Source organism: Hemibagrus wyckioides, linkage group LG12 (genome assembly GCF_019097595.1).
Source record: "Hemibagrus wyckioides isolate EC202008001 linkage group LG12, SWU_Hwy_1.0, whole genome shotgun sequence".
Lineage (NCBI taxonomy): Eukaryota > Metazoa > Chordata > Actinopteri > Siluriformes > Bagridae > Hemibagrus > Hemibagrus wyckioides.
This window is the reverse complement of record NC_080721.1, coordinates 4,410,289-4,545,113: the sequence shown is the minus strand read 5'-3', so window position 1 is coordinate 4,545,113 and position 134,825 is coordinate 4,410,289. Positions and strand designations below refer to the sequence as shown.

At 40.3% G+C, this 134,825-nt stretch overlaps 3 protein-coding genes across 13 annotated transcripts; all 3 read left to right on the top strand.

The window, feature by feature from the left end:
• The first annotated feature begins 20,010 nt into the window (after positions 1-20,010).
• On the top strand, positions 20,011-23,244 carry edn2 (endothelin 2). The gene is made up of 5 exons (XM_058404917.1): positions 20,011-20,188; positions 20,626-20,779; positions 20,891-21,004; positions 21,499-21,591; positions 21,764-23,244. Exons 1-5 carry the CDS (start codon positions 20,125-20,127, stop codon positions 21,843-21,845), a joined length of 507 nt encoding a protein of 168 aa, XP_058260900.1. The 5' UTR covers positions 20,011-20,124; the 3' UTR covers positions 21,846-23,244.
• Positions 23,245-65,490: 42,246 nt separating this feature from the next.
• On the top strand, positions 65,491-117,305 carry phactr4a (phosphatase and actin regulator 4a). 7 transcript variants are annotated; one of them, XM_058404424.1, is made up of 15 exons: positions 65,491-65,761; positions 84,073-84,112; positions 102,383-102,559; positions 104,427-104,507; positions 105,047-105,910; positions 106,500-106,961; positions 109,384-109,458; positions 110,476-110,950; positions 111,102-111,328; positions 112,118-112,274; positions 112,422-112,477; positions 112,877-112,938; positions 113,701-113,838; positions 115,046-115,122; positions 115,833-117,305. In XM_058404424.1, the coding sequence occupies exons 2-15, from the start codon at positions 84,100-84,102 to the stop codon at positions 115,846-115,848; spliced, it is 2,880 nt and encodes a 959-aa protein (XP_058260407.1). In that variant the 5' UTR covers positions 65,491-65,761; positions 84,073-84,099; the 3' UTR covers positions 115,849-117,305. The 7 variants fall into 7 exon arrangements, with proteins under 7 accessions (XP_058260407.1, XP_058260408.1, XP_058260405.1 ...); XM_058404425.1 differs by lacking the exon at positions 65,491-65,761 and adding an exon at positions 68,498-68,648; XM_058404422.1 differs by lacking the exons at positions 65,491-65,761; positions 84,073-84,112 and adding an exon at positions 84,330-84,486.
• LOC131362431 (multiple epidermal growth factor-like domains protein 10) lies at positions 116,721-118,824 on the top strand. 5 transcript variants are annotated; one of them, XM_058404434.1, is made up of 4 exons: positions 116,721-116,857; positions 116,938-116,962; positions 117,071-117,689; positions 117,874-118,824. In XM_058404434.1, the coding sequence occupies exons 1-4, from the start codon at positions 116,808-116,810 to the stop codon at positions 118,125-118,127; spliced, it is 948 nt and encodes a 315-aa protein (XP_058260417.1). In that variant the 5' UTR covers positions 116,721-116,807; the 3' UTR covers positions 118,128-118,824. The 5 variants fall into 5 exon arrangements, with proteins under 5 accessions (XP_058260417.1, XP_058260414.1, XP_058260415.1 ...); XM_058404431.1 differs by having other exon boundaries at positions 116,938-117,689; XM_058404432.1 differs by having other exon boundaries at positions 116,804-116,962.
• Positions 118,825-134,825: the final 16,001 nt, after the last annotated feature.

The window sequence follows — 134,825 nt, the reverse complement described above, 5'->3', positions numbered from 1 at the left end:
TAGAGTCCAGTGGCGGCGTGCTTTACACCACTGCATCCGACGCTTTGCATTGCACTTGGTGATGTATGGCTTGGATGCAGCTGCTCGGCCATGGAAACCCATTCCATGAAGCTCTCTGCGCACTGTTCTTGAGCTAATCTGAAGGCCACATGAAGTTTGGAGGTCTGTAGCGATTGACTCTGCAGAAAGTTGGCGACCTCTTCGCACTATGCGCCTCAGCATCCGCTGACCCCGCCCCGTCAGTTTACGTGGCCTACCACTTCGTGGCTGAGTTGCTGTCGTTCCCAAACACTTCCACGTTCTTATAATACAGCTGACAGTTGACTGTGGAATATTTAGGAGTGAGGAAATTTCACGACTGGATTTGTTGCACAGGTGGCATCCTATCACAGTTCCACGCTGGAATTCACTGAGCTCCTGAGAGCGAGCCATTCTTTCACAAATGTTTGTAAAAACAGTCTGCATGCCTAGGTGCTTGATTTTATACACCTGTGGCCATGGAAGTGATTGGAACACCTGATTCTGATTATTTGGATGGGTGAGCGAATACTTTTGGCAATATAGTGTATTTCTTCCTGATATTTCAGGCAACAAAATATGTTAAGAGAATACAGTGACATAATAATTACTGACTGATTTTATATTATACATATTATATGATAATATATTTTGTATATTGTCAATTATACTATGAGTATGTCACTTGTTATTAAAAATAATTTTAGTGTATTAGAATAACATTGTTCATTATATTTTAAGGATAATATAAATATTATAAAGGAATATATTTTAAAGGAAAATATAATATAAATAAAATCCCTTTATTTTTCTTTATTTAAATGGCAGCATAAATTACTAAAAAATATTGTATATTTATAAAAAAATAGTAATTATAATAGCGTACCTATACTGAAACTTTGTCTGCTGTAGAAACAAATTAAAAATAAATAAAAATAAAAACATTTATGCCTTTTTATTGGTTACCCAATTTTTGTTGTTAAAATGAAGACTAATTAACTGGCAAACTATCCCAACAGATAATGGGGGAAAAGGCAGTTGTTCCAGTTGTTCATTTTTCTCCCTTTTACTTTTCAAAGTGTCCTTTACATTATGTTAAAAATATATACAGAAGTCAACCTGTCTGTGTACAACAACACAGTGTAGGAAGTAGGTGGTGATTTCTCTCAGAGCAGGATGGAGCCCCACACTAGGTGAGAGAGCAATACAAAATAGCCGAAACTCTAAGAAGTTGCTTGTAAGGAACTTCGAAGAATTCCTCTTTGACTTTGTTTTAATACACATGTTGACTCAGAGTTTAAGAGAAACAAGCCTTGTTGTGTTTATGTTTGAGTGACCTGTGGTTGCATTACAGTGTTTAAAATCTTTATCACCATTTTCTAAAAAAAAAACAGAGAATGGCAAAACTGAACAAAGGAAAATTTGATCCAAATCACAATGAACATTCCTCAAGTACACTATCTGAAAGCTTGAACAGGACATTATTCTGTCTTTTGTTCATGTTCATGTTCAGGTGTTGGCTGAAAAGCTGCACAGTGTAATCAAGTTAAAATGATATTTGTGTAAAATAGAAATAAAATCTCTTTCCCCAGTGCAATCTCAAATGACTGATAAAAGATATTCTTAACATAGTTATATAACATTACTGGATTAAACATGCTCAGATAACAACAAAAATAATGCAATGTGGACATTAACAACACAGACCTGATTACTGAGCATACTGAAATACATAGTAATAATATTAGAATTACAATAGACACTACTTTTTTATCAATTAGATTTAAACATACTAGTGTATAAAAATCTAGCACTTATACTTAAGCTTTATAACTTTGTGTTAATTATCTCTTTTTTCAGTGGACTGAACCCTAATCAGAAGCCATGGATGAATAGGGAAGTTCGTCTCATGCTCAAGGCCCGGAATGCTGCCTTTAGATCAGGAGATCCGGAGCAGACCTGAAAAGGGGTATTGACAAGGCCAAGTGGAGCTACAAGCTGAGGATCGAAGAACATTTCAACAACTCTGACCCTCGGCATATGTGGCAGGGCATCCAAACCATCAGTGACTACAAGCCCGCCCACTCTGCCCCCACATCCACTGAAGTCCCCTTCCTCAACGAGCTAAATAACTTCTATGCTCACTTTGATCAGAGCCACCAGGAGACAACCATGATGATGCGACCACTTGTGAACTACCAGCCCCTCACACTTTCCACCACAGAAGTCTGTGCTGCCTTAAGCAGGATCAATAATCGTAAAGCTGCTGGCCCCGATGGAATACCTGGATGTGTGCTCAGGACCTGTGTGGAACAGCTGTCTGAGGTCATGACGGACATCTTCAATCTGTCCTTATCCCAAGCAAGAGTGCCAACTTGCTTTAAATCCACCTCCATTGTGCCAGTGCTTAAACATTCCAAACCCATGTGCCTTAATGACTATCGCCCGGTAGCACTTACACCCATAATCATGAAGTGCTTTGAGCGGTTAGTCCTAGCACATCTTAAGACAAGCCTACCACCCACACTGGACCCTCATCAGTTCGCCTACCGTGAGAATAGGAGCATTGAGGATGCTGTTTCTCTAACATTACACACTGTATTGTCTCACCTGGACAACAAGAACACCTATACAAGAATGCCGTTTGTCGATTTCAACTCGGCGTTCAACACAGTCATCCCCTCCAGGCTGATAAGGAAACTTGCTGATCTTGGTATCAACACCTTTCTATGCAGCTGGATACTAGATTTTCTGACCAACAGGTCACAGAATGTTAAATCCAATAACATTCTCTCCTCAACCATCATACTGAACACTGGCGTTCCACAAGGCTGTGTACTGAGCCCCTTCCTTTTTTCACTGTACACACATGACTGCAGCCCTGTGCATGGTTCTAATACCATAATAAAGTTTGCAGACGACACAACAGTGATTGGCCTCATCAATGACAACGATGAGACAAACTACAGGGAAGAGGTAAAGCACTTGGCCGAGTGGTGTGCTGACAATAACCTGCTCCTGAACACCAGTAAAACCAAGGAGCTCATTGTGGACTTTAGGAGGAGAAGGGGTAACACACACTCCCCTGTGTACATCAATGGGACGATGGTTTAACGTGTTACCAGCTTCAAGTTCCTGGGGTCCACATCTCTGAGGACTTAACTTGGATCTCCAACACCTCCAGTCTGCTCAAGAAGGCATCCCAGCGCCTCTTCTTCCTGAGATTACTGAGGAAGACTCACCTCTCTACGGACATAATGAACAATTTCTACCGTTGTGCAGGAGAGAGCATCCTAACCAGCTGTATTACAGTCTGGTACGGGAACTGCTCTGTCTAGGACCGTAAATCGATTCAAAGGGTGGTGAAAACCGCCCAACGCATCATTGGGACCCCACTCCCTGCCGTTGAGGACGTCTATAAGAAGCAGTGTCTGCGTAAGGCTCGCAGCATCGTAAAGGACTCCTCTCACCCTGCACATAAACTGTTTTCTCTCCTTCCCTCTGGAAAAAGGTTCAGATGCCTAAAAGCCAAAAGCAGCAGGCTAAGGAACAGTTTTTATCCCACAGTGGTTACCTTAGTGAACTCAACTTCACTAACCTCCTTACATGGACAGTAACTTCCCCCCACACACTGATAAACCCGTCAGTGATGTAATATATCTCTGTAAATACTCTCTGTACATTCATCTGTATAGTCTGCACATAGACCATAGACTATATACTAATATATGTATATTCATATAGGTATATATGTGTGTGTGTATATGTATACTCCCTGCATATCCATCCAGCTGTAAAGTTATTCATAGTTATTCATATGTATATTTCAAACTATTGCATATACTGTAAATTCATCTATATATAGTTTCTGTATATTTCTTATTCCAAACATTCATATATATCTGTAAAGTTACAAATATTCTGTACATTAATTTATATATTCTATGCACAATATCCATCTTTGCTCACTTTATACTGTATATATATATATATATATATATATTTGTAAATTCAGTTTATATATAGCTTTTATTTATATATATCTATATATATGTTCATATTGCACTGCTAACTTGCACTTCTGGTTAGATGCTAACTGCATTTCGTTGCCTTGTAACTATGTGCAATGACAATAAAGTTGAATCTAATCTAATCTAATCTAAAACTGTAACTGATTCACCTGCATTCAGAGATGTTTTGGTTTCATTGCGTATGTATCCTTCAAGCTCATTAGAACCCGAGCTTCCCCAAGGGGTGGACTATAAAATCAGTTTCTGGTGCCAGCAAATTTCCAATGGCAGTCCCCTTCTTTCACTGATGCCCATAAAAATAGAAACTAGAATTATGCTGAAATACAAACCTGTGTCTGTTTAGTCTCAATATATACACAAACTCTCACTGTAAATTAAACATAACAGCCCAGACCAGAGAGTATATGGCCAAATGTTTTGGGACACCCCTCCAAATCATTGAATTCCGGTATTGTTTTTCAGGGAGGAACTTGACTGGCCTGAGTCCTGATCTCAACCTGATAGAACACATTTGGGATGAATTAGAGTGGAGACTGTGAGCCAGGCGAAAACTGGGACGTCTGCCTTTACATGCACATGCATGTAATATGGAGTTGCCCTTCCTTTTGCAGCTATAAAAGCTTCAACTCTTCTGGGAAGGCTTTCCACAAGGTTTAGGAGTGTGTTTATGGGAATTTTTGACCATTCCTCTAGAAGCGCATTTTTGAGGTCAGGCACTGATGTTGGATGAGAAGGTCTGGGTCACAGTCTCCGCTCTAATTCATCAAAGGTGTTCTATCGAGTTGAGGTCAGGACTCTGTGCGGTCAAGTGTGCAGTCAAGTTCCCCTACACCAAACTCACTCATCCATGTGCACTGGTGTGCAGTCATGTTAGAACAGGAAGGGGCCATCACCAAACTGTTCCCACAAAGTTAAGAGCATAAAATTGTACAAAATGTCTTGGTATGCTGAAGCATTAAGAGTTCCTTTCACTGGAACTAAGGGGCCGAGCCCAACCCCTGAGAAACAACACCTGAATTCAATGATTTGGAGGGGTGTCCCAATACTTTTGGCAATATAGTGTATGTGGTTCTTCTTCAAACTGTTGCCACAGTGTTAGAAGTGCACAACTGCATAGAATGTCTTTGTGTGCTGTAACATTGCAATTACATTACAACTAGATGTAGAGTGGATCTGATCACTGATGATTTTGATGATCACTGATGAAAATCACTCATGATTTTGTTTGTTCTGCAAGCATCATATTTGACGGCTAACAAAGGTTCACATGAAGTTAAACCCAGAGGAAAATGTATTTGCTTAAAGGTTTCACTTTCTTTTCTCAGGAGATTTAACTTGCTTGCACTTCTTAGAAGACTTTAGTCACAATTATTCCCCCTAACAATTCCGAACAGATGTGAAAAGGAACAAAAGAGTTTTCGGGGATGCAAAACAGAAAAAAGGCCACCTTTAACCACAATTTCTTAATCACAAGACAAACACTCCTCCGCTTCAACAGCTAGGACGTAAGTAAACAACATTTTCAGTCTATTGTTCACTGTTCAGTTTATCGAGTCATGTTATTTTTCAGGCGTTGACTCAAAAGCTGCAGAGCAAAATAAAATTAAAATGATATTTGCGTAAAACAGAAATAAAATCCTCAAATTTTATACAATTTTATATGATCTATTCAAATAATTCTTAACATAGTAATATATCATTTACTCACGTAACAACATAAATGACTTAATGTGGAAATTAACAAAGCAGACCTGATTACTGAGCATACGGAAATACTCTTTATACCTGTATGAATACATCTACTACTAATATCATCAATGAAATATAGAATACTCAGTACCTAGTGCCTTTTAGAAATTACACCCAGGACATCAGCTGGAATTTTTTAAGAGCATGCTTCACACATATTTCCATTCACTCATAAACTTATTTATTGTATTCATATGCTGTATTATTTTTTAATATTTTTAATTTATTTTTCCTTTTGCTCTATACATCTACTTCAATTTTATTTTACTTTTAAATTCCATTTTATTATTTTTTTTAATTCAATTTTTTCCTATTTCTTTCCCCTATTTTTTATTCCACTTTTTATGACTTTATATCTGGAAGTTGAGTCATGTCAACTGGACTTCTTTCTAGTCAGATCGAAACGTGTCACTACACATCCGAGCAGCTTCTTCAGTCTGAGAGAAGTTTGAGTGAAGATTCCACACATCGGTGTCCTCCAGGGTCACGGATCCTCCCCTCCCTGGGTAGCCTTGTTAAGGGAACAAGGGGGAGGTGAGATTGGGAGGAGGTGTTAGGAGTAACAGAGCCATTTAGGTTGTAACGACCCCAGAGAAGGAGAGTAAGGGGAGAGTGTATTGAAGTATTAGGGGTAACGGTCAGAGAACGTGAGAGTGGATGAGGGAGTACTAGTTGTGGTTTTCCTGGTGGACGTGTAAAGAGGTCTTGATCTTCTTCGGGATGGATGAAAGAGCAGCATGAAAAATAGGAGACAGGTTGTGCTGAAGACCTCCACTTCTGTTGAGAGAAGGATTTTCCCACCTGAACATAGATGGCATCCTTCACTCCTCTCTCAAACCATCTGTCTTCTCTGTCCAAATTGTGTATCTTTCGTGCTCTAACTTTATAGCACAGTCGTAAAAAAACATTTCACTGCATGTTTTATTCAGTATGATTGTGTATGTAACTAATAAAATTTGAACCTTTCTAAGTTGTCTTTATTTGTCACATATACATTACTACACAGTGAAATTCTTTCTTCACATATCCCATCCTTGGGGACAAAGCACAGGGTCAACCATGATGCAGTGCTCCTGGAGCAGGGTGGGTTGGAGTCCTTGATCAAGGGCCCAGTGGTGGCAGCTTGGAGGTCCTGGGGCTTGAACCCTTATCTTCCAGTCAATGACCCAGAGCCTTAACCACTTGAGCTACCACCACAGTATTCTACGTATACAGTGTTTCTTGATAATTCATTAACAACAAATTCTCAAAACTCTCTTTAAATATACATTAATCTGCTTGTAGTAAATATTATATTTAAATTAAATGTGAAGACTCTGCAGATCTAAGAACAGTGACTTTATTCAGATCTCTGCTGAAAGTAAAAAGGAAGGAGGAGCCTTATTTTTATTTCCATCTGCTCTCATTGCTGTCTATGATAAACTATAGACATAATCCTTCTTTTTAGATTATTTTTTACTATGCGAACAGGCCACTTGCAGAGATTTCTTAATATTATTATGTGTCCTGTGGGACTAATCTCAACCAGATGCTCTGTGAACTTTTATGGAAAGAAAAAAGGCGAAAAAGCTAAAGGACAGATGAAACAAAAACAAATCTTACACTGCCTATATTCATCTGTTTTTGTTTCAAACATATTGTTCATTCGGAACAATAACTTCATATTCACTTACATCCCTGCTATGGAATATAACAACAACAACAACTTCAGTGGGTCTTCTGCACATGATAGCCGTGCCTGGCAATCTAACTTCTGGACAGTTTTTTTTTAGTGCTCTGTCTGGAGTTTATCACTGTGTCATTTTTGTGTGTGGCTTTTCCAGATCTTGTATCCAATATCTTGTATGCTATTCCACAGAACTCTTTGCACATTTGGAGATGATTGTTCACTCAAAATGGAGGGTTTTTTTTTCTTTTTTCTTTTTGAATGGACAAAAATCCCCTCAGCTATTCTACAAAATTTAGTAGAAATTGGGACTGAAGAATATTCAGAAGAATAGGGACTGCTATACAATTTAATGTTAATGTCCATGTTTTTTTTTGGAATGGAGTGTTAAATACTCAGGTATCCAGATACACTATGTGGCCAAGAGTAAGTGGGCACTTGACTCTGGCATTTTTTCAAACTGGTCCTGGGATGTGACTTGATAGTTGTGGAAAAGAAGACGTTAATTATTTTCATCAGAGGCCAAAACATGGGATTTTATCTTTGAAATATAAATTTGAAGCATAACTTAAATCTATCTATCTATCTATCTATCTATCTATCTATCTATCTATCTATCTATCTATCTATCTATCTATCTATCTATCTATCTATCTATCTATCTATCTATCTATCTATCTATCTATCTATCTATCTATCTGTCCATCCATCTACAGTGAAGGAATTTTTTTTTTGATCCTCTGCTGGTTTTGTATGTTTGCCCACTGACAAAGAAATGATCAGACTATAATTTTAACGGTAGATTTATTTGAACTGTGATAGGCAGAATAACAACTCCAGAAAAATCCATTTGTAAAACAGTTCTACATTGATTTGCATTTTAATGAGTGAAATAAGTATTTGACCCCTTTGCAAAACATGACTTAGTACTTGGTGGCAAAACCCATGTTGGCAATCACAGAGGTCAAAGTCAAAGTCAAAGAAGCTTTATTGTCACTTCAACCATATATAGTTGATGCAGTACACAGTGAAATGAAACAACGTTCCTCCAAGACCAAAGGTGCCACATATAACAAAGACAAAGTACAGGTGACGCAGACAAACATGGAGCTAAACATAGAGATGAAGCTAAACTATACTACTATCTTTAGTAAAACTAGACACACAACAGAAATATAACGGGAGGAACATATACACATACAAACAGGACATATAACGCTGACTCTGTGCGAAAGAATAGTGTTGACAGTGAGTGCAAATATAAAGTGACATGTAAACAGGATCAGTAGGTGTGTTTACATGGACACTGGTAATCCGATCGTAAAAGGACTAGAAGCACAATCAGATTAAAAAAGTGTCATGTAAATACGTCAATCGGATGGAATTTGCCACATCCGATTAAAATTTCAATCGGATGGTAAGGGGTGGTTTAAACCATTTTTAGTCCGATCGAGAGGACGTGTAAACACTTAATCGGATCCTGGAAATCCTGAAAAGTTCTGCGCATGTGCAATGACGCAAGAATGTTTACCTAATGTAAAGTGTAAAGTGTAATGTAAAGTGACATATGCGTGCAAACAGGACAATTTTGTGTGTGTATGTGTGTGTCCGTTTCCAGCACAGTACAGTTGAGATCAGATCTCGGTTGTGTGTGTGTGTGTGTGTCCATGTCCAGCACAGTACAGATCTCTGTTGAGAACACAGTTCTCAGTTGTGTGTGTGTGAGTGTGTGTGTCCGTGTCCAGCACAGTTCAGTTCTCTGTTGAGATACCTGATTGCCTGAGGGAAGAAGCTGTTGTGTGGGTCCGAATGCTTCGGTACCTCTTTCCGGATGGCAGAAGGGTGAAGAGTGTGTGTGAGGGGTGTGTGTGATCATCCACAATGCGGTTAGCTTTGCGGATGCAGCGTGCGGAGTAAATGTCCATAATAGAGGACTCCGATGATCTTCTCAGCTGTCCTCACTATCCGCTGCAGAGTCTTGCGATCCGAGACGGTGAGATTCCCAAACCAGGCAGACGTTTCTTGTAGCTTGCCACCAGGTTTGCACACATCTCAGGGGGGATTTTGTCTCACTTCTCTTTGTAGATCCTGTCCAAGTCATTAAGGTTTCGAGGCTGATGTTTGGCAACTCCAACCTTTAGCTCCCTCCAAAAATTTTCTATAGGATTACGGTCTGGAGACTGGCTAGGCCACTCCAGGACCTTTATGTGCTTGTTCTTGAGCCACCCCTTTGTTGCCTTGGCCGCGTGTTTTGGGTCATTGTCATGGTGGAATATCCATCCACGACCCATTTTCAATGCCCTGGCTGAGGGAAGGAGGTTCTCACACAAAATTTGACGGCACATGGCCCTGTCCATCCTCCCTTTGATGCGGTGCAGTTATACCATCCCCTTAGCAGAAAAACACTCCCAAAGTATAATGTTTCCACTTCCATGTTTGATGGTGTGGATGGTGTTCTTGGGGTCATAGGCAGCATTCCTCCTCCTCCAAACACAGCGAGTTGAGTTGGTGTTGTAGTGATACGGTGTCTGAAATTTTCCCATGAACACATACACTGCTATTGCTCCTGCTGGAGAGTTCTTATTAACTAAAGTTCACTTTCATTACAAGCTCTTTAGCGATTTTATATGATGACGTTAAACAGGCTGATTTGCATTTACTTGCCTTCCAAATAAATGCCTTACAGCAAGACAAAAGATAACACTCCACCACACCTGAATTCTTCTTTTGCCTCGAATCAGTAATTATGTTTTTGTTTCATTTTCATACAAATAAATTGTCTAACCTAATACAGGGTTTTCATTGCTGTAGACTCAGGATATCTAAAAGAGACAGACACAATACAAAATCTCAGGCGGTTTTCAGGAATGCTTTACGGATATGAGGAGTTCAAACTGAAATTACTACAGTGGTATTCAGACATCAGACGTAATTATGGACTTAAACAGAACGTGGGGCATTGTGCAGGAGATTCATGCACAAGGTGGGGTTTACTGAAAACAGAGGTGTGCCAAAGTTATGTCTGATTCTGACGTTAAACTTCAGTCAGTCCAAGACACTGAACTTACTTATAGTGAGCTGTAAGAGTAGCAGATAAGTGGACATGCTTTTTCTTTTCTTTTCTTTTCTTTTCTTTTCTTTTCTTTTCTTTTCTTTTCTTTTCTTTTCTTTTCTTTTCTTTTCTCTTTTCTTTTCTTTTCTTTTCTTGTCTTTTTTAGATAAAATGTAATGAATTAAATCGAACATTATTTCATTAATTTGACTCAAAATAGTGAATTAAAAGCATGATAACAGCCTGCAATCTGTACATCATGATTTTAAGAAAATGACTGATTATATTAGGGGAAGATAAGATCAAACAAAATAAAATTAAATAAATAAATAAATAAATAAATAAATAAATAAATAAATAGAAATTAAATTAAATTAAATTAAATTAAATTAAATTAAATTAAATTAAATTAAATTAAATTAAATTAAATTAAATTAAATTAAATTAAATTAAATTAAATTGGCCTGTTCACTACTGATACTTAGCTACTACATTTTTCAAACATTGATCCAGAATTCACATTTTTATGCTTGGCACTATTTGACCATGCAAAAAAACAAAAAAAAAACAATTGGTGTTAAATTCCAACTAGAACAATCCACACATCGGAAAAATACTGGATTTCTAGGTGGAACCGAGGTTCATTATATAGCATTCCAGACTCACAGATCAAGGTTCCCCAGTTCAAACCTGAGCTCGAATATTGGTCTGGGTGGAATTTCTTTGCAAGGTTTCAACCTTTACTTGAGTTTCCTTTGGGTTCTCTGGTTTCCTCCTACCTCCTTAAACACAGGCCTAGATGGATTGGTCATGGTAAAGTGATCCTAGGTGTGAAAGGGTGTGTATAGTGTTCTTCAATGGCTTGGCATAACATCCAGGGTGTATTCTCACCTCACTCTCACTGTTACCAGAAAAGTCAACCAAGATAAAGCAGTTATTCGAGAAAAACTTTATACATTCAATGTTAATAATACGAAGAAGCCACCCAGAAAATCCATCCAAGCCAAATGTCAATACGGAGATCTTGCCCTGCATTTTGTTTCGTTAAGTCACCAGCTTTGAATCTGTGTCGGTTGTTGTGTATCACACTCACCTCCAGGGTTGGTCTGGATCATTTCCTGACTCTGCGGTGTGTGTGTGGAGTTTGCTATAGGGTTTTAAATAAAAAAAAATAAAAAAATAAAAAAAAAATGAAAAAAAAATGAAAAAAATTTAAATAAAATAAAAAAAAATAAAATCAGAGACTTAAAGTGGAGTATAAAAGCCTGGGAGCATTAGTGAAATATAATACAACAATTTCCATTACAAATGATCAAACTGACCACAGCTTGTCCTGACCAGCTTTAAAATATTTACGTGACTTTCTTAGTATTTAGTTCGTCCTCTTTTTTGTTTTTGGAAAACCTTATGATTCATTTAAATCAAATTGTCATAATAGCGCCCAAAGGATGCTGTACTGCATTTCCCATCAGCCCCAGCATGTCACATGTCCTAATCACTTGCATCTGTGGCTCATTTTCACCCTGTTTAGTGCCATTACATAGGTTCCTGTGTTTCAGCAGCTTATTGCCAAGTGTTTGTTGTTGCTGTTGTGTGTTGCCATGTGAACAATAGTCTTGCTCCCAGTCTACATGTTTATTCTTCTCTACTAACTGGATCCTGACACAAATCCATTGGAGTTTCACCTGAACACATTAGAGATTAGACATGAGGAAAATCTGACCCTCTGGACAAAGCAGTTAACATGCTAAATGTCACACATTTGCTTACATTTAAACAGGAAACTAGAACTAGAGCCGAATCTGGAATATAAGCTATTTAAGATATTGATTGTTTTTTTTTAATATATAAATTTCTAAAACCTTCTATTTGAACCTTTGAATCTGTGTCGGTTGTTGTGTATCACACTCACCTCCAGGGTTGGTCTGGATCATTTCCTGACTCTGCGGTGTGTGTGTGGAGTTTGCTATAGGGTTTTTCTCTGGGTACTTCAATTTCGTCCCCTAGCAAAAGTGTTGTAGGCTGATTGGAATTTCTAAATTCTTTGTAGTGTGAGAATGAGTGTGTTAGCAGTTTTGCGCTATGATTGGTTTGCTGCCTGTCCAGGGCATCCCATGCCTTGTGCCAGTCCACTGGGAGGGACTCCAGGCTCCCTGAGACCTTGTGTAGGATAAGTCCTTCAGAAAATAGATAGATGAATCGATGGATGGATTAACAGTACCAGTTTATATATTTTTTAATAGCAAATGAATCACAATCGTTCAATCCAATAAAACAGTGAAACCTGTAATGCTCTGAAAACCTCTAGGACTCTACATGAATGCTTTGTTAAAAGATGGCTCACAAAGACAGTTAACCACTTAAAGCTGTAGCATGATGCTATAAAAGACTCATGGACAGTGCTAATTATCTATAATTACTGTATACTAACTATAAAATGTGGTTTAAATACAGTGACAGTGGTGTGAAATGGTATTAGAGCTACAGTATCTTCCTATAAAATAAAACTATGTCTAACATTTCTCAAGAAATTAAATGAAATAATGAAAACAACCCCAGATATATCATTAAATACAGTATGTGAGATCCAAAAATGACATAACTCATACAGTATTTTATTCAAAATACAGCTAGTGCTTTTGCTGATGCATTGGTACTTAATGTTCGCATATGGAAATCATCATAGATGAGTTTGTTTATAAGGAGGAAGGGTTTAGAACATTTACTATACCATCAATAAACTTGAAACCAGGCATAAAAAGAAATTACAGAAAACAAATACTAAGATACAATGTGCTTTCAATAAAGTGGAAGTTGGAAAGTGAAATAGTCCCCATTAGTGTTTTAGATGAGTACTGTATTATTTCATTATATCTGCCTTAAACAAAATGCATTTCAAGACATGCTTTCCCCCCCTATTTGCTTTTGTTTCCACCACCATTTATTTCCACTCAGACTCAGAAATTTTATGTAAACATAATGCTAAAAAGCAGGTTATTAAAAAATGGCACTCTGGATTTCTTGGATGTGCAAAGAATTAATAGCACCACGATTCATCCACATTATTCATCCATAATGCTGATTAGTGCTAGAATTTATTATTACACTTGGATCCAACCTCTGAATTGTGGTATCTGCCACAGCTTGTCATTTCTGTCTAGACAGTCAGAGAACCGTTTGCTTTCTGTTTTATTGTTCGTTATGCTCTTTAATGGCTTATTGTGCCATTTAATAACGAACGATAATGTCTGAGTGGATCCATATAAACATCCTGGTTATCCAAAAGCAAAAACCAATCCACGACACAATAAGAATATAAGTAAGTTTCTCTCTCTCTCCATATATGACTTAAGTGTTAATTATCAATCAACATTCCATCAGTTTATCAGCAGTTCGAGTCTTTTCCCAAATTTCTCGACTTAATTTAAAGAAGGCAGGACTTCACCAGATGACCCAGCGGCTGCCATGTCAACACAGTAAAGTTTACCACAACAGACATCCCAAAATTGGTGTTGCAATTTGATTGAACTGATAAAAAACAGGAAGTCAGATGCATTATCATGTATAGAGGCTTAATCATTTAGGACGTCCCACTTTCCTCAGTAGATTAAAGCATGCTGTGTTCTGTTGACCTACGTGGTCTCGTCATTGTTTCACTTCACAAGTCTGTGGAGGGAACAGGAAAAGTGTTGTGTGTGTGCACCTTTATCTTCGTTCCCTTCACGTAATCACACCAGCAGCAACCTGTGGCTGTATGTGCTTTTTTATTTAGTTTTTATTACCATAATTTATTAAATAGTAGTACTAATAAAATCATTTGTAGTAGTAAGATGACCAACATTCTGCTTCCTTATTATCTAACAATGGTCCAGTTGTTCCACTATAGTGCTATAAGAAATAAATCTTACTAAATAAACATTGACTACAAAAAAAGTAGCTTGGTTTTTCTTAAAGTAATAAAACTTGAAATAAAATTTCTGAAAATCTGGCAGTTATGGGATCACAAGAAGCCCAGGAATTGTAGTGATTAATGTACAATGCAGTAAAATGAAAAATAAAATAAAATAAAATAAAATAAAATAAAATAAAATAAAATAAAATAAAATAAAATAAAATAAAATCAGAGACTTAAAGTGGAGTATAAAAGCCTGGGAGCATTAGTGAAATATAATACGACAATTTCCATTACAAATGATCAAACTGACCACAGCTTGTCCTGACCAGCTTTAAAATATTTACGTGACTTTCTTAGTATTTAGTTCGTCCTCTTTTTTGTTTTTGGAAAACCTTATGATTCATTTAAATCAAATTGTCATAATAGCACCCAAAGGATGCTGTACTGCATTTCCCATCAGCCCCAGCATGTCACATGTCCTAATCACTTGCATCTGTGGCTCATTTTCACCCTGTTTAGTGCCATTACATAGGTTCCTGTGTTTCAGCAGCTTATTGCCAAGTGTTTGTTGTTGCTGTTGTGTGTTGCCATGTGAACAATAGTCTTGCTCCCAGTCTACATGTTTATTCTTCTCTACTAACTGGATCCTGACACAAATCCATTGGAGTTTCACCTGAACACATTAGAGATTAGACATGAGGAAAATCTGACCCTCTGGACAAAGCAGTTAACATGCTAAATGTCACACATTTGCTTACATTTAAACAGGAAACTAGAACTAGAGCCGAATCTGGAATATAAGCTATTTAAGATATTGATTGTTTTTTTTTAATATATAAATTTCTAAAACCTTCTATTTATTTTCAATTATAATTATTTAAATAATTCTTCCCTTATAACTGCAAACAATTACATTTTTTTTTATTTAGAACAGCCAGTGCTTTAGCTGTGTCTGGGTCTAGCTAGCGTTATCTTTAGCTGTATCACTAAGATGTGTAAGGAATATTTGGAAAGATGAAATGAAGGAGTAAAAAGATCTGTTTATTACCTTTTTATCCTGGTCAGGGTCAAAGTGGATCTCGGGAGTGTGAGGTGGAATTTACATAAGTGCTTTCCACCTCTGCCTGAAACAAAATGTCTTAACGCCACACGTTTACGCATTTGAATATTTATGCAGTGGCATTTGTTATCAGATACACCTTCATAAGATTATCTTTGACCCTTCTTACCCGCACTTTTACAACCACTTCCTTTAGAGTTGGAGATACGGGACCATGAAAACAAAAACACCAGGCACAGACACTTTCCCTGAGCTATAGACTTGCTCTGGGCAAACCTCCTGAATAATTCATTCATTCATTCATTCATTCATTCATTCATTCATTCATTCATCAATACAACAGACCAACCATCTATCTATCCATCCATCCATCCATCCATCCATCCTTCCAAGTATTCATTCATTCATTCATTCATTCATCAATACGACAGACCAACCATCTATCCATCCATCCATCCATCCTTCCAAGTATTCATTCATTCATTCATTCATATGCCAGACTGACCATCCATCCATCCAAGTATTAGTTCATTCATTCATTCATTCAGTTAGTCATGCATCCATCCACAAGACAGACTGACTGACCATCCATCCTTCCATAGTATTCATTCCATCCATCCATCCATCCATCCATATGACAGACTGACCATTCATTCATTCATTCATTCATTCATTCATTCAGTCAGTCAGTCAGTCATGCACCCATCCATATGACAGAATGACCATTCATTCATTCATTCATTCATTCATTCATTCATTCATTCATTCATTCAGTCATGGATCCCTCCATATGACCAACCCTCCATCCATCCATCCATCCATCCATCCATCCATCCATCCATCTAACTATTCATTCATTCATTCATTCATTCATTCATTCATTCATTCATTTATTCATTCATTCATTCATTCATTCATTCATTCAGTCAGTCAGTCATGCATCCCTCCATATGACAGACCATCTATCCATCCATCCATCCATCCATAGAGATCTTCAGATTTACTTCAGAACTTGAATTTAGTCAGTGAGGCTCTGTTTACTGCTGCTTGTAAAAGCCTGTAAACATCCTAATGGCATCACATTCTTTTCTGAGCAGTTGCATGACTTAAAATATGTTCAGTATTGGCATGGATGCATTGCAGGCATTCCGTGACAGCACCTACAAAAACCACGAAAAATGCCCTAATTGTATAACACTGACACATTGTTATATTATATTGTGCATATGTGTTTCTATAATAAAATACTACTACTACTACTACTACTAATAATAATAAAGCTAAACACAGACACAATAACTTATAAAAGTAACTTGTACCAAGAACCCTGGAGCTGTATTGTGGCACTCACCATGTGCTACCAGGCTGACTTCTTTCTGAAAAATAGAAACAGATCAAATTGATTTCAAAGTACTGCAGGCAGGTACAAACAAAAAATGTATAAGCGTGTGATGCAGGATTTAAAAACACTTTCTACAATTATTATGAACTGGAGTGATAGAGCCGAGGTTGAAGAACTTTCAGAACCAGAAGACATGGACAGTGCTGGCATTTCCATCTCAGAGGTCATTTCCACAGAGTTTTCATGAAAAAAAAAAAGCTGAGCCACACCTGTTTCCAGTGTAAAGCTGAATACAGATATAGATACAAATAAAGATAAAGATAAAGATATGGTTATTTGGAGTACTAATATGTCCACATACAGATTGTGCCATTGTGTGCCAAGGCTGTACCCTTAGTATAGACTTATATCATATTATATTACATTATATCTGCTTTCTTTTCAAATTATCTGCATTAATATCTTTGAATAATAAAATAGTATAATCTGATTCTGATAGATTTATTAAAGCATGGCTGCAAGCCACAGTGTTTGTACATAAAGGAGCCCGAGGTGAATTGTGTTATAAAAATGAAGTGACTTTTTATGACACCATTGCTCTCTAATTAATCATCGTGTATTAAATGTTGCATGCCAACTCCCTCTGTTTTCTGTTGACCTGTTTTGGTCAGAGGCTATCAGCAGGAAAGGGAAAAGTATCAAAGTCCTGAGCAGCGCTGCATGCCGGAGAGCCACCTAAGGAATTCCTCAGAGTCATTTAACTGTGCGAGCCTGTTGACACACTCATTGTGGCATGCTGCCGAGCAATCCAGAACAGGAAATGGATAAAGGCGCATTTTTGCAGTGTGACCGCAGGAAGAGACAGACGGAGAGAGAGAACGGGAGAGAGACAAAACAGAGACAGACACTAGATACGAAAGCGATGTTATGCGGGTCTCCTGTGCAATGATTAACCGTTTATGCATTCTGACGGATAGTTTCGATGAAGACTGCCATCATGTAATGAGGTTGTACCTCCTACATATAATATGCATATATTGTTTAAAGATATATATATATATATATATATATATATATATATATATATATATAGATAGATAGATAGATGTGTATATATATATATATATATATATATATATATATATATATATATATATATATATATATAAATGTAATGCCATATCTGGAACTGTGGATGTGTTCAGACAGATTAGAGTGCCAGTGTTTGCATTCTTCCTGTTCTGTGGAACCAGAAAAATATTTGCTTAAGCTTTGACTGTTTTTGTTTATCCATTTTTAATGTGACAAATAGTTTCAGAGATGCCATTGTTTAATGCATGATGATGTCACTCTGGCATTTCCTGCCCCTTGCACAGACTGTATGTTCCTTCAGAGACACTTTCTGCCCCCTTTTGTTACGAAAAGCACATTGTTTTTCATTTCTCAGCAACTCTTATTCCTATACACAATCGCATCAGTAACCCTGACATCCATCATATGATTACAATAGAATAGAAAAAAAAAAATTGTTTCATTTGATTCATTTTGCAAATTCTTTCACTGTGCTTTATTTTGTTTTCCCAAACCTCCATTCTGGACTTATTAAGTCATAAAAAGAAAGGCAGAAGAATGTACGCATGCAGGAAAGATAACTTGAGGAAGTGTCATTCCAAGAGCGTCATTCCGTTATAGGTTTTCCCAAAATCCGTCATGCAAAATATGCTTGAGATCATTTCCAGGCTGAAAGCAAATATCGAATTGTTCTTCACATTTAGATATTTGCATACTTTACCCAGTGCCATTTATTATCAGATATCCATTGCTGAATTCCATTCATTATGGCTTAGCTACCAGACCTGATAGTGTGAAGACCGACAGTAACGGAGGACCCAGATGATTTGCATTAACTGTAGCGGAAGAAAAAAAATGAAATGAGATGGCATGGCATGCACCTCTGGAAAAGCTTCATGCTTTAAATTAGTACTATGTATGAAGCAAAACATATAAAGAGTTAATTAAGGTGTTGTCAATTCTTGTTAAATAAATAAAGCTCACATTAGACACTGTTCCCTTTGTATTACTGTGTTTATTCAGCTAATATGACTAATAATCACAGTATTTGTTGTCATGAGGCAAACGTTTTATTAAATCCTTGCATGAATTAATAACCTCAGTCATATTAGACACCCGATCTTGCGTCCATTGTGTGCAGTTTGTGACTTTTGTGAAGTTTGCGAATAAAGAAGTCGTTAATACTTTAACATGTGCTCTTTAGAGCTGAATTTTTGTTCACACTAGTTAGGATTTTTAAGCTTAATACGTGAAGCGAATAATTTCTGCTTCGGAAGATTGTATAATGTGTTTTCTTTTACACAACTAATAATATTATTATTAATCACTAACAGCTCTCCAGTTATGTAGCATATGCAATGCATTAGATTCCTAAAATAAAACAGAGTTATGCTGTGTGCATCATAAAAATATTAATAGTAAAACTAGTATATTGAACTGTGCAGTATGGTATAGAAGAATTCTGGTAATAGCAGTGAGTATGTGTATGTGTCTAGGTAAATGGAGATTGAATAAATTTGGAAATATGTTTCTATTTTCTGTGCCACAGGAAAAAATTCAAGTTGCAATGTACTTGTTTATCATAGAGGAAAATATCAAATATTTGTTTAAATAGATGACATTTAACATACTACGTCTTGAATAGAAGGAAAGATTTCTTTTTTGCACTGGATGTTTTGTATATTTTCCATGCACAGTATAATCACATGATACACATATTTCAAGCAAAGAAACAGAGCTCAGCTATTTTTTTTTTTTTTTTGGATAAGTTTTTGACAGTAATAATAGTGATACAGTAAAACTAGAGTGGGTGGAAGTCATTGACAGTTTTTGTTTAATAATGGAGAATCCTTGCGGGGAAAAAGGGCAGGAAAGGCTTTATTTCACACCCTGTCACTGATATCTTGCACATCATGATAATATTCAAAGAGGGATCATCTCAACTTCTCCACTCCTTAATTCTCCTTTTTGTCTCTCTCTTTTTTTTCTATCCACTTTTCCGTGCCCAGTGGATGATCCTCTTGAGAATGTCATTGTGTAACAACAGCGTGTGTTCAAAAGATGATGTCACAAATGGAGGCGTGGCATCAGCTGGCTGATGTATAAAAGGAAGGCCGGGAGTCTGAGTTGCATATGAGCACCTGTCATTGACTCTAGCAAGAGCACTAAGAGCTCAACACACAGTGAACCTGTGCACGTTGCTTTTGGTGGATTTAAAAAAGCCCGGTTTAGCATTTGCAATGGATCTCTCTCTGCACACCATTCTGCTGATCTCTGCCACATTCTGTGTGTTTGTGGAAGAAGGTGAGTCCCTACCTCTCTGTTTCTGGTGTTTTGTGGTGAAGGATGCAAATTTGTGTGCACTACACTGACAAGGCATGCACTGTGCAGTATAAATATATTAATATACATATCTGTCAAGAACTACTTTTGGAAAATGCTCAATGCAAATGCTGAAGTTTCCTACTTTTAGGTGTAGTATTAATTTAGCAATGGGAAATAATCCACAGATGGAATTGCACTTTGTTTCTCATAACCCACATCGGAGACAATAAGACTATGTAACAGCCTTTTTATCTTAAATGATAACATATCTTAATAGATGGCCTTTTACAGGGCCTCGCATATTTACACTGTATGATTAAGAGTTTATAGATATTTACTTTTCATATACTGAGCTGTCCATGTGTGTGCGGTTAACAGATCCTGGTAAATATCTTACATTTTAATGCTCTTTCTAGGATTTGGAGTACCCCTCTTCCAAGCATCAGAAAGCCAGAGCTCTCCTTTACCAGCAAGGAGAGTTCGCACAAAGCGCTGCTCCTGCAGTAACTGGATGGATAAGGAATGCATCTACTTTTGCCACTTGGACATCATCTGGGTCAACACACCAAGGTAGGTGACTCCTATGGCACGAATTCACACAGAAATCCAACTGGATGTAATTTCAGCCTGCAAATCAGTGGACAAAACGAGATCTAAAAGTTCATATCTTTATCTTTACAGTAAGATCGCCCCGTATGGCCTGGGAAGTCCTCTGTCTCGGCGGAGACGCTCCACCGGCCGGTGTGAATGCGCCAACCCCAATGACCCGACCTGCTCCACTTTCTGCCACACCAGGTGAGCATTCTTTAATCCTTGTCTCTTGATCAAAGCAGATAGGCAGCTCTCATCTTTTTCAAGCAGACGCAGGAGAGAGCAGGCAGGATAAACTGTAGTTAAAGGGTTAAGGAGATGTGCACCGATAAGGTGTAGCTGTTTACTTGACTAGGACTAACCTACACCGGCTGGATTTCATATGAGTCATGAAGGTCCCTGAGTCATTAGATTATTTTTAGAAACACTGTTTTTTTACCGTGTTGGGTTATGAGGAATTCTTGAAAATTCTTAATTGCTCAGTTCCATCACGCCGAAGCTGCGCCTCCACCCTTCGACACTGACGTCTGCGCATACCTTAAATGACATGCTTCGCATTGTTTGCTGTAGGGTAAAGAGCAGGAGATGGAGAATGTTTTTTTGCTCAGTAATCCTACGCTAATTATATTTTAATGCTTCACCATGTGTGTCTGCGATATGTGTGTTATTTAACCTGCTGATAATTCTTTTGGTTGCAGCTCCATGGACTCAAGCCTAGTGGTTGTGAATCCGTATGATCCTGAAGAGGGCAATGTGGATAAAGCTAACAAAGATCTCCTTTTATATCTCAGGTAAGGAATTAGAATCATTTATGAAAAAACAACACACACAAATATGTATGTATGTATATATATATATATATATATATATATATGTATATATACATACATATATACGTGCGTATGTATATTCGTTGCTGAAATGGGTGTTAACCATTTTTTGTCCTATTTTTTTCATCTGTAGGCAAGTTGCCAAAGCTAATCTCATTGCAGCCAAGCGTTCTGCGGTTTCGAGAAAAACGCTGATCAAGACCAACAAATCTTGATCTCATCACAGAGAGATGCAGAGCGATAAGCAACAAAGGATCAAAATCTTCCCAGGAGGAAATGTCATTCCTGGGTAAGAAGGTGATGCCCTTGAGAGGATCTCTTCTGCTCAAAACTCGGGGGTATAACAGGAAGGACAGTCGAGAGAACATTCTCTCAGAAGACACTGACAGACCTAAGAATGCTCATGGGAAAAAGAAAAAAAAAAAAAACATCTATGAAAGACATTGACAGTGTTAAGGGAAAAGAACGCTTTAAAGCATTCAGGGTCACAGAAACGTCCTGGATCAGAGAAGCAGTGGCATCTTGGAAAATGCCATTTTGAATAGAAGTGTGCCTTGTGCTGTTTCAGGAAAGGAGGAGAGGAGGAGCACCTTGAACACCTGGGAAACACTGGCCTTTACAAAGGAAGGAATGCCAAAACATGTGGGAGTCACATTTAATAGTTTAGCACTATCCAATGCAAACTGTAAATCCTAGCTTCAAGAATGAGACACTGATGCTTGCAAAGAAAGAAAGAAAGACTCTGTGCAATACTGCTATGTTATGAAAGGTTAAATATTACAGTGATGTCTCTGTATACTAAGGTCTTTTTTTTTATATCCTCTCCTTTTAGTACATCCTGTTCTCTTATTTCAGTTGTACTTCTCTGTATCAGAGTTTCGTATCATTTCATTTCTCTTGAAAATGTTAAATACCTCTATGCAGGCTCTTGCTGCAGTTATGTAGGAAGCAGTCATAAACACTGAGTTTATGCTTTTGTTTCTAATCTATGATAACAATGACCAAAGGTTGCTATGCTGTCTTATCTAAGTTTGCCAGTGGATTCTTTGGGCCATATATTAACTGTTTTATGAAATAGATCAATCACCCAGGGCTTGTTGGGGAGCTTTTTTTTTTTCTTTCTTTCTTTTCTTGGCCTCATTGTGAACGCGGAAATATTATTAACATAGTTACTGTTGCGTGTTTTCAGTTACATGTGCAAACGAGTTTCAATGGCTCAGAGCTTGCCAACAGACTGCAGTAATTGTTTTTTCCTGCAATAGAACAGGCCAACTAATGTCCTTGTATTTTCCCATTATAAAAAACAAGCACTGTGTTTCAGTGGAATGTGTTTAATGAGAGGCCTTTTAACTCCTCATAGCTTGATGTTTGTCTTCTGCGTGTGGACGGCATGCAGAACAACTCAGCACCATGTCAACAACTACTGTTTCTTCTCCCACATCAAGGGAAAGGCCTTTTTCAGCTTGACCACGGATACTTGAATGTTTAGTTTCACAGCCTGCGGGGCCTATATCATGTTGTATAGTAACATGCTTAGAAAAGATTATTTATTTAATTTATTGAGATCACTTATTTATATTTTGTACCTCATTTATAGGATTTTATCTCAAATAAATTATTGGAATTGAAATTTTTGTTTCTGTTGCATCTTAAAGAATTTTTATTACAATAAAATTGACGCACAATGTGCTTTAAAATATCATTCAATTGAATCATATACAGATAAAATAAAAAATAAATAAATATGTTTATTATTATTAATAATAATAATAATAATAATAATAATAAAGATAATAATGTATTACATTTATCTGGCAACATTTTCACCCAAAGTTGCTTAACAATGAAACAAAAGTTATAGAAATGAAATAATAACAATAACAATAACAATATTATTATTATTATTATTATTATTATTATTATTATTATTATTAATAATAATAATAATAATAATAATAATAATAATAATAATAATAATAATAATAATAAAATAAGTGGTGTAGGTGCTTATAGTCCCACAGAAGGACTGTGCTAGAACGCGTACAGTCCATATGGCCACAGCAGCACTGGACATCACTTCTCTGAATGCTGTATCATCAAGTTCAACACAAAGCAGTGGCACAGAAACATCACAGAGAAAAGAAAGAAGCAGTCTCAAGACCTCTCAGAATGATAATACCAAACTTTCTGGGAAGGCTAAAAAATATCAGACACACTGAAAGTGATCAGATGCTGCACTGAGTTATGGTGGAAAGCGGCTACAACCAGCAACCAGTGGACAAATTGGAGTGACGACCAAAAACAATAAAACAGAAAACAAATACCAATGAAGGACAAAAAAGAAAGCCAATAAAATGCTGTACTGAGAACCAGCTTAAACGCTCACAGCATAACCTGTAATGGAAGGAAATGTACTTGGAATAATATTTAGAATTCTAAACTGATCATCATACATTATGGATTTATTATATTTTTATATACATTAATAATTATTCATATTAATAGATTCTAATAACAGATGAGACGTTTCCGAAGCTTCAATGCGGTGTGAAGTTTTCCAGCAAATCCTTTCAAAACGATTAGCTCCATTAATGACACACAGCTATACTTCTTAACAGCAGATCAATATTTGCCCTTTAAGCCGGTAATTAAAGCTTTCTAGCTCATGTGTCAGTTGCAGACAAACTTTATTATGACAGAACCAGCCAGACTAGGTTTCTCCTAGCAGTCAAAAAAATAAATAAATACCAGAGTCAATAACAAACAGATTCTCACGCTTGTGAATAAGACCCTCTGACGGCTGTAGTGTGTTTTACCAGAACTAAACATTTGTCTGGCTGTCGGTTTTCTCATCACTAATAAAAAAGATGACATGCAAAAATTATTCTATTTACCGTATGGCAGTGCAAACAATGACTACATGCTTCCCTGCGTCTGTTTGTTGACAGAATGAACGGTCCATGCTGACAGACTGACATGAATTATTTAGGCCACTAAACATGCCAAAACTAGTTGTCTGTCTTTTATAAACCTGCGACCAAATAAAAGGTCAATAGCATTATTATAATATTTTCTGGGTGATACAGTATTATCCCTTCACAGCTCCAGTGTCTCAGGCTTAAGGCACATGTTCCTCCAGGTCCTCCAGTGTCTTCCCACCTCCCAGAAACATACCTGTGAGCTGCTCCACCACCTCCCTGAGCTCTGACTCATCATTCTTGGTGTTGTGACACACAACTTTAATATCATACACAATGGTGTGATTGGAGCCGTACTTTGCAGCACAGATGTGAGTCAGCAAAGTGGGAATGAGTTTGCGAATCTGTATCTGGTCAGTGCCTTACAGTGCCTCGGACCAGCATCGTTTCAACCGGGTCTTCCTGTCTTGCTCTTCGGATCCACTAGTGAAGCGTACTACTGAATCTGAATGGATAATTGAATGGAGATTAAAACACAGACATGCAGGCTTTATGGGTACAAGTGCAGTAGAATAATTCTTCTCATTAGGAAGCAGCTCTGGAGGCCAGTAGAGGCAGCCTGGCAGTGCTGAGATTCTAACTCACACTGCTTTCACACATACAGCGACTGGAAGTGACAAAGCGACCAGAGATCGTTCATTTTCAATGACTAGATGTGGGCGTGTCCAACGATGGAACAAAAATGCAGTCATGTATTTTGCAAATACGGAGAGATTCGGAGCAGTGACTTCCAATGGGAGTGAAGACAGTAGAGTGCATGAGATCCTTGGCCTAGAGCACACTCTGCTTCTCCTTCATCTGGTATGATATGATGCAGATAACCAAGGCTGAACTGTACACACAAACACTCTCCAAACTTTGTTTTGGAAATCTGGTAGTTGCTCCACTCTCTGACAAAACATTATTATGATTATGACACATTCATAGTATTAATAGATAAAAATCAGGGGAACTCGGAAGCTGGCATTATGGAAATATACAGTATGTAAAAGGATACCATGGTGTAATCATGGAAATAACAATGAGTTTCACAGTTCTATACAGATACATGTTGTCCTTTATATATATATATTTTAGGTATTTCTTACAGAGATGTTCTTCCATCAGTTTGATCATCCAAGCAATAGCTTAAAGGGTTGTATTTTTTTAACTGGTTCAACCCCTTAAACTGAATATAGCACCACAACCTGATGGCGTCATGCACGGCGTTCGCAAAGCCAAAAATAAAAAAAAGTACAGATTTAGTACACCTCTTTTTAGGTCTGCTTACGATTATGAGCTTATGCTGGAATGCATTGTAGGTGCACCTGCATCACTGTCTTCCCTTCCATCTGCTCCTTGATATCACCCGGGCCTGGAATGCTCCTTCTGCCTTCTGTTCTCCTTCAGCCGTCTTACTAGCTGACAAGTGCAAAAAAATAAAAACAGGATGCTCTTTGCACATTCCCTTCGCATTCCTGCAGAGTCTCGCTTAACAGTAGGAAAAAGGAAAACATTGGAAAAATACAGCCGTGTCTCCGCTGGTTTAAAGGAAGTGATATGGAGAGCATGGAAACTGATTAAGAGCTTGCTTAATCACTGAGGCTGTCAAAACACCACTTGCTTTGTTATACGCGTTGTTTTTCTTTGTTCCCTGAATACATTCCTGCATTCGCTGATCTAACTGTGCCAAATGCGACAATAGGTGTGTTCATGGCGGCAGGTGAATGTGCACTTCTTTGTACTTTTCTTTGTGCGAGTGTGAGCATGAGGTGGTGGGAGTACTTTGCCTTGGTCTCTATGTCCAAACTGATAAATATTAATAGAGAATATCCCTTTACTAAAAGATCCGGAAATAAGTGAACGCTTTCATACCGTGGAATTCTTAGCACAATAAGAAATATTAACAGCCACCTGAGTCATATATCTCAACGAATTATGATCATCTTTAGGTATTAATGTCTTGTTAACCCACTCTGATAATTATCCTGACTTACAATACAGCTTACAATGATGTAGTGCCCCGTCAATCCACTACTCTATTTTATTAGTAACTAGTATTGATGTTAGATCAAGCTTAACATTTATATAAACCATCATTACATCATGTAGGCTATAACATTATATGGCCAAAAGAATGTGGGCACCAAACTATCAAAGTCATTCATATGTGCTTGTTCAACATCCCAGTCGAGAGTTTGTTACCCTTTCCTGCTTTTAAAGTCTCTGCTCTTTACACAGGTTTTACACTGGATTTTAGGAATATGCTTGTGGGCAATGTGGGCTAATTTAGCCACAAGAGGATTAGTGAAGTCAAGCATTGATGTTGGGAGAGGAGGTCTGGTGCACAGTTAGTGTTACAATTTATCCCAAAGGCGTTTAACTCCAGCTCCAAGCTGATTGCTTGACAAAATGAAGTTGGGATAGTGTTACATTATGGTTTCAGAAGTGGTGGCTCAAACAGTTACAGCACTGGATTAATGTTCAGAAGGTCAGGGGTTCAAGCTGACACTGTTGGGCCCTTGAGCAAAGCTCTTTACCCCTCTTTGCTCCATGAGTGCAATATCATGGCTGACCCCAACTTCCTAAGCTGAGATTTGGAGATGTAGTAACTGACTGGAAGGTTGTGAGGTCAAGTCCCAGATGCACCAAGCTGCCACTGCTGAGCCCTTGAGCAAGGCTCTTAACCCTCAACTGCCCAGTTGTGTCAAATGAGATAACATGTAAGACACCCCGGATATGGCTTCTTCTTCTACAGTTGTCACTCATAATTGTTTGGTTATTAGATTGTTACCACCTGTTTTATTCTATCTCATATTTTCTCTTTCTCTGGTTTCCAATGAGGTAATTTTTCTTTATTTGGCAAATTAGAACAATTCAGAAGTGTTATAGGTAACACTAAATGGGTGTTTCAGTATTTTTTCCAGCACTTTGCATGCTTATGGGATTGGTGTCAGCCTTCTCAGATCCATTTACATTTAGGACATTCAGCAGATGTTCTTACCCAGAGCGACCCCTAAGGGCCTTAGCCCAGCAGTAGCAGCTTGGGGGGCCTGGGATTCAAACTCACAACTATCCAGTCAGCAGGCCAACACCATAACCACTGAACTACTGTGTGATTCAATGGATGAACCTCATGTGAGAGTGTTGTAGCCTCATGTAGACTTAAAACATTTTGTGAGTGGTGCAGGCTTCAAATAATGATTTTCAGAATGTCCCATGGCTCGTAAACAAAATCATGGCCTTGATTAACAGAATAAGGTAACATGTTATTCATGACTGTTCATCTATGACTCTGGAGGCACGGTGGTTTAATGGGTAGCATGTTTACGTCACAATTCCAGTGTTGGGAGTTCGATTACTGCCGCCTAACTGGGTGTGTGTGTGTGTGTGTGTGTGTATATGTGTAGAGTCTATAAGTTTCTCCCTATACTCATTGGTTTCCCTCAGGCACTCTGGTTTCCTCCCCCAGTGTTATAGGCTGATTGGCAGATAGCCGTGAGTGTGTGAGTCCTCTGGGATAGACTCCTGTGTAGGATAAATTGCAGAACAAATGAAATCTATCTATCTATCTATCTATCTATCTATCTATCTATCTATCTATCTATCTATCTATCTATCTATCTATCTATCTATCTATCTATCTATCTATCTATCTATCTATCTATCTATGGTTAATGGGTGAAAGCACGAACTTGATATCTTGGTTCAAATGTAAATGTTGTAGGCAAGTATTTTTCCAAATTATACACAGCACAATTATAGGAAAGCACTCGCAGAGGTATTAATACAAAGGTGTGTCTGTTGCAAAGGGTGGTGAGAGAGAGAGAGAGAGAGAAAGAGAGAGAGAGAGAGGTCATATTTGATGTTGTTTTGCTCCTGTCTGATTCATTTCAGTCTGCAAGCTCAGTAGCTCAGTAGGCAGATTACAGTATGAACCCATATCTGAACATTCCTTCCCTTCCTGGTTTTGTTTGTTAGGAATGCTGGCTGTATGGCTGTGTGTGTGTGTGTGTGTGTGTGTCTGTGTGTGTGTGTGTGTGTAAAAGCCAGACAGTATATGTCTTCAAACGGCTGTCTCCCTTAAGGACAAATAAGTTAAAAGACCTCTCATCACAGCTTAAATGTCTTTATGTAAAACATTCTTCCATTCCTCGCTGTTTAGTGAATGTGATGCCTGTGTGTGAGAAGGGCGAGTCAGAGAGATTCTGCACATTTTGTGTGCCCTCAAATAATTCATCCCAAATACCATACCTTGTAAATAAGGGGAAATAAATATAACATATTATTTTAAAATAATTACTTTGTTACAGAAAACAACGGCAAAATTCAATGAATTACTGTGAATTCAGTGGAGCGTACCTCCAAAGGTGGGACATGTGAAGGAAAGAATTCCACTGTACTGTAATGTATGTGTGGCAATAATAATAATAATAATAATAATAATAATAATAATAATGATAATAAAGGTTTCTTAAAGGTTACTAGCTCATCTAATGTTTCAATACCATGGAGGTAGTTGAACTGTTTTTAAAATAATGTAGCTTGTCCAGTAGCTATGTTGTCTTTTTCTTGAAGGAGAAGAGTAGCACAACAAACTAGCTAATCTATTTTGGGTGGCTATATCAGCCCTCTCTGTAGACAATAAGCCAATGTGAGTAAAGGAGCATTTTTAATAACAACCTTACCAACACTTAGCCAATACTGGTCCATCATCAGCAAAGAATACTTCTCATAACAGCTTTACCAGTGGTAGACTAATGTTGAGGTGGTAGACCAATGTTGAGGTGGTAGACCAATGTTGAGCCTGCATTGGCAAAGAAGGACAATTCATAACAACCATGCCAACATTGGGCAAATGGCAAGGTGGATTTAAATGTGGCTGAGAGTCTGTTGGTCCTGGTGGCCAAACAATGGGCCAAAGGACAAAGTGATGTTGGGTGAAAGTTTGGTGTCCAGTGTTGGGCTAGTGGAATGATGTTGACCAGTTGTACCTGAGTGGAGACAAAACTTGCTAACTACAAAAGGTAGTGAAGTGAGCCCTATTAGTATCTGCTGCATCTTTTAATGTTTGTTCTTTCACAAGTAAGTATCCATAACTGCAACATAATAAAAGCAAGTTTATAAATAGAAATAACACTCTCTCCGTTATGGCATACCACACAAATAAAATGAAAAATTTTATTCACTAACATTTTTTCTTTGCAAAGGGAAGTTTGTCTGTAATTTTAAATCATTAGTAATTTCAGATGAGTTCCGAATGCAGCGCAGCATTACAAGCAGGGCTGAAGCAAAAGCAGCCAGGACACATGAGGACATTTTTTAGAATGCTTTGAGATACAGATCTCAGTTGCTTGTGTGTTACTGAACACGTACGTGTGATAAAAACCCACAGCCTGATTTTTTTTTCTCTAGATGACCAGAGGCACTGAATAAACCATCCACAGATTGTTCTGTAAACAGTCAGTTCTTTATTGTGATGTGCATCTCAATCTTAATTTTGTATTCAAACCTGGGGAAGATACCGATCTCTTGCTATGGGATGTACTATATACAATGTATGCGAATGTAGGCTGGCACGTCTGCCCCGAAACAGTGGAAGGTCTGAGAATTTTGTCCAAACAAGCTGTAACCAGCCACGGGCCTGAACTGTGAACCAAGAATTCCAAAGCCAAAGCATTCAAGCTACTGAAAGTAGTCAACATTAGACACAATGCTGCACCAGGGAGTGGATTCAGTTCTCTGTGATGACTTTGGCTTATGAGCTTTTTCAAAGTGAATGACTTGGGAGTTTGTGGAATTAATTACAGGCAGAGAAGTGCTCAAACATGAATAATGGGCGTGTGAGATAATGTTTGGAACAAACCTGGAATTCTTTGTGCATTCAAAGTCACGGAAAGCCATGGAAATGGCATGTAAATAGAAACGTAAATAGATTCTCCTGTTTTGAAGGTGCACAAAACGACACCGCAGTCACATGACAAAATGCCAGGCTATAAATAGTATACTAGTAGTAGTATGTAAAGAGTATAAGAAGTATATTTTTCATTTCATGTACTTTCCCGGAATGCAGAAATATTTTTTATTGTAATACAATTTAAACTATACTTCTACAAAGTATATACTTATGTACATATTTTATAAAACTACACTCAAAATTAAATGTATTCAGTTATATTTAATGATATTGAAATTCAAATAAAAGTGTATTTTAGTTGCATTATAAGTAGGATTTATACACCCAGTAGTTTATTTATCACATCTACAATTAATTTTTTTTTTATTTATCAACTTAACATTTATACATTTTTACCAAGATTTATCCAAATATTACCGAATTTTAACAAGCATGTGTACATCTTTAAAGCTACTGGAGTATAAGTCAAAATTACAACTAAAGTAAATGCATTATACACTAAAAAATCACCATTTTCTCTTCTAATAGTAGATTCGGCGAGCCTGTGAACATCACAGTCTCAGATTTCTGCTCTTTTTTGTCAGGATCACAACCCAATGCAGTCTGCAGGTCTTCTTGCTGATGAGTCCATTTGTCTTACAGTTTGGTGTGTTGTACATTTTGACATGCTTTACTGCTTTATGCTTTTTCTTGGTTGTAAAGAGTGATTATTTGAGTTGGCGCAGCCTCCCTGTCGGCTCAGACCTGTTTAGCCGTTCTCTCATGAACAAACAAATCACTTCTGCCTGCAGTACTCAAGAGACCAGCTCAAATGATCAGCAGTTTCTGAAATACTCCAGAATCACTCAGATTTTGATCTGAACATTAATTGACCCGCATTTGCATGATTTAATGCACTTCACTGGTGACACATGGGCTGATGATTGGCTGATGCTATTAATAGTTCCTATTAAAGTGACTGCTGAGTGTATGCTTAAGATATCTAAACACATAGCTCAATTGCAATGACGTTACATGTTTGCAGTGCAACACTGCAAAGTAAATGTTGTCATATGTTTGTTCGAGATAATGCATTCAGTATAATAATAAGACATTTAAAGGTTAAACTTGGAAACAAAAGTTTCTTTATGAGCTCAATCTTCTGACAATTGGAGTTAAAGAGAAGAAATAAGTCCATATAACTTTAATGGAGCTATCATGTTTTAGAGTTTAGAGTATGCAACTTTAAAAAGTATGTCCTCATGTTAATTATACTTTCTCAAAGTTCATGCACTTCTATACACCTTTGTTTCATGCGAGTAAGCAGAGCAAGTGCAACATTATGAGTCACTGTATTTAGCCTACAGTGGCATGTGTCCTACACACCCACACGCATGCATCCACACTCGGGTCAGGAGTGTAGGAGTTGGCTTTGTTTGTGTTGTGTCTGTTAGATGTAGCGCCGCCGCAGAGCAGGAAGCAGAGGGGAGAGGGACGTTCCACTGGCCCAGATGTTTTCAGAAAGCTGGAGATAGAGGCAACCACAGCAAGCCAAGAATAGAAAATGTGCTTAATGGTTAAAAGGAGATTTGCACTTCTCTGGAACTCTTTGGTAATTCTCCAATCAGCCCTAAGACGTGTATGCCCATGCCCATGTTTACCCAATTTCGATGTCCTCATTTCAGTTAAATGTGTCATGTGTCATATCATTTGGTTTAGCTTTCATAGGTTGATGAATGACCAGATTTATGATTAGTGCAGGCACTGAATAACAAAACACTTGACTGTTAAAAGGTCATGTTTAGAAGGTGTGGGCCTGCTGTGTTTAGTACAGATAACCTCCACCTTGATAATTAAACAACGGGTAGATAAAATTACTAACCATTCGTGAAGTGCTGGTTTATAAGCCGATATGTTTAAACCACAATTCTTGCCAAATCAAATATCTTCACCAAATAATAAAGAATAAAGACATGATCTCATAACGATCACAAAACTTAGCCCCCATGTTCTGAAAAAAAAAAAAACAATATGTTTTTCTTTATTGGTCCAAGATGCATCCAACTTTCTATCATTCATTCTTCTTCAGTAACATCTTCACCCTGGTCAGGGTGGATCCGAAGCCTATCCCAGGAGCAGAGTATGCAGGTGTACAAGGAATACACTGAGAGCAGCTAAACCAAGACCAGGCATGCTTTTGGGAGATGGAATGAAATGTAAAACTCTGCACAAAAACAAGACAAAGCTCAGGATTGAACTGATGACCTTGACGCTGTGAGTAGCTGCTGCAGCACCATGCTAAAAGAAATTAAATTTACAAACAATGAAGAAATGTCAGCTAAATTATAAAAGATTTAGGAGCACATCATCCCACTTCCAGTCAAGTGAAGCACTGCTGCACAGTGCAGTAAAAATGCAGCCAGGTACATTCCAGAAATACTTTTTCAAACATATCTTTAATGACAGTCACGTACTTGCCTTACAGTGTGAAACGTGATAGCTTCATTAAGTTATGTGAACTTATTTCTTCTCTTTAGCGCATGACAAGTTTTGAATATTGAACTCCAGTTCTCGGAAAATTACAACTTAATGTAATCCATGCTCTTGACTACTCATGAGCTTATCTTCAAGTTGAGTTTCCTCATGTTATTAATGGCTTACAGTGTAGTCTGACTGGTCTCGTTACAGCATTACACAGTTATTTCTTTGCAGGTTCAATGCACGACATTCTTAGAAGCCACACCAAGGAGAATTATTTTGAAGGCTTGAGCAGAAAAAGAAATAAATAGATTTCAGTTTTTAAAGAGGTCTTGATATTGCAAAACCTAAAAGCTTTCCCAAAAGCCTGCGGCAGGGTGAGGGATAGGTTAAGGCTTTCCCCTGTTGTCTTCGAGCAACTGAAAGCTTTTCCTGTAAGTTCCTGAGCACTAGAACCTGATTTAACATGTTTCTAAAATGGTCACCAGTATACATGCTGATCTACAGATTACATTTTTTTCTGTATCTTAGCTGGAATGGGGTTTTCCCTGCTTGGCCAAAATAAACCTTAAATAACCCAGGAGGATACTGAATTGATGATAATGTTCATTTTCATTTTATATATTAAAACAGATGCTCGGACCAGGTTTTGTGAGTATAATTACACATAGATCTATTGTAGTGGTTGTTTAAGTGCTTACTGGAGATGTGGATCTTCACAACCATTGAATTAACTCGATCGGACAGCCAGCGGAAATTCATTCCACCTGCTGAGTGCTGGTACAAAGGCAAGCGTCGACGCTTTAGTTGTCTTTATGGAAGACAGGTCATGTGGAACCATGAGGAAATAGGCTGTGCTTTACTTTTATTCGACAAGATGCTCTGAAATCCCCTTGAAGCAGAATTCCTTCCTCAATTAGTAGCACCATAATGATTTTATGTTTGGATGATTTTAAAAAGGAAATATGGTTATTATTATGTCCTGTCCTTTGTTTGTGGTTCATGTAGGGCGGAAATTATGACTGAGAAAATCGATGGAAGAAAAAGGAAAACATTTACGTGGTTCTTTTTATTTTATAACAATGGATGAGTCTGCAAACTTTATCATGGCAAACTAATTATCATTTTAATGAAAGAAACACGCTGATGTGAAGCTGTATAGTTGTAGATGGGTGTTGGAGCAGAGGGAAAACATTTATGTTATTTATTGCACTAATGTTCCTATAATATCAGCAGAGTTAGGTCAGACTCCTGGACCAGTACAATGTGTTAAGTTACTCCAACCAATAAAATCTCGACTAACACAACCCATGATATCTTCCATATCCTGTACTTTATCATTTATCCCTCACATTTACACTGGACTCTGAATCTAGCCATGGGGGTCACAGTCCAGTGACTTCTGTGCCGGTCCCAAGCCTGGATAAATAGAGAGGGTTGCGTCAGGAAGGGCATCCGGCGTAAAACATCACCAAATTTAACCATGCGAATCGTCAGTACTCAAAATTTCATACCGGATCGGTCGAGGCCCAGGTTAACAACGACCGCCATCGGTGCCGTTGACCTACAGGGCGCTGGTGGAAATTGGGCTACTGTTGGTCAAAGAAGTAGAGGAGGAAGGATAGTGCGTAGACAGAGAGAGAAGAGGAAAGGTAAGAGTGTAGGACTGAGAATAGGAACTCTGAATGTTGGTACTATGACAGGGAAAGGTAGAGAGCTGGCTGATATGATGGAGAGAAGGAAGGTGGATATACTGTGTGTACAGGAGACCAGGTGGAAGGGTAGCAAGGCTCGTAGTATAGGAGCAGGATTCAAGCTGTTTTATTATGGTGTGGATAGTAAGAGAAATGGGGTAGGTGTGGTCCTGAAGGAGGAGTTTATGAGGAATGTTCTGGAGGTGATGAGAGTGTCAGACAGGGTGATGAGTCTGAAGTTAGAGATTCAAGGGGTGATGTTAAATGTTGATAGTGGTTATGCCCCACAGGTAATTTGTGAGTTAGAGGAGAAAGAGATTCTGGAGTGAATTAGATGAAGTGATAGAGAGTATTCCCACAGGTGAGAGAGTGGTGATAGGAGCAGATTTTAATGGATATGTTGGTGAGGGGAACACAGGTGATGAGGAGGTGATGGGGAAGTTTGGAGTTAAGGAAAGGAACCTTGAAGGACAGATGGTAGTAGACTTTGCTAAGAGGATGGACATGGCTGTGGTTAACACTTATTTTCTGAAGAGGGAGGAGCATAGAGTGACTTACAAGAGTGGAGGTAGGAGCACACAGGTAGACTACATCCTATGTAGAAGAGGCAATCTGAAAGAGATTAGTGACTGTAAAGTGGTAGTGGGAGAGAGTGTAGCCAGACAGCATAGGATGGTGGTGTGTAGGATGACTTTGATGGTCTGTAAGCAGAGGTCAAAGATAGAGATGGAGAAGAAAACCAAGTGGTGGAAGCTGAAAAAGGAGGAATGTTGTGAGGAATTTAGACAGATGTTGAGGCAGGCTCTGCGTGGTCAGGTAGTGCTGCCAGATGACTGGGAAACTACAGCAGAAGTGATCAGGGAGACAGGAAGAAAGGTGCTGGGTGTGTCATCTGGAAGGAGGAAAGAAGATAAGGAGACTTGGTGGTGGAATTAGGAAGTTCAGGATAGTATTCAGAGGGAGGTGTCTAAGGCCAAGCAGAAGGCATATGATGAGTTGTACACTAGTTTAGACACTAGAGAAGGAGAGAAGGACTTGTACAGGTTAGCTAGGCAGAGGGATCAAGATGGGAAGGATGTGCAGCAAGTTAGAGTTATTAAGGATAGAGATGGAAAGGTGGTCACAAGTGAGGAGAGTGTACAGAGGAGATGGAAGGAGTACTCTGAAGAGCTGATGAATGAGGCAAATGAGAGGGAAAAAAGAGTAGAAGGGGTGAACTCTGTGGAACAGAAAGTAGATGAGATTAGAAAGGATGAAGTCAGGAAGGCTTTGAAGAGGATGAAAAGTGGAAAGGCAGTTGGTCCTGACGACATTCCGGTGGAGGTCTGGAAGTGTCTAGGAGAGGCGGCAGTGGAATTTTTAACTAGTCTGTTTAACAGGGTTTTAGAGAGTGAGAAGATGCCTGAGGAATGGAGAAGAAGTGTATTAGTGCCAATCTTTAAGAATAAGGTTGACGTGCAGAGTTGCAGCAATTATAGGGGGATAAAGTTGATGAGCCATACAATGAAGCTATGGGAAAGAGTAGTGGAAGCTAGGTTAAGGAAGGGAGTGGAAATTTGTGAGCAGCAGTATGGCTTCATGTCCAGAAAGAGCACAACAGATGCAATTTTTGCTCTGAGAATGTTGATGGAGAAGTATAGGGATGGTCAGAGAGAGTTGCACTGTGTGTTTGTAGACTTGGAGAAAGCGTATGACAGGGTGCCAAGAGAAGAGCTGTGGTACTGTATGAGGAAGTCAGGAGTAGCAGAGAAGTATGTCAGAGTGGTGCAGGACATGTATGAGAGGAGCAGGACAGTGGTGAGGTGTGCTGTAGGTCAGACAGAGGAGTTCAAAGTGGAGGGGGGACTGCATCAGGGATCGGCTCTGAGCCCCTTCCTGTTTGCTATGGTGATGGACCAGTTGTCAGAGGAGGTCAGACAGGAGTCTCCTTGGACAATGATGTTTGCAGATGACATTGTGATCTGTAGTGAGAGCAGGGAGCAGGTGGAGGAAAACCTGGAGAGGTGGAGGTTTGCGCTGGAGAGAAGAGAAATGAAAGTCAGTCGTAGTAAGACTGAGTACACGTGTGTGAATGACAGGGAGGGAAGTGGAACAGTAAGATTACAGGGTGAAGAGGTGAAGAAGGTACAGGAGTTTAAGTACTTGGGGTCAACAGTCCAGAGTATTGGAGAGTATGGGAAAGAGGTAAAGAAGTGAGTGCAGGCAGGTTGGAATGGGTGGAGAAAGGTGTCGGGAGTTCTGTGTAATAGAAAAATTTCAGCGAGAATCAAGGGGAAGGTGTACAGGACAGTGGTGAGACCAGCCATGCTGTATGGTTTAGAGACAGTATCACTGACACAGAGACAGGAGTCAGAGCTAGAGGTAGCAGAGCTGAAGATGTTGAGGTTCTCTTTGGGAGTGACAAGGTTGGACAGGATTAGGAACGAGTACATCAGAGGGACAGCTCATGTTGGAAGTTTGGGGGACAAAGTTAGAGAGGCCAGGTTAAGATGGTTTGGACATGTCCAGAGGAGGGAGAGTGAGTATATTGGTAGGAGAATGTTGGACATGGAGCTGCCAGGCAGGAGGAAAAGAGGAAGGCCAAAGAGGAGGTATATGGATGTAATAAATGAGGATATGAAGCTAGTGGGTGTAAGTGTTGAGGATGCAGAAGATAGGGATAGGTGGAGAGAGATGATTCGCTGTGGAGACCCCTGAAGGGAAAAGCCGAAAGAAGAAGAAGAAGATTTACACTGGACTCTGACTGATGGACTGAGACCAGACAATGACTGTACTTGTACTGTATGTTCCCATTTCAACACTTTTGGTCTGCTGAAGCTTATCACTATTTTTTACTTACTATATTATATTCATAATACAGAGTATTGAATATGCAATATCTTCCACTATAAGGCTTTTCAAATGACACTTAACCTCGTCATTCTAAACCCTGCTTTAACCCCAGGAAGAGGAACAATACATACTAGTAATTTAAAAGTGCTGTGTTGTTAGCACTGCTTTTTACCCAGGGTTATGAAACCCTGCTCTGAAGTGTTAACCCCACATTGTGGTGCCAAACGTGTACAGCGTGAAATGATGTGGTGTTAGAATGTTACAACTAGATGCTTGTGACCAAACACCCAATTAGAAATCCAACAGCATGTGCCTCATATCATGTGAAAACCAGGAAATAGCAAAACTGCTTGTTCAAGTAGTGTCAGACAGCAAAATACTGGATATCATGGAAATGTGCGTGGTAGTGAGTGGGAAATATCTGACACTTAAAAAAATGAGTGGACAAACAACACTTAAAAAGGCAAAAGATGTGAAAGATAACAATACCTAGACAAGCCGTTATTTAAAGCGGTCACATGATGCATTTTTCCAATCCTGGTTATTGACACCACAAATATACAAATAAGAAGGGTTTAGGAGTGTACAGTGTGAAATGCCAGATTGTGAAGAGTCAGGATTCATTGTTAACCCTGAGTAAAGTACGAGCAGTGTGAAACGTCAAACAATATACAGGGGGTCCTCGACTTACGTCAGAATTCCATTCCTACGGCACGACGTAACGTGATTTTCGCCGTAAGTTGGAACTCACATACTGTACATAAGTACATGTACCGGCGAATGTAAACAAAGCCGTCTTCCTCGTTTAGCGCCACGTGACGGATGGAACAAGACTTTCTTAATAAATTTATGGGAGATGGCGATGTAACCACAAAACGCTGTAGGTGGAGGATGTCGTAAACCGATGACCTGCTGTAACCCAGGATTTTAGAGTTTACAATCCCACAGTGTTAACTAATTTCTAGTGTGAAAAGCCCTTCACTTGCTAACTTCAACTACGTTTGTACAAGTACGTTGTACTAAATAAGAGCTACTATCACTTTTGCACCGTGTCTGAGTAGGAGTGTTCAAATAATTGCACAAGAATTTCATTGTACGTAGATGCTCAAAGCACTTTTTATGCACATGACAAACTGGTGCAAAACAAAGCATATGGTCGATCGGTGTAGTTATAGCTTATACTTACGCAATATTAATGCAGGTATTTATTTGGACACTTTTATGTTGAAAGTTATGAAATATCCGATTATTCCTGCTATTTGTCACAAAAGGTGTGTGATTAATCACGGTTAGGAAACCTGGCAGACCTACATGAAGCACAAACATTGTACAAACGAGCTCAAGAATGGTGTGGAAACTTTTGAAAACAAGAATATGAGATCAGGTAAAATAGAGCCGGTACATCGGTGCATTTTGTCGTCAATCCTGTAGTTTTTTTAATAAATCTTATACACACTGCACAAGTGTGAAGTACAGAGGAATGCCAAAACAGTCCCAGAGGCAGTGTTAGTCAAGCACAAGGAATTTACTGTTACGACTAAGTGAGCACAAGGTATTGAAAACAAAAATAGCAAAGATTGCTGGATAGATTTAATATAAATTTTCTGTTAGTTTTTGGTTTCAAAATTCTTTCATTTTTATTAGTTAAAATAGAATTTAATAGATTGTCCATGTGTAGGAATACCGGTAGTACTTGGAGTAAACAAAAGAACAAAAAGAGAAATTATTTTTAAAAATGTTTATAAAAATTCATTAAAAAAAACACATTCAGATCTAAACTATTTAAAGTGGATGACCAAAATTATAAAACAAAGATTTTGGGAAAAAAATAAATAAATAAAAACATTTTTGACATATATATTTGCATGATGCAAGTCATTAAAAAATTATGTTTTTTGATAACCAAGCATTCAAATTAAAATATCATTTAGAATTAGATCGATTTTATGTCAATCTTATTTTCCTGAATAACATATACATCTACATACATTAACATTTATTATATTATGTAACAGCAGAGCTATGGTTAAAATTTGAGTTAGAATGCTTTGTTTAATGACTGAATGTTCTGGAAGTCTAGATATTTTTAGTAACCTCCATTTGATATCATCGTCATCGTCGTCATCGTCGTCATCATCGTTATCATTATCAAAGCCCTCATCTTGGTGCATTGTACACGTTCAGCTCAGAACATATTACATACCCATAAACACCTCATCCCCACCAATATAACATTTAGCTATTAAACACTTAGCTATGAAAAATGTGAACATGCAAATGCGTCAAGTCAAAAATGGTGTTTATTTTGTTAAAAAAAAAGAATCTTTGTTTTATGATTTTGCTATTTTTAGTAACCTCCATCATCATCATCATCATCATCATCATCATCATAGCCCTCATCTTGTTGCATTGTAGAGCTTCAGCTCAGAACATATTACATGCTCAAATACACTTCATCCACGTCAATGATGTCATCAGCAGTGGATTTGAACTCTCCAAATCTTCCATCTTTCTGGCATCATGTTGGCTGAGGCATAATTGATGCTGATAACATCGCAGGTTACAGCATGGCAGCATTACACCCAGTGTTATTCATTGTTTATCATCTATCTACATTTCCCAGTTGTCTTGGTTTTTATAACTCATTTCAACATGTGGTGTGTATCCCCCCTGTTGTGCATCCCCTGCTAGCCAGTATATGAGTGTGTTATGGTTTAGTGGTTAAGATGTTAGATTACTGAGCAGAAGGCTGTGAGTTCAAATCCCAAGGCTGAGCAAAGCCCTTAACCTTAAATTGCTCATTTGTATAAAATGAGGGGGAAAATGTCTGCCAAATGCCCTAAATGTAGAATTTATAATTAAAGCAGTTGTAATTCCTGTGATAGAGATGCACTGATCTACAACAGCAATAATACAGTAAACTGAATCATTTCACTGGACTTGAATCATTCTGAAACACATGATTTGATTCATTTGGGTTTTTCCACACCATATTCTTAAGTTTCAGGTGAAGTCATACTGTATCATCACTAGCATTTTGAGACTAGACTAAATGATTCAATTGATCAATGTTATTGAGTCTGTGCTTCAGTATAAAAATTTATTTTTAGCTGTACTGATAACCGAGTCCCCTAATACGCTATAAACATATGCGTGTATACAGTTATACAATATTTATACAACTGCATACACATATATTCAGTTTATACAAGTTTCTGACTCGTATGACCAAACCAATTTTGAAATACTACAGATTATGTAGATGCTTTTGTTTCTCATGAAATATGCAGTTTTACTGCATAGCTGGACTACAGCCAGAACACACTGAAGTCAGTAGCACCTGCACCATTATCTGACATTCTCCAGACTTCTAAATTTGGACCTGTTTTCCACTGTTGAAAAGAGAATTCCTCCATCACAGACCACAGACAGCACTTTATCATTTTCCATGACGGACTGAGGATGCAGCATCCTCTAAATGTGAAAGAAGAAACAATGTAAGGATAATAATGCATCTCAGTCACTATGGAGTAAAGTTGGGGGCTAAGATGCCGCTGATCTGTAGAAAAGGTATATATATATATACATATATATATATATATATATATATATATATATATACATATATATATATATATATATATATATATATAGATTTCAAATTTTTTTATAATTAATTTATAAATATATAATGTATAATAAATAATATATAATATATTTATAAATTATATTTTAATTATATTTATATAATTTATTATTTAATTAAGTCTAAATAAAAAGAAAAACTGTTTGTTCATTTATAAAAACTGTGACATTCAAACATAATTAATTTAATGTTCATGACCAAAATGATATCAGTTTTAGTTATAGAATTTCTTTTTCTTTTTATATATATATATATATATATATATATATATATATAGCAATATATATTGAGCTTTGCACAAAAAATAAATCAAATTCTATTTCATTTAATATTTTGGGTAAAAAGTAAAGATACAATGACAAAACAGGTTAAAGAGCAAAAGAAATGAAAGGCCTAGATTGATTGTATATTAGTGAAACACTCTGCATATAAGGGTTAAATTAAATAGAAGCAAAACAATGATAGAATTCAGAGTCATAACTGTTTTATCAAGACTCGTACAGACTAACAGTTAAAAATAATAGTGGATTATAATCCCGGTCTTTATCTTTGTGCTTTGTTGAGCACATTTTCCTTTCATTTAGTCTAGTGGGTAAGTTTAGTTATGAGTCATTTCAAAACATCTCATTAGGCAGGATTGTCTAAGAGCCTAATATGGTTTAATTACACTGGCATTTGTGCTATTGTGAGGCCATGAGCCAGCTGTTTGTCATCTCCCTAGCACTGAGAAGGACCCAGTCTGGCATGAGTGCATGCATGTGTCATGCTTTCAGCTGCTGTAAAGCTTTATTCACTTGTCTGTCAGTAAGAGTGCAGAGTGCCTTCGCATGCATGTCACGGCAGCTTCGGTCTGTCACACAAGCTCCACCAATCAAATCTGTCTGTGCTGTAAGGTTATGTGCGAGGTCACAGTGGCACTAATGGGGTTGTTGAATCACCATAAAACCAGAGAATGTCTGTCCCTGACCTGTGGTTACAGGAGTGCGTATGACATCATGCCGTCAAAATGTCTCAGAGATATGAAGCAATGGCAGCTGAAGAGAAAATATAGAATATTCATGACCTAAGAATGGATCAGAGATACCAGTTAAATGTGTGTTCGCAGCAGCCGAGACAAGTGTCTGGGATTGTTTCATTTGCAAGATCAAGAAGAAAATGATTGGTTGATCTTTGAAATGACCGTGTGATTTCAGAGAACTGGTTATTGATACACGACAGTGACTAAAGCGGCCGAGAATGAACTGATAAACAGAAATGACGAGACATGTTAAGACAAAATCATGTGGGTATTCAGGCGTATGCTGGACTACAGAACGTTTTATCTTTGAAAGAATTCCGATGACACCATTAGCTTATTTCATAATGCATCAAGTAGTGTTTGCAATCATGAGAATTTATAAAGAAGTTTTTTAGTGGTCAATCATTGAAAGTAGTGCGGAAACCTGCTTATAATCTATTCAAGATATTGAACATTTACTTCTTTTAAGAATTCTAAATCAAACATTCAGTTTCTTTTGAATTTTACTGGAGTCAAAAAATCAGTTTTTTGACCCCAGGGGATCTGTTTCAAATATTCTGCCACTTGTTCACGAAATCATCAAGGAACCACCAGCAAGACATCAGTGATGCACCACCATATTCCATACTGCTTTCAGCTGAAAGCAGCCTCACAGTGAACACCTCTAGAGACTGGTGAAGTTTAGATTATATCTGATTTTACTGGCATCTCTAAGGAGCAACTTCTCCTTATTGGTGCCATCCTTTCACACAGCTTGTTGTTCTTCTTTTCATCCCTCCTCATTGTGATAGAGTTTGTATGCTCATGGATCCTGGCAAAAAATTTGAAAAGTTGACTTTTGTATATATTTTTAAAAAAATATCTATTCACTGACTCATTACAGGACATCTGTCTTTTTGTGTTCAAAATAAATCACATTAGGATTTTCCATGTAAACGAGCAAAAATAAAAGGCAACTAAATAAAGACTCATATTCAGTCCACATTGATATAGGGAGAACACACACACACACACTAACCAGATTTCACGATCCAAGCCTGAGCTTGGTGAGACATCACTAGATGTTGTACCACTGTGTGGTACATAAATGTTATAATTGTGGTAATTGTTTTTAATTTGAGATAATGTTAATTGACACTAAAACAAGTGCAGCCTATAGCTTCTGAAGAGTCTCAACATTTTACTCAAAAGTCTTCTTTACGCTTCTATAGTCATACGCAGGCTATACAAGACCCTGTGCAATGTTTTATCTCGCAGTTCTATCACAGTCTGGGACAGTGGTGTAAGCCAGAGGACAGTCCTGCAGGCACGTCCTCACTATACCCCCACAGGTATGCACGTGCTACATTAATCATGTTCATCTACATTCTTTGAAATGCCACACAGGTAGAGTAGCCAAAGGACACATCTGTCTCAGAGATCAGTAAAATGTGTGAGATGATGGGCAGGGCACAAAAAAATCACATGATCTACACGTTTGCATGGTGTACTCCAAAATTCATCAAGTGCTAAATCAGGTAACGAGAAAAGAGAGAAAGACAGATGTTGTAAAAAAAAAAAAAGCCTCACAGTGTCCATAAGAGAGAAGATAAGACTTAAGGTAACACTTACCAGCTGTACTGATCATGATATTATTTCAAATGGTCTAATTCAGATCTCCAAACACTCTTCAGATCTTGGTTAGAATTGCCACATTAAATTGTCTTAACTATCTTCACACTCCCATTTTAGCTTGATACGTCATAGGGAAGATCGTTTAGATTGAGACTTGATTCTAATTATCAAGGCAATGGTTGACTAATAGTACAAAGAATGGTACAATGCTTGAAGACACCAATAAAAGTTGTGCGCAGTGGAGATAGACAGGTCATTTTTAGGTCTGTTTCACCCTTCCTAACAGCCAGAGGCAGTGAGAATCAAATGGATGCTTTCTTGTTGCATTTGCACGCATACTGAGGACCTACCGCTAAAGTGCCACATGCTAGAGTATTTTCAATCTGATGCCATTAAACAAAGAACTTTTTCCCTTCTTTTTCTATTATTCACAGTAGACCACAAGTACTCAATCTGTTTTTCAGTTTGGTCAAATTCTGGTCAATGCTCCAGCTAACCTGTCCTCTGAAACTGGTAATAGCCAGTTTTCTACTCTTGTGTTAGCATTAGTTAGCATAACTCACTGTGTTGTTTGCTAGTTATCTTGGGGATGTGTTTCTGATCAGAAGCTGCACTCACCTCTCATTCTTGCTGCCAACCAATAGGTCACTGACTACATGGCACTCACATGGTTAAGTGCACAAGCTTATACTACAAATCTGGGCATTGGTAAAGGCCTCGGCAGTCGAATGTTGGACCCTTATCAAGACCCTCTCTGCTCCAAGGATGTTGTACCATGCCTGACCCTGTATTCTGACCCCAACTTCCAAGGCTGTGCAGTGAGAAGAAAAGAATTTCACTGTGCTGTAATGTCTAGCAATATTAAAGGCTACTGATTCTTCTTCCAAATTAGCTGGATTGCACTTTGGGCACTTGCTTAGTGATATTTGCTTTCCACACCCACTGTTGTATTGTTACTGTTAGGATGGGTAACTGTTTCTACCCTTGTAATACCACAAATTGCTTTTGGTTTAGCCTGCTAGATTAGCTGGATCCCTACTAACACACAGCTCTGGGGCTACAGTAGGTTTTCCTTCCATCTAACTGACCCCTTAAGATACACAAGGTGGGTAACCTAAACCTGGTGGAAGATTACAACATGTGCACCAGTGTCTGATTCTTCAAGAACAGAGCTCCTCAATGTGATCAGCTGGCAGATGCAGACTCTGACTTAGATGATCACAAAAACTTGATGATCACAAATGCCCACATCCAGTGATGCCTAATAAGTATAACAAGAAGCCCAGAGTTACTTTTTAGTTGAATTAATGGCCTGGTGGCAAACATGGATGTGCAGAAACTGATAATTCAGGAGTTGACCCCAAGGCCTATATCCTTCAACAGAGGCCTCCAAAGACCTGTTACTCATTAAAGGAATTTGACAATTCTAGGTCTTCAGCTGCATCTGAAGATTATTCTAAGCTGATAATGACCTGGCAGCTGAATTGTTAAGTTCAGCTGTGGTCTCAGCAACATTCGAAAATGGGTCTGGGTTGTACTCTGCCTATTTGCAGACACCATAGTGGCAGCCACTCTTTAAATGGTGGTGGCCCAATTGGGACAGGATAGTGCCTTTCAATGCACAGAACCAAATGTGGCTTGACTCACAATGGAATTTGTTATGCCACAGTATGAACAAAACTATAAAAAAGCATTTGTACAGACAAAGCAGACATGATCAATCTCTATGGCATGTACTCTAGCTAATATAGCTAATATGACATATCACAAGTTCAGGCTGGGCAACATGTCTGCTGGAGGCTGTATTGCATCACTGCTGGAGTTGTTAAATTAAGCAAAACATCTAGATGCTGATGCAGATGTGCATGCACTGACAATACATTAGCTGTTTTACTGCTAGCATTAATCAGACTCATGAAAGGTGATCCTTCTGAGTGGGAGTTGATTGACACTTTGTTTGTAGTGGTGGGTCAATGAGGTAAGGACATGGGGCTACTCTCTACCAGCCTGGTTTATATTTAACACAAATCCACACTGCCAGACACGTGCAAGTCTTGCCACCCCTGATGGTCATCAGGGGTAGAATAGAATGGTAGTGCCAAGGAAGGATAGTTGGAATGTAACAGTTTATTGAAAATAGTGATTATGCATCACTACTGGGACCTGGCCTGCACACACAGGTGCATAATAATAAGTTCAATCCTATCAATAGACAGTACTACAGTAGTAGAGATGGTGAACTCCACCTAAACCTCCACTGAACATGAAACTAAATCACAATAATATATTTACTGAATCTAGGTCTAAAAAAGTCCTGCTTTTTTATTTATTGCTTATACTTTTTCCACGTATAATGGTTTCCACTGAAATTGTACGATTTGGTACTAACTGTATTTAGCGCCAATTTCTAGTCTTTCATGGTACTAGCTTTGTATCACTGACTATCTACCAAATAACTAAATGTAAATATACATCTGTACAATTCAGATAAATTTTTCATTCATCTTTTGGAACCACTGTACCGTGGTCAGGCTTGCAGTGGTTCTGATCTAGATGAACTGCCAGTTGATTACAGATGTTTATTTGTTTGCCTTTGGTGTGTAGTCAATGTAGTCCAAGCAAGCTTTGGTTTCTTATCGACTACTAATCTAGTGGCATGTACATCACTGAGAAACAGCCAATAAGAGTCTGAGAGGAAGTCAAACGTATCTCCTGATGTGCAGCAGTTTCCTGAATCCAGTTCTATTATTCTTCTCTTTGTGTAGAAGGATGCATTCGGAATGTTTGGATTAGTGCTATAAAAATAATTCGGTATGTTATAGCCATTTTATTAGGCACAGAAAAATTCAAAACAAATTTGATATGATTCCTGAAGAATCCCAGTATCAGTTTGTATAACTATGTTTCTAATCACTACACTCTAGTTCTCTTTGGAGAACAGACAACTCCTCATGGCCCGAGTCTCACCTCTGTAACTTTCTAATACTTCTGTTCCACTTGTGTCTGTAAAAAGAGCTCTGAAGTTATTTTCTTGAGAAAGTAGGATTTGGGGATCAAGCATACTTTGGCTGGGATCACACAAGGTGAAGGTCGAGTGGTGTATGAGGGTTGTTTGCAGTTGCTGGTGTTGTGTGTATTCTTGTCCATCTACAAAACAGCAAAGTGTAGTATGAGCAAGACAACATGTAGTGTCAGTGTATACAATGGCTTTACGCGAATTGTTTTATAAAATTTAATTTGACTCGGTTGTAAGCTCTGACTGTGCTGAAATAATTTTATAAGATAACAAAGACAAGGACATAGACAGCACTGGTAACACAACAAACATTGAGGCACTTATAGTGAGGCACTTAGGTGTTCATAAGTCTGATGACATATGGAAAGGAGTTTACACAATTTACAAGCCACACAATTTACAATTAGAGTATATAAGTACCTTTTTTTTTCCATTATATGCTCCCACCTGCATACTTCACTGTGCATATGCTGCTCTTTGGATCATATTTGCATCCCTTCTTTCTCCAAAAACGACAAGCTTAATTATTACCACAGAGCTCCAAAAGAGTATAATGACCAAATGCACTCTCGTTATGCCTGCTGCATTATTGCATGATTGCTGCTTTCATATTTACCGTCTCTATGATTAGTTTTAGAGCATGCTGCGATTCTTTTTCTTCAACTAACCAATTGTACTGATAGGGATATTTCAAGGCTTTGCAATTTTTTCCACTCAAGCATTCTTTAATAATGTTGTCCCAGTGAACCTGGAGAAGTTCCTTTACCTTTTTTTTTTGCCTTGATTGCAGCTTGTTGTATGAAATTCTTTCTTTCTTTTTTTTTATTATTATTAGTTATATAGTGTCTGCGTACCTTTTTTCTTTGTATATGCATATCTTTTTAATGCTTAAGAATGCATACTTTTTCATTTAGCTTTGCAAGTATGGAGACGGTGACATAATGTGTCAAATCTGATTAAGTGGATCTATGAACAGGAAGTGCGTAATTAACTAATGAATTCACCGTAATTATTATATATTCTTCATTCATTTTACAAAATTACAAATTGTTCAGCTATTACTAGCAACTACTGCAGTAGATTTTCATTAAATGCCATTTATGTAACACTAACATAATAAATGATGTAGCAAATCATTACCAAATCCTTTGTTTTAATTTTCTCAACAAAACAATGCAGCGTAAGGGTCTGTGGCTATAAAACGATAAGATGATAAGGTCTGTCATTACTGTGCGTCAGGTCACGCTTGCCATTTCAAGCACCTTTCTAAGAAAATGTGAAAGTGGGGGCTATTTTTTTCATAGAGCGTTTTTGTACTAAAGAGTCATCTGCGGTTATCTGCAGCAGTAGTGACATGACAGGGTGGTTTACTCTTTCGTCAGTCTCATTGTTTCAGCTGTATCTCCATCCCACGCTTTAAACGGCTAGAAGCGTCCCTCCTTCTCTAAAATGTAATCAACAGGGTTCATTCTTTCCTCCGTCTTGTAAACCACGACTTATCACTGCGAGTGGGTGAATAATCTCGCCATTGAAAGGTCACTGTGTTGTCATAAATAAACTTTTGGTGTAATCTTTCCTTACTTGAATGCGGCTTGACTTTTTCCATTATTATTTGTTTATGTTTCTCTAGTTAACCCAGACCCCTTGTGGCATTTTTTTTGTCTAATTTAAAAATAAAATGTGTTTTTGTTACCAGTGATACCAGAGTCACTGGGGTGGGTGTGGCATTATGGCACAAAGGGTAATGTTGCTGCCTTATATCTCCAGGGTGTTGAGTTTCTGTCTGTGTCTGTATGTTCTAGAGAACCTGTATGTCCATTGAGGCTTCCTCACGGTTCTTTCCTCCTGTCTCAAAAAACATACATAAATGGATCGACTATTCTAAAATAAAGCTTAATGTGAATTAGTGTGTGTGTGTGTGTGTGTGTGTGTGCACATAAACTGGCACCTAATCCAAAGTGTACTGGTGGCTCAACACTGAACTGAACAAATGCAGTTAATGCTGTGGTTTCTGCTGGTATTCTCACCCTTGTTATGGATCATAGCCATGAGCTTCGGAAAACCGCCCTACGAAAGATTCTCGTTCCCCTTATTTCACGTTATCTGAAGTGAGAGTGCTTGAATTCTTGTAATATTTCTATGGACTATTCACAGTAAACTGCAAGTGAACTGAATTAATTTTGGAATCAATCCAAACAGGTTCAAGGTTACAGCAAGGTCAAATGTCTGAGATGTTTAAGTTTTTCTTTAATAGCTTCCTTCCTGTTCGAGGATCATTTTAAGGGTATTTCAGGCAGAGAAATGAGTAATAAGGAGGACTAGACTTTTTGGCGGCAGAGGCATCCACGTTTGACGCCACTGGTGTCAAGTTTTACTTGTTTATAGCAATTAGGAAGTTATAAAATGGTTGGAATATAACAGTATCTGCTGTTTTGCCATCATAGTTAACTAGCCACATAAGTTTTCAAACCAATGCAACGTTGATGCTGGTTAAAAAACAGAACAGAACAAAACAAAACAAAAAACCTACTGGGTTATTCCCAGTACTAAACCTGCTCAAAAACATTGAAATGAGAAGATATTTGATGGACAACACCATACGTAGAGGAGGATCTCAGCTTCTTTCTTTCTCAGTTCAGACTCATGTGTATTTGAATGTTTAGTCGTATGCTTTCAGACATTTTCTACCCTTTCAAAACAAGCATTTGTTAAAACACATTCCTCTCTGGATAAGTGAAAGAGAAGGTGTTTTAGAAACCGTGTGATGTTCCAAATAACCCGTATTGTTCCACTTCAGAGGAATGCATTGTTTACACTAAACAGTTCCCTGATAAGCCCGGTATGAATCTGCAACAATACAACACTACAGCATTCAGGCCAAGAATGTTCATGTGCGGTTTAACGATGGAGGCGATATGATTCTTTTCAACGTTTATCATAAAATGAAACTCTAATTTACTACATCCTGGAAATGATTTATATACTGATAGAAGCAAACAGATTTACCAGCAATCCTAATCATAAAAAACCCAAAGGGGAAAAAAATCATATACCTCATATTAGCATATTAGAAAGTGTAGCTCTTATTAAACTTGTATGAATTGAAATTAACATTCATGTTGCTCTCGATAGCTCTGTACTGATGTGTGCTTTCTATAAATATTGACACCCCCACCCTTTAATCTACACATCTTTATGTGTTTATGTGTTTTGTGAATGTTCTCTAACCAAACCTGAGAACCTTAGGCCTTCCAGGAACAGGAACAGGTGAAAGGTAAAGGATGGAGAGAAAAAAAAAAACAATATTAAAAAGAATTCCGATTTGGAAATTTATAGTCAGGTTTAATGTTGTGGAACACAGACAACAGGACAAGTTAGTTCCTGTTATGTTTTGCATTATACTAACGATAAACAGTCCTTCTCTTGTCTTCGTCTCCTATTCTTACCCTTTCTCAAAAAAGCAGAAGGCGGAAAACACCAGAAAACTGCTCAGTCCTGAGAATTTTCCCTGTGCTGGGAAACTGTAAAGCACTGTAACTGGTAACATGTGCTGACAGTATTCTTTTTCCTGAGCAATTTCTTTTGTTTAAATCTTATTATAAAAATCTAAAAAGATTTGTTCATCTTAAATTATGTGAAGCATCCTCCATACAACTCCCTACTTATGAGCTGTTACTATAGAAACAATAACATATTTTTAGTCGTTTATGCTGCAGTTGGAACTTCTGACCAATCAGGTTTGCGAACTGACTGGACACAATTTCATTACAGTTTATTTGTGTAGCACTTTTTAACAATAAACATTCCTATAAAGCACATACATAAATTTGTCCCAAATGAGCAAGCCAGAGGAAATGGTGGTGAGGGAAATCTCCCTGAGATGATACGAGGAAGAAACCTTGATAGGAACCAGAATCAAAAGGTGGGTGACAGAGTGTGATATAATGATATAAATCATTTCGAGCATTTTCGTTTGGTCTATTGAGTCAAAAAAGAGTTCACTGTATTAACCAGGAACTTGAGTATGAGCATCAGAGTCATTTCTGAATTCATTCTAAATATAACTGTTCAGTCATGGAGACTAAACTGCAGTCCTAAAGTTCTCCAAGAAACAATATTCACAGCTATCTTCATGGTTTCTATTTGCTCACATCCACAGTAACCTCATGGTGACCTTGTGCTCAGCAGCTCCTCGTCATCAGCAAGTGATGAAACTCCAGAGCAGATGGAGTCAGGATCACTAACAATCTGTGCATGGAAAGGTTAAGATCAATATAAAAACACCTGCTTTTCAGTGTTTGGGTCTTATTAAAGTCTCTACCAAGCGTGATTAAACGTTATTGTCTTTCTACTTTTCTCCTGCTCATCTGTTTTTCTTTTCACTTTTCTAGGTCTCTATGTTGGTTGGTTATTTTTTCTACAGCTACTCAATTTTTTTTATTATTTTTATTTTTATGCACATACCTGGTTTTTGCACATTACCTCATTACATCTTGCACCTTTAAAATCCTAGTTTTTGCACATTACATTACTTATCATCTCTTACACCTTTAAATTTCTTGTTTTTTATTTTTGTTTTTTTTTTATGTTTTATTTTATTATATGTTATTTGTTATATTTGTTGTGATATTTTTTACCCTTAAATTCTAGTATTTAGTATTTTTTGTAATATCTCTATTTAATTTTATTTATTTATTTTTATCACCTTATTATCTCAAGCTTCTGGATACTGGATACTGAACTACCTTTATCCTGTGGTGAAATATTTCTATCCTGATGGGTGTGGTCTCTTCCAGGATGACTCCGCCCACATCTCCAGAGCACAAGAACTCATAAAGTGGTTTGCGTAGCGTGAAAATTATGTAATTCTCATACTTATGGTATTTGGGGTGGACATGTTAGACAGTGAGGGAACAGCTTTCGAAAGAATAACGTCTGCTTTATCTATGACAAAGCAGATTATTGTATCTAGTACGCAAGTAAAGTTGCAGTAATATGTAACATACAAGCAGCTGCATTTCTAAATAGATTAATAACTATAACAATGACTAAACTGCATTTCCAAATTGTATGTTATTATATAATTCCCATATATAAATGTATACCCAGGTTTTACCCAATATATATAGTTTAGCTTCTTGTTGTTCTTCATATTATTTTTATCACCTTATTATCTTAAGCTTCTGGATACTGCTGGAAGTTGTAAATTTCCCATTGGGATGAATAAAGTATCTATCTATCTATCTATCTATCTATCTATCTATCTATCTATCTATCTATCTATCTATCTATCTATCTATCTATCTATCTATCTATCTGTCTGCTTGAGGCCAAAAAAAATATTTTTTCCATATATTTAGTATTGTCTTTATATTTAGTAATGTCTTTGTCATGTCAATCCACAGTGGTGCTTAATGGCTCATATGAAAGTGGACAATCAGGGATTTTCTGTTTATACCTAGCTTACTAGGGGTAATATATTAAAAGAAAGTCCTGACTAATTTTATATCAGACTTGTGAATAAAAAAAATCATTTATTTGTTTATACTGATTGAAAATGTCCCTAAAGTTGATCGAATGCCAGTGTTAAAAGGGTTAAAGAACGTGCACCTGTATAAGAACGTATAACATATACACTACGTAATGGTACACCTGCTGTGGCTCATTTAACTTAAGGGTGGAAATTGGATTTCATGGCTAACTGAACTCTGTAACTCTGTATTAGTTAACAGGAATTTCTGTAGCTTTCACGTAGAGAAGGTGCCATTTTAAGGGAATATTTATAGACTCAAATATCACTGGGAGGAAATCTATTGTAGAAACCTTGGGTGCTCACAGATAAAGACATAATTATAGCAACATTTGTATGCCCTTCATTCTTTTATAGTTGTTCAGGTCTATGCTGATTTATACAGATAAAGGCATGAGAAGGGCAAAAGGTATTGTGTCCTCTAAGTAAGTGCGTATTTAAACAAAGTCTACATTATAAAAGAAAAGAAAAAGTGTTTTTCTGCTTGAATAGTTATGGGTTCTTAGTTTACGAAAAGGTTATATGTCAAACTCTCTCTGACAGGAAACCTCTCTGTTGTACAGTATGATATTAATGGCTTAAATGAAAGGAGACAGAAGAATTTATAGTGTTTTTATAAGTATTTCTGCCTATATATTTATAGAAAATAAAATCAAACCCATTTCTGCTGTCTGAGATGCCCCAAGTGCTTGTTCATAAGCATCTAAAATATGAAGGTGTTATCTTCAACCTATAAAATTCTGGGTAAGGTTATCCAGCAGAAGGACAAACATTCCCCACTGAAAGTCAACAGAGTCCCGACTCATTTTTATATCAGACTTGCGGCGATGAAATAATTCATTTGTTTATACTGATTGAAAATATCCCTTAAGTCAACTTCCATTCTGCCAGTGGACTGGAAGTACTGATAAAAAGGATTAAAAATTCTGGGAAACCTTTTCAATGCACAAAAGATCCTTTGTAGTTGAAAAACAAGGTTCGAGGAACCAAAAAAATGGTTCTTCTATGGCATCTCTGCAAAAACCTCTGTCAGGAACTACTGGGACAGTTCCCCGCCTCACCACCAGAGGGGGTGTTTTGTGCCACGCCCCTTCTATTGTTCTGCTTTCCCGCCATGTCACCTGTTCCCCATTTACCCTAATGTTCTGTCCTATATATATCAGCTGTTTTGTACCTGTCTTTGTCAGTCATTTTTTGTTTGTTGTTTGGTCAGACGCCCTAATGTTCTAGGTTCCCATGTTCTCACTGCATTTTGTTAATTATGTTTTATTTGTCCTGTGTCATGTTAGTAGTGCTTTAATTTATCCTGCATGTGGTTCTGCTATACTGCACACGGGTGCTTGCGACTCTCATGGAGATCCGGGTTTGATCCCCGCTTCGGGAGATATCTCCAACCCGTTTTTTCTTCTTCCTTACACCTTTATTTTGACATGTATGAGCAGACAAGCTGTAATATTAAGTACTAATTTATAATCATTTTTACTAACTCGACTAGTAAATATAGGCTACTGACAAACTGGTCACAGACTTCTCAACTAGATGTGTTTTAAGAAACAGTGACAAAACTGACAAATGTATTTTCATGTACAGGAAATCACAGATCATCCCACTCATAATGCTCATAATTAAGTGCAGTGTGAGATGGAAAAACAGAGACATTGGTGATGTGGTCATACAGTGCGGTCACTAAAGCTTCTATTTTGCACTCGTGTCTAATTAAATGCGACAATATTTTATTACAAATGATATTATTGAGAGAAACGTTTTAAATATTCACATGAATTTCAGGGCTTTTAGTAAGTTTTTTGTTTAATATATCAAACTGCTGTCTGAACACATGCTTCAGTAGAAGAGATTAGACATCAGCAAAATCTGACCTTTCGTACACAGAAGTTAACAAGTTCAGTATCTCTCTATAACTGCCTACATTTAAAGAGGAACCAGGAAACAGTGCAGAATCTTTAACATTCAATATTCAAGATGCTGAACTATTGTGTTGCAGAAGGTTTGCTATCAAGAATCACTGCAAATCAATACAAGCTTATTCTCTTAAGACCGATCACCTTTATCCTGTGGTGAAATATTTCTATCCTGATGGGTGTGGTCTCTTCCAGGATGACTCCACCCACATCTCCAGAGCACAAGAACTCATAAAGTGGTTTGCGTAGTGTGAACATTATGTAATTCTCATACTTATGGTATTTGGGGTGGACATGTTAGACAGTGAGGGAACAGCTTTCGAAAGAATAACGTCCGCTTTATCTATGACAAAGCAGATTATTGTATCTAGTACGCAAGTAAAGTTGCAGTAATATGTAACATACAAGCAGCTGCATTTCTAAATAGATTAATAACTATAACAATGACTAAACTGCATTTCCAAATTGTATGTTATTATATAATTCCCATATATAAATGTATACCCAGGTTTTACCCAATATATATAGTTTAGCTTCTTGTTGTTCTTCATATTAAGGACACTTAACAGTTAGCACACTTGCCTGGCACCTTGTGCCATGTGCCCCATGTCCCCTGAAGTAGATTGCAGGCTCCCAGCAACTCTGTGTAAGGTAAATGCTGCAGAAAATAGATGTAATAGAAGTAACAATTTAAAAAACAAAAATTGAGGAATTGAGGAAATTATCCGAAAAATGTAGCTTGCTTGCCTACTTCCAGACTAGCAGAAGCCATTATGTCTGAATTGCTGTAAAATTCTGAATATCATTTTCTAGCATGGATGTAGGAGAGCAAGCAATAATTTTAGGATCATTCATCACTCTAAATTTCCTCTGTTTATATATATATATATATATATTCCTCTCTCTCCCTCTCTCTCTCTCTCTCTCTCTCTCTCTCTCACACACACACACACATATATACATATATATACATACATATATACACACACATATATATATATATATATATATATAGAGAGAGAGAGAGAGAGAGAGAGAGAGAGGAGAGAGAGGAGAGAGAGTATGTATGCATTATAAAGTACATAAATGATCTTTACCCTATAACTAGAACCTTGTTCTCAAGGTGTTTATATATTCCTCTCTCTCTCACACACACACACACACACACATATATACATATATATATATAGAGAGAGAGAGAGAGAGTATGTATGCATTATATAGTACATAAATGATCTTTACCCTATAACTAGAACCTTGTTCTCAAGGTGTTTGGTAACAAAACAGTAGATTGTTTTGTCAAAAGCCTGAAGCTAATAATAACCCACACTAATGTGTCTTTACTCAGCTTCTCTTCCACATGATCTCTCCATGTGTGAGCTTCCAGCTGTGATATTTCTCACCTCCCTGAGGGGGCTGCTTATTTAACAGTGCAAAAAAATCTCTGTCTTAGGTCTGTAGACCTAAATATTATATATATTTTTATATATTGTTTATATATGCAAATTATTTATTTGTTTATATACTGATTATATATGCTAATTATTTGCACTGCGAAAATGCACTTCTGCTTAGATGCTAACTGTATTTCGTTGCCTTGTACCCACATGTGCAGTGACAATAAAGTTGAATCTAATCTAATCTAATCTAATCTAAATCTGATCTAAATCTGATCTAGAACTGCTCATAAATGCACTTATTTGCATGCATAAGTTCAGTCCCTGGCTCTGTGTATATTCTCTCAATGTGCATGTAGAGTTCTTCCAACTTCTCTGGTTTCTTAAAACCTCACAAAATATCTGTCAGTAGGTGGCTAGGCCCCTAGGTTTGACTGTGTGTGTGTGTGTGTGTGTGTGTGAAGGACTGGTGCTTTTTAATTTACTACAAATTCTCGTGTGCTACTGACATCTGGTGGCTGGAAACGTTGGAAAACACTAGCATTTAGACATAAATTTAACGGGGTTTTTTTTTTGGATAAGCTTTTGGCTGCATATAACCTGAATGATTTTAGATATCTGCCTTATTTTTCAAACATGTTATGAAAAAATGTATTTATATATAAAGTACACATTTTTGCAGGACTATACAGCATAAACAGATGATTTTTCATCTTGTCTTTACTGGTTTCAGAGTCAATATGCAGTAGTTTTTTCATTTAAGCTATATTAATTCTTAAGTAAAAAAAAAAAAAAGGCAGAAATAAAAAATAAAATCCATCAAAATCTGACTGGCTCACTGACAGGAAAATATCCTCCAGTCACACATGCTAGCTAACACTCTGGCTAATTGCCGCAGATGGCTAATCAGATAATTAGCAAGAAAAAACATAATTATATTAACAGCGGAGACAGAAGAGTTTCATGTAAAATCTGGAATTCAAAGTTTATTAGCTTAAAAACAAGCAAAATCTGCCTGATTCAGTGACAGGAAAATATTCTCCAGTCACTCATGCTAGCTAACACTCCGCTTTCTATCTTCACAGCAAATGGGAACCCATATTTATCCCATTTCTGCTCTTTGAGATGCACTGAGTGCAGTGTGATCACTGCCTTTACCCCTGATCGGAGTCTCGTCACTTGTTGGTGCTCATTGATGCTGTGGATGGATCTGTGTGGACAGGAGACAGCCGTGGACAGAGCCACTTGGGGACTTTCACACCATTTCACATGTCAGCTTGCAACAGCAAGGAATTAGTGTCTATAATGAACTCAGAAACTACACTGATAGTTCTTCATGGACCCTTGCTGTTGTAGAAAGGATATTATTTAGGTACAGTTACATTATTCACTGTCCAGTGTCACCCAAATGAGGATGAGGTTCCCTTCTGAGCCTGGCTCTCAAGGTTTCTTCCTCAAATCATCACAGGGAGTTTTTCCCTGTCACCGCCGCCGCAGGCTTCTCATTAGGGATAAAATATTACCTTTTATTTAAACTTGACTCATGTTATATCAGACTTTCATTTGTTTATACTGACTAGAAATGTTGATCAGTCTGCCGGAGGACTCGAACACTAGTGTGCTGGTAAAGAAAGGGTTAAGGTCTGGATGCTTCAACATCCCTGTACATCCACTGAGTATGACAAAAGCTCCTTGTTTATCATGTCAATAAATAGAGCTTATTGCGATGCTATAAAGATGCATAAAAATTAAACTCTAACTCTACTAACAAGGTCAAAGTAATCTATTATGTAAGAGACAAAACAAAATATACAGTCAACAGCCACTTTATTAGGAACACCAGGCAAGCATTGGGTAGTACACTAGGATCCCACGTTTCTCTCAGACCAAGGTCATAACTTCTTTGAGATTCAGGTCCATGTTGACATGAGTGCTTGATATAACTGATGACGATTTGTGTCTCTCCTTCCTCCACATGGTGCTGGGAATGCTGGGAGTAGTCTCTAGAAGATGAAGCCAACAACAACAACAACAACTGTCAATTCTCCAACTGTCCAGTTTTATTAATCATGTGCTCTCTGTAGTCTCATAATTCCCATTCTTGGTCTCCTTGCTGTCCTTGCTGTTCTTTTTTCCCCCAACCACCTCAAGGTTTGACATCTTGTGCATTCTGAGATGCTTTTCTGCTCAGCGTGAACGCACAGAGTGGCTATTTAAGTTAGCCTTCTTGTCTGCTCAGTAGAATCATTCTCTTCTGTACGCTTGAGTCAACAAAGTTTTTGATACAATTATTTTTTTTTGTGCATGAAAATCCCAGCACTCATGCCACCGTCAAAGTCACTGGGATAACATTTTCCTTTATTTTGCTATTTGCTCAGTGAACATTAACTGAAGATCTGTATCTGCAGGATTTTACGCTCTGCTCCACTATCATACGATCGGCGGATTGGACGACTGCAGAAATGTGAAGGTGTACAGACGTTCCTAATAAAGTGGCTGGTGATTATACGGAAGAAGATTTTTCTTCAGGCAAGTCTGGATTACACATTATTTAAACCCTAACCATGACAGACATATTACATAAACTGTAGACAGAGTAGGAGTGGACAAAATCATAAACCAATACTATTACAGAGTGGGCAATGAATGATAAGCTGCGGCTTAAACTGAATACATAAAGAGACAAATACACACTGAGTGACTATGAAAGATCTATTCCATCTTATAATACAGATGCAATTCACTTAACAGTCTGAGGATGTAGAATATATCCCAATAAACCACTTCTGCACAATTCATAAGACACAATTGACCTGATTTTTTACTGCTACTTCCTTTATTACTGTGTAAATATTGCTTTGTTCAGTTACTCCCACATTCAGAAGGGTTTATTGTCTTTAGTGATTTTTAGTGATAGTGCTTTTATAACTCAGATGAGACCATGTGGGTAAATAATGGAGTAATTGTGTCTTCAGATAAAAGGTTCACAAATACTACTTTGTGTATCTAACAGGGGAAAAACCCCTTTGTGTGTAGTGTATATGTACCATGTGGCCTAGAAGGACAACAGTGAAAGAAAGCATTCATTAGGGGGGGGGGGGGGTGTTAATGATTAACATTACAGAATCCCATTTTGGTTTTTGCATGAAAAAGGAAAATAATTACAATAATAATAATAATAATAACAATAATAATAGTAATAATAATAATAATAATAATAATAATAATAATAAACTGACAATAAAAAATAAAATAAAATAAAATACAAAAAAAAGAAAGAAATAAAGTGAAAAACAAACAAACAAACAAACAAACCACACCCACCCTGGGTCCTAGCCCTTTTCAATTGACAAATATAAAACATGCAAGTTTACAAAAGAAAAGAAAACCTACTCCGGCAAGCATTCGTTTTCTGACCTGAAACAGTAAGTAGAGGTCAGAACTTGTGTGAATAAGCCTTTGTGGTGGAAGTAAGTCATGTGACTTGATTCATGTGACGGAATGTGATCAGAAACAAACAGGAAGTTGACCTCAATAAGCCTGAGGTAGGATACTATAGACTTATACTTGTGTTTATAATTCGTATTCACATAGGCTGTAACTATCACTGTAACAATATGAGTACGAAGAGAGTTCAAATCATGTCTGTTGCACATGCAGGATGCTTAGAAGTTAATAATGTTCATGATAGTACAGACAGCGTGGTGGAGGGTAATTGGTACCAGAAGTGTTAGATGGATGGATGCATGAATGGATAAATATTACACTCCACAGCTATGTTTAAATTGTGTTATTATGAAACATCTCAAGAAGCAATAAGGATTAATATAGAGTGGGAAATGTAGACTGATTGAAATTTCAGACAGAATGCTTATTATGCAGTGGGAAAAGTCTCTTGATTCAATATTAGAAGTTAAGATGAAACGTAATGCTTGTGAAACTGATTATAAAATGTCACTTGTCTTTTAGAGCTGAGATCTTTGGTCTTTAGTTCCTTCATAATGAATTTTTGAAAAGGTTGGTAATGAATTTGGGAAAGATTTTGTAAACTCTGTTACAGAAATGGGATTTGTTGTCTCTATAAATGAATAAAAACATGAAGGTTAAAGGCAAAAACCAATAAAACTGCACTCGTCTGTGCCTTCTTAATGGTTACGACATTACAGTTAGTGTCATCATCAGCAGACATGGCACACAGGAATATATCTTTTAGTTTTTAATATATAAGATGAAGATGAAAAGGAAAGTGGAAACAGCTTTAAGAGGAATGTACTAATCAATTAAGCTGTCTTTATTTGTCACTGCCAGTGAAAATCTTCCTAGTAGTAGTAGTAGAAATAATAGTATCCGAGGGGAGTAGCAGCTAGTTAGTACAGTAGTACAGCATATAGCACCTGTTAGTAGCAAGTTGCTAGAAGCTTGTCATTGTCTGTATAAAATTGCTTATATATAGTAAATTCGTTAAGCGTTGTAGCAACAACCATATGCGTATATAGTTAAGCCGCTGTAGTGCTAGAAGAATTAGGTAGTTGCTATAACAGCAGTAACGTAGTAGCCCAGAATAGCTGCAGTAGTGCCAGCCGTTCGTTAGTAGAAAACCGCTTAGTTAGTAGTTACAGCCAAGTTGCTGTTACTGTTAGCACGTTGCTGCTGGTTATATATAAAGTTAAGTTGCCGCTGCTGTTGCTGCTTGCTAAACAAAACGTTGCCGCTGCTGCTGCTGCTGCCGCTGCCGCTTGCTTATAAAACGTCTTCGCTTGCGTTGTTAGTTGCTACAAACAAAATTGCTTAAATATGAATTGTTGCTAGCTGCTAAGCCAGCCGCTGTATGCTATGCGTTGCTGCCGGCCAGCTGCTGTTAATATTACAGCCGCTGCCACAGCTGCTGCCGGGCGTTGCTCGGCTGCTGGCTGCTACACTGAGCAGTTCGCTGTCAGCTGGTTGCTGCCGCTGCCGCTGCTGCTGTTCGCTGCTGTTGCGCACCGTTCGCCAGTTGCTGCCAGCTTGCTGCCGCTGCTCGCTGTTAGCCACCAGCTCGCTGCCGCTGCTGTTGCTGCCGCTGCCAGCTGCCGCTGTTCCGCAGGCAAGGTTAATGCTGCCGCTGCTGCTGCTGGGCTGCTGCCGTTAACTGTTGCTGCCGCTGCTGCTGCCGCTGCTGTTTGCTATCGCTGTTGCCGCTTGCTGCCGCAGCGTTATCGCTGTTGCGTTAATCGTTGCCAGCTGCTGCCATGCTGCCGCTGCGGTCAGCTGTTGCTGGGTTACCAGCGTTGCCGCTGTTGCTGCTGCTGCTGCTGCTGCCTGGGCTGGTCGCTGCATTGCCGTTGCTGCTGCTGCTTGTTCCGTTATTGCAGCAGTTAGCTAGACCATTGCTGCCGCTGCATAAGGCTGCTCTGCTGTTACTATTAGTTGGGCTTGTCAAGCTGCTGCTGTTGCTGCTAGCTTGTTATTGCTGTTACCGCTGCCGCTGTTGTTGCTGCTGCGTTGTTAACTGCAGCTAGCAGCCGCTGTGTTTGTTGCAGCAGCGTTGTTCGCGTTAAGTTGTTGTTTAAGCCAGCCGCTGGGTCAGCTAAGCTGCTCGCTGCCAGCAATCGTTAAAGCCGCCCGGTTGCCGTTGCTCGTCAGCTGTCGCCAACGCTCGCTGCCGGTTGCTGCCGTTGCCAGCTGCTCGTTGCTGGAGCCGCTGCTGCGCCAATCTGTTCGCTGCCGGGCTGTTACGTCCAGTGCCGCTGTTCGCTGTCGCAAGCTGGGTTGTTGCTGCCGTCCGCTGTTGGCTGCTGTTGCTGTGCTGCCGCCGCTGGTTTGCTGCTGCTGTTGCCGCCGCTGGTTGTCACGTTGCTGTGTTGCTCGACCGTCAGCTGTCGGCTGGTTGTTTGTTACTAGCCGCTGTTCAGCCGCCCGCGTTGCTGCTTGCTACGCCAGTTGCTGTCCGCTGCTGCTGCCGCTGCTTGCTTGCTGCTAGTTGCCGTTTGCACTGCTGTTGCTCGCCGCTGTTGCTGTTGACCGTTCGGCTGCTCGTTGCTGCTGCTGCCGCTGTTGCTGTTGTTAGTTGCTGCTGCTAACTGCTGCTGCCGCTGCCAGTTGCTGTTGCAGCAGTTAACGCAGCACCTGCTGCTCGCTGCTGTTGCTCAGCTGTTGCTAACCAGCGGCCGCTGTCATGCTACATGCTGCTGCTGCTGCCAAGGTATAGTTGCGATTGCTGCTGCTGCTGCTGCCAGCTGCTGTACAGTTACGCTGCAACAGAGCCCGTAAGCACCGCTGGTTCGCTGCTGCTGTTGCTGTTGTTACCAGCAGCCTGCTGCTGTCAGCTGTTGCTGAGCAGCAGCCGCTGTTGGCAGCTGCTGTTAATCAGTCTGCCAGCCAGTTAGCACCGCCGTTGCCGTTGCTGGTTACATTAGCTGTTGTTGTTGGTTGCTGTCAGTTTGTTATCAGATCAGCCAGGCGTTGCAGCACGCTGCTGTTGCTGTTAATCAGCCATTAAAGGCCGGTCTGTCACCGCTGTCAGTCATTGGCCGCTGTTGTTGCTGTTATTGCGCCGCTGTTGCTGCTGCCGCCTGTTGTTGCTGCTAATCGTAGCTGCCGCTGTTGTTGATTTGCTGTTAGCCACCATTGTCAGCTGGTTGTTGCCGCTTGTTGTTACAGCCGCTAGTTGACTGCAATATTGCTGCCGCCGCCGGTTACGCCGCCGTTGCTTGCTATTGCTGTTGCTGGGCTGCCGTCACCAGCCGCTGTTGCTGCTGCTGTTGCTGCTGTTGGTTAATCGTCGCCGTTGCTGCCAGCTGCTGCTGTTGTTGCTGCTGCTGTTAGTTGGCCAGCGCCAGCTGCTGGCTGTTGCTGCAGCAGCTGCGACCGCCGTTGCCGCTGCTGCCACGCTGCTGCGACTTGCCGCTGCTGTTGCCACCGCGCCAGTTAAGCCGGCTGGTTGCTCAGCTGCTGCTGTTGCTGCTGCTGTTGCAGTTGCGCGGGGCACCTGTCGCCAGTTGCCGCTGCTATTAGTTGTTGCTGCTGTTAGCTAGTTGTTGAGCCAGCTGGCTGTTAGCCTGGGCCGTCCGCTAAATATGTCTGGCTGCCGCTGCTGTTCCGCGTTGCTGGCTTGCTGGCTGCTATATTCAGTTACACCAGCTGTTCTACAGCCAGCACCGCTGGCAGCAGCTGCTGCTGCTGCTGCATATAGTTGCTGCTGCAGCTTATCGCTATATAGCTGCGTTGCTGCTGTCATTGCTTGCCCGCAGCAGCGTTGGTTGTTGCTGCCGCCTCGCCGCTGGGCCGTCGCGTTGCTGCTGTTGTCCGCAGCAGCTGTCGCTGCTGCGCTGCCGCGTTAGTTAGGCTGGTTGCAGCGAGCTACGCGTTGCTCATGCCGGCTGCTGGCTGCCGCTGTTGCTTGTCAGCTTGCTACTGCGCTGCGCCAGATTTGCGTTGCTGCAAGTTGCTGCCGCGCTGCCTGTTGCTGCCGCTGCTGGTTGCCGCCGCTCCGCTGCTGCCGCGTTGGCAGCAGCTGCGCTTGTTCGCGTTGCCGCTGTTGCCAGCAGCCGCTGCTGCTATCTGCTGCTGCTGCTGCCGCTGCTGTCTGCTGGTTCGCAGCTGCCGCCTGCCGCTGCTGCTGCCGCCAGCTGTCAGCCGCAGCTGCTGGGCTGTTGTCGCGCTGCTCGCTGTTGCTGCTGCTGTTACAGCGTCGCCGCTGTTGTCCAGCAGCTGCTTGCTGCCGCTCACCGCTGCTAGCTGCTGCCGCGTTGCTGTTGCTAGTCAGCGCCGCCGCTGCTAGGGTTATGCTGCTGCCGCTGTTACCGCAGCACCAGCTCGCGCCGCTGGGCTAGCTGCTGCTGCCCAGGTTCTGGTTGCAGCTGCTGTTCGTGCTGCTGCTCGCTGCCAAGGTTGCTGCAGCAGCTGCTGCCAGCGTTGCTGGGCCGCTATATGCTGCTGCTGCCGCTGCCTGCCAGCTGCTGCTGTCGCTGTCGCTTGCTGTTGTTCGCAGCTGTGCTGCTGCTGTTGCTGCTGCAGCAGTGTTGTGCTCAGCAGTTGTTGTTGCCACAGGTCTGCAGCAGCCGTTTGCTCCGCTAAGGCGGTTGCAGTTGCTCAGCAGCCAGCATATGCTGCTGCTTGGCAGCAGCATATATTCGCAGCAGAAACCGCTGTTGTTGTTACAGCCGCAGTTAAGGTCGCTGTCGCTGCCAGCATCGCGTTGCTGCGTTACTAGTCGCTGGCTAGCGTTACACAGATTGCCGGCTGGCTGGTTCGGCAGTTGCTGTCGTTGTTAAATGAAACCGCAGTACCGCTAGTTGTCAGTCGCGCCGCTGCTTGTTCGCGTTACCGTATGTCAGCTGCTGGTTATGCCGCTGGCTGCTGCCGCCGCCGCTGGTTATGCTGCCGCTGCCATTGCTGCTGTTGCCAGCTGTTGCTGCCGCACGTTGTTGCTGTTGCTGCCGCTCGTCTGCCGTCACATCGTTGCGCTGTTACTGGTTGCCGCATCGCTGTTCGCAGCTACTGGTCGCAGCGTTGCTGCCGCTGTCGCTGCTGCCGCTGCTGTTGCTGCCGCTGCTGTTCCGCTGCTTGCTGTTGCTGCTGTCAGCTGCTCGCTGCCGCGCTGTTGCTCGGCCAGCTGTCTGGCCTACTGCTGCCGCTGCTGTTATGTCAGCATGGTGCTGCTGCTGTTCGCTGTTGCCGCTAGTTGTTCGCTGTTGCTGTTCGCAGCACCGCTGCTGTTCGCAGCGTTGCTGCTGCTGCGTCTAACGCTAGCAGCGTTGGTTGCCGCAGTGCCCAGTTCGCAGCCAGCTAGCAGCTGTTAGCTGCTGAGCCAGTTATCGCTGCTCGGCTGCAGCTGCTACAGAAATGCAGCATGTTGTTCGCAGGTTGCTGCTGCCACAGCACAGAGTTGCAGCAGCAGCAGCTGTTAGTTGTTGCAGCTGGCTAGCTCGCCGCTGCTAGCCTATCGCTATTGCCAATGGCTATGTTAGCAGCAGCGCTATGCTATATATGTTAAGGCTAAACAGCAGCAGCAGGCAGCCGCTGCTGTTACCGCGCCGTTGTTGCGCAGCAGCAGTACCAGCAGCAGCAGTTGTTAGCTAGCGTTGCTGCTGCCAGCAAGGCAGCAGCATGCTGTCCGCAAGCGTTGCTGCTGCTGTTGTTGTTGCCGCAGCAGTTGTTGCTATGCCGCGCTGTAGCAAGCAGCTAGCCCGCCGCAAACAGCAGCGGCTGCCGCCGCCCGCTGCTGCGTTCGCCGTTCGCGTTTGCAAGCGCGTTAGTTAGTTGCTATATGCTGTTGCCGCTGTTGTCGCGCTGCTGCTGCCGCAGTTCGCGCGTTGGTTGCAGCAGCGCACGCAGCAGCTGCCGCTGTTATCGCAGCAGCGCAGCAGCTGTCAGCTGCCAGCTGTCGGGCAGCAGCCAGCAGCAGCTGCAGCAGCTGCTGCTGCTGCTGCTGTTAGCCGCTGCTCGCCAAGCAGCAGCTGTTGCTGCAGCAGACTGCAGCAGCAGCAGCTGCGCAGCAGCAGCAAAGGTTAAGCAGCAGCCTGCTTGCAGCTGCTGCTGCTGCTGCACTTGCATGCAGCAGCTGCAGCGCAGGAGCTGCTGCTGCTTGGCTGGCAGCAGCCAGAAGCAGTAGCTGTAGCAGCACAAACAATCCACTAGATGGAGGTCGCGACTCACGCACCTAATGCGGTTTGCTGCTAAACAAACAAGTAAACCAACCAGCAAACAAACAAATAAATAAATCAGTCACATTTCACTTATCCTTTTTTTTTTCATCGTAAATGTATAACACGGTCTAAACCCGGTTATTATCCCCTCTCTACACTTTCCCCAGTCTCCCATTCCTCCAGGTGATCTTTCTTCACGATACCAGAGGGGAGTTTAGACCGACTTGGCAACCCGTGTTCTTGTCGCACTGGCCGCAGTAGAGGTCTGAGTGATTATTCTGATCATCGTGATTCACGTCTGCTCTGATTCCTGTCAGTGTCCCGTGTCTTCATCAGCTTCTCCACTGTGTTTATGAGTTTTCGGGATCTTTTTACCCCAGAGTTCTCTAACAGATGATTGCTGCGTAGCTCCAGCTTTAACCTGTCGACGGCTAACCCCCCCCCAAAAACCCCTTAAAAGCCGTACTCGATTTATGGAAAGCGCCTCCCAAACTCTTTCCGTGAGCAGGTAAGACTTATAGAAAAAGTTTCTCCGACAACATCGCTGTTATTTATTTATTGATTTTATTTATTTTTTTACACGTTTTATGATCATCATGCACCGAAGCGCAAACCGAACCAAGAGCCTCGGAGTGCAACCTGTTGCTTTTAGACAAGGTTATATGCTAACTAAGCTAACTAGGCTAGCAGGCTCTTCAAAACTTTGGGCATAAAAGCAAGTTAAACAAAGCGATAAAACACGAGATCGTCTTAAAACTGTGCTTTATAAAAGAAGAGAAATGGCAGTGATTATAAATCGTAGTTAGCCCGGAGAAACGCTTTGGTTTGGTAGCACAGGTAAGTTGCTAGCTGTTTAGCCAAGTTAGCCAGCCAGCTTGTTTTCTACTGTACTGTCTGTCCTTTCTCTCATAAACTGTCCTTAATAAGATCTGTTTTTATTTGTGCATCAGCTGATACACTTAACTTGTGTTAATTAGTAGTCGTGTGTGTGTGTGTGTGTGTGTGTGTGTGTGTGTGTGAGAGGTTAAGTGTTTTTTGTACCTTGACCCTGACAACTTTATGCACCTGTCATACTGGACTTGAGTGGACACGAATTAACGACGGGGTTTTTCTATAAGTTTATTTCTTTAATAATACTTGAATAATCTCGGATATTCCCCCTTTTCCACTGTAGTATACACAGAGTGCTCTCTATTCAGGGGAAAGTAGCTGAGAAGTCGCCGGGTGACGTCATTTGCATAGTGTTTCATTCACCTTGATCTCTGTAGTATTTTAATTTACAAATTATGGGAAGAAAAAAAAAGAGCAAAATATGTCCAGTTTCTATATAATATAATATAATATAATATAATATAATATAATATAATAAAGTAGTATAAAGTTTTATCCGAATATTAAAATTATAGATTGCAATTTATTTCTTACGTTTATTTATTTATTTTTATATTAAGAAGTCATTTTTTGGTGGTGAGTAGGCAAAATAAAACATCTACACATTTGCTGTACTTTCTGTCCAGACCCCAGATAGAGAACTGTGATAGTGAGTAGAAGCCGTGCCAAGGAAATACTGTGGTGATCAGTGATTGGTTGATAAGGAAAGTAGTGATCGGTTATTGGTTGATGGGAGCTGTTGTGATTAGCGATTGGTCGATGGGAGCAGTGGTGTTTAGACGATGGGAACTGTGGTGATCAGTGTTTGTTTGATGGGCGCAGTGGTGATTGGTCAGTGGAGCTGTTGTGATTAGTGATTGGTCAATGGAGCTGTGGTGATCAGTGATTAGTTGATAGGAACAGTGGTGAACAGTTATTGGTCAATAGGAAAAATGGTGATTAGTCGATGGGAGCTACAGTGATCTGTTATTGGTTGATAGGGACAGTGGTGATAAGTGATTGGTCGATGGGAGCTGTGGTGATTGGTTGATACGAACTGTGGTGATTGAGGGATGGGATCTGTCATGATCAGTGATTGGTTGATGGAAGCAGTGGTGGTTGGACGATGGGAGCTGTGGTGATCAGTGATTGGTCAATGGAGCTGTTGTGATTAGTGATTGGTTGATGGGAGCTGTGGTGATGAGTAATTGGTCACTGGGAGCTGTTGTGATTAGTGATTGGTTGATGGGAGCTGGGGTGATGAGTAATTGGTCACTGGGAGCTGTTGTGATTAGTGATTGGTTGATGGGAGCTGTGGTGATCAGTAATTTATCAGTGGGAGCTGTGGTTCATGTTTTTGTTGTATTAATGTACAGTGAAAGGAAAACAGTGAGGCTGGTGATGTTTCTAGCTGCTGTAACTTAAATAATACCAGGAACCTGTCATGTGGATGTTCCACATCGTGACTATACATGGCTGCAAAATCGTGATTTGTCATTAAATGAAATTGGAATTGTGTCTTAGGAGAGTGAAATATTATATAAACAGCACTTTGGAATATAATCAACACTGAGCCACATCACACATTTATAACTGTGCCCCAAATGACGTTCTACACACTATTATGCACTATATTACTCGTGTTTAGTGTATGAGTTTTACACGTGTTTTATCGTCTCTAACGGAACACTGACGCTATTTTATTAACAGGAAGTACAAGTTGTTTCCCAGTCCATGGCAGATGGCGTCAAATGCATGTAATGTGACTACGCTAGCTTAAGCCGAATATTGAAAAATAAATCGCACAACATGGGCTAATCTAAAAGGGATCTGTAAGATGTCTCAGTAACCTGAGTGTCGTCGGCCATCTTGAATATTTTTCCATTCCGGCATCAGCGCCTGGTAGCCCCGCCCCTTTCCCACTATGTAAACAAAGCTGCGAGTGTTGAGTGTTTGAAGTGTTCAACATTCCACACTTAAATAACTTCCACACTTCTTCATCATCTTCTTCTTCTTCTGGTCATTTTTAGTGTGAACACGCTCCCACTGTTTATACTAGACAATGGTGTAGAGTAGTGTATAACTATGCAATTTGGGACACAACTTTCCACATGATAGCTGTGTGTTGTTTAATTCATTATGTGCGTGTCTCAGGATCTGTCTCCTGTGAACATGACATGAGTTTTTATTGCTTTGGTGGCTTTCACTGACCCCAGAAAAGTCCTAACTACGGTACAACCTGGGATCACGCTGAGAACCGTTCAGCGTCATGGTTTTTTCTTCTTGTAGTGAATCAGTGAGGTTGTCGTTTGGGTTGAAACCAACGCCTGCCTCCCGTTCTGCACATTCCTGTACATTCCTCATGTGTGTCGCCAGCGAGTCAGAACAAGTGCTGTGCCCGATGGTGCTGATACACAGGTTTGAAACCCGGACAGCGAGGTTCCCGAGGCTCTGCTTTCAAGACGCAAGCTAGAGAAATGGAGCAGACTCTCACTACATCCAGTTAAGGACAGATTTGTACGAAGGTAAGCGACGACTTTTGAGCGACGTAGCGATACATGGCTTTTGACCGAGTAGGAAAGGGACAGCTGACAGGACATGGCTGTTTGTGAGTTCAGTATCTGTGTGTCTAAACTGTCTTGCTTATCATGCTTATGCTCATCTAGGCAGGAAGTAGTTACATTCCCAGAGCCATGGAATCATCACAAACAAATCTAAACTCAGCAGAGGAAATGTTAATAATTACAGAAAAGCTCACACACACTACACTTACTGTTTTTTTCCTCTGTATATTGTTTATTGTAGATTTTCTCTGTTAAATCAAAATGCTTTCAGCTAGAGAATGTCTTATAATTAAGAAACGTCTGTTTATCATGAGTACTATTTTGTTTTTTTCTTTAAATTCTCTAGCTGCATTACTTTGTGCACCCCTTTCCTGCCCTCTGATTTTTATAAGTCGGCAGTTTAATTTAGCGCATCGAGGCGTGTGATTCAGGTGCAAGTCCAAAGCGAACGTGGGAATCAGGACACTGTGATTTGATTTCCAAGTTAAACGAAGGACTTTAATAAGTCGTGTCAAGCTGTGATCTGCTACACACAGCTTTTTATATTTGTGACCTTTTTTCCTCACTGCATCTTTTGAGAGATGTATGGATGGATGGATAGATAGATGGATAGATGGATGAGTGGATGGATATATGGATGGATGTATAGATGAAAAGATGGATGGATGGGTGGATGAAAAGATGGATGGATGGATGGGTGGATGAAAAGATGGATGGATGGATGGATGGATGGATGTATAGAAAGATGAATGAGTGGATGGATATATGGATGGATGGATGGATGAAAAGATGGATGGATAGATAGAGGGGTGAGTGGATGGATAGGTGGATGGATGGATGAATAGATGGATGGATGTATAGATGGATAGATGAATAGATGGATGGATGGATGAAAAGATGGATGGATAGATAGATGGGTGGATGGATGGATAGGTAGATAGATTGATGGATGGATAGATGAATAGATGGATGGATGTATAGATGGATAGATGGATAGATGAATAGATGGATGGATGGATGGATGGATGGATGGATGGATGTATAGGAAGATGAATGAGTGGATGGATATATGGATGGATGGATGGATGAAAAGATGGATGGATAGATAGAGGGGTGAGTGGATGGATAGGTGGATGGATGGATGAATAGATGGATGGATGTATAGATGGATAGATGAATAGATGGATGGATGGATGAAAAGATGGATGGATAGATAGATGGGTGGATGGATGGATAGGTAGATAGATTGATGGATGGATAGATGAATAGATGGATGGATGTATAGATGGATAGATGAATAGATGGATGGATGGATGAAAAGAGAGATGGATAGATAGATGGGGGGATGGATGGATAGGTAGATTGATGAGTGGATGGATGGATGGATGAAAAGAGAGATGAATGGATGGATAGATAGATATCTAGATAGATATCTAGATAGATAGATAGATAGATAGATAGATAGATAGATAGATAGATGGGTGAGTGGATGGATAGGTAGATAGATTGATGAGTGGATGGATGGATGAAAGGATGGATGGATGGATGGATGGATGGATGTATAGATAGATGGATAGATGAATGGATATATGGATGATGGATGTATAGATGAATAGATGGATGGATGGATGGATGAAAGAGATGGATGAGTGGATGGATATATGGATGGATGGATGGATGAAAAGATGGATGGATGGGTGGATGAAAAGATGGATGGATGGATGGGTGGATGAAAAGATGGATGGATGGATGGATGGATGTATAGAAAGATGAATGAGTGGATGGATATATGGATGGATGGATGAAAAGATGGATGGATAGATAGAGGGGTGAGTGGATGGATAGGTGGATGGATGGATGAATAGATGGATGGATGTATAGATGGATAGATGAATAGATGGATGGATGGATGAAAAGATGGATGGATAGATAGATGGGTGGATGGATGGATAGGTAGATAGATTGATGGATGGATAGATGAATAGATGGATGGATGTATAGATGGATAGATGAATAGATGGATGGATGGATGGATGGATGGATAGATGAATAGATGGATGGATAAATATAGAGATGGATGAGAGATGGATGGATGGATGGATGGATGAATAGATAGATGGATAGATGTATGAGTGAATGGATGGATGAAAAGATGGATGGATAGATAGATGGGTGAGTGGATGGATAGATGAATAGATGGACGGATAAATGTATAGATGAATGATAGATAGATAGATAGATAGATAGATAGATAGATAGACTTGATTGATGATGATTGAAATTGTGTTACAGCAGCTTAGTCAGTTATAAGATGCCACACTTTTTTCATGACGTTCCTCTGAGGCTTATAGTTTCAGGTAATAATAAAATGGCATGAGTCTTCTAATTGATACTGGGTAATTATATTTCAAGCCTGATGTTTAAACTATAGTAAAGTTTCTTTCTTGTTGCAGATCGTGAATGAGAAACGAGCGAAAGTGTTTGTGTATCGTCTTTAATACCCGCGGGTTGTATTTTAAGACTTCCGAATAAGTAGCATCACACACAGTAAACAGTCTTTACAGGACTTTGTGATCACAGAAATGAACGCAAAATCGTCAAGTAAACCTGCTAATATTTTGAGAAGCATGCATTTAAAAAAAATTTAAAAAAAATACGGCTGATTTTCCCAGATTTGGGCGAAGTCGCGTCATGTAAACATCACACATTTAGCCAAAGCCCATGGACATGAGTTCAGCTCTTATAGAAAGGGGATCATGTGCCTGTAATTTCACTAATTGAAGAAGTTTTCTTCAGAAGATAAAAAGCCTAAAACCTTGCAAATTTGGAAAAGTCCTGGAGGAACTGAGTAAAGAACGAGGTCTGCCTTATTTATGGAGCTTTTATATATATGTAGACGTCGTGTAGTGCTATTGAGGTTCTTCTCAGACCTCGGTCATGAACACGGGGGGTTTTTTACTCACAGGACAGACATTTCTGTGTAAACTTTACAAGTCTGATGTGTGTGAATTATCCTAGTCATCCTAAATCAGCAGTTTATATATATTCTCAAACCAGCTTATTTGGTAGTAAGTCATGGTATGGGTGAAAAGTCACATGTTTAATGTGAAGGTTGAATAAAACTCCCAACTCTTTCTGAATGATGCTGATGCACTGCACTGTCATACTGTGTCCTGCCTTCAAACTCAGCACTAAGATTGCACGTAGTCATTCTGCTGTAAAGAAGAGGGCTCTGTTATGACATCATAACGCTCTGTCTCTCGCCCTTGATCATGTTCAGCTGTTGGGAACTACAGTCACACGATACACACAGAGACGAAGTGCTTTTGTTTTCAAAGCCTATGACGCGTCTACACTTAAGCACCCAGAATACTGAAACTGTTTCAGGCCAAACAGGAACCCAAAAAAAAAAAACTCCATTTCATAATCTCGGTCAGTTATTGTGCAAGGCCTGAGAGAACCTCAGCTGAACTTGCTAAGCAGCTTCAGTCTCGCCTGCGAAGAGGGAAGCAAATACCCAGTCATGTGACGTAAGCACGAAGCACATGACTTATGATTGTCCATTTTTACTCTCAGAAACCGTTCGGCCGGCTGTCGTGTCCTGTGAATGGATGGGGGCAGAGTCAAGCTGGAACCCGGATACAAGCGTTCCAGTGAAGAGCTCGGTGCTGATTTGCCGGCTTGCTTCCATCCAGCATCTTTGGAATGAAGTGTTAATGCATCTGACATAAAAATAATAAATCTAACAGCGCTGTATAGCGACTGAAATGACCGCTCTTGCTGATCACCTGACCTTAAGGTTACCCGAAGAACAGATGCTGCTCACATACGAGGTGTTGAGGTTGTGTCTTCATGCTCTAATGGTGATTAGATGAATGAGGATTGCATCACCTGTGGAAGAAAAAGGGGGCGTGGCCAGATATGAGTACCAGCAAAAATAAAAATCTTTGCGACTGTAGTTTTAGTGTTGGTCAGGTCTTTTCTTTTGTTAGCTGTATAAAATTTCTTTAAGCATTATCGCATAAGATAAAAGTTCGGTACAGTGCACAGAGGAAGTGTGTTGCTGTTTATATTTAAAGCAAGTCGTGTCCATGGGGCCGAGATGTATCTAGTCGTAGAGGGAATTTAAGTGGATGAGCATGGAGATCATTCCAAGAATTGAAGAAGTATGATAGTAAAACACACACGCGCATATTCATACACACACGTGTTTTTTTTCCCCAGCTTTATCACATTGCAACAGTGTGCACACACACACGTCATAAAGCTGGGGAAAAAAAACACGTGTGTGTGTGTGTGTGTGTGTTTATTTGTGTATGCATTTTTTCCACCAGGTTTATCGCCTTGTTGTCCATAACAGTAAGTAACACGCACATAAAACTCATGAAGCTCTTTAAGCTCATAAAGCTTTTATTTTGCTATTAGAACGCTAACGCTTAAACACTTCTGTGAGGTTGCTAGCGTGTGTAGTCTTTTGTTGCTAGCCCTGTGTGTACTTTCACCTCTCTGTGCTATGTAAATACTCCACAGCAGGATCAGGTCACTTTACCAAACCAGTCAGTCCTGCTCCATCTTGCCACTTCCGTGTTTTTCTTTCTTTCTTTTATTTATTTATTTTTCTGGAAATCGTAGATCTCTAAACCCGCACGTTCACGTGCACTGACCTCGATTCACGCTAGGGCACACAGCCGAGGGCTCGTGCATCATTTAAACAGTGCCTTGGCTTCCTTGAAGTCTTTCTGGTGCTTGTGTTCACTCGCTTTGCCTGCAGGGTGGAATGAACACCAGTGCATTGTGGGAGTTACACAAGCTTGTAGAGGAGCGTGCCTGCTGTCTCAAGCCCAGGTGTGTTTTTCTGTCAATTTTCCGCTCAGATTTTTAGCAGTCGAAACTTTTATCTCAGGCTTTGTTACAGCAGGAACACGGCTGCCTCTCGGCAGCAAGGTTCACCCGCTAGTTACGGAAAGATGTTTTTATTTCTGCTGCATTTCTCCGGGATCTTTTCACTTATCTTAAGTGATATTTAAATTGTCAAACCACATCGGTGTCCTAAAACAGTGCTGATATATTTAATGTTATGAGGTATTGTTTAGAACGGTTTGGAACGTAGCCCGACTCTCACACACATGTAGAACAATCTGAAGGGAGAAAAGAAACATTTGTGCTCTGGTACTCATGGTATTTAGCTGTGTAGAGGTCAGATATGAGAATAATTTGATGCCATATATGAAATTTTTATATATATATATATATATATCATATGATTCTCTTCACTAGTTTAGTACTACTTCATTTTTGAAGGGAAAACTGGCAGACAAAAACAAAAAAATTAGTTCCTCGAGGGTATTTGACAATTTGCATGAAGAAATTTACACAAAATCACACAAACCCTGCGCTATTCAGCTACTGAGTGCAGAAACAGGATGAACATGACACAAGATCAGATTGTAAACCAACTGGATAGAGCAGGTGTTTTAAAGCCCCTCCAGGAGAGTTTTACGGCAAACAAAATGATGCTTGATGATGCTGATTTTTCTAAAGTTGAGCTTTTCATGCTTGTTTTAGTAGAGAACTACTCAAATTATTGAAACCACAAACACATGATTCTTCCGGTGAAGACGCATGTAATCAGGGCTTGCTATGAAAGCTGTACTCACGTGTGACACACGTGAACGGAAGAGGATTTGGGCCGAATGTGTGTTGTGATGAAGGCACACGACACGTCTCGGCCCAAATCTGTGAAAATCTGGCGTCACTTTTGATCCATTTATTCAGAGTGTAATACTTCCACAAGTCTCTGTATCACCTGTGCATGGGATGAAGTGGGCCCGCTCTGCTCTCCGGGGCGTTTCGGCGTGTTTAAACCTGTGTGATTGTGTGTAGGTTGCGCTCCGTGAGAACAGAACAGCACTGATGGCTCATCTGCTTCAGTGGTTCATCATATAAATAGCTTACAGCAGCGAAACAGGTTTAACAGTCTGTCTCCTGCAGAACAAGGCGCAATTAGTAAAGGTGCATATTTTACAGTTTTTAAAAGCCTAGGAAACAAGTTAAAGTCGACTGAAAGACGAGACTGGAGACGGATAGGAGTGTTGGTGAAGGCGGAAGATGAAGCGTTCGCCCATTTAAATACATGAAGCCTATATTGGGGAGGAATTTGTTTTAAAGAGCCAAAGAGGTTTTGTCACAGACATGCACGATACAGAGAGAAAAACAATCGTACAAACTGCATTGCTTTTTATTAGCGATGTTCAGAAAACTTTATATTGAAAAGCAAAAAATTAAGTTTGTGATGTATACATCACTGCACAGTGAAATTCTTTCTTCGCATATCCCATCCTTTGGTGTTGGGGTCAGAGTTAGCCATGATGCAGCGCCCCTGGAGCAGAGTGGGTTGGGGGCCTTGCTCAAGAGCCCAACGGTGGTGCTGGGGCTTGAACCCCGATCAACTGGTCAACAACCCAGAGCCTTAACCACTTGAGGTTCCACCTCCCCTATAACCTTATAGCTGCGTTTAATGTGCTGTGAGGAAAAAAAGTTATTATTATTATTGTGTATTTCTTATTATTAATATTATTATTTTAATATCTAACTTATTCAGAATTAAACGAGCTTCACGGTTGCGTTACATGCCTCTTTCACCCTTGCATCGCATTCGTGCCGAAATGAAAAGCTGTCACTGTACAGCCACAACCTCTGAAGCTGTACTCAGGGCCATGCCTGGAATTAGAAAAGAGCCTGAAAGTCTAAAGCTGCTTCCCAAATCACGTACTACACACTTACACTACGCACTATTAACTCGTGTATGACTTTTAAAAGGACTGTATCGTCTCGAACGGGAGCAAAGTTGAACAGTCGAGTGCATAAAGTGACCGACATTCCACACTTCCATGTTTATTTATATTTTGACCCCGAGTATTTGAAGTGCACTACTTTCTCTTGTTGGAGTTTTCAGTGTGAACGCACTGTGTGATATTTGTGCTATACAATGTGTAGAATAGTGCATAAGTATGCGATTTGGGACACACCTTAATCTTCCAGGAGGCGTTGTCATCCATATGAAAGCCTCTTCTGCTTCTTCATTCCTTAGAGTGATTGATGTCAGCTCAAGAGATGAATGAAACCCAACGAAGCTCGGCTTATGTTTTGTTGAAAGGCAACACTATCAGCGTACTGTGTTTTTTCATTTTCAATGCTTGCACGGTATACACAGTGTTACTGCAGGAGGAATAAACACTTCCTGTCAAAAACAAACGACAACACAAGAGTGGACGAATCAAAGAGAAGTGAAAGCTCCAGTTTGCTGCTCAAGACTGACTGTGGCTTTCTGGGATTTCCTTCTGGGAAGTTTTTACGTATTTAAGTCGTAAATGATGAGGTCAGGTGCGTCCACGTCACTTTGGTCGGCACAAGATGGAGGTTAACTTTTCTTTGAATTAACTACAAAAAATATAACAAGGGTTATAAACTACTTCTTGAAAATGAATGAGTTTCGCTTTATGTAAACTTTGAAGTTACATACAGTATTATCTCGTGATTTAATTGTACAAGCACCTGCACTGGAATTTTTGTAGGAAATAAGCTTGTTTTACTGGAAATCGGCCTGAAATCAGCTTCTATGATGAGTAAACATTACATTTTACAAATCTATCATCAAGCCAAAACGTAGCACCACCATGTTTTCTGACTGACTCAGAATCTTGAATTTCTCACTCGTAATTACGACTCTGTGGTCATGTTGATTTGTGACTCGTAAAATACGACGTCTCCACGTGTTCTGGTTTCCCAGGAAGTCTAATTCACTCGGCTAAAATTGTAGCTTCCGTAATGTAATAATGCTTAATAATGTAGGTTGAACATTAGTAGTCGGTATCCTGTCATAAATGTTTCTGCGTCCTTCTGTTTCAATCCTCAGCATCTTATGTAGCTTTATGATTAGAAACATTTGTTCCACCATGCCCAGATTGCGCAATAGTAGGTGAGTAGCTTACTCATGTCGGTGTCAGTATCGGTATTCGAGTCTGAAACTGATGGTGTTGATGCAGACTTGTTTCAACTGCTTATGTTGTTGATCTCATCACTTAGGCCTTAACTAGCTGTCTGTGGGATTGATATGATAACGATGGCTGTGTGGAGTATTAGTAGTCGTAGTCGGGACAGTTTGTGTTTCTCAGCAGACTTTACTGTAACACATGGCATGATGGAGGCTTTGCTGCGAGTCGTGTCCCTGCTAACAGAAAGGACAATTAGTTCAAGAGCAGTTCTTCTACATCACAGCTGTTACTGCTATCACCAGTCCAATGCTGAACACGAGTGTTTATTCACTCCGTATCCAGAGCTATATAGGCAGTGCATGCATACAGAAAACTTGGACTTTGATCAGTAATATTCATTAATCTTGTAGTTTCGGGCACTTTTAAGTGACTGGAGCAAAAATTGAGAATCGGACACGTGGAGGATGATCGAAACGCAACACACGAGAAAAATAAATAGGAAAAAAAAACACAACCAAAGAAAAGAGAAAACAAATGAAAACAAAATGACTGAAAACAGCCCACAAAACAACACAAGACTAAATACCACGCTAAAGAAAACAAAAAAAATAAATAAAAATAAACAAACAATACAAAAACACCAACAATTAAAACAGCCAAACAAAACCAAAATAAAATTACACAAAAACAAAAGCAGAAGAGAAAAAAAAGCTTAAATCAGAAAAGATCATACAATACATAAAGCAAACACAATACTAAGAAAATGCAACACTAAAACAGCAAAGAAACAAGTAAAAGAAAATGAAGAACAAAAGAATTGAAAAGAAACCCAAACAAAACAAAAAAGAAAACAAAACCAAGCAAAAGGAAAAAAATGGAAAACTAAGAAAAACTAAACAAAAATCACAAGAAAAGAAAAACTGTAAACAAAAAGAACACCATAAATCCAAACACAGCAAATAAATCCTAAAACAAAACAATTGAAAACAACAAAGTTATTTATTATTAGTGATTTAAAGGGTTTTAATTCCTTTAATTTCTAATTTCCTGAACTCATTTTTGTTTGTAATGAAACATTCACACGGAAACAGAAGTGTAAAACATTAGATTCTGCCTCAGCCGTGTGTGTGTGTGTGTGTGTGTGTGTGTAAAGAACAGAGCACCGATATAGTTAAATACATTAAACACTTAATATTTGTGATTCAGTTAATTACGAACAAAACAGCTCATCATGTTTGAGTAGTAAACTCTTACAGGAGAAGCCATTTTACTTCTTAACCCTAAACACCACAGACAGGGGGACTGGGCTGAAACGAATGCTTCGATTGGTTTTCGAAACTGCATTCCAAAGTGCAGCGTGACACAGTGTCCACTTCTGCTCTGGACACACGCAGCGCTCTGGCTAACTTGAGTCATGAATAAAGTGCTCTGGGCGCGGCACAGCGCTATTCAAACACTCCTTTCAAAGAGCACCAGCTAGAAATCGCAGGAATCTGTCCTTAAGGAACAATAAAGAACGAGAGAGAGCTGAGAGACTCGCTCTTTAGACACGTTTCCGGTCAGATTTCAGTTTAATATTCGGATTTTTGACTCCGTAGTTAGCTTTTTTAAAATTAATTAATAATTTTTTTTATTTTTTTATTTATAAGCTTCAGCACCTTATAAACAGAATGTATATTAAATGTATTTATTTATTAATTAATTAATTTATTTATTTTATAAGCTTCAGCACCTTATAAACAGAATGTGTATTAAATGTATTTATTTATTAATTGTTTATTTTTTAATATTTTTATGCTCAAGATATAATTTGCTGGGATTGTTCTTTCAGGCCTAGCATAAATACATTCCTTGGTACTTGTCAGTACAGATATTTATACAGGTACGACTGACCTACTTAAGTTATCGAGAGCAAAGCCAGAGGTTCAGAGCTTCATCAGTGGCAGTCATTAAAAATGAGCTTGAGGTTTACTTTTCACAGCGAGCTTAACCCCGGGTCATCGACGTTCTGAACCCTGCTTTTAACCCGGGTAGAGGAACGTCTCACGCTTATGATTTAGACCCTGAGTTATGAGACTCTGCTCTGAAGCAGCACTTCTGTACTGCGGTGTTAGAAGATGCTCAGCAGTAGACACCCAATCAGAAATGATATATATATCACATGAAAACCTGGACGTGGCAACCATTTAAAACCAAAACGTCTCTGCAGCGTCAGACCGCAAAACACTGCTACTGCTGTGATGTCTGATATCAACGAACATTCGGTCAACCACACGACAAAACCAGGCCAAAAAAAAAGATTAGAAAGCTGTGAAAGGTTACAATGCCTGCTCAGGAGCAGAATGCCAGACATTTTTTTTCCCCTCACTGACACAAAAGTGTAGGACAAGCCGTTATTTAAAGCGTTTGTGGGCTGTATTTATCCAGTCCTGGTTATCGACACCACAAATATACAAATCAGAAGGTAAACTAGGGTGTAGTAGTGTAGAGTTATGAAAAGCCAATATAAATTAGTTGAACTGCTCACTTGCTCCAGTTTCTCTACAGTCCCAGTGCTCTACCCTTAGAAATAATAGGAACTAAGAACAACATAGTACAGTGGAACCTCAGCATACGAATTGAATTCGTCCTGGAGGCGAGTTCTCAAGGTGACAATCTGTATTGCGAATCAAATTTTCCCGTAAGAAATAATGTAAATGCAGATAATCCGTTCCAGCCGCCCAAAAATATGACCAATATTCCCAATACGAAGCGTATGTAAACTGTATGGCTGCTTACAAAGAACTGATCCAAGCCAAGCATTCCATGTCAAGGCTCCTCACAGGAAGTCGTGCCACCAAGCTTGGGCTAAAAATAGAACAGACCGCCCACACCACCCATCTGTCAACAAAAAAACACCCGAAAAATCACCTAGCTTTTGAACGTTGGTATCGCGGGTTGACTCTTTCCTAACAGCTTTCACTGACTGAAAATTTCTTTGTGAAATTCGTAAACTCGCTTCGGTTGGCTTTCCACTGACGTAAACGTATTTGAACGGCTTCCAGACGTACGCGCAACTTAGCCGGCGTTCGTTTCGCTTCGTATGCCGAAAATGCTTCGTATGCCGATGCAAAATTTCAATTCTTAAGGCGAAAATTAGTAAGGGAGGGCATTCGTATGCCGAGATTTCACTGTAACTAGAAATTAAATCTTCATATATATACATACTCTATATTGCCAAAAGTATTCGCTCACCCATCCAAATAATCAGAATCAGGTGTTCCAATCACTTCCATGGCCACAGGTGTATAAAATCAAGCACCTAGGCATGCAGACTGTTTTTACAAACATTTGTGAAAGAATGGGTCGCTCTCAGGAGTTCAGTGAATTCCAGCGTGGAACTGTGATAGGATGCCACCTGTGCAACAAATCCAGTCGTGAAATTTCCTCGCTCCTAAATATTCCACAGTCAACTGTCAGCTGTATTATAAGAACGTGGAAGTGTTTGGGAACGACAGCAACTCAGCCACGAAGTGGTAGGCCACGTAAACTGACGGAGCGGGGTCAGCGGATGCTGAGGCGCATAGTGCGAAGAGGTCGCCAACTTTCTGCAGAGTCAATCGCTACAGACCTCCAAACTTCATGTGGCCTTCAGATTAGCTCAAGAACAGTGCGCAGAGAGCTTCATGGAATGGGTTTCCATGGCCGAGCAGCTGCATCCAAGCCATACGTCACCAAGTGCAATGCAAAGCACCGGATGCAGTGGTGTAAAGCACGCCGCCACTGGACTCTAGAGCAGTGGAGACGCGTTCTCTGGAGTGACGAATCGCGCTTCTCCATCTGGCAATCTGATGGACGAGTCTGGGTTTGGCGGTTGCCAGGAGAACGGTACTTGTCTGACTGCATTGTGCCAAGTGTAAAGTTTGGTGGAGGGGGGATTATGGTGTGGGTTTGTTTTTCAGGAGCTGGGCTTGGCCCCTTAGTTCCAGTGAAAGGAACTCTGAATGCTTCAGCATACCAAGACATTTTGGACAATTCCATGCTCCCAACTTTGTGGGAACAGTTTGGAGCTGGCCCCTTCCTCTTCCGACATGACTGTGCACCAGTGCACAAAGCAAGGTCCATAAAGACATGGATGACAGAGTCTGGTGTGGATGAACTTGACTGGCCTGCACAGAGTCCTGACCTCAACCCGATAGAACACCTTTGGGATGAATTAGAGCGGAGACTGAGAGCCAGGCCTTCTTGTCCAACATCAGTGTGTGACCTCACAAATGCACTTCTGGAAGAATGGTCAAAAATTTCCATAAACACACTCCTAAACCTTGTGGACAGCCTTCCCAGAAGAGTTGAAACTGTTATAGCTGCAAAGGGTGGACCGACGTCATATTGAACCCTATGGATTAGGGATGAGATGTCACTTAAGTTCATATGCGAGTCAAGGCAGGTGAGCGAATACTTTTGGCAATATAGTGTATGTAAATGTATGTATATAGTACAAACACTGTCTAGAGATGCTGCTACTTCTTTCCAAGTTATATTTCTTCATCATGTATCTATACACATATTTACTGAGAGGTTATATTTATAGACAGGACAAGATGAAAATTGCAGTTATAAGGTTTCCTGCATTTGCATCTTGCAGACACAGGAAGTAACTGCAGTCAAGGGTCTAAAATTGAAAGAGGGGAATTTTTAGAATGCGGCACTTAGCTAATCATTTTTATATTAGGGGTTAGTAAATTGAACCTAGCTTACATGTCAGTTGTTATGCTGCTGCTTTGTCCCTCGCTGCCAGCTCAGCATCACACCGCAGCTCCATGTCGCACACGTGCACGTCTCTTTGTGGCTTGTTAGTGTAAACAACTGTAGGCTTCTGGATTTAAGCTTCATATAAGATAAATACATCTGCATTTACAGCAAAATCTGCCCACTATAGGCAACAATTAACTTCATGATCATGTACTATGTAGTAGAACCACCAAGGAGGTCCTTGTTTTAAACTAAGTGGAAATAAATGCCTCGTCTTAGTCACCCTTATTTTTATAGCTTGAGCTTCACAGTATCTAGTTTCAGTGCTCTTCCTCCTTTTTTCTCTTGCTCTTTCTCTCGTCTGTGCTTTCAAGTCATCACTTTATTATCAGCTCCTGCATCAGCTCAGATGAAAGTTCAAACAAGGCGAAGCTTTCTGTTGCATTTCTTCACAACACACAACCACAGACCGATACACAGCGAATAAAAGATGACAGGAGCATGCAGTGTTAACTCTTATCCGCCCTGAGGTCTTGTGAGACCGAGCGGGAAGCTGTTACTGCCCTCAGAAACAAGATTATTCTTCAACAATATCATCATGTCCCGAAGTGTTGCATTCCTGTCCTACCACAGACTTTTGCATATGGTTGCAATTTGTTTCTGTAGTTGGTTACTTTTTAAATGGAAAACGTTTTTGTAATGATGATGCTAATCACTTTATAAATATTTAGATTGTGTAGCAATATTTGTTAGTAATAGCATTAGTAGTACTAGTATAAATAAGTAGTGTTAGTTATAGGAGGATAGGAGTAACAGTAGGTGCTGTAGTAGTGTTTTAGTAGGTGATGTAAACTAGTAGTATTAGTACTGGTTGCAGTAGTAACAGCAACTGTAGTAGTAGTTGTTCTTTCGGCTGCTCCCTGTTTGGGGTCGCCACAGCGGATCATCTGGTTTTGATTTGGCAAAGGTTTTTACACCTGAAGCCCTCCCTGGTCCAACCCTCCCATTTAATCTCTTTTTATCTCTTCAGTGGCTGGGTTAGGGCCCTGCCCAGGAATCGAGCCCGGGCCACGGCAATGAGAGTGCGGGATCCTGCCGCTGGTCCACTAGGAGGCTAATAGTAACTGTAGTAGTATTAGCGGATACTAGTGATCGGACGTTCGGATCATTTTACCGACTCACATCTTTGAATCTCGTTCAGCAAAATGAAAAATCTTTCTAGTCATTTTGTTCATTTCAACAGAATATAATTACAGGTCACGTGTTAATAGACACATCTACCTATGCAAACGTTGATCACATTTAGAATAAGACAAAACTATAAGGACAGATTGTAGGAAACGGAAATAGTTAATTCGCTGCTTAGCACGGCCGTTAAGCTATGCAGTTTGTTTAGTTTACCTCACCTCCCGTCCGAGTCTTTCGTTATTTCATCACGTCACATGCTCATAGGCGGAAACCATGTAGTTTGGACCAGAAAAAGAGATCAGTTCATCTCCCGATTCTTCGGGTTAGAGCCCATGAGGCTGTCATACGATGAACAAACGACTCAGGAGATGAACTAATCATGTTTCCCGTCAAGAGGAGACCTATAGGATGGTCAATACAGAATGGACGAATCGCTCTCTGAGACGACTCGAGTCATATTAAGGATTCGTTCAAAATGAACGAATCATTTATAAACGACACATCACTAGTAGTTAATGTCATAACTGTAATAGTAGTAGTTGTTCTAATAGCAATAATAGTAATAGTTAAAGTAGTAATAATAGCTGTAATAGTAGTTGGAGTACTAACTATCGGAGTAATAGTACTAACAGCGGTAGTAGTAGTTAGAAGTAATACCAGTAATGGTTGTAGTAGTCATACCAATGAGTGTAGTAGTACTAATAGTAGTTGAAGTCAGAACTGTAGTAGTAGGCATAGTTGAAGTAGTAACTATAACTAGTAGTAATAGTGAAGGAAGTAATAACCTTTGAAGTAGCAATAGTTGATACAGTAATATTAAAAGTGGTAACAGTAACAGCTGTAGTAGTAGTAGAAGTAGTAACAGTAGTATCTACAACTAGTAGTAGTAGTTATAGTACTTGAGGTTATAACTTATCTAACTTTTATAGTAGTAGCCCTAATAGTTGTAACAGTACTAATAGTAGTAATAGTGGTTGAACTTATAACAGTTGTAGTAATAGTAATGGGTCCAGTGATGGTAATATTATAGTTATATAGTATACTAATAGTAGTTGAAGTAATATCTGCAGTAGTAATGGTGGAATAGGAGTAGTAGTAGTAACTGTAATGATTGAAGTAGTAGTACTAGTAGTTGAAAAAGTAATAGTAACTGTAGTCGTAATAGTGGTTGAAGTAATAGTGGCTGTAGTAGTTAAAATGATGGCCGTATTAATAATAGCTGTAATAGTAGTTGAACTGTACTAGCAATAGTTGAAGGAGTAGTGATCGTAAAAGTTTTTGTAAGTTGTATTTACCGTGGTAAAATGAGTATTGTCATTTTTGTCTTATTTGTTTGTTTGTTTGTTGCTTCAATGTTTTTACATTTGTAAAGCATTTCCACCGTCTTCCTCAACCCTGCATAGGGGATTGTGCTTAAACTTATTTATAAAGCTGTTATTGATACTCCCCTAATTTCAACTCTTCTGTTTTAGATACCTCAGAGCTGCTGCGATACTGGAATGGAAAAGCGAGGTAAGGCAGCCTTCATTCTTCTCTTTCTTCAGCGTGACTAGCGCTTTTTCAAACTCATGCTAGTGAAACAGTCAGGTTTTTCCTTCTTGGCAGCAAGTCATCAAAAGTGAAAAGTCCAGGCTCCGGTGACATCATGAAAATGCAAATGCGGGCAGTAGGTAGGGCGGTGATTCGCCACAGCCGATCATGTGACGCCGACGTCTTGTCGAGTAGGTGATATCTGATCTCACGTTGCACAGTCTACACGCCTTCAGGTGTGCTGTTCTCTAGATCTTTGTACTTTGGTGCGTGTGCGTGCGCGTGTATACACATGTCTCGTATTGTTGAGTCTATGGATGAAGGGGATCACGCTGTAGACCAGGGGACTATCTCAGGTAGGACAAATCCTGTTCAGGAAGTTCAATGCTGAGAGTGTTTGTGGAAAGTCTTTTTACGCTGTTATGATCGTGTGTGTTTTCCACTCCCAGATCTGACGGGTCACATGACTCTAGTCCTTTCACGCCTGAGTGCTTTGTCTGTTTCAGCACACCTGATTAATTGAACTGGGAGCGTTGAAGCAGTGAAACTCCAAGCTATGCTTTGTTGTCGTTTATACCTGAGAGTAACCTTCTTCCTTTTATTTATTTTTTTTTTTACACTCTTTAAGTCTGAAACAAAATCTGTGTTTCTATGAGCAAATGGACAGAACAGAGAACCTTTAGGTTCAGAGCTAGCTTGATAGTTGAATGCTAATTTCTAGCGTTCTGGTTTCCTTTTATAGCTTCTTCTCAATCGACAGCCTTGTTTACGATTTACGTTTAGGGTGTGATGTGTTTCGTGTCACTGTTGCCATCTGCTTTACTTCTTTAATGGAAAGTAATTTGTATGTTTTAAGTGTGTTTTTTATACATGTTAGCTACTTATTTGTTTATTATTATTATTAGAGATAAAGCACTATATCAATTTTTCTGGCTTGAAACAAAATACTGAAACCTCTCTATACCCATCCATGTTTTTCTTTTTCTTTTAAGAATTACTAAACTTTTATATTTCTTTAACTGAATAAAAAAAAATATATATTCATAGCTGAAGTTCATGACCTGCATAATGCCACACCTTTCTATTATATCTTAAATATAATCAAATATAAATGTAATAACCATCACTCCTGACAAAAAATACAGCCAGTGCTCTTTGTTCCTTGTATGTAAACATTTGAAGGAAAATAATAATAATAATAAATTCCGAAACCCTTTCCAATCTTTGCAATTTGTTACACGATCTAATGAAATTCCTTCAGTTTTTTCCCGTCCATTATCCGATCCACCATTTTATTCTGATATCCAGTACATCGGATCGGTTCCAGCAACAACACTACTAAAGTATAGTAATATTTTTGTTAGATTTTAATAACCCCAGCAGTAGTAATTGTATTAGTAGTACTGATAATAGTTAGGGTTAGTTGAGCAATGCTAGCAGTTGTGGTAGTGACTGTAATGCAGATGTGATGGTAAGATAGTGGTGGTAGTAATAGCCGCAGTTGTACTTGTACTAGAAGTATTTGTGTAAGCGTGGTGGTAGTACTAGTGTAATCATAGTAGCTGTTGTAATACTAGTTGTAGTAATATAGAAGTACTAGTTATTGTGCTATTGTTGGTGTAGTAGTGGTAATATGACTGTAGTAACAGTAACACAGATATAATACTAATTCTGGTTGTAGTTGTTGTACCAGCAGTAGTGCTTGTACTAGTTCTAGCGGTCGTAGTAGTAACAATAATTATCGGAATTGTGGTTAGTAGTTATAGTAGCAACAGTCCTGTCAATACAAGTGGTAGTAGTAGTACAGGCGATAGCAGTTGTGGTGGTAGTAATAGTAGCAGGACTAGTTGTAATTTTAGTAACAGTAATACAGAAGGCATGGTAGTTGTAGTGTTTATTGTAGCGCTAGTAGTGTTAGTTGTAGTGGTGCTAGTTGTTGCAGTATTAACAGAAGTACAATAGTAGTTATATTTGTAGTAGTAGTAACAGTAATGCAGGAGGGATGATAAGGGTCTGGGTACTAGCAGTAGTACTAGTTATAGTGATGGTAGCAGTTGTGGTAATACAACTGGTAGTTATTAACAGGAGTAATGATGAGGCTCTGGGTGTTAGTAGTTGTACTAGTACAAGTTGTAGGTATATTAGTATTGGTACTAGCTGTCATGATTGTAAGTGTATGGTAGTGTTAGTACTACTATTACAAGCTATATCTTCTGCCCTCGCCGTGTCACATGTTCTAACCTCAAAAATAATTCCTGCAAGTTTTCATGTTAGCACAAATGTGGTGTGTTGTAGTGATTGGACCTTGACTCTATCCATCCACTAAATATTTGGTGTGTGCGTGTATTGGCTTGAGTAAAAGATGGAAGGAAAGAGAGGAATTAGAAAGTGATGTCTGGGTAAAGCAGATGTTGTTGGGTAAATACACCGATAATGCAGAGAGGGGAGAAGACATCCTGCCAGACATCTACCCTGTGTGTGTGTGTCATAAAATAACTTAAAGATCTGCCACTCCTGTTCCTGCCCCGGTTTCACAACCTGTACACATAAAATAATCCCTCTGTGTGTGTGTGTGTGTGTGTGTGTGTACACCTGAGCTTCACGTCATCACAAAAGGTTTGTTTGAATCAACTTTATGGACACTAGCTGTACAATGAAGAACTTGTGGTGATTTTGAGATTTTATTTATTTTTAAAAGATCAATTAAATTGTTCTCTATTAAAACTTCAGCCGTCCAGCTCTCCATCTTGTTGCTAGCTGAAGCTGCAGTAGCGAGGTTGTGCTTTAGAGGGAGCTTTAGAATAAAGGCTGATGGAGTTTATCCTGCTTCAGGTGTTCATGCGTAACAGTTTCTTCCGAGATAAATTGTGTGTACGTTTTTATCTTCACCGTCAACTTCCTCCAAACACTTTCTGGTGACGCAGCAGTGTGTTCATCATAAACACCTAAGATGTTGTGAAGGTCCTACAGCATGGTGGATTTTGTTGCGAAGTTTGTTTCCGATACTTTAAACACCTCACTCATAATGTATGACTAGGCTTTATTTGCCTTATTATACAGAGTTTCTATATGATAGATCATCTTTTCTGTATCTAGATTATTTGAGCTGTTTTAGGGCTTCTGTGTATGGAAATGGCAGGATTTGAAAATAAAGATAATATAAGAAAGACGTCACAGCGTTTGGAGAATAATTCTGTAGGGTAAGATTTTGAGAAAACATTATGGTATTTTAAGGGGAAAAAACATTATTTTGAGAATATAATAAAAAATTAAATAATAAATAAATAGGTGGAAAAGTCATAATAATCTGACTACAAACTGTAATATTTTAAGAATAATAGTTATAGCTGTAAAAAAAAAATAATAAAAAAAGTATAGTAAAAATAATATAAAATAATAAATAAAAATAGTTATTGCTGTAGTTACAAAAAATAATTATTTCTATTTTACTTTATGTGAAGGGCCACTTATTTATTTATTTTTATTTTTATAAATAAATAATAATTTTTTTATATATACAATATTTTAAGAAAAAAGTCACAATACTGCAAGAAAGTCCTAACACTATTCCAACAGGCTACATATAAATTTTGGATGTTGTTGAAAGGAAGAAAGGCGAACAGTGTCCAGATTCAGAGCTGTTGATGATGGATTAGGTTTGCGTGCTGCTCAGCGAGGCCGTGTACAGAACGTTAAATCGGAGCGATCGATCCCGAAGGAGCCGAACTCCGACACGCTCCGTGTTTCCAACAGCGCACAGCATATGGACCAGAACGATAAACCGGAGTCTAATGGAGAGTTAATATGCCGTGACGCATCAGGGCTCGGCTGCTGTACCGAGAGCGCCGGCCGGTCTGTCTGCAGCTTTAGCCATCGATAACCTTAAATGTGACCGCTTCATTTTCACCATGCTGTCCCACTGTTATCACTTCACTTTATTCTCAGAAAACTGCACCAGTCTGAGTATCAGTGCATTTCGTAGTGTATATTGTAGAAGTTGTATGTAATATATACATGTATGGTTGAGTTCAATTTGGGGGTTTTGGGCCAAGGGTCAGTAGCGTACTTGTGAAGAGAAAATAAAGATAAAAGAAGGACATTTTTATTGGATTGTTATAATACTACAATTATTTTCTAGTATTATAATGATCCAGAATTCTCTGGGCACTTTATTTCCTCAAAGGTGCCACTAGGTGGATTAGCTGCACTACTCTCTCTCTCTCTCTCTCCCACTGTGTGTATGTGTGTGTGTGTGTTTCAGGAAGGGTGTATTTGTGCTGTGCTCCCAGAATGCACACTGATTCATTGCAGCTCAGGTTAAACCAGTTATTACTTCATTATACAATGAATGAATTCATTCATCAGACAATCATGTAATTCACACACACACACGCATACATATATTATATATGCATATGTGTATGTATATACATCAGGCATAACATTATGACCACCTGCCTAATATTGGGTTGGTCCCCCTTTTGCCACCAAGACAGCGCTGACCCGTCCTGCACTGTGTATTCTGACCCCTTTCTATCAGAACCAGCATTAACTTCAGCAGTTTGAGCAACAGTAGCTCGCCTGTTGGATTAAATCACACGAACCAGCCTTCACTCCCCACGTACATCATGGAACCTTGACCACCCATGACCCTGTCCCTGGTTCACCACTGTTCCTTCCTTGGACCACTTTTGATAGATACTGACCACTGCAGATCGGGAACACCCCACAAGAGCTGCAGTTTTGGAGATGCTCTGATCCAGTGGTCTAGCCATCACAATTTGGCCCTTCGTCAAACTCGTTCAAATCCTTACGCTTGTCCATTTTTCCTGCTTCTAACACATCAACTTTGAGGACAAAATGTTCACCTGCTACCTAATATATCCCACCCACTAACAGGGGCCATGATGAGGAGATCATCAGCGTTATTCACTTCACCGGTCACTGCTCAGAATCTCAGAATGTTGTGATTCAATTATAAATCAATTTTAAAGATCAGAAAGCCTTTAGCATAGAGTTTTATGCTAAAGGAACTACTGAATAATTGAAATTCAAAATGAAGTGTGTGTAATCATTTTATGAAGAGTGTTAAGTCAGTTTAATTCTTTCTGTCCTGTGTGTGTGTGTGTGTGTGTGTGTGTGTGTGTGTGTGTGTGTGTGTGTATATATAAACAGTGCTGTCTCTGGCTGGTACGAGACACACAGCACTCTGCTTTTCTGAACTCCCGAATCTCTCCATGTACACATCTGAGAAAATGTCTTTAGCATTACATCATAACCGTTTCATATATTCCCCAAAACATTCTTCATGTACTTATTCACGCTCGACTCGATGGCACTTTTAAACCTGAGAAACATCACTGCAGATTTTACCTGTCTGATCTGTACAAGTCGTTTGTGAGCATGCTCCATGAGGGTGTTGAAGAAGGATGTTTAATGCGGAGGTGTTTGTAAATCTCCAGTCACACACAGTTCCTTACTGATGAACTTCTACTTCTCCAGATAAGCGGCTGACATGATGAACAGTGGCGATGCTTTATATCTTTTAACAGTTGACTGTTAAGGATTAGTTCATGACTATGAATAAGGTTATGTTTTGTATCACAGCGTTGAACACAGGGAGAACACACACTCTCATACACACTCACATACACACACATGCTCTCTCTCACACACACTCACTCACATACACACACATGCTCTCTCACACACACTCACATACATACATACACACACGTGCTCTCTCTCTCTCTCTCGCACTCACACACACACACTCACATACACACATGCTCACATACACACACATGCTCTCTCTCACACACAATCACATACATACATACATACATACATACTCATACACACACGTGCTCTCTCTCTCTCGCACTCACACACACACTCACATACATACATACTCTCACACACACACGTGCTCTCTCTCTCTCGCACTCACATACACACATGCTCACATACACACACATGCTCTCTCTCACACACAATCACATACATACATACATACATACTCACATACACACACACATGTGCTCTCTCTCTCTCACTCACACACACTCACATACATACATACTCACATACACACACATGTGCTCTCTCTCTCTCTCGCACTCACACACACACATACTCACATACACACACACGTTCTCTCTCTCTCTCGAACTCACACGCACACACTCACATACATACATACATACATACATACATACATACTCACATACACACATGCTCACATACACACATGCTCTCACACAATCACATACATACATACTCGCATACACACACGTGCGCTCTCTCTCTCGCACTCTCACATACACACACACACACACACGTGCTCTCTCTCTCTCTCTCGCACATACTCATATACACACATGTGCTCGCTCTGTCTCACACACACTCACATACATACATACTCGCATACACACACGTGCTCTCTCTCTCTCTCGCACTCACACACACACACATACACTCATATACACACACACGTGCTCTCTCTCTCTCGCACTCACACACACACTCACATACACATGCTCACATACACACACATGCTCACAATCACACATACATACATACATACTCACATACACACACGTGCTCTCTCTCTCGCACTCACACACATACACACACACGTGTTCTCTCTCTCTCTCTCTCTCTCGCACTCACACACACACATACACTCATATACACACACACGTGCTCTCTCTCTCTCGCACTCACATACACATGCTCACATACACACACATGCTCACAATCACACATACATACATACATACTCACATACTCTCTCTCTCTCGCACACACTCACATACATACACACACACACACACACACACACGTGCTCTCTCTCTCTCTCTCTCTCACTCACACACACACTCACATACATACATACATACTCGCATACACACACGTGCTCTCTCTCTCGCACTCACACACACATACACTCATATACACACACACGTGCTCTCTCTCTCGCACACACACACACACACTCACATACACACATGCTCACATACACACATGCTCTCTCTCACACACAATCACATACATACATACATACATACTCACATACACACACGTGCTCTCTCTCTCGCACTCACACACACACACACATACTCACATACACACACACGTGTTCTCTCTCTCTCTCTCTCTCTCTCGAACTCACACGCATGCACACACTCTCATACATACATACATACTCACACACACACGTGCTCGCTCTCTCTCTCACACTCACATACACACTCACTCACATACACACACATGCTCTCACACACATGCTCTCACACAATCACATACATGCATACTCGCATACACACACGTGCTCTCTCTCTCTCGCACTCACATACACACACTCACGTGCTCTCTCTCTCTCTCTCGCACATACTCACATACACACGTGCTCGCTCTCTCACACACACACTCACATACACACACACACACGTGCTCTCTCTCTCTCGCACACACTCACATACATACACACACACACACACACACACGTGCTCTCTCTCTCTCTCTCTCGCACACACTCACATACACACATGTGCTCGCTCTCTCTCTCACACACACTCACATATACACATACATGCTCACATACACACACACGCGCTCTCTCTCTCTCTCTTACACACACACACACACACTTCTGTCTACTCTCACACAGAACACTAAAAGACGATAAAATAATTCATTTGTTTGTACTGATTGAAAAGTCGATTTCTATTCCAGCTGCTGAATGGAACGATGAACTGCTTAAATAAAGTACGAGTCAGCTTTGTGATCGTTTCCCAAAAGAGATCTAGCGAATGAGTTGTCAGGAGTTTTTTTGTTGACTTTGCCCAGCCCGAGTCGAGAGTAATGTCACACGATACTGCGGTCAAATGATTGGTTCATAGTTCAGAGGTAGATTTAACAGATGAATCAGCAATGTAAACAGCAAACACACACACAGTGTACACCGACCAGGCATAACATTATGACCACCGCCCTAATATTGGGTTGGTTCCCCTTTGGCTGCCAAAACAGCCCTGACCCGTCCTGCACTGTGTTATTCTGACACCTTTCTATCAGAACCAGCATTAACTTCTTCAGCAGTTTGAGCAACAGTATCTCGTCTGTTGGATCGGATCACACGGGTCAGCCTCCTCTCCCCACGTGCACCAATGAGCCTTGACCGCCCATGACCCTGTCCCTGGTTCACCACTGTTCCTTCCTTGGACCACTTTTGATAGATACTGACCACTGCAGACCGGGAACACCCCACAAGAGCTGCAGTTTTGGAGATGCTCTGATCCAGTCGTCTAGCCATCACAATTTGGCCCTTCGTCAATCTCACTCAAATCCTTACGCTTGTCCATTTTTCCTGCTTCTAACACATCGACTTTGAGGACAAAATGTTCACTTGCTGCCTAATATATCCCACCCACTAACAGGGGCCCTGTTAGGGCCTGATGAGGAGATCATCAGTCTTATTCACGTCACCTCTCGGTGGTCATAATGTTATGGCGGATCAGTGTATATGTAAATAGCAGACGATACACAAAAGCATAATCAACAATTCACAGCAGAAACTGCACATTATTTGGAGGAGCTACATAAAGAAGAAGAGAAGGTTTTTGACTGACTCGAGGATGCTCATGCAGTGTAGTGGTTAACATTGCAGCCTCGGGTTTGGTCCTGATCTGCCCTGAAGTGACCACGTGGAGTTTAAAATTAATTCTAAGGTTTTGAATACACAAGATCAAATCATGTTGGCTTACAAACCCAAACTGAAACCTAAAATATTTCATTCACACTGAAAACGGTGTGCACACTAAAATCACATTATTGTTATTATTATTATTATTATTATTATTATTATTATTATTATTATTTGTTTTTTTACAGAACAATGTTCAAACAATGTTTAAAAAGCTAATTGTTTCAAATATATTGTAATCTCAACTAATAACTAATGAATTTATGACGTCTTCAGCTGATGATTATTATTTACATGATCATGAGCACACAGAGTTTAAGGTCACGTTTACTTTTATCTTTGTAGATCATGTGACTAAGAAAAGGATGCGTTACTTTTACAATAAGGTCACCATGTGCTCCTTGAATCACTTCTTGAGAATTTCGCACGGTCAACATACAGGATAATGTTACAGTACCAGATTTTATTTTTATGGGTTAGATCGCCGTGTTAATCGTATGGCGCTTTGGTACAGCTTACTCTCTCTAAATAGTGTGGATTTGTTTTTAACTAAAGCCCTCTGGACAACATTTATTTATTTTTATATATACTGAACCTTGCAAAAGTATTCAGACCCCTGTCCAGTTCTCTCATTTTACTGAACTTTAACGGACACTCCGAACTGGATGTTTATATATATCAGCCATAACATTATGACCACTGACAGGTGACGTGAGTAAGACTGATGATCATCTCATCATGGCACCTGTTAGTGGGTGGGATATATTAAGGAGCAAGTGAACATTTTGTCCTCAAAGTTGATGTCAGGAAAAATGGGCAAGCGTAAGGATTTGAGCGAGTTTGACGAAGTGTGATGGCTAGACCACTGGATCAGAGCATCTCCAAAACTGCAGCTCTTGTGGTGGTGTTCCTGGTCTGCAGTGGTCAGTATCTATCAAAAGTGGTCCAAGGAAGGAACAGTGGAGAACCGGGTCATGAGCAACCAAAGGCGCATTGATGCACGTGGGGAGCGAAGGCTGGCCCGTGTGATCCGATCCAGCTAACGTAATATTAGGCAGGTGGTCGTAATGTTATGCCTGATCTCTGTGTGTGTGATGTGTGTGTATGTGTGTGTGTATGTATATATATATATATATATATATATATATAATGTGTGTGTGTGTGTGTGTGTGTTTGCGTTTATACATACAGGCATATACTGTACATATATACAGAGAGAGGGACAGATCACATGACACTTTATTTGCGCACGCACATATGTAAGAAAACACCTGAAGTCTTTAAAGCACTGAAAATTCCAGTCTAGGGTTGGGGTTAGTCAACATATTTACTGAATGGACATCTGATCTACACAATCTAATAAATGTTGCAAAAGTCAAACAGTGCAACAAACCTACAGCTGCGGTATTTATATCAGATTTATTTATCAAATATAAAGATTTATATCAGCTCATAAAAAGCAGTCAAGAATGTGCGGCAGGACACAGGTCAAAGGGGAGGCATATTTCTCACACACCTGCCATTCGCTGCGCCTCTTCATGTAATCAGATGCTCATCTGATGTCACTTCCTGCTGCCTGCAAATTCCACCTCACCCGCAGTTCATCTTGCAGCGAGCTCTTGGGTTACCTCGGCCATGTAGTGTGGCGCGTGACGTCTCCGGGGTCCTTCGACTTGCCCTTATGGCAACTCAATGTTTATTCACGTGGCTGTTTCGCTGCCGTGTGAAAAAAAACCTCTCGCACGGGAATGACGGGCATCCGAGCCTGCTGGAATACCTCAAGCTTGCAGAGTAACTTATTTACTAAGTCAGAGGTGCTCTGAGGGAGGGACCAACACACACACGCAGAGAGAGAGAGACTTGTACTGTGTGTGAAGGCGGGACGGATAAGGAAGCAAACAGAGGACGCTGAGCAAAGCCAAGCGGCTTGGGTTACTCTTTAAGTTCGCTCACTGACTACAGAAAAGGAGAGAGGATAAGAAGCAGACCGTGTTTTACCTCCCTGCCTCGGGCCTGGGAGCATGGGCCAGGGAGCTAGTGTTCAGGCTCACACACACCACTCTACTCTTAATACAGGTGAGAACACACACACACACTCACACAATTAATAGCTGACTGACAGCGTGGAATGCAGCACACAATGCAGTATTCACCTTTTCTTTTGTCAATTTTGCGTTTGGAGCTGCTCCATCCAGCTGTGCTTTACACACACTAGTGTTATGTACAGAGTTGTGCTTCTCTCATTATTCTTGTTATAAAAGACGTCCTTGTCTTTTTGTACAGAGTTATTACTTCATTGATGACAGTTCATCAGCTTTCTTTTCTCCTCCAAAACTGCGTGTATCTATCTATATACATTTTCTATTTGTTCTTCACTATGACCTCGTTCCTCACACTCTAAAGGTGGATATTTCTTTTATGCCCAGAGAAGAAAATCTATATCCTGTAGATCGTCCAGATTACCCCCGAGCTCGTAGTCACTTCTAGTCATCTCACTGTACTTTGACTATATGAAAACCAGAGCGGAAATATTGGAAGTATGTGGTTTTGGTTGTAGCCTGCATACATCAGCCTTCTTCAGAACAAACTGCAGGCTCTCATTTTTTTTTTTTTTTGCTGACTCGCTGCTATATTTAGTGTCCAGTCGTAGCTAGTCGGAGATTATGATCGGTCACAATATGTTCGTTGGCCTTTATGATTAAAAAGGTTAAAAAGTGCTTCATTTTTGAAATAGTAGAAACTTTAAAAACAGTTTATTAAAACAAAACAATGTTGTATTTGTTAAATGTTATATTTTTAATGTATAAACAAAATCTATCCATGTAATTCTAAATGTATTATAAATCTATTATATATTTGCTTATTAATAATAACCACAGTTATCATTCTTTATTATGAGATTTCAGCAGCACTAAAACTTTTTAATGGTTCTCTCAAAATCATTCAGCATCAGTAGTGGGAATATTGTGTTAAATGTTGTCTTAGTGGTTAGCTCGTTCGCCTCACACCTCCAATGTCCTGGGTTCGAGTCTCTCTTCCGCTCACTGTGTGTGTGGAGTTTGCATGTTCTCCCCGTGCTTGGTGGGTTTACTCGGGGTGCTCCGGTTTCCTCCCACAGTCCAAAGACATGCTTCTAGGCTGATTGGAGTCTCTAAATTGCCCGTAGCGTTTGATTGAGTGAGTGAATGAGCGTGTGTGCCCTGCTATGTGTTGGCACTCCGTCCAGGGTGTATCCTGCCTTGATGTGTTCCAGTTGAGATGATTCTGCACATCTTAAATTCATACACTAAATACTGGAGAGCGTAGTGTGGAGTTTGTAGTAGTACATCATTTGGGACACAGGTCTAGAAAATCAGTCGAAATGAAATAGCCTTTATTTGTCACATATACATTACAGCACAGTGAAATTCTTTCTTCGCATATCCCATCCTTGGAGGTTGGGGTCAGAGCACAGGGTCAGCCATGATACAGGGCCCCTGGAGCAGAGAGGGTTAAGGACCTTGCTCAAGGGCCCAACAATGGCAACTTGGCGGTGCTGGGGCTTGAACCCCCGATCTTCCGGTCAACGACCCAGAGCCTTAACCACTTGAGATACCACCCCCCTAGTAGACAGTCCAGGAATCTTTGTGATGCTCATTTCGCTGTTCTACTATTTGAGACACTAATCCTAATCTTTATAGATTGATTTGGGACGCAACATTAATCTTATATACATGTTGTTATTTTGGCTTTAGCTGACAGGATAAAAAAAAAGGCTTTTACAAATGTAATAGTTCAGTTATTATTGTTATAGGTTTAAGTCACATTACATTAGTGTTATTTTGTAGTCATATATTTTCTATGAAAGCTCTGTCTCTTACACCTTTATATGCGTGAAAACATGAATGCTTATATCTAAAAGCCGGCTTTACAGTTACAGATGCAAACCTTCAGATCAGAGCCTGAGTGTATCACAAACTGGCATTTTCAAAACAGGAGCAAAAACCATTAATCTTAATTTAGTCCACACTGTTAGTTAGTACACTTTCTATAATAATTGTTATGAACAATAACACGGAAGAATCTTTGCAGCGTATCTGTTGTAATCGTCAGTGTCAGGTTTCTGGACTTTGGTCTGTTGAGCAGTGTTCCTTCAGAAGGTCAGTAGTAATTAGAATTGATTTGCACCTGATAAGCGATGTGTGTGCAACTAACATTCACAAGAGACGTACAGTATCTCACAAAAGCGAGTATAACCCTCTAATTTCAGCAAACATTTTAGTACATCTTCTCAAAGGACAATACTATAGAAATTAAACTTGGATATATTTTAGAGTAGTCAATGTGCAGCTTGGATAGCAGTATAGATTTACTGTCCTCTGAAAATAACTTAACATACAGCCATTATTGTCAAAATAGCTAGCAACAAAAGTGATAAGTGATAACAGCTTTAACCGTGCAAAGTCACAGGTCCTATTCATCATGTTCATGTTTTTGTCAGCTTGATAGGACCATACAAATTTGTGTATCTTATATTAGAGCATTTAAAATTTGGTGCATTGAGTACAATTCACTCATACTGACCACTGGATGATCAACATGGCACCCCATGGCAAAGAACTCTCAGAGGATTTGAGAATTAGAATTGTTACTCTCCACAAAGACGGGTTAAGCTACAAGAAGATCAGTAACACCCTAAACTTACAGTTACAGTACAGTGGCCAGGGTCATACAGAGGTTTTCAAGACAGGTTCTACTCGGAATAGGCCTTGCACGGGTCGATTAAAGAAGTTGAGTCCTCGTGCTGTGGGTCAGGTGCAGAAGCTGGATTTAAAAAACAGACGCATGAGTGCTGCCAGCATTGCTTTAGAGGTTGCAGAAGCAGGAGGTCAGCTTATCAGTGCTCATACCATACACCGCACACTGCAACAAGTTGGTTTGCATGGCCGTCATCCCAGAAGGAAGCTGGCTCACAAGAAAGCCTGCAAACAGTTTGCTGAAGACAACCTGTCCAAGAGCATGAATTACTGGAACCATGTGCTGTGGTCTGATGAGGCTAAGATAAACTTGTTTGGGTCAGATGGTGTCCAGCATGTGTGGACAGCTGTACGGAGTGCTTATTTGAGTCATCACTACTACAGCGAACTGCCACTCGCTGGCTGTTTCTGTGTCTCCCATTCCTGTCATGTGCGGAAAATCCCAGGAGCTCAGTTTCTGATATCCTCGACCTGGCCTGGTGGATCTCAGAGATCACATTTTCCTTATTCTAATGTTTGATGTGTGTTAACAGAAGCTCTGTATCCGTATGAGGTTATGCGTACATGATCAGCTGATTGGATGTTTGCGTAAATGTATAGGCATTCCTATTAAAGTGGCCATGGTAATACAGCATATATCACACACACGCCATGAAGGACAAGAGAAACCACTCGTTAAAGCTCTGCCTTCGTTCCGAAGCTGTGCAGCTCTCTCCTGTAGAAGTCCTGCACTGAACATTGTTATATTTTGTATTAGATTTAGCAGAATGAATACAGGAATATTATTTTCCTGCTTGATTTTTCTCCTTAATGTAGTCTTGGTCAAATCCCACCCTCCAGCCGGCTCTCTCCATCCGCCCCAGCGCTTACCAAAAAGCTACCTCACTGGGGTGGAGTAAGGAATCTTCCACACACACGAGCTCATGATGGTCTAGTGTCGCTGTGACTGATGGAGTAGAGACAGTGTGCCATATTCCTCTCACCCAGGGACAGTTTTGTCTTACGTCTCTGGACAGCAGAGTGCTGCAGGAATTCAGTCCTAAAACCCGGAAATGAGTTCACATTTTAGACTTCCATCGCTCTGATGTCAGGGCTTTTAGGTTAAATGCACTTTATATGTGACTTGGACAACTTACTTTCAGTCGTTAGCTCTGTTGTTTTTTATGTAGCTCCATGTTGCTTTTTATGTAGCTCTATGTTTTTATGTAACTTTGTTGCTTTATGTAGATCTATGTTGTTTTTTATGTAGCTCTATGTTTTTATGTAACTTTGTTGCTTTATGTAGCTCTGTTGCTCTATGTTGCTTTATGTAGCTCTGTGTTGCTTTATGTAGCTCTGTGTTGCTTTATGTAGCTCTGTGTTGCTTTATGTAGCTCTGTGTTGCTTTATGTAGCTCTGTGTTGCTTTATGTAGCTCTGTGTTGCTTTATGTAGCTCTGTGTTGCTTTTTGCAGCTTTATGTTGCTTTAGGTAGCTCTATGTTGCTTAATGTAGCTCTGTTGTTTTTATATAGCTCTGTGTTGCTTTATGTAGCTCTGTGTTGCTTTATGTAGCTCTGTGTTGCTTTATGTAGCTCTGTGTTGCTTTATGTAGCTCTGTGTTGCTTTATGTAGCTCTGTGTTGCTTTATGTAGCTCTGTGTTGCTTTATGTAGCTCTGTGTTGCTTTATGTAGCTCTGTGTTGCTTTATGTAGCTCTGTGTTGCTTTTTGCAGCTCTGTGTTGCTTTAGGTAGCTCTATGTTGCTTTAGGTAGCTCTATGTTGCTTTAGGTAGCTCTATGTTGCTTTAGGTAGCTCTATGTTGCTCTGTGTTGCTTTATGTAGCTCTGTGTTGCTTTTTGCAGCTCTATGTTGCTTTATGTAGCTCTATGTTGCTTTAGGTAGCTCTATGTTGCTTTAGGTAGCTCTATGTTGCTCTGTGTTGCTTTTTGCAGCTCTATGTTGCTTTATGTAGCTCTATGTTGCTTTAGGTAGCTCTATGTTGCTTTAGGTAGCTCTATGTTGCTTTAGGTAGCTCTGTTTTTATATAGCTCTGTGTTGCTTTATGTAGCTCTATGTTGCTTTATGTAGCTCTGTGTTGCTTTATGTAGCTCTATGTTGCTTTATGTAGCTCTATGTTGCTTTATGTAGCTCTGTTGTTTTATGTAGCTCTATGTTGCTTTATGTAGCTCTGTTGTTTTATGTAGCTTTGTTGCTTTCTGTAGCTTTATTTTGTTTATTATGTAGCTCTATGTTGCTTTATATTCATACTCCTCCACAAACAGCACAGTGGATCCTTATCCGAAAGATGTGTTTAAATCAACAGAAGCTCAGTACTGGTGATGTTGAAGTCATGTGACTGTGTGTGGTGTAGTGTGTTGACAGCATTTGTTAGCTATCTACTTCTTTGCAATTGTGTTTAGGCTTGAAAGTTGTGTTCATTTGTGAAGATGATCTTGAACAAAATGTGTAAGAGATTTTTGTTGCTCACAAAGTGTTTGTTTTCTGGAACAATCCAAAAGCCAGTGGAAACTCCTGTTAGCTTTTTGGCGAGGGATGGAGGGGTATGCTAACTTTCAGATTGGCTACAAAAATCCTGCAGCTCTGAAGAGAGAGCGCTTTACTTCCGCACCACTCCGGAGGCAAGGTCAAATGTATTCAAATCATAAACATGACAATGAAATAAATGGACAAGGCGCAATAAAAAAGTAGCTTTATGCCCAATTACAGCTGATCAGAATGAGCAGGAAAAGATTATAAAATAGTTTAGTATATTATTATACAGACAGGCTTGCTTTATCGCAAGTAATATTTTTACACTTTTTCCATTTAAGAAAAGTAAAAAGGAAAAAAGAATAAAAGAAAAAAGAAAGGAAGTAAAAAGTGGCTCCTTTCAACTTCACTTTCATTGGCTTCCTTACAAAACCATCTCTCTTACTCTGAACAAGAGAGAGTGAGTGAGTGGGTGAGTGTGTGTGTGGGTGAGAGAGAGAGAGAGAGAGAGCACGAACGAGAGAGAGAGTGAGTGGGTGTGTGGGTGAGAGAGAGAGAGGGAGTGTGGGTGAGAGAGAGAGAGCACGAACGAGAGAGAGAGTGAGAGAGTGAGTGAGTGGGTGAGTGTGTGTATGGGTGAGAGAGAGAGAGAGCACGAACGAGAGAGAGAGTGAGTGGGTGTGTGGGTGAGAGAGAGAGAGGGAGTGTGGGTGAGAGAGAGAGAGTGAGTGAGTGGGTGAGTGTGTGGGTGAGAGAGAGAGAGGGAATGTGGGTGAGAGAGAGAGAGAGCATGAATGAGAGAGTGAGTGAGTGGGTGAGTGTGTGGGTGAGAGAGAGAGAGGGAGTGTGGGTGAGAGAGAGAGAGCACGAACGAGAGAGACTGTGAGGGTGAGTGAGTGGGTGAGAGAGAGAGAGCACGAACGAGAGAGACTGTGAGGGTGAGTGAGTGGGTGAGAGAGAGAGAGGGAGTGTGGGTGAGAGAGAGAGCACGAACGAGAGAGACTGTGAGGGTGAGTGTGTGGGTGAGAGAGAGAGGGAGTGTGGGTGAGAGAGAGAGAGCACGAACGAGAGAGACTGTGAGGGTGAGTGAGTGGGTGAGAGAGAGAGAGAGAGGGAGTGTGGGTGAGAGAGAGAGAGCACGAACGAGAGAGACTGTGAGGGTGAGTGAGTGGGTGTGTGTGGGTGGGAGGGTGGTTGAGAGAGAGAGAGAGAGAGAGAGAGAGAGAGAGAGAGAGATTGTTATGACTGTAATGTGCTGCTGTTTTTATTTTGGCTTTGTTGCCAAAGTTGTAAGAGATACAGCTGACCTTTTCCCTCTCCTACACTCTTATAATTGTTGCTCTCTGAATCAGTGCTCTGATATTTGGACTGTGTGCTTTTTCCCAACACTTGGGGGCCACGTCTAGACGAAACTCAAGGGGAATAAAGTCTGAACTGGTCATAATAGTCATAAATACTTCACTTAGCCTGTTTCAGCCACGTGGAAGCTCGGCTTGGCGCGACCGAAAACGATCAGCATGGCCGTCAGCTTGGACATTGTGAACGTCCGTGGCATTGTAGCTTTTCGTCTTCTGCGGATTGTCCTAACCTGCTGCCTGACTGCAGAGCAGAGCAACAAAGTGTGTTCCTCGCAGCTTATCTTCCCCGGTCTGTGCTGCCAAACAGATAAAGCCGTGAATGTTTTCACTCACGAAACATGAACAGGGTTCAAATGAAGACGTTGAAACAATGTGGTGTTTATCAGGGCAACTTCACCATGTAGGAATTCAGAAAGTATCTCCTCTGGCTGCTGTTCTCACACACACACATACACACACACACACACACACACACACACACACAGCAGCAACACTAGCAAAGCCTCTTTTCCTTTTTTTTCTCCCCTCACTTTAACGACCTAATGTTTACACAATACATGTTGCGTACTATACGTCTGGTTATTATTTCCTAGCATCTCCTTCCAAAGCCGCAGGCGATACCGTCAGCAACGATGGTGAAAGTTAGTGGCTACGAAACTGCGCTACCAGAAACCTAATCAACTAGGCTTTAACATTGTTGAAGACATAATATAAAACATAGCCAGGGCAGGATGCTAGTTAAGTGCATTCACACACACAGCACACAGGGACATAACAATTTAAAGGTTTTCAGCTATGAGTTGCAGCTGTCCTGAAATCTGACTTATTTTTATTTACTTTAATCTGTTTAAACTCGAGGTGCTAGTTGTGGACAGTGGGTGGTGTCGGTGATGGATTATTTTACTCAAAACACACTCTTCCTCCCGAACCGTGTTACTTGACTTCTGATAACGTTCCCTCTCTCGCATTCCTCCTCTCTAGATGAAGACGTCGATGACCAGCAGCACAGCACGATAGGGAGCGACAACCCCAACTCTGGCAGACACACGCCTCCGTCCAAACAGAAGGGGAAGTTCTCCAACCTGGGTAAGATCTTCAAACCCTGGAAATGGAGAAAGAAGAAGGAAAGCAGCGAGAAGTTTAAGGAGACGTCCGAGGGTATGGTTTTCTAACAGTCTAAACTCTTCAGTTTCTCTTGCTTTCTAGCACTTAGTGGTTAGTGGCTTTAGTGGTTAGCAGAGCTGCCTCACACCTCAGGGGCTGGGGGATTGTTTACCTCCTGTGTCCCGTGTGTGTGTGTGTGTGTGTGTGTGTGCGTGCTCTTCAGGGGTTTCATCTGGTTACTTTGGTTTCCTCCCCAGTCCAAATACATGATTTGTAGGCTGACTGGAATCACTAAATTATCTTTGTGTGTGTGTGTGTCCATGGTGTCCCCCACCTTGTGCCCAGAGTCCCCTGGAATAGACTTCAGGCTCCATTTTATTTCTTTTTATTTCATTTTTATTTTAGTTTATTTTATATATATGATTTTTTGATTGATTGATTGATTGATTTTTGTAATATTAAAAGATTTTGTGTATAGATTTTTCTTTTTAATGTTCACTACTGGATTTTGTGTTTAAAATAATTGATTGAAACCATAATTAATGATATTATATCTGAAATTTTCAAACCATAACACCTCTAATTCTGTTCTATAATCATTTTCAGTCGTAAGCTTATGACACATTCATCAGGTTTTTAAAGGTTCTCCTGTTTAGAACCTACTGGAACATGGTTTCTGCTTCTCACGCAGATGACCTCACCGCTGTCCGGTTTGTCTCGGTGACGTTTCTATAGATTTAGTTACGGTGATTAAGATGAAAACGTTTAAATAGAAATGTTTGCCATTTCTATTCTGCTGCCCGTGCAGCTTGATAAAATGTACCTGACCTTTATATCTTCTGTTCATAATGTTGAAATGACTAAATGTCATTTCACCCTCTCTCGGTACACATCGTCATTATATCCTCACCGGCCACTTTAATAGGAACATTCGTGAGTAATTTCATCAGCCAGTCATGTCAGCAGATCTATAGATAGAAATCATGCAGATCATGAAATCATCCCGGTCAAGAGCTTCGACTAATGATCGCGTCAAACATCAAAAATCCGATCTCTGGGACTGAGTGACCTGCTTTGAGTATTTCATAAGCGTCTGATTTCCACACACAGCAGTGTATAGAGCCGGGGAGGGTCTGGAGAATGAAACACCTTGTTGATGAGAGAGATCACAGGAGAGGGATTAGATTGGTGTGAGCATCACGAGGGTGAAGCTGTGCCCCTGATGGCCTCAGACTCCTGTTCATGGCTGACAGGAGTGAGACCTGATGTGCTCGTCGACTGTCGTAGCTCATCGACTTTTCTGCTTTCCACTGTACACAAGATGCTTTTTGTTTTTGAATTTCTAAAGATTTCCTGTCAGCTCTAACCAATCTACTCATTCTCCTTTAATCTCTCATCAACAAGAGTTTCAGTCTGCAGATCCTCTGCTCACAGGGTTCACACCATTCTGTGTAAACTCTACAGACTCTACAGTATATAACCTCTCTTAGTGTACAACTTCTCCATCATATTCAGCATGTTCTCCGAGTTTGTATATAGATTAGAATTCCTCGTCTAGTGTTTCTTTGTATTTATATAGTCTCCTTGATGACGCTCAGCGTGTTTCTTCTTTTCTTATCTGATCTAAGTATCGTTGTTTCTTCTTCTTCTTCGGGAAATAGATTTTTCATTCCTCACATTACATCTTGCTGTGAAGAGAGGGACGTTGATACACACGAGATTACAGTCAGAGTGTTATCAGGGCATCATGTTGTGTATTCAATTTTTCTTCCACTGTACAAGCAACCAGGAAGAGAGAAGCAACAGAACAGTGTCTTTTCACATGTTTAAAAATGGCGTCCCCTCTTTCTCTCTCTCTCTATTTCTCTATCTCTCTTTTTCTCCTCTTTGTCTTATTCATCTGATTTTCTGTCTTTTTCAGTTCTGGAGAGGAAGATCTCGATGAGAAGACCCCGGCAGGAGCTGATAGAGAAAGGAGTACTAAAGGAAATCTCTGAGAATGGTACTGCAGCTTCACTGATCGTTGATTCCTTAATTGCGAAGCTTTGCTATAGATTCAAGATTCGACAGTTTCCTGTCTTGTCATATTGTACAGAAAGCAGTGGGTTGCACACCATAGTGAACTTCTGTACTCTGTGACTCCTCCAGCAATCTCTGACCTCATATGAACAGGGCATACAGAAGACACAAAATACATGAGGCACAAATGGTACAAGAAGTAAAGAGAGGGAAATGACAATCATACATTTGACAAAACAAAGCTCTAGAGATGCTGCATGCTCTTGTTTGTGAAGAGAAGGATGACTCGGGGGTGCCAATATTTATTGGGAGGTGCCCTCAGAATATCACAGTTTCCTAGGTTCCGCATTTTCTGCAAAATAATGAGATGCTGGATTCAACCGTGCAATTTCACTATAGAGACAGAATCTATGTTTTAGTTTAAGTATCCACTCATTGGAACTGTGTTTATTGTAGAATCTGCAGTAAATATCAGACAGTATTGTGTTTAATATCCACTCTATATGTTACTCTGTGTTGCAGAGAGTAATAACGTGAAAGCTCCCTCAGTAAACAACGGTCACACGCAGCCTGTAGCCGGGGAGCATGGGCCCAACGCTGGATCAGAGGTCAAGAACAGGTCACACGGCGAGGAGCGAAAGAGTTTGTTGGCACCAGAACCTGAGCGACGAAGCCGAATACCATCAGACGTGACCCGTAACCGGCAGCCTCTGGACGTGGACTCTCGTACGCGCATCCCGTCAGACTCCGATAAACGAGAGCGAGACGAGGCAAGGTACCGCGAAAGGAGGGACGACAACCGAGATCGCAGGGACGAGAGAGAGGAACGAGGGAGAAGGGACGACAAAGAGGACCGGGACAGGCGCGATAGGCGAGAGGAACGGGATTCCAGAACAGACTGGAGAGAAGATCGAGAGCGAAGGGACCGGAGAGAAGAAAAGAGAGACGGCAGAGTGGAAAAAGATGCGAGAGCGGACAGGGACCAAAAGAGGGATGACCGGGACGAAAGAGAAAGGAGAGAGGACAGGGAAAGACGAGAGCTAAAAGAACGTAGGGACGATCACAGTCGAATGGAAGAACCTCTTCGGCGTGACGACCGAGACAGGAGGCCTGAAAGTGAGAGGAGAGATGACCGAGAAAGGAAAGACGACAAGGATCGCGAACGGCACGAGGAACGAGACCGGAGAGAGGACATTCCGAGAAAAGATGTGAGGAAGCCTGAGATGCCAAAGCTGATCAGGCCTCAGTCTGAGATGGATATGAGGAGCAGTTTGCAGAGCAGCTCCTCTGATGTGGGCCAGAAAATCCGACCCGTCTCTGAAATTGACCAAAGGAGCACACTGCCGCGATACTCACACGCTCAGGATGACCCCAGGACACGCACAGGTGAAGCACCACACACAATACAGACTAGAATATATAAACACCATGATCGTGTGTGTGTGTGTGTGTGTGTGTTGTCAGATGCGTACATTTTTCAGATGAGAGCTTGTATGTCTGCTTTGTGCTTTGTCTTTTCATTGTGCTGCACATGTTGCTTTTTTTGCATCATGTTTTTGGATTTGGAAATGTCAACTGTGTAAAAATCAAACGTACGATTCGAAATGTACTGCTTAATCATCAATTTAGATATAATAGTTAAAACAAACAAACCACACTCGTTTCAGCTGTTGTCTCTAACTATGTAGCATTCACGGGGTTGCCAGATTGCATGTGATCCCCCACAATTATTATTATTATTATTATTATTGCTATAAATAATAATAATATTAATAATAATAATAATAATAATAATAAGGAGCTTTGCGATGAGAAGCAGGTGTGTCAGCATGTGCAGGCCGCAGTACATTTTGATGTTTATTTTCAAACCTAATGCACAGATAAAACAATTTTTGTTGCGTCACTAATTTGCCCTACCTGTCCATGTGTCTATCTGTGTACATGTTTGTGTGTTTGTGCATTAACTCTGTGCCAGGCTCTGTGGGTGTGCGCTTCACTCCTGCCCCCGAGTCAAAGGAGCCGCAGCCTCCACCAAAACAGGCCATACTTCCCCCCCCAAAATGGCTGATGTCCTCCACCGAATCTGGTCAGGCTTCATCCTCATCATCCTCCTCCTCCTCATTGTCATCATCATCCTCTTCCTCAGCTCCACCCATTGCTAAACCCCCTCCTCGCACTGTCTCACTGATGGTGGACGACCAGTCTCGTCAGGGTCCTTTACCCGTGGTTTCGATACGAAACCATGACAACCCACCTGCTACCCTGGATCATCCTGCCCCTCCTGCCCCAGCTGCTGCTCCCGCTCCCGCTCCTGTTCCTACTCCTACTCCTGCTCCTGCTGCACCTCTAACCACCTCTGATGCCCCAGTACCTACTAAAATGCCACCTGTTCCCCCTCCCAAACCCACCAACCGTAACAGTATATTACCACTGCAAGGTGAGCCATGTCTGCTTAATGCTTTATGCTTCACTTCCACAGGGATTGCTCAAAAACCATTGTAAAAGGCTGGAGCAATTACGATCTTAATGCTGTGTTCTTCTGAGAAACAAACACTGCGTTCAGGTCCTGGTGGATGATTCAGGAGTGCCATTGTGTTTACTAAATAAAAGTGTCTAGATAGTTTTGTTTACGTTGGCCAAATATCTCATTAATGTTTTTTAGAACTGACTTGCATGCAGTTTGTTAGAAGCTAAAATATATACACTAAAATGACTTTCTATTCTTATGTCCAAATGAATCTTTTTTTTTTTTTTCCCTCCCCATATGAAGTGAGTCCATCATGTCTGCTATTTCTGTCAGGACAAATACACACCCTCATTCCTTCCAGTCTTCTAAAACCTCCCACTCATTGTTGTGTGTGTTCAGTCCAGTGTGTATTCATCAGAATGAATTCTTACTCTTTAAACACACAACTGTGTAAGAGTGTAAGTGTTGTGATCTACAGTGGAGAGAATACAGTTTCTTGATTCATTAGGACATGTGATTGACTCTTCAGAACTGGAAATGTTTGCTCGAGGCACAGGATGCATATTTCTGCGAGGAATGTATTCGGCGGCACACATAGTTAACCATCTGCAGTGAGAACAATACAGGTGTGTGTGTAAGGGTGGGGCAGGTATGGTCTTGCCTTTGAGTCCTAGAACAAGATCCCTGTCTTCTCTGCAGAGTCTGATGCGTTTTATTAAAATATTTTGCCATGAACCGCCTCCGTTCACCAGAGGAGACCAGCACAATGTCCTTCATCTTCCCCTTATTAAGCTGAAGATGTTTGTTCAAGCTCTCAATGAGGCTGTTGTGTTCTTCCTTCTTTAACTAGCTGATAAACCTTCATAGATAGCATGTGTCTGAGTTATACCCGAAGTCAGAAGGTGAAAAGGAAAAGGAAGCAAAGGACAGTCCCTGTGTAGTGCTCACTCTTCACCGTCTGCTGAGGCATGTGCAGCTCCGTGTCTGGTAGTCAGTGATCCATGACACAAGGGCAGTATCACCCAGGTCACTGTGGGTCGTTTCGTGCCAGAAGCACTTGAGCAGTCAAAGAACATGACTCTCACAGAGTTCCCTGTGATCTGCAGGTGAGCATACACTCCACCCCCATGTGTGGTTGGTATGCAAACCATAAGGCTCTATTACCATGAGCACATGTGCCTGAGGCGACCAAAACGAGTCTTTGAAGGGACTTTGTCAGCTGGGATGTAAAAACTGCAAGTATATTTTCAGATCCCAAGGGTTTTTGTTCTCGGATACAGGAACCAAAGCAAAAAAAAGAAACTGCTCACCACAGACTCTCCTTCACTGACCAGGTGAGATGAGTCCAGCTGTGTGAGACCTAACAGTAAAGCCAGTTGAAAGGATTTTTGGGTAAAGAATGCAAAACACTAAGAAACTTGGCTTCTCTCCACAGTCAGAAACCAAAGCAACAAGAACCTTTTAACTGGCTGTTCACCAAACACAGGAACCAAAGCAACAAGAACCTTTCAACTGGCTGTTCACCAAAGACAGGAACCAAAGCAACAAGAACCTTTCAACTGGCTGTTCACCAAACACAGGAACTAAAGCAACAAGAACCTTTCAACTGGCTGTTCACCAAAGACAGGAACCAAAGCAACAAGAACCTTTCAACTGGCTGTTCACCAAACACAGGAACTAAAGCAACAAGAACCTTTCAACTGGCTGTTCACCAAACACAGGAACCAAAGCAACAAGAACCTTTTAACTGGCTGTTCACCAAAGACAGGAACCAAAGCAACAAGAACCTTTTAACTGGCTGTTCACCAAAGACAGGAACCAAAGCAACAAGAACCTTTCAACTGGCTGTTCACCAAAGACAGGAACCAAAGCAACAAGAACCTTTCAACTGGCTGTTCACCAAACACAGGAACTAAAGCAACAAGAACCTTTCAACTGGCTGTTCACCAAAGACAGGAACTAAAGCAACAAGAACCTTTCAACTGGCTGTTCACCATGGGTGTTCCTTCACATCTGACCAGGTGAAAAGAATGAAGTCTTACAGTGAACCTAGTTGAAAGGGTCTTGTTACTTTGGTTCCTGTACCCAAGAACAAGAACCCTTTCATCAGGCTATACTGTAAGACTTCACACAGCTGGATTCTTTTCACCTGGTCAGATGTGAAGGACTGTGTTTGGTGAGCAGTTGAGAGAGGGATCTGCTTATGATGGTCATTGTCATCGTGTGTAGTGGGACTGGGTTTGGTGAGAAGATTTCCTGGGAGATAGAGGAGATATCAAACTGGTTGAAAATACAAATATAATGTGAACCTTTGTGAAAAGCGTATTGCCTTTAAGAGTGAGTAGTGTGAGGCTCTGAATATAAATGAACTGCCTTGATGTATTTCCTGTAGCCACAACATTACCCAGGCATGCTAAAGCTCAGACTCCTCTGTACTGGACCAGCAGGAGACGGCAGAATGAACATGGTACCTACCCCTCTCTACCCCTGTCACCCCCAGCCTTATCTAGATGCCCCTGCTGTTGTGCCTCTTCATTCCATTTAATTAACACCTAAAAGTGCATTACTCCTCTCCAGACCCAGATCCTGCATGTAGTTTGTCTCTGTTCCAAAGCGCACAAGAAGTTCTGTTAAGTCTTGGTTTCCTCTCCAAATTCCTGCAGTTTTAAATAGGTACAAAAGGTAAGATCATTTGCATAAGATTTTAGCAGAAAGCCTGTACAGGAGAGGTTCCAGGAACTTCTTTTGCATTGGAATAAGACGTCAGACTGAACTAACACCCCATGATCATCACGTCTAAAAATGCACCCATAATTCCACTCATCACTACACTTGATGTATTTCTGTCTCGTTATTTGTGTGTCCGGCATGGTGTGATGCCAATCGCATGAAACCTAAAACTAGGTCGGAGCAAAAGATTGGCTTCTACTTTAATTCCATGTACTATAGTGTGACACTGACTAAAGTTTAAACCAGAATTAAACAAGCTTCATTTACTGCACAAATCATTGCTGAAGCATATGTCTTCTGCAGTTAAATACGTGTCCTAGGTACTAACATGTACGTTGTTAATTGTTTCGCTGTAATGTTTTAATAATATTTGTGATGTCCGCTGCAGGGCTGCAACAAGTGGTGATTATTTCTCTGTTCAGATTTCAACTTCATGGATTTATGAGCTACTAAATCAGTATCCTCCATGTACACGTTACAGTGTCGTTAATATTGATTTATTTCACTGCTTGGACAGTACTGTCCCAAAAATACCAAGGCACCATCATGAATCTTTCTGTAATAACAGATTGCCGTGTATAGTCTTTCACGTTCCAAGCAGGATCTTCATTTGAAATGCCTTCACAGGTCTGCTGCAGTGAAATGTTTTGTGTTGCAGCCCTAATGACATCAGCATCAAGTCGTATTTTCGTGCCTTCCTTTATAAAGTCTAATGTCGGAACTTTTATTTGGTTTCTATTTTCCTTCATCGCAGCTGAAGCACCCGGACCGCTGGTAGTCTCGAACCCAGTTCCTACAAAGCGCTCTCCTCCCGTTCCGCCTGCAAGGATGACGCCTGTCGCCAAACGCAACTCAGGGGACATCTCCTCCAATCCGGCCGAGCCTCCTGCCAGAAGTTCTTCCCCTAACCTTCCCCCTTCGCAGTCAGAGGATAGCAAACCCACCAGCTATACAGCTACAGCGGTGTCTCCTCCACCTACCCATATCCCTCCGTCTCCGCCTGGCATCGCTGTGGATCCTCCGAGCCCCACCACTGAGCCGCCGAGCCAGCCTCCATCCATACCTCTGCACATTCTGATCCAGCGCGCACTTGCCAGCCCCGGACCGGTCCACCCCAACCCTGATGGCAACCAGAGAGCTCACTCTCTGCTGTTCGAGACGCCACCGGAGATCGTAGTGGAGACTAGTGGACGTCATTCGCTTCCTGTCACCATCGAGCCGCTCAGACTGTGAGACATTTTTATTAACTTCATTCATAAACATGCATACATATACAAACCACGAGACAATAAACTGCTTCTGAAGCACACACACACACATTTTTTTAGTGCAGTATTTTATCCGTTACACATCTGAACACTTTTTTGCTCCTTCTCTCAGACCTGAGGATGATGATTTTGACATGGAGGAAGAGCTGCAAAAGCTGCACCCTCCTCCCCGGCAAACCATGCCACCGGAGCTGGAGGCCGGGAGCAGGCGGGGGTTAGTGGGAGACACCATGGTCATCTTCGAGGACTCGGACAGTGAGCAGGAGGAAGACACCGACTCCGATGGACCCATTCTCTACAGAGACGACGAAGAGGATGATGACGAGGAAGTGCCCATGAGTAGGACCCTCTAATTCCACTCTGTTATCTTTGAGTACATTGAATTCCATTCATGCGATGTATCATATGCAGGATTTATGATGAGTGAGATGTGGAGCAAGTTAAAATGCAGGGAATCTCACACTGCTACAGACCAAAACAACAGGAGCGTCTGAGCGAGTTGATCTCACTCCAGTTCTAAGCAAACTCTAGCTTGGTTTGATTGCAGTCTGAAAGTGAATCATTTCTGAATTGACTCTGAATCGACTCAAGTAAACCAGTCCATCTATGGCATCTATTTGGGCAAATTTTCTTTTGCTAAACCGAGTTCTGTTCCTTAAACTATGCCAAAGGACAGAGGTTTAGTACTTAAGCCTTAGTGTTTTGGATATTTGAATTATTCAACAAAAAGAAAAGATAAATTTAGGCATAGATTTTATATAGTAGTTCTTTAAATAATTAATTTATTGAGAGTCAGGTCTGAGTTCTCCAACCTTGGGTAATTGTTTTATTTTTTGTACATAAAGGTTTAGTCCTTTTTTCCAGTGTCATATTTCTGACCAGTGAATAAAGACGTTTTAGGAGGCCCTTTTATTTATTAATTTGCTTCGTATAAATATATGCAGTGCGAAAACGAACAGAATAATACAGGTCTAGATGATCGTAGTTAATGACCTGAATATCTGAGAAGCTGCACCATCAGTAAGTGAGGATCAGACTGAAGGCATTGAGTGGAACATAACAAAGCTATGAGACTTGCAACAAAGTTGGAAGATAATGTATTTATATATTTTTTCCTGTGTCTTCTAGCTGGTCTGGCTGGCAAGGTGAAACGGAAAGACACTCTGGCTCTAAAGCTGGAGAAACAGCAGGAAAAGGAGGAGAAGCAGGGGCAAGAGAACAGCTCCTGGAAGAACTGGGAGCAGTGGGAGGCGATGCGCAACAAGATCGGCACCACCCTCACACGGTATGTACACAGTGCGTGTGTCTGCACGTGTGTTTGCTTTTGTTTACAGTCTGTCACAGCCAATCAATAGCACTATTACATAATTGCAGCTAATTAAGCCTGAAGATGTGTTGACACATTGGTATCAATGATATGGTATCATTTTAGGAGACTGAGTCAGAGACCAACGCAACAAGAACTTGAGCAAAGAAACATTCTGCTAGGTCGGTATTACCAAGACGTTCAATACCACTCTCTCTCTTCAAACCCCCTCACACTCTTACTCCTAATTTCCTTAACCGAAACACTTTTTCTGCTCTGTCTCTCTTTGTATGCTTTGGCACACCTCCACTTTTCCAGCAGTGTTATTATCGTGCTCTGATTACTCTCTGTTTCCAAGATTCTTCTTAGTTTCTTTTGCATTGTATACCTGAGCTTCAGATGAATCTCAGCAGAGCTCTTTTGGTGTGTGTGTGTGTGTGTGTGTGTGTGTGTGTGTGTGTGTGTGTGTGTGTGTGTGTGTGTGTGTGTGCGTGCTCAAGAGTGAGAGCGATAGCAGGAGTGAGAAAGAGCACATGCATATGTTTTTCTCAACTAAACAATCTGTTTGCTTCTCGTTCTAGCCAAGAATGAGGCAGACAGACGAGCTGAGCGAAGCGAGATCAAACGCAGGCTTACAAGAAAGGTTGGACATCTCTCTCTCTCTCTGACTCTCTCACTGTCTCTCCCTCTCTCTCTCTCTCTGACTCTCTCACTGTCTCTCCCTCTCTCTCTCTCTGACTTTCTCATACTCACTCACTTTCTCTCTGACTCTTTTACTGAATCTCTCTCTGACTCTCACACTCACTCGCTCCCCCCCCACTTTGACACTCTCTCTCTCTCTGACTTTCTCTCTCACACTCACTCACTTTCTCTCTTTGACTCTTTTACTGAATCTCTCTCTCTCTGACTCTCACACTCACTCGCCCCCCCCCCCACTTTGACACTCTCTCTCTCTCTCTGACTTTCTCATACTCACTCATTTTCTCTCTGACTCTTACTGAATCTCTCTCTCTCTGACTCACACTCACTCGCCCCCCCCACTTTGACACACACTCTCTCTCTCTCTCTTTCTGACTTTCTGTCTCCCCCTCCCCCCCTCTCTCCCTTTGACTCTTTGCCTGGGTGACTCCCCCTCTCTCTCTCTCTCTCTCTGACTTTCTCTCTCACACTCACTCACTCTCTCTCTTTGACTCTTTGACTGAGTGACTCTCTCTCTCTCTCTCGCTCTCTCTCTGACTCTCTCGCTCCCTCTTTGACACTCTAGCTCTCTCACTCTCTACCCCTCTCTTTCTCCCTGTGTCTCTCTCTCTCTCTCTCACACTCACTCTGTCTCTCTCTCTCTGTCTCTCCTTTTATGCATGCTGCTAGAGGACAGTGTATTCATGTAAGTACTTTGTTCCTGCAGTTGTCTCAGAGGCCCACAGTAGCTGAGCTCCAGGCCAGAAAGATTCTACGTTTCCACGAGTATGTGGAGTCCACACATGCTGAAGACTACGACCGGCGTGCAGATAAACCCTGGACCAAACTCACTCCTGCTGATAAGGTGCACAAATGGCTCACATCATAATTCTGCACAGTTCAGGGGTTCTGCTCTAATCAGAGCCAGATTCAGGCTCATTTATCATCCGGTCTCACTCCTAGCTGTGCAGAGGCACAGTTCTTCATGTAGAATGTACTTCAGCAGGTTATTCTTGTGTGTGAGGAGGTGTGTAGCGTTAGACCTGCTTTTCTTTGTGTGTATGCTGACACTCCCGGTGGTTGGTGTACAATCAATTCATTTCAGCTTTATTTGTAAAGCGCTTTTAACAGAGGAAGCAGCTTTGCAGAAAGAATAAAAATGGCGAAATTTAAAATTCATTTTCTTTTCATCCCTAATGAGCAAGCCTGAGGCAACGGTACATGTGTGTTAACTGATTGTGGAGCTGAATTACACAGAAAGGTGAAGAGAGCTCAGAGATATAATGTGCAATAAAATCATATCAAAGACTGATTCGGCGAACACACACGGCTTCACACGGAGGAAGGTGTTTAAAGAGCACTGGAAGCGCTTCAGTGAGGGATGAGTGGATCATCAGTTGATTCTGTTTGCCCGATGCAGATTTAGTTCCTCTCTGCTAGACCCACTTACAGAGTGGCAGGAAAAAAAAGACATGCAGCAGCACCTCAGTGCTCAAGTACCCCAGTGCTTTTTACACCACAGGTGCATTTCAGACAGAAACTGGACACTCGTGTGGCATTTCCTCACCTTGTGTCCTGTGTCACCTGGAATAAACTCCAGGTTCTTATGTGGGATAAACAGTACAGAAGATGGATGGATGGATGGATGGACGAATGGATGGATGGACGAATTGATGGATGGATGAATTTATGGATGGATGAATTGATGGATGGATAAATTAATTGATTGATTTACATGTTTGTTGGCAGATTGTCAAAGCTAATTAGCTTCACTAGCTACTTATGCTACACACCTGAGGCAGCCCCGGTTTCCGCTACTTCCTTCCATGTACATTTTTCTACATACTGTCTGATTTTACTGGGATTTTTCTGTGCTTTAAACCAGTAAATGGTAACTAATCTGCAGCTAGGAGCTAATGGTGTGAGCGAGTGGATCTGAAAAAGTGTTGGACCTCATGACTTACACTAACGGCTCCACTGATCCATGAGCATGAATATTAAGCTTGAATATAGTTTGCGTGTCACATTGTTTATGCAGGATGTTTGTTTGTTTGTTTTTTTTTTTACCGCAGGCTGCCATCAGAAAGGAGCTGAATGAGTTTAAGAGTTCCGAGATGCAGGTCCATGAGGAGAGCAAGATGTACACCAGGTCAACAACCTACACCTACATTTACATTCAGTGCTCTCTGTAATACACGAGCGGACTCCTGAATTATTGAGCTTTATTTCAATCAAACATTTACATTTCTGGCACATGACTCTTATCCTGAGCGAGTTAGAAAAGTGCTTCAAAGTCTCCATCAATGAATACATTAACACTGGTTCAATAGGTCACAGACTTAGGATACCATCAGCCTAGTTGGGGATATTTACAACATATAACAATACATAAAAACAGGGAAAAATAAGAGCTAGTTTAAGTGCATCAGGAAGAGTCGCCGTTTGAAGACGGTCAGTGACTTCTAGGTGCCAGTACAGAGAAGAGTCTAGATGTATACCTACCTTTTACCCTGAGAGATGGTGGGACCAGTGCTTAACATCTTAACCACTAAGCTAAACCATCCCCAATGCACACAATCCATATGAGATTCTCTTGCATCAGAAGCAGCACTGTTTATCATTAATCTTCCGACAGTCACTTAATTCCCTTTTTACATTTCTGGTATTTGGCAGAGAGACTTACATTGTACCTCATTTCATACAACTGAGCAATTAAGGGTTAAGGGCCTTGCTCAGGGGCCCAGCTTGGTGGACCTTGGATTTAAACTCACAACCTTCTGATCAGTAATCCAAACACCTTAACCACTAAACTACCACTTCCCCCTTTTTAAAACAGTGTCCTCTCCTCTCGTCCTCTAGGTTTCATCGGCCTTAGTGGACAGCGTCAGGCGAACACTGGAAAAGCAAGGATGCTGTGGAAGCCATACAAACCGTACCAGATGCTGGTGTGTGTCATTTTTGTTGGAGGATTGGTGTGCAGTGCCAATCCACGAGGATCTTCTCTACCATGGACTCTGAGCTCATATCAGTTGGTGCTAGAACTTAAGACGGCATTCAGGAGCTGCACAGAGCTCTGACGCGTACATGCTGCATTAAAACTCCCAGTCTGCTCACCTCAACACCCTAACAGCCTTGATCCATGGTGGCCTCCACTGATGACCAGACAGAAGCAACACTGTCCTTTTTCACAATCTGGAATCTATTTACAATTTTTTTTTTTTTTTTTTTATTTATGCTAAGGATGGCACTGTGATCTTTGTGCTATGAACAAAATGTGACAGTGACATCAGTGCATTGTGTTGAGTTAGGGCTTGCAGGATGATTTATTTTTACTAGTCAACCAGTAGATTTAAAAAGAATAGTTGACTAGTTATCTAATGTTGTAGATTATTTTATTAGATTAGATGCTTAAAACTGCACTTCAGTTAACAGCCATGCACACAGGCTGGAGATAAAATTCCAAGGTTTCCACCAATGAAAACGGTTAAGGTGCACGATGGAGGTGTAAAATATTAGATTTGTATAATATTACAGCTGATAAAGACCAGTTCTGTGGCCTCAGCTGAAGTTTGGATTGTGAGACAGAGCATGCAGCACTGAAGCTCAGGTCCATCAGCAGAGCTCTCTCTCTATAGCTCAGTGGACACAGTGCTCCAGGCTCACAGCGAGGCACAGGTGATATGTGCAACACTGATAACGTTCAACGGCGAGTCTGGACTAACTAAACTAGCTGAAGTGGACAACAAGGTGGGGATTGGTCAGTGGCAATGAACAGTCCTGTACACAACTGTACACACAAACACACACGTAATCTCCTCACAGTGTGGTGAATGTATGAGGTGTGTGTCTGTCAATCTGGGACTGTGTGTGTCTGTCAATCTGGGCCTGTGTGTGTGTGTCTGTCACTCTGGGACTGTGTGTGTCTGTCAATCTGGGCCTGTGTGTGTGTGTCTGTCACTCTGGGACTGTGTGTGTCTGTCAATCTGGGACTGTGTGTGTGTGTCTGTCACTCTGGTACTGTGTGTGTCTGTCAATCTGGGCCTGTGTGTGTGTGTCTGTCACTCTGGGCCTGTGTGTGTGTGTCTGTCAATCTGGGCCTGTGTGTGTCTGTCAATCTGGGCCTGTGTGTGTGTCTGTCAATCTGGGCCTGTGTGTGTGTCTGTCAATCTGGGCCTGTGTGTGTGTCTGTCACTCTGGGACTGTGTGTGTCTGTCAATCTGGGCCTGTGTGTGTGTGTGTGTGTGTGTCACTCTGGGCCTGTGTGTGTGTGTGCGAGTGGGTGTGTGTGTGTGTCACTCTGGCCCTGTGTGTGTGCGAGTGGGTGTGTGTGTGTGTGTCACTCTGGCCCTGTGTGTGTGCGAGTGGGTGTGTGTGTGTGTGTGTCACTCTGGCCCTGTGTGTGTGCGAGTGGGTGTGTGTGTGTGTGTGTGTGTGTCACTCTGGGCCTGTGCGAGTGGGTGTGTGTGTGTGTCACTCTGACCCTGTGTGTGTGCGAGTGTGTGTGTGTGTGTCACTCTGGGCCAGTGTGTGTGTGTGTGTGTGTGTGTCACTCTGGGCCAGTGTGTGTGTGTGTGTGTGTGTGTGTCACTCTGGCCCTGTGTGTGTGTGAGTGTCACTCTGGCCCTGTGTGTGTGCGAGTGGGTGTGTGTGTGTCACTCTGGCCGTGTGTGTGTGTGTGTGTGTCACTCTGGGCCTGTGTGTGTGTGCGAGTGGGTGGGTGTGTGTGTGTGTGTGTGTGCGAGTGGGTGGGTGTGTGTGTGTGTCACTCTGGCCCTGTGTGTGTGCGAGTGGGTGTGTGTGTGTCACTCTGGCCGTTTGTGTGTGGGTGTGTGTGTGTGTGCGAGTGGGTGGGTGTGTGTGTGTCACTCTGGCCCTGTGTGTGTGCGAGTGGGTGGGTGTGTGTCACTCTGGCCCTGTGTGTGTGTGTGTGTGTGTGTCACTCTGGGCCTGTGTGTGTGTGTGTGTCACTCTGGACCTGTGTGTGTGTGCGAGTGGGTGTGGGTGTGTGTGTGTCACTCTGGGCCTGTGTGTGTGTGCGAGTGGGTGTGTCACTCTGGCCCTGTGTGTGTGTGTGTGTGTGTGTGTGTGAGAAAGAGAGGACATGAGTGTGTATTTTTCTGCACATGCTCTAACCCTCTGCCTTATAAATGCTGACAAACACTGGTGCACAAAATTTAAAACTAATCATTAGACAGAGTCTGTACATAAATGAACGACATTATATTTCTCACTTCTGTTTATTACACACATCTGTATGAATCTCAGGATTAGTGCTCAAGGGTACCGTCTTCTCTCAATGTGCATTTTACTGTTATTCCTTTTATTTCAGATTTGTGTAACACTGACGTGTGTGTGTGTGTGTTTTCTCTTCCTTGCTGCTAGACACAGCATCGTGGCACTTTCCTCTCCTGCCCAGTTCAACTGAGCTTAAACACAACACACAGCTTTAGTCTAAACTTAGTCTCTTAAACTTGTTGTTACAAGCAAACTGTTATTGACCCGAAAAATGACAAAATGATGCACACTTTTTTTTTTTTTTGTACATTTATGTGCTATTTTTGATCGGCGTTAATTTTATGACACTGTTTTCAAGGCTGTTAATCGCCTCTTTTGTACAGATATACACTGTAGATTCTGATCATTTGTGTAATTATGTCTTCCAAATGTTTTAAAGATGTTTTTATTATATTTACGGTATTACTAAAAGACTGTGTATATGGCACAGAGGTAAAATAAAAATGATATAATATCAGTGTAAGTAGAGCAAAATGGTACTCAAACTTTTATTCTAGTCATCTTTTTTTATGGTGAATGAAAAGACTGATAACTTGATTAAAAACTCGATTTCAGATACCTTGTGTCCAGTTGTGTTTATTAGTAGTAGAGAAAGGGTCACTTAAAACTGGTGCATCCGAGTTTTTTGCGCCCTCTGGTGGACAAATCTCCTCTTATAACAGACTTCTACTAAAGAAGTCTCTGCTTACGCCGATCAGCCTTAACATTATGACCACTTACAGGTGCCGTGAATAAGACTGATGACCTCCTCATCATGGCACCTGTTAGTGGGTGGGATATACATACATATATATATATATATAATTAGAGAGAGAGGGAGAGAGAAAGAGATCAAGAGAGACAAGGAGAGAGATGTCTGTATGTTGTAACTGAAATAAGTATTTTACATTCTGTGAAAAGTGGAAATGTCTCCCCTTTCCAGTGTCCAGTTTTGGGTTAGTTTCGGGTCTTGTGTGATTTGTGAGATGGGAATTTTGCTGAAACCCATCAGCCCTGGTTCCTGGTATCACCTCAAACAAAGGTGCATCTAATACCAGTGAAATGAGCTGTACTGGATTCTGGATTCTTGTCTCAACTCTCGGCTGCATTTTACCGTGTTACTCTGGAAAAAAAAAATTATATGTAGCTTATATCCTCTTGACCTCGTTTTGTTGGAGGTTATGTTTATAATAAAGTCATCCTGCCTAACCAAAATCTCCTGCATGAACTCAAGCCATGCCTGCTGCTCCTACGGACATAAAAGTGTTTTCTGACTTGGGAATAGCTGAAAAACAAGTAGCGCTGCAAATATTGTCAACTTGGTTCTTAGTGGAACGTTCAGGAATAAACAGTCAGAAAGTGAATGACTGTACATGTGGAATAATTAGCCTAATATTAGGATCATTCATAAAATAAATCTGAGTGTGGAATTTTAGTTTAAGTTGATTTTTGAAGTTTTATTTAATTCATTGTTTTATTTTTCTTTTCATTTATCTATCTATCTATCTATCTATCTATCTATCTATCTATCTATCTATCTATCTATCTATTTTTTTATTTTTTTATTTTTTTTTATTATTTATTTATTTATTTTTTATTTCATGTTATTAGTTAGTTAGTTATTTTTTACAGCCAAAGCTCTAAGCAAAGCCAAATCTCTCTTGCTGAGAGATCTTTAAGAAGCCCTGGTTTACACGCACAGCACATTTTTCCACCCGCTGATGAACATCTTGCATTACTGTGAAGCTGAAGACTTGCTCTTCAGACGTTATGCTCTCCTCAGTCTGGTGATGGAGCTCTCGCTTCAGCTTGCTCCCTCCAACTCGACATAAAACAGCTGCGTTCTCCTGCGGCTGATCCGTTCACAGAGGAAACGGGATGCAGCGTTTTATCTCTGCACGAGACTGAAACACTCTTCTTTCTCTCGGTATTGAATTGAACCTGTCCTGCTAGCAAATTCAATTCCGTTTCATTTTATTTCTCTTGCATTTTTAACCAAAAAGAAACCTGGAGGTAGATTTTGATTTAAATCCTAACATGCAGGACATGCAGGATGACCCGAGGAAGAAGTCCTGAGAGGAACCAGACTGAATTATCTTCTGAGTTACACCAGACATTACAGCATGATTATAAATCATTCCTCTTCTACACTCATTTCAAAGCATACTCAGTATGTTATACTGCACATATATTCATTCTGAGCATGACCACTGATGTGGTCAGGAACATACACTGATTTGGTTACCAGCTGATCTTTAGGAAATCCACATTACCGTGTGTAGGTGTGCTCGTACCCGGCTCGTCTCGCACCACTTTAAAGCTTTTGAAATTTTAATTAACGAGCTGGAGTCATTGTTCTTTATGCTCAAGCTCATTTGCAATTGATGAGATCAGAGATCGATGTACTCAGCTAAAAAAAAAAAAGATTTTTGATTATCTATATTTATTATATTCCCTTTCTAGCACACTCCCTCTCGTCTCTCAGCCTCACTTAAATTTCTACTGCTGTGATTGGTTTTTTCTTTTTTCATCCCTGTATTCATTTTATTATTTTCTCTCTCTCTCTCTCTCTCTCTCTCTCTCTCCCTCCTGAGCCTGATACTCCACCCATGTGGAGCAGCATGATGGCTGTTATGCAATCAGCTTGTTATGCATCTTGGCTCCCACAGGCCTAATTTATTTTCCCTGAAAATTGTATTTGTTGAGTTCCTGGCTTATTTCCCCTTTTTGTTGCATTCATTTAACATAAAGGGATATGTTGATAGTTGTTTAGAGGTTTGTGCCAGATATGCGTACGGCAGCGTGTCATGCGATCAAATTGTCAATGTGATATTTTCGACATTTTTTTTTCCTGAACTGATATCGGTGTCTTGTTTGCCCTCGTCTCATTTATAAAGTCTGATTAGTTTCAGACGTGAAAAGAAATTTAAAGATTTAAAGATTAAACTAATGGAGAAGTTTATAAAGGGAAATGGCTTCACTTTCACACTATGATATTATATTATATATTTGCATTGGGAACCAAATGTTATTCTCATTCTACTAGCAAACAATGCCAATGCTGCTGTTAGAGGATCTGCATTATCAAGGTAAGATGCTCTTATTTAACTTTATCTGCCTCTAGCTGCCAATGAATTGAACCATTAGGCTTTTGAGATGACTTTGACTGTGCCACGTTTGGATCTCCTGCTATTTTCAGACACTCTATTTATACAGAATGCTGAGGATAACAACTAGCCAACCAACCAACCAGCCAGCCAGCCAGCCAACCAACCCACCACCTACCCAACCAACCAGCCAGCCAGCCAGCCAGCCAACCAACCCACCACCTACCCAACCAACCAACCAACCAGCCAGCCAGCCAGCCAACCAACCCACCACCTACCCAACCAACCAACCAACCAGCCAGCCAGCCAGCCAACCAACCCACCACCTACCCAACCAACCAACCAACCAGCCAGCCAGCCAGCCAACCAACCCACCACCTACCCAACCAACCAACCAACCAACCAACCAGCCAGCCAGCCAGCCAACTAACCAGCCAACCAACCAACCAAACAAAAAAATCAACCAACCAAAAACCAACCACCCACCCAACCAGCCAGCCAGCCAGCCAGCCAGCCAGCCAAACAAACAAACAAAAGTAGCCATGAGAGAATAACAGAGCTTGCTCTTTCTGTGAGAGCTTCTGTGTGGTGAAAAAGCATCTGGCCATGGGACTACCTGCACTTGTGGGTGACAGACAGTGGGAGTAAACAGGGTGAGGTGAGATTTTGTGTGGGCGAGGCGTGTGACTTGTGTGTTAGTGCCTCTGTAAAAAACTTAAAAAAAAAAAGCACACACACTGCCTGACTAATACATATTTGCAAGGATATTGGAATTAAGCTACTAATAGCACAGACATAACGTCATGGTAATTGCAGTCCAAGCCTTCTCCATGGTTTCTAAGTGGTATTTAAATGAGTTTCCTTTTCTTTCTGGAGAAGACTTCAGAAGCAGAATATTGGATACATGGAGAGATTATATATCTCATATAGCCTGAGTATCCCTGTGAAGCTGCTGGAGGAGAAGGTCTCTGCAACCAGGACCCAGAAAAGTTGATGAAAATGGCTGGCTTGTTGGATGGATTGATAGATGGATGGATGGATGGGTGGATAAATGGATGGAGGGATGGGTGGACGGATGGGTAGAGGGATGGATGGGTGGATGGATGGATGGACGGATGGATGGACAGGGGGACATGTGCAACTAAAAGCTGTTTAATGGATTGTGAACTAAAGCACTCTTTAAAACAAACAATAAGTCTTCTTCTGAACAATGAGGGCTGTTCAGAGTACAGAGTGCCCACTTACCCTGCAAGTACATGTGTGTGGGAACAAAACAAATCATTCATCTTGTAATTTCTAATAAATCTGGCTGTTTCACACCACCTGGCTGTTGATTAGTTTCCTATAAAACCCTAAAACCCTTATCGATCTAATCACTTAGAGAGAAGCACTCAGCACAAACACTCAGGCAGGCAGAGGCCTGCGTTCCTGCAGGACGAGTCTGTGTGGGATGAGTGGAGAGAGACAGCAGGGTCACTGAGCGGTCATGTCCCTCAACAGCACAATGTTTAACCGTGTTGCTGTAGTTATGACTGAAAAGTCTAATAAAAGTAAACTGTATTACCAGTGCAAGTTTCCTACACAGCTAACAATCATAACGCTACAAAATCTAGCTAACAACAAATATATTATGGACAAATAGAATATAATCTATACACATGGTAAACAAAAAGTGTTCGAGTTAGCTTCTAAACAAGGGGTGTATGTTTTTGGGATGATGATGTCATGAAAGAGAGGAAGAAAATTCTCCTTTTTGTCATGAATACACTTCTTTTATTCTTATATTCAGGAATCAGATGTTTTTCTTTTCTTGTTTATCCAGCAGCACTGTTCATATTGATCGGAAAATTGAGACAGCATGTTGCACTCCAGGCTCCTCTATTATTCCTATATTAATGTGAAAGATTTCTATGACATATTGATGTTTATCTTATCTATATTATATCTAAATTAGATCGATCTAGAATTTAAGTGTCCTAGCCCACACCTGTAACAGCATGAGTGTCCTGTACTGAGCCCTGACTCTGACTCAACTCCAGTGAACACCTTTGGTATGAGCTGGAACACCGACTGAACCCCAGACCTCCTCATTCTTACAACATCAGTGTCTGATCTCACTAATGCCCTTGTAGCTAAATGATCATTGATCCCCACAGTCACGCTCCAACATCTAGTGGAAAACCTTCCCAGAAGAATGTGAGAGGGAAAATAATTCTGGAATACAATGTTCATAAGGCACATAATGTATGATTGTGCTTCCTGACCAGATGTCCACAAGCTCTGTGGATATATAGTGTATAACAATGCATGGAGTTTATAACTTTGCAAGTATTCTGACATGTCTGATGAACTTCACTGGCTTTAATCCTTGGGCGCTATTGCCTCTGTGAAGTTAGTGAATGAAACAGAAAAGCTGGAGCAGGATTAAAAAGCTACTGCAAGTTACAGCAAGCGGTGCTGGACCAAGGCCAGGAAGATAGTGATGGACGTCAGACATCCAAACAATGGACTGTTCTTCTCCCTGAAGCCCAACACAGAGAGAATGAGAGTGCACGCCTTCAACCAGGACAACATAAATAGTACTAGAGCTTAGACTTTTCTACACAACACCCAATACCTCAGTCAGATCTGTTGCACAGCACATATTACATATATTGCACTAATAGCAACTTTATTTTCAGCAGCCATATTCCATATTCATATATATTTGTATATTTTCTATATATTTTTCCCTTTTGCTTGTACAAGTTCTATTCATCCAAATCGTTCGATTTCTATTTTTACTCAAACTATTTTTATTCCATTTTTATGACAGACGGTTGTAAAGCATTTCTCTACCTGTCATACCATGTATATCGTGTATGTGACAAATAAAATCTGAAATTAAATTTGAAGAAAAATTGATTTTTGTTCCATTTGTCCCCCCACTGAACTTACCTTACATAAACAGAGTACAATAATGTTTTGTCGATGGTTGTGTTTACAATGTTAAAAACATTTTTTTGTATTTTTAAATGTAAGTTGAATATAATAAATGGATCTGAGAATTGACAGGATCTTGTGAGCACCTGTAACATGACAATGAAGCAATATGCATTCTCGATGAGAACAAATATTAAGAGATGGAGATGAGATTCTCTAAAAAACTAGTGAAAAGCAGAGCCAGCAAATGGAGTACTTGTATCGACGTACTAAAGCACTAATCATAGACTATCTGAAAGGCTCCTTTATTTCATCTTGGTCTAATCAGAAAGCAGATGGAGCAGATTCCATCTCCTGCTAAATTTCCATCTCCGGATACATGAAAAGAGGAGAGAATAAGTCTCACAGTGTGGTATAGACATTGTTTTTTTTAATTGAAGGTGTTTTTTCTCCGTTTGCACATCATATAATACCAGAAAGATGTTTCTATATGCTGACCGAACCACCCCCCCCCCACACACACACGACTCTTCACTCTCATTATCTTATCGTCATATTACACAAAAGTGCCATGAGGAATTCAGGGCAAGTGACATTTAATATAAAACAATGCTGTTAGGTCTGGACCAATTAGAGTCAGTCAAGATTCTCCTCAGGTGAAAAAAAACCCTGAAATTAATATATAACCAAATAGCTATGTGACATCTTTGTCAAAGCTGTTCCTTTCTCATTGCCTCGAGAAACGTTTTACTGTGACACTGCTAAATGATCAAGTGGGCTCTCGTGAGATGAGAAGAAAACTTTTTGCAGTTCCAAAGGTTCAGTTAATTATACTCGCTATGTGAGCCACACTACAGCTACCCCAGGTGATCTGTTTACTGTGCAACCAGCCAAAGACTTATTGATCAACGGTGTCAATTTATTTCTCCAGGTCTGCAGAAAACTAACTAGAAAGCAGTGCCATCTTTTCTTCATGAAATCCCATGGAGGACCTAGAGGAAACGTTATTACATACTGCATGCTAATACTGGCTAGGACACTGCTTTACTCTCAGAACGGTTGCCAAATCCTTCCTGTTTTATTCATTCTAGTTACTGAATTATTGTAATTAATTATCTCATATAATCATGAAATATTTAAAATACAGAAGGGACCGAAAATCTTATGCGCACGTCAACATCAGGTGCTCAGCATTAGCATCCAGACACTTTTGATTCGGGTGAACTGTTGTATGAACAACACTGACTAGAGCGTCCACAGGGATTGCTTTTCAATTTCTTCCTGTAGTGCAGTCAGTGTAGGTGTTTTTTTTTTTTTACGCTACACCACATCCTTTAGTGTTCCCCACAGACAGGAATCGAGAGGTGTTAAGTCCGGGGAACGTGGACGGAATTCAACAGCACCTCTGCGTCCTTTCCAATGTGCTGGCAGAATGTCCTCGAGAGCTTGGCTCTCACGTCTCGGTGGTAGTGAGGTGGTTTGCCATCTTGCTGAAAGTAAAACTGCTCATCCGCATAAACCGCATAAATGACCGGTATAATGGATGTGTGAACATGTTGAGGTCATCCGGACCTGCAGAAGTGTGTATACGTGTATAAGTGTGTTTTTGCACATTACCTTATTATAATTATAATTATAATTATAATTATAATTAATTATATTATTATCTCTTATACCTTTAATTTTCTAGCATTTAGTATTTTTTATTATGTTGTATTTTATTATATTTTATTTGATATATTTTTTGTTATATTTTGTGCCCTTAAATTCTAGTATTTATTTATTTATTTATTTATTTATTTATTTATTTATTTATTTAACTACCTCATTACCTATGCTTGTAGATACTGCTGGAAGTTGTAAATTTCCCATTGGGATGAATAAAGTATCTATCTATCTATCTATCTATCTATCTATCTATCTATCTATCTATCTATCTATCTATCTATCTATCTATCTATCTATCTATCTATCTATCTATCTATCTATCTATCTATCTATCTATCTATCTATCTACATTTGTCTCTATATGTTGTAGGGAATATAGAATCTTGCAATGGACAACTTTGTTTCTAACTTTTTTAAAAGCACTACAATTACTTTAGCAGGTTTAAAAATGAATACTGTACGTCCAAATGTGAGATAATATCCCTTCGTCATTATAATTATACTCCAGTCAAGAACACACTGTATCTTGCCATCTATTTTAAAATGTAGAATTACACCATTTTCATTTATCTGAAAGAAGGATAAGAGAGAAGTTTTTTTGTTTGTTTTTTTTTTCTTTATATGTGTCAGGGACACAGACCGTGGAAAGCTGATGCAAATTCAGGTCCGTTTATTAGGAACAGGTCGGAATATTAGGTACAGCCCAAGTGGAACTTTAAAAAAAATACATCAAGCAAAAACACAGTTAGAACAGGCACTGGTTAGTGGATTAGATGAACAGGTCAGAAAGGGCTAGACAAAAATCATCCATTCATCCATCCATATTGTTTACGGCGTTTGTCGGACGCCTTTATCCAGAGCAACTTACAATTTATACAGTGGAGGGTTAAGTCCAGGGTGTACCCCTGCCTTTTGCCCTATGTGTGCTGGAATAGGCTCCAGCAGACCCTCGTGACCCTAATTAGGAATAAGCAGGTATAGACAATGGATGGATGGATGGATGGGCCTTGCCCAAGGGCCCAGCAGTGTCAGCTTGGTGGTCCTGGGAAACTAAATCAAGACCTTCTAATCAGTCGTCCACCACCTTGACCAGTAAGCTACCGCATCCCCATCTAAGTCTAAAAGTCTAGATCAAACAGAAATGATTGATAACGTCGCAGAAACAAAAGAAGCAAACGATTACTTCACAAAGTACACGCTGAAACAGAGCTGATTATAAACAGTGCTAAACAAAACATATGAATTGATTAAACATAGGTGAAAACAATTAGAAGGAAGGCGACTGGAAGCAGGTGGTGTCTGGAAAAGGTGAGTCCGGCGAGGCCATGTTTGTAGGCTGAGGTGAACTGAGAGAAACTGAGAGTCCATGACATCCACAGATGTGAGAATATGAGTGAGTATTTTTCTCATTCCTCATGTCAAATATTTCACTTAAAAAAAAAAATAGCAAAACTATTCAGAGATTTAAAAAAAAATCCATCAAACAGCAATTTTTTGTCACTTCACAGATACTGTTAATACTAATATTAATCCTAATTACTAGGCTTAAATGAGTCTCATGGCTTTATAATTTTCATCTTCAGAGTTTTTAGTTATAACTTTTTGCTAAACTATCTCCCAATATCCTTCTCTACGGTTCTTCAGCTGGTTCTCCTTCCTTGGCAGTTATGTTTCAAACATGATTTCTCACCACACAGGAAGCTTTTATGGAGTAACTGAAACAAATCAATCCTACTGCATTCAGAATGATATTCTTTCTAGATCTAATGAATTTGGTGAAGTGAGAATGTTCAGTCATAGTCGTTTGCGAGCGGTCACAAGTGAAAGCGACTGCATGCATGAAAAAAACGAAAAACAACCTAAACGAAATGAATATTACCAAATTGCTGTGTAACATCTTTGTCAAAGCTTTAACACAGTTAAATGAGCAAGCGTGTTCCCATGAGAGAAGAAAACTTTTTGCTGCGAGTTCCAAATCCAGTTAATTATACTCCATAAGCCATGTCCCCCAAGGAAAGCCACACTACAGCTATGCCTGGTCCCTGTATTTTCTGATCCGTTTACTGTGCAACCAGCCAAACATTTATTGATCAACTGTCAATTTATTTCTCCAGGCGTGCAGATATAACTAGATACTTCAGTCTGCTCCCTAGAAAGCAGTACCATCATTTCTTCATGAAATCTCCTCTCCCAGGAAGACCTGGAGGAAAGGCTTTACTCACAAAACAGCTTCAGTTCTTCACCAAGTCTACTATGTAAGGACATTTTTGGTCATAACTTTTGTGTCCAAAACTATTTAAACACCACCATCCCTGGATTACCTGTCTCAAAAAGAACTCAATACATCAATTTCCACCTTATAAGATTTTCCACCATATTGGATTCTGTCAAAAACTCTTTATTTGGCATCACTCCTTCTACAAATTTTGTCTAATCATCTCCATATTTGACACATCATCAACATCTTTAGAGAAAACGTCAAACAGTTTGCTGAGTGGGACAATGCATGTGCCAGTTAGGCCTTTAAACAGGAAGTAAGGCTTTATCTCAGCAATGACTTTGAGCACTGAGATAAAACTTGGTATTTAATGGGTCAATAAATCTGATAGCAAAGCCACCAAAGAGGATATGATGCTGTATGTCATCAATGACTTTGGGAACTGAGGCACAATTTGGTAGACGTCTTCAGGACCATGACCTGAGGCTATGCTACAGATTTCTTTTCGGTGCCACCAACTGGTCAAATGTTACAATAACATAGTAAAAAAAATGCTTCTTTGACCTGCCATTATTGATATATATATCAAGTCTGGGTACTTGGCCCTCAAAAATGTATAGATTTTATTATTATTTATTTATTTATTGAAATTTTTTCATCAACTTATTTAAACTAATTAAAATTTAAATTTGATCATTTATTTATTCATTAATTTATTGTAAAGCCTGCTGCTTTTGGTGATGTTTTTTTTCTCAAATAGTTAATATAATAATAATAATAATAATAATAATAATAATAATAATAATAATAATAATAATAATAATAATATATTTAATAATTTGCTGCCATTGCTGTCAACTTCATTACTTATCAAGGATTTGATGGGAAATGTGGCATTTTCCATTTTATTCATATTAGTTACTCAATTATTGTAACTATAATATTATAATATAATTATTGTAAAGTATAATATAGTATAAAATTGTAATATATATATATATATATATATACACTATATTGCCAAAAGTATTCGCTCACCTGCCTTGACTCGCATATGAACTTAAGTGACATCCCATTCCTAATCCATAGGGTTCAATATGACGTCGGTCCACCCTTTGCAACTATAAAAGCTTCAACTCTTCTGGGAAGACTGTCCACAAGGTTTAGGAGTGTGTTTATGGGAATTTTTGACCATTCTTCCAGAAGCGCATTTGTGAGGTCACACACTGATGTTGGACGAGAAGGCCTGGCTCTCAGTCTCCGCTCTAATTCATCCCAAAGGTGTTCTATCGGGTTGAGGTCAGGACTCTGTGCAGGCCAGTCAAGTTCATCCACACCAGACTCTGTCATCCATGTCTTTATGGACCTTGCTTTGTGCACTGGTGCACAGTCATGTTGGAAGAGGAAGGGGCCAGCTCCAAACTGTTCCCACAAAGTTGGGAGCATGGAATTGTCCAAAATGTCTTGGTATGCTGAAGCATTCAGAGTTCCTTTCACTGGAACTAAGGCTCCAAGCCCAGCTCCTGAAAAACAACCCCACACCATAATCCCCCCTCCACCAAACTTTACACTTGGCACAATGCAGTCAGACAAGTACCGTTCTCCTGGCAACCGCCAAACCCAGACTCGTCCATCAGATTGCCAGATGGAGAAGCGTGATTCGTCACTCCAGAGAACGCGTCTCCACTGCTCTAGAGTCCAGTGGCGGCGTGCTTTACACCACTGCATCCGACGCTTTGCATTGCACTTGGTGATGTATGGCTTGGATGCAGCTGCTCGGCCATGGAAACCCATTCCATGAAGCTCTCTGCGCACTGTTCTTGAGCTAATCTGAAGGCCACATGAAGTTTGGAGGTCTGTAGCGATTGACTCTGCAGAAAGTTGGCGACCTCTTCGCACTATGCGCCTCAGCATCCGCTGACCCCACTCCGTCAGTTTACGTGGCCTACCACTTCGTGGCTGAGTTGCTGTCGTTCCCAAACACTTCCACGTTCTTATAATACAGCTGACAGTTGACTGTGGAATATTTAGGAGTGAGGAAATTTCACGACTGGATTTGTTGCACAGGTGGCATCCTATCACAGTTCCACGCTGGAATTCACTGAGCTCCTGAGAGCGACCCATTCTTTCACAAATGTTTGTAAAAACAGTCTGCATGCCTAGGTGCTTGATTTTATACACCTGTGGCCATGGAAGTGATTGGAACACCTGATTCTGATTATTTGGATGGGTGAGCGAATACTTTTGGCAATTTTGGCAGGAAGTATCTGACAGTTTGTCTTGCTGATAGTGAAGCATTTGTTTTTTAATATCTGTCTATATATTTAGAAGGTTGAGTTCTTTTAAATTAGTCAGAGAGAACTCTTGTACATGTTAAATGTTCTACTGTACGTTACAGTATGTTGTACTGTAAATGAAACAATCTCTTCCTGAATTAAAAAATAGAAGAAAACAGTGATTTTTAATTGTAGAGGGTTTTTGAAATATACTTTTGCCAAACTCTCTCTCTCTCTCTCTCTCTCTCTCTCTCTCTCTGTCACTCTCTTTTGCAAGTGACATAGTACAATCATAGTTGCTTTTGAACCTTATGTAGGATTTAAAATATGATAAAAAGTATATGTATATATTTATTCAGTTTATTAGCAACCATGGCTGCTCTTTGTCACTATAAGTATGTATGACTACAACTATGATAATAAGTATATTTGCCTTAGGGTGAATCTTTATTAAGTCTTGCCTATTGTCTTATAAATATTGTATTGTATATTTGTATATAACCTGAAGGAAAAATATTTTGGTGCCTTTTGTGGACGTTTCCCTGAGAGAACCATGACCCTGGTGCTGATTTTCATTCTTGTCGTCTCACACTGTGAAAAGCTTGTGCTTGTCAGAGGTCTTCTTAAGGCCAAAAGAACATCATCACCTTCAAATAAGAGGGATGTTACCTCAAGACCTCAACATAATGGGCAATTCTCTCTCTCTCTCTCTCTCTCTCTCTCTCTGTCTCTCTCTCTCTCTCTCTTTATCTTTTACACACACACACACACACACACTCTCACACACACACACACACTCACTCACTCTGTGTGTGTACAAAACCATAATAAGGAGTGGAGGTAAAACACATCCATGATGGAGTCTGACATTCATTTAAACTCTTTCAGACTCAAACAGAGAGCAGATCACGTGAAGTAGTGACCCAGTAACCCTGGTCCATGGATGGAAAGGTCTGGATGGAAGACACACTGTACACCATGAACACTAGGTTCAACAGTAGTTCAACACTGGAGTAGTGTTCTCCAGTCTTTCCTATGAAATTGAGGGAGTCCTATAATTAGAACATACCTTCCAGTTCCCAACATTCCTGTTTACTGGTCCAAAGGTATTGGTCCAGATCTCTGGGTAACACTGAAGAGGGGTGGGGAGTAATGGGAATTGGTAGCACTGTGATTAAGATGTTGAAGAATTCAAGAAGCTTTTATTGTCATTTTAACCATATAACCATGTATGCTCGCAGTACACAGTGAGATGAATCAACATTCTTCCAGAACCAGGACACTGGGGCTACGTAAAGACACAGAGCTACATAAGACAATGCAGAACTAGGGCTAAAAAATACATACATACATACAGACAGACAGACAGACAGACAGACAGACAGACAGACAGAAATAAATAAATAAATAAATAAATAAATAAATAAATAAATAAATAAATAAATGAATGAATGAATGAATGAATGAATGAATGAATGAATGAATGAATGAATGCATGCATGAATGAATGAATACTATAGTGTATACTACATGTACAAAAAGTATAATTGTGTAATCAGGAAATTCATTCTAGTTATAACATAAGGTCTGTCTTGTTGAAATTATCAACTGTTCACTGACGGAGACTTGAGTGCAAAACTGATCATGTCAATCCAACATCATCACCAATCACACTGTTCGGTACCATCAAAAGTAATCCCATGTATCTCCAGGTTGTCCATGAGGAACCATCCTCAGCAGCAATGAACAGCATGTGAAAATAGGAAATCAGGACAGATCAGTCACGTCTGGAGAGCAGAAACGGTCAGGACCTCGGGTACCTCTGAGTCGCACGTGTAGCTCAGAATAAATGTGAGCTGCTCAGGATAAAGGCTTCTGCCAAATGCTATAATTGCTATAAACTGCTGTCAGGCAGCAGACCCAGCTGCAGTTGTTAGCATGGCTGTAATTGAAAAGACAGACAGGCTAACAGGTCTGAATTAGTTCACGCTAGGCAAACAAGAAACGGGCTTCAGATCAGATAATCAGCAAACAAAGCTAACAGGCAAAGGCGTTGACATGACAACTGCAACCTCATCCAGTGCCTTCAGCATCTCCAGAAAAAATGTCATCACCCTAGCAGCCTTGCTGATTTGAAGACCAGTTTCAGAGCTTCATTTACAAAACAAAAGCTCTTTCTGTCACAGAGACAGCATGCCCTTAAGCAGTTAAGCAGTTCTCCTTCCATCACTCAACGAATATTTTTAATTCACTTCAATTTTATTCGTATAGCGCTTATTAAAAAGCAGATTCACAGAAATACAAAAACTTAGAATAAAAATGAATAAAATTAATTTAGAGAGGAACCAGACTCTAAAGGAAATCCAACCTTGTCTGAGTGACACTGGGGAGTGCGAGTATAAACAATGTCCTTTCTACACCTGTTTATAATCAAGTGGAATGAAATAACCAGGAGCTTTTGAGCAATATATAAGTATGAGCATCAGCCTGATTTTCAGCAACATGAATTTATTATAAATTTAAAACTAATTCCTGCTGAAGCTTCAACACATCTGTATCGCTAGGTTTGTTTTTCCTATGAAAATCATGGTTTGTATATTGCTAAAAATATTGGTAGTAACAGTTCAGTACACTGCCATCATTCATCATCCAAATCTGCCCCATGGTTAAGAGCACGTGGAACAAAAGGTCTGTACTGAACATCCTAACAAAATTCCCCCTGAATAAATAGGACAATACACATGAATGAATAAATGTGTGAGTCATGGCTGTACTCCATCTCTCTCTATCAAGAGGACGTTACTAATGGCGCTCTATACAGGGAGGATGTTTTCTAAGATCACTTAGTCTTTTTTTTGCCCCTGATGCTGAGTGATGTCTCAGTCTACACAAAGCCATTTTTCTGTTTTAAAAAGATTTGTCTTGACTGATTCTCCAACCAGCAGCCAGTACTGTTTGTACCACTCTATACACTGCGTGTGCGAATTTCCCTGGTAGATTCGACTCACTTGTATATGTGCATGATTTAGTGAGGATTTATGATTTATAAATTAACAGACTCATGGATGAAAGGAATTGTGTGGATGGATTTTTTTTCACTAGGAATCTTTTAGAACGAGTTCCAGTTCGCAGAAATAAGAGAAGTATTCATCAAGCGACCATCCAGTTAACCTTAGAGATAAGAGAAAAATATCCAAGAGACCAAGGTTTTGAAGCCAGTATAGGATCTATAGCAATCCATAATGTATAGATTATTCTCTATAGACCTGGAAGAAATACAGTGCAGTGTCAAGAAATGGAGAGTGTGATTATTGCGTTATTCTAATTTAATACAGTTCGGATGATAAGGGTTGAGTTGCTGACTGCACTTGGTGTAAGTATTCGCTGCACTCGGAGGAGCACTGAGGAGAATACGTCCTCTAAGCTTTGAATACACCTCAGATCAAAGACCTCCAAATGACAGATATGTGGCAGTGAGAGGAAGCAGCCTATAGTCTGATCATGATCAAAGCTGAGGTGAGAGCAGGTAGGTGATGTCTTTCCACAGGCGAGGAATTGAATAATCCTGTAGGCAAGTACAGAGTTTGGATTTCATAGTAGGCTGCTGGTTCAACACTGTGGCACTGCGTGTACTATAAGAAAAATAAGGATTCTGGTCATTCGTGGTGCAGAGACGTGGACTGCGGTATCGCAGTCTCAAAGCACCTTCTGTTCAGTGGAGTTAGACTGAACCCTGAACATTTAAACAACAAGCTTTAAATACTGTTAGGATCAGGACTTGGCTTGTAATGTTAATGAAGTTATGTTTATGCTAATGAGTGTCTGATGTGGTAGCTTAGTGGTTAGTGGTTTAATCCCAGGTTCACCCAGCTGCCACTGCTGGGCCTCTGAGAAAGGCCCTTAAACCTTAGTTGCATAAAATATCCAGCCATCCATCCATTGTCTATACCCACTTTATTCCTAATCAGGGTCACAGGGATCTGCTGGAGCCTATCCCAGCACACATAGGGCAAAAGGCAGGGGTACACCCTGGACAGGTCACCAGTCCATCACAGGGCCACATATAGACAGACAACCACACACTCACTCCTATGGGCAATTTAGAATTACCAATCAAACTAATGTACATGTTTTTGGACTGTGGGAGGAAACCGGAGTACCCGGAGTAAACCCACACAGGCACAGGGAGAACATGCAGTTGCATAAAATAAATAAAATAAAATGTTAGCTGCTCTAGCTAAGGGCATCTGCTAAATGTAAACTCGTTTTGTCTGTGACGGCTCACTGCTGTTCACATACTGTAATAAATCAGCGTTGATCCTGTGTGATAAACCACTGGGTGTGAAGCACTGGTCTGAGAACAGCTGTTAATGTCCTGAAACAGCTG

What these genes read in the sequence shown, in the direction of transcription:
- edn2 (XM_058404917.1), top strand. Translation starts at nt 20,125, where the DNA reads ATGGATCTCTCTCTGCACACCATTCTGCTGATCTCTGCCACATTCTGT. An exon ending in TCCACTTTCTGCCACACCAG is followed by an intron (nt 21,005 to 21,498) that starts GTGAGCATTCTT and finishes TTTTGGTTGCAG; the next exon opens with CTCCATGGACTCAAGCCTAG. An exon ending in GATCTCCTTTTATATCTCAG is followed by an intron (nt 21,592 to 21,763) that starts GTAAGGAATTAG and finishes TTTCATCTGTAG; the next exon opens with GCAAGTTGCCAAAGCTAATC.
- LOC131362431 (XM_058404430.1), top strand. Translation starts at nt 116,804, where the DNA reads ATGTATGAGGTGTGTGTCTGTCAATCTGGGACTGTGTGTGTCTGTCAA. An exon ending in TGTGTGTGTGCGAGTGGGTG is followed by an intron (nt 117,690 to 117,873) that starts GGTGTGTGTGTG and finishes TGGGTGGGTGTG; the next exon opens with TGTCACTCTGGCCCTGTGTG.
- phactr4a (XM_058404422.1), top strand. Translation starts at nt 84,423, where the DNA reads ATGTCTCGTATTGTTGAGTCTATGGATGAAGGGGATCACGCTGTAGAC. An exon ending in GAGACGGCAGAATGAACATG is followed by an intron (nt 109,459 to 110,475) that starts GTACCTACCCCT and finishes CCTTCATCGCAG; the next exon opens with CTGAAGCACCCGGACCGCTG. An exon ending in ATCGGCACCACCCTCACACG is followed by an intron (nt 112,275 to 112,421) that starts GTATGTACACAG and finishes GTATCATTTTAG; the next exon opens with GAGACTGAGTCAGAGACCAA.